The 115,696-nt window shown below is 33.6% G+C and overlaps 13 protein-coding genes and 1 pseudogene across 13 annotated transcripts; 7 read left to right on the top strand and 7 right to left on the bottom strand.

Annotated features, from left to right (window-relative positions):
• Positions 6,178-11,163, bottom strand: LOC18590134 (protein FAR1-RELATED SEQUENCE 11). The gene is made up of 4 exons (XM_018127418.1): positions 10,894-11,163; positions 9,230-10,259; positions 8,167-8,610; positions 6,178-7,112 (listed from the first exon to the last, which is right to left on the bottom strand). The coding sequence occupies exons 2-4, from the start codon at positions 10,208-10,210 to the stop codon at positions 6,495-6,497; spliced, it is 2,043 nt and encodes a 680-aa protein (XP_017982907.1). The 5' UTR covers positions 10,211-10,259; positions 10,894-11,163; the 3' UTR covers positions 6,178-6,494.
• Positions 11,661-18,155, top strand: LOC18590133 (ERAD-associated E3 ubiquitin-protein ligase HRD1B). Its single transcript, XM_007015477.2, has 8 exons — positions 11,661-11,805; positions 12,172-12,714; positions 13,412-13,588; positions 14,572-14,721; positions 14,826-15,034; positions 15,710-15,860; positions 16,511-16,784; positions 17,587-18,155. Exons 2-8 carry the CDS (start codon positions 12,182-12,184, stop codon positions 17,722-17,724), a joined length of 1,632 nt encoding a protein of 543 aa, XP_007015539.1. The 5' UTR covers positions 11,661-11,805; positions 12,172-12,181; the 3' UTR covers positions 17,725-18,155.
• LOC18590132 (BTB/POZ and MATH domain-containing protein 4) lies at positions 19,642-25,144 on the top strand. The gene is made up of 4 exons (XM_007015474.2): positions 19,642-20,237; positions 21,054-21,399; positions 21,513-21,792; positions 24,159-25,144. The coding sequence occupies exons 1-4, from the start codon at positions 19,822-19,824 to the stop codon at positions 24,338-24,340; spliced, it is 1,224 nt and encodes a 407-aa protein (XP_007015536.1). The 5' UTR covers positions 19,642-19,821; the 3' UTR covers positions 24,341-25,144.
• LOC18590130 lies at positions 28,310-32,024 on the bottom strand (annotated as a pseudogene).
• On the top strand, positions 56,765-58,322 carry LOC18590128 (xyloglucan endotransglucosylase/hydrolase protein 9). Its single transcript, XM_018127465.1, has 4 exons — positions 56,765-56,981; positions 57,132-57,232; positions 57,504-57,697; positions 57,806-58,322. Exons 1-4 carry the CDS (start codon positions 56,813-56,815, stop codon positions 58,203-58,205), a joined length of 864 nt encoding a protein of 287 aa, XP_017982954.1. The 5' UTR covers positions 56,765-56,812; the 3' UTR covers positions 58,206-58,322.
• On the top strand, positions 58,783-60,394 carry LOC108663446. The gene is made up of 5 exons (XM_018127480.1): positions 58,783-59,126; positions 59,276-59,340; positions 59,435-59,495; positions 59,655-59,801; positions 60,072-60,394. Exons 1-5 carry the CDS (start codon positions 58,865-58,867, stop codon positions 60,194-60,196), a joined length of 660 nt encoding a protein of 219 aa, XP_017982969.1. The 5' UTR covers positions 58,783-58,864; the 3' UTR covers positions 60,197-60,394.
• Positions 61,817-68,073, top strand: LOC18590127 (NADH--cytochrome b5 reductase 1). The gene is made up of 9 exons (XM_018127468.1): positions 61,817-62,347; positions 63,311-63,452; positions 63,603-63,693; positions 63,796-63,873; positions 65,209-65,289; positions 65,415-65,504; positions 65,704-65,769; positions 67,460-67,546; positions 67,632-68,073. The coding sequence occupies exons 1-9, from the start codon at positions 62,239-62,241 to the stop codon at positions 67,722-67,724; spliced, it is 837 nt and encodes a 278-aa protein (XP_017982957.1). The 5' UTR covers positions 61,817-62,238; the 3' UTR covers positions 67,725-68,073.
• On the bottom strand, positions 68,079-69,880 carry LOC18590126 (geranylgeranyl diphosphate reductase, chloroplastic). Its single transcript, XM_007015468.2, has one exon. The coding sequence runs from the start codon at positions 69,629-69,631 to the stop codon at positions 68,273-68,275; it is 1,359 nt and encodes a 452-aa protein (XP_007015530.2). The 5' UTR covers positions 69,632-69,880; the 3' UTR covers positions 68,079-68,272.
• On the bottom strand, positions 69,980-73,124 carry LOC18590125 (GDSL esterase/lipase At1g71250). The gene is made up of 3 exons (XM_007015466.2): positions 71,693-73,124; positions 70,640-71,278; positions 69,980-70,479 (listed from the first exon to the last, which is right to left on the bottom strand). Exons 1-3 carry the CDS (start codon positions 71,913-71,915, stop codon positions 70,244-70,246), a joined length of 1,098 nt encoding a protein of 365 aa, XP_007015528.1. The 5' UTR covers positions 71,916-73,124; the 3' UTR covers positions 69,980-70,243.
• Positions 73,241-75,517, bottom strand: LOC18590124 (F-box/WD-40 repeat-containing protein At5g21040). The gene has a single exon (XM_007015465.2). The coding sequence runs from the start codon at positions 75,039-75,041 to the stop codon at positions 73,410-73,412; it is 1,632 nt and encodes a 543-aa protein (XP_007015527.1). The 5' UTR covers positions 75,042-75,517; the 3' UTR covers positions 73,241-73,409.
• LOC18590123 (probable xyloglucan endotransglucosylase/hydrolase protein 23) lies at positions 76,308-78,484 on the bottom strand. Its single transcript, XM_007015464.2, has 3 exons — positions 78,137-78,484; positions 76,945-77,138; positions 76,308-76,820 (listed from the first exon to the last, which is right to left on the bottom strand). Exons 1-3 carry the CDS (start codon positions 78,410-78,412, stop codon positions 76,433-76,435), a joined length of 858 nt encoding a protein of 285 aa, XP_007015526.1. The 5' UTR covers positions 78,413-78,484; the 3' UTR covers positions 76,308-76,432.
• LOC18590121 lies at positions 88,315-89,463 on the top strand. Its single transcript, XM_018127453.1, has one exon. It carries the CDS (start codon positions 88,343-88,345, stop codon positions 89,432-89,434), a length of 1,092 nt encoding a protein of 363 aa, XP_017982942.1. The 5' UTR covers positions 88,315-88,342; the 3' UTR covers positions 89,435-89,463.
• On the top strand, positions 91,227-91,922 carry LOC108663295. Its single transcript, XM_018126903.1, has one exon. It carries the CDS (start codon positions 91,227-91,229, stop codon positions 91,920-91,922), a length of 696 nt encoding a protein of 231 aa, XP_017982392.1.
• On the bottom strand, positions 99,050-102,477 carry LOC18590119 (non-specific lipid transfer protein GPI-anchored 2). Its single transcript, XM_007015460.2, has 3 exons — positions 101,846-102,477; positions 99,989-100,045; positions 99,050-99,444 (listed from the first exon to the last, which is right to left on the bottom strand). Exons 1-3 carry the CDS (start codon positions 102,210-102,212, stop codon positions 99,311-99,313), a joined length of 558 nt encoding a protein of 185 aa, XP_007015522.2. The 5' UTR covers positions 102,213-102,477; the 3' UTR covers positions 99,050-99,310.

The raw sequence follows: 115,696 nt of genomic DNA, 5'->3' as shown, positions 1-115,696 counted from the left end.
CCCTCCTTTCACCCATTTCAGGTTCAGTATAGACTGTTAATAGCTGATCTCATCGAGGACTATCATTGGATCTGCATTTTTCAAACCGTAGGTTCACAGTTCTCTTTACTTTTGTTTATTCAGGGACCCTCTTGTTATTGTAAATTAAATTAAATATTTTGGCTTACTGTATTTCAGTATGTATAAATTTATTTAGCTTTTACGCTATAAAAATTGTTCACGTATAAATTTATTTAATTACTAAAATTTTATTATTGCTTTTTTTACAGTGTCTGTAGATGGTAGTTCTAAAAATAGGCAGTTGGTTGCAGGTGGAGGCGTCCTTCGAGATCACACAAGTATGCTCGTTTTTGGTTTCTCAGAAAACATTGGTTCTTCTAATTCCTTGCAAGCAGAGCTACAGGTGCTGCTTAGGGGCTTACTATTGTGCCAAGAGTACAATATTAATAATTTATGGATAGAGGTGGATGCATTGGTGGTGATTCAGATGATCTAATATTCTCAAAAAGGGTCCCATGACATACGGTATTTATTGGAATCTATAAGGAAATATTTGCAAAATATTTCTTATAGAAATTCGCATATTTATCGAGAAAGTAATCAGGCAGCAAATTTTTGTCTAATTAAGGCTACAGTCATTAGGATTTTTGTGTATTTACTAAAGCACGAGGCGAACTATGTGGTATTCTTAAATTAGATAGATTAAATTTACCTTATGTTCGTTTTAAATAAATGTAAAGGAGTAGTATTCTTTTTTTATTTTTTTCATTTCCTTGTATTGTTAATTTTTCTAAAATTCTTACAGATCCTTGTACATAGGTAAATTACTTATCATTTACACTAGAAATTATAGCAAAGGTGGTAATCCTTGTACTAGGAAGTCTATCCCTTATTGCTCATGTAATTCTGGAGGTAAAGTTTCGGTCCCCCTCTCTACTATACTTAATTTTATTACTATTAATAAAACAATTGCAAGGTAGTTAGGCCTTGCGGGAACTTCCAGTATATAAAAAAAAAAACTTGTCACGGCAAAGAGTAATGTATGATACTGTAATCATACCTCCTAAATCGATAAGTGGTAACAGTTCATCTCTAACAAGTTGCCATTAAATTTCTTTATTAAAAAAATGACATAAATGTATAAGAATTACAATAACAACTCATTGTAGTACAAATCTTGACCTTATACATATAATAAAATACTTATAGTGAAAATTAATTTTTTAAAAATCTGATCTAAATTTATAAGGATAAAAGTAAAAATTCATATCACACAAACTACAAAAATTAAAATTTAATTTTTTTATATAAACATAATATTCATTGTAAATATTTTGACATATAAAATTAAAAATGTTAATGTTAAATCAATTTTTTTGATATAATGTTTGAAAAAGACCCTGAACTATTCAAAAAATTCAAATAAATCCTTATTTTTCAATTATGTTCAATCAAGCCTCAATATTTTTATTTTAGGTATAATAATGTTTTATGATTAATGATTAATTAATTATCATTAGTCAAAATGTCACTTATCATTTTTTATGTTAACATGATGCTAATGTGAAATGTGAAAATATCACATGGTCATATCATCATGTTATATTAGTATGTCACGTTAACAGTTCGTGGCATAAAATGAGAAAGGACAGTTTGATTAAGTTAACCATTAGTTATAACAGTTTATTTGACTCAAAATAAAAATATAAAAATTTATTTGAATCAAAACAAAGGTATAAGAGCTTGTTTGTAACACAATAAAAGAATCAAGATTTATTTGAATTTTTCAGAAGAGTTTAGGATTTTTTTATGTTTCATTCCATTTTTTTCAATTTTAATATAAATGTACAAGAATAAGGATAAAAATATATTATTGGATATATAGAATAAAAATATATTCAATTGGATTAAGTATTATTGCATTGATGCAAAGATATAAGAGTTATTGTACTTATAATGGAAATTAACCTTTTACAAATGTTGATATAAATGTATAATAATAAGAATATAAATATTTATAGTAAAAATTAACTTTTAAAAATTAAATTTTAAAAATTAAATGTAAAAATTCATATAATATAAAGTACAAAAATCAAAATTTTAATTTTTTTTACATAAACTTTGATAAAACTAATTTCTATCCTCTCAAATTCACTTTAAATATTATGACATAAAAATTAAAAATATTAATGTTTAAATCAAATAATATTTTTCAATTAAAAATTTAATACATAACATTTAGCGTCATGTTATAATGTAATGAGTTTAATTTAAAATTTTAATATCATATAATACTATATTTATTACATAAGTAAAAGGAAGTTTCGAATGGACTTTCTCTTTTAGCCATTTGGAAACCATAGAAAATAAGAAAAAACGTATTGAAAAAAGAAAAAGAGAGGTAGAAAGAGGCCTATGTGCAACGCACGGGCCATAGTCTAGTGACATTAATATGTAACATTAACATTATGTAAATTAACATTAACGTTATTGTTGTGTATATTATAATTATATAATTATAATGTTAACATTAAATGGTATTATACTTTTTACCTTTAAATTATAATATAATATTTAAATATATAATAGTAATTAAAAAAATATTTTTTATATTTTAACGTAAAAACATGAAATTAAAGATAAAAATTACATAAAATAGATAAAATTAAAATTTACATATATTGTTTACCTGTTTAACAAGTAAGGACAAGCTTACAATAAGATCAACCTTATTATAGTTGTTACCATCTCATATGAATTAAGTGAGCTTAAATCTTACAAGAGATTGCACCTGAATATTTGACTCATTAGTTGTTTTATGATCTCACTGCTTAAAGAGTAGAGTTTAAATTCTTTTTTCAAAAAAAAAAATCTTACAAGAAATTTGCGGATATTCCATACTCATCAATGGTTAAAATTATATATGAAAATGAAGCATTATAATATGATCATATTAAACAAACCAATCTAACCTTCTTGATCCTTACAACTTATAAGAACTAACTAGGGTTAAGTTTGAACCAATCCAACCTTCTTGATCCTTACAACTTACAAGAACTAACAAAGGTTAAAGGTTTGAATCTGCTCCCTTCAAAATGAAATTTCTTAATCTCAACTCTAAATCAATTATCAACATCTTAAAAACAAAACTCTTCTTGATCTTTACAACTTATCAAGAAACACCTTAAAAACAAGAAACACCTTAAAAACAAAGCTCATTAAGAGCCCGTTTGGTCTAATTTTTTTTTAACTTAAAAGTTATTATAAAACTCTTACGAAAAATAATAATTTTTAAAATTAAGCTAAAGTTGTTTGCTAAGCAAGCTTATTAAAAGCCTGTTTGGCCTAACTTTTTTTAATTTAAAAGCTATTATAAAGCTCTTATGAAAGATAATAGCTTTTAAAATTAAGTTAGAGCTATTTGGTAAACTATTTAATAAAATAAATTATATAAGCTCTAATTTTGATTAAAATTACCATAAAGAGTATTTATGCCATATTTAATCACGTGATAAATCAAAGTGTAATAACTCTTTTTCAAATTTATATACAATTTCAGATATTAAAATCAAAGAAATTTATAAAAAACGGAACAACTTTCAAACTTATATAATAATACTAGTATTAGATTTTTACTGATCTAATAAACAATCAGATCATGATGCTTCAATTCCTAAAAAGGAAGAGAAAAAAGAAATTATTGTATTTAAAATTAAAATCCTTTTTGATGAAGAAGAGAGAAAACTTTAAATAATATCTAAATGCAATTTTGAATTTTGAGTTTTCTTTTCTCTTAATATTTGTAAGAATAATAAAATTTTAAATTTTGTTATTCTGTTATTGAGTCTTCTTTGTAAAAAGAGGTAGAGGAGAGAGAGATTACTATTTGCATTGAAAAATGATAATTTGCAGACAAAAGGAAAGGGAGATTGATTGTTTGGAGTAGGGTTGTGAACGAGTATGATATCTGTTAATTTTGAGGTACCTAAATCTTATTAATTACCAAAATAATTTTAAAATTTTTTACCCTAATCCTAACCCTAATGCATTCTCACTATCTAATAATTATCTTAACCCGTTTAAAAACCCAATTAGATAAAAAATTTATTAAAATGTTCTTCATAGATACCCAACTACCCGAACCCATATCCATATACAATAATATTTCTCTTATATATTTCATATAATTAACTACTAATTAAATTAATAAAAACGCAAATAATAAAATTTAAATTTAAATAATCAAAAACTATAAAGTATGTTTATAAATGAAAATAATATATAATATAAATCAATATTACTTTATTGTTTAGTAATTATGAACTTATATAATATTAATTATATTCTTTATAAATGAATATAATAATAATATAAAGTGTATGCATTAAAAGACATTACAAGGTATATACTGTAAAGCGTGTATATATATATATTATAATTAATAATTTTATAAGTTATAATTTATATAATATTAAAGCAAAATAAATAGTAAATATAGTTATATTTAAAGTATATATATATATTAAAAGTATTTTATTGTATATATATAATAGTAATTATATTCCTTATAAATGAACCTAATATATATAAAGCATAGATATTAAAAGATATTACAAGTTAATTAATAATCATAGTTTCATTAATTAATTAAATTAATTATTTGAGTTTGTCTTTAATTACATGAAATTAAAAAAATAGCTATATTTCAAAACTATTTTAATCTCACAACTTCTTGTTAGATAATTAAGTTTATATATTATAAGTTTATATAAACAAAGGTATATATATATATATATATATATATATATATATNAAGTATATTATAGAGTAGGGCTTGACATATATAAAGTATATATATTAAATGACATTACAAGTTAATTAATAATTATTGTTTCAAGAATTAATTTAATTAATAATATGGGTTCATCCTTAATTACATGAAATTAAAAAAAATAGCTAGGTTCCAAAACTATTATAATCTCACAACTGCTCTTTAGGTATATATATTATAAGTTTATATAAACAAAGATATATATTATAATTAATAATTTTATAAGTTATAATTTTTGTAATGTTTTAAGACAAAATAAAAAGTAAATATGTTTATATTTAAAGTATATATATATATATATGTAATTTTATTCCTTATAAATTAACACAATATAGAAAGTATATATATTAAAAGGCATTACAAGTTAATTAACAATCATAAGTTCATGAATTAATTTAATTAATAATATGGGTTTGTATTTAATTACATGAAATTAAAAAATAATAGATAAGTTTCAAAACTATTCTAATCTCAAAGACTCTCTTTAAGTATATATATTATAAGTTATAATTTTTTTAATGTTAACACAAAATAAAAATAAATATATTTATATTTGAAGTATGTATAATAGTAATTATATTCTTTGTAAATGAATATGATATTCATATTATTTAAACATAATTAGTAATTTAATAATTTTTTAATATAAACATATAAATATCATCACATTAATAATTTAAGTAATCATACTTTTTGATATATTTGTCATCTTCTAATAAATATATTAATGTTGATTTTTTTAATTTAATCATTTAAATAACAATAATATATATAAACGGATATTGAGATCGAATTTAAGGCGGGTATCCGCGTAATCTGAATATTAATATAATTGAGTTCGGGTAATGGCTACCCAAGGGATAGTAACTTAACCCTACCCGAACCTGATACAAGTATTAAAATCACTACTCGAACTCGTCTTAAATCCGATTATAAAGTACTTTAACCCGATATAATCGGATCAAGTACCCGTGAGTACCTTATAATAAGGTATCCATTACTATCCCTTGTTTGCAGAATGGTGATTTGCAAAGAGTAAGAAAGGAGAGGGAGATTGATTGGAAGAGGAGTATTTTTAAAAAACTAATATGTTTTGAAAAAAGAGAAGAGAAAGAGCCTATCTTGAGATTTTCTTTATGCTTTTTTTTTTTTATTTTGTTCTTTAAAATAAAATTGGTTTTTTTTTTGAGAACTTCTTAAAAACCTTATTTGACTTGACTTTTGCTTTTAAAGGTGAATAAGCTGAAAAAAAACCTAAGCCAAACAGATTAGAACATTTCATCTTATGCTATTAGACAAAAACAATATGGGCATATATTTTTTTTTCTGAAGAAAAAACGCATGAATATTATACAAGATAAGCTCCTTCCTATGTATATATTTTACATGCAAAAATCCTCAATAACATGCTCTCTGCTTCCCTCCGTCTATGAGCGGTCATGCAAGATGATGCCTAAGAATGGGCAAAACACTGCCTAGGAAATGCAATTTGTATATTTCGATTGCATGTAACACAACTACAAAATTTAGTATGCAAAGGCCGAACCCTATATCAACTCTTGCATTTCTAACCCCCCACATGACCTTATCAAAAATTTGTCATTAGCCTTCTCCGGTACCAGAGGGTCTGGAATGCAGAGTATGCTAACTGTTTAGTTTCCAGTCAAAGATTCCTATGAATAGGGGAAATATCTCGCACACCTTGTGATGTAACTGGCTGCTCTCTTATGCGAGATAAAAGAATAGAGACTTGCTCAGTAGCAATATCCAACCTCTCCTTTGACTTGGCAGATTCTGCTACAAGGCTTGATACCATGCTCTGCAACAACTGAATCCTCTCTGTTTGATCAGTTGGAGAACTATGCAGAAGCTTCGCAGGTGATGTGCAGAACCGTCTCCAGCGGAGAGGGAGATATCTCTCTGGAATCTGAAAGCAATTTCCAGTTGAGAGAACTCGAAGGGCATGCCGACAAAGAATTCCAGAGAACTCAAACTGATGGCAGCTGCAACTTATAATGCCTTCTTGAGGAACCCAATACACTTTCCGGCCTCCCTCGAGTTTTGTATGATGTCGTACAAGAAAGCCATCATCCATCTGAAATGATGCATAGTGAGCAGCTAAAACTAGTTGTTCTTGAAGCTTAGAGAAGGCAAAAGGAGTGAGGATAGAGGCAGCATGAGATTCCATAGGAGCTCCTGTTTTTAGGCAGATGTTTTGAAGATTCTGCTGCATTGTCTGTTGTTCTGCAGCTTGATCTTTAAAATCCACAGCAACAGCAACCTGATTGAATAAGGTTAAATCAACAAGGAAGACAAATTGTCAAACAGAACAGATAATAACATAAAGAATGAAGAATTGCCGATCAGAACTGGCAAACCACAACCACATTTTAGATGCATTACAAGCAATAACAAGTACAATAATCAAGAACAGGAAAACACATGCCAAGATAATTGCACACCCATCATGAGGATGGTGATGCTAATGATAATAGGATAATGAAATTTAGTTGAGCAGATAAGGTTTAGGTTTGTAGTTTAATGGCAGAAGCTGTCTTCCAAACTCAACATTTAAATAGAGACTGCAGCCCGAGAAGATTTGACCCCATCAACTAATAAAAACATGGTTCAATAAACTTGTAGGCTGGGTACAAAGAAATCTTAATCCTAACTGCTGAATCAGGTATAAGTTAAGATGTCAGGCAAGTAGATCAAACCCCAGAATCTAATGTAGGCTTTACATATCTTAATACAGAATCAATAATGTTTAAGCTGTAGATAAGCTGCAACTCTAAAGAAAGTATAGGTCAGGGTATAACTTCCAAATAAGCATTCTTACGAAGTCCATTCCTTTTCTACTTTTCTCTTGAAAAATTTTCTGCAACCATTTTTATTGTTTGGTTACAACTGCTGGACATAACATTGAGCAAACACCAACTTCAGGAGAAAATTCAGACAAATTGGCTTAAGTTGAATGGTTGTCATTATTTATGTTTCAAAGAGCAACAGTTTTACTAGTCAGTGTATCCTCAGATTCAAGATATGCACTGGATGAGCCTTAAAAACTGCTAACATCGCCACCCTCAATAAAAGAGAAGCGCCTGGCAATTTCATAAAATAAGAATTTTTACAAGCCTAATTTAACTACTATTTACTACTATTTAATCTTCATATTCTGCCACCTTTACAAGATCATTTCTTTCCTAGATCTTCAAAGAGGAACAACTAAGACAGAAAGTCTAGATGCACTTACTACAGGAATCATGCGTCAAGATATTTCAATAAAACACTCACACAATTGAATTTGAATGAAAGTAAAGAAAGAAAGAGCATACTTGTTCCACAAAATGGGCAAGCCGAGTCTGTGCACTTAAAAATCTTTGAATGAAAGCATTAATTGCCTTTGAGTGGCCAGTTGTTGTCATTCCTGCAAAGAAATGGCTTCTCAAGTATGGCAAAGCCCACAATGAGCGTAATGCAAACAAGTTGGCAATATGCCTGTTAGTGTGTAGCCCAAAAGAGTCGACCATGTCCTTCCAGCCCAATTCAAAATCCTCAATTGACTCTAAATTGTAGAGTCGATAAAACTCAGCCTTCCACTCGTTGTAACGTTCTCCCAAAACAGCATTAAACCAGGATGGAAATTTTGCCACAATCATCCATATGCAGAGTGCATATTTAGTTGTAGGCATTTCAATGGCTATGGCTTCTTTGAGACACATATTTTGGTCAGTTAATATTGTCTGTGGTGCCTTCCCATCCATGAACCCTAAGAATGCCTTTCACATATGGAAAAAAGAGAAAGACACTAGTTTAGCAAGCCCCAACATAAAACCGAAAAGAAGAAAGAGAATTATAAACTAAATACCAAAAATGAGAAAGAAGAAAACTAGAAAATTTGAGAACCACCAAGCATATATGTTCTAGAGGTTTGCCAATTATCTTCTGTATATGGGACACTATTCACCAAAAAAAAAAAATTATGTTCTTGCATCCGAACCTCTTTTTCTTTTCCCTTGCACAAAGTTCATGCTCAAATGTACTGCCTAGCATTACAAAACAACAGTTGGCCCTAAATCATATCAACTCAGTAAACCACAATGTATTATTGATACTGTAGACACTCCATACAGAAGAATCCTCTACAATAACAAAGATAATCAAAAGTCATCATCTTGTGTATCTACCATATTCACTAAAACCACCAGCTATCTATCCCAGATATTGAAATATTCAGTTCCAGGGATACATATTTCCCACCATCCCTTCCTCCTGCCCTTTTGCTTTCAGCAATGTCAGAAGAGCAAAAGGGCACAAACTTGTCGGATTCAAGCAAAACTGGCAACTAAAAGCAAAAAAATGTGATAGACTTAAAAAAGCTATATAATATTCTATTACCTTTAATGCCCATGACAATGACCTCAAATTTTCTTCTCGTAAAAGCACACAGCCAAAGAAGCAAGGCATGCCATAATTATTCATTCCAACCCATATCCCAAGTGGCATGTCAAATGCAGTCAAACGATGAGTCGTGTCAAACACCACGGCATCACCAAAGATATCATATGACTGGACTGATGATGCATATGACCAGGCAATGTTCTCTAACCTGTTGTTTGAATCAAGTGTATACTCAAATTTGAAGTTGGAGTCCTTCTCCTTTATGTTTTTGCACATTCTTAATAAATCTATGCTTTCATCTTCTTGATCTAATTTCCTGAACGATTGAAGTAAATTTCTCACATCCTTCTCAGTGAAAGGTAGATATCCTGGCTCCACACACTTCTCAAGTTCCATCAGCCTCATCATTTGCTGCACTGAGATTCCTGTTTTTGCAAACATAAGGATTCGGCTCTTATCTGTATCTGATATGGTTCGGTATGCAGGAAGGAAACGAACTTGATTTGGTTCTAAAAGTTCATGATTGTGGTGGTTCACAAACCCTGTGACACGCCATTCTGCTGGTCCTAAATCTGTTACTTTGCTTATCCGCAAGTAAGCTTGACATCCACATCGGGATGATTTTCTGTTTCTCTGGGGTTTACCATCATTTGAGGTTTTGAGAGGTGTATTACCAGCACGATGACAGACAAAGTAACGTCTTGTAAGTCCTTTGCCAACCCCATCCTTTCCTTCTGTACGATGACGACGGATTGAAAAGCCACATCGCTTTGCAAATTCACTATAAAATTCATAAGCTGCATCATGAGTAGCAAATCTCTGCCCGATATATGGAATGGCATCATCAGTAGTTTCTAGGGAAAGCTGGGTTTCATCAGGTGATTCCTCTGTGCTACTGGTTTCATCTAAAGACAAAGATCGTTGATCTGAAGGATCATCATACACGACCAACATCTGTCCAGCATCTTCAGACATCATTTTCTTATCATCAACCCAATTGTAGTCAAGCTAAGATCCAGTGTCCAGTCTAGATACGAAAAGAATGAAATCAGTGAACCATTGTAATCTCAATATATAATTAAATAATGCATCAAAGAACAATGATATAAGGAAACCACAATAATCCAAGAATGTTGGTTGATATGAAAAGAAACCACAATTCAAGATGATTAAAATCCCGCATCAAGCATTTAGGCAGACCACTTAGTTCCTCAATTTTTTCTGACATGCAAGCATTAACATTTCACAACATAGAATATTCATGAAAGTCAATCTGAACTAAGGTTATAGAACCAACCAATCTCATCCAAAATTCCATCTTTCTAAAAGTACAAAAACTAATTTCAGCAGAAGACCCATTTTCAGATTCAATCCAGAATTCCTACAAAATTTAATCAATTTAAACCGTGAAAAAGAAAAGGAGCAATCAAACGTAATCTTCAATGGCCTCAATAGACTCACTCAAGAATTCCAATATATACCTCAAATCAGCATTCTAAAGCTCAATGCACTATCAATTGAAATTCACATCAAATTAACAATATTTAAGATTAAACAGATATTTACTGAGAAAAAGGTTTGAAATGATAAAATCTGGGCCATTGAAAGTCAACTTAATAATGACAATAATCTTGAACATAAGAAGAAAAAAGAAAGTTTACCTATTTGACCAAAAGGTACGGGCTTGCTGAAGTTGAAAGGCGGAGCAAAGGGGTGGCAGAAAGGTTAGAAAGAGGAAAATATATAATATTTAATTATGATTAATAGTAACATAGGGCAAGAACAAGACGAGTGAGGAGAGAAAAGGAAAGAAAATGGGGAAAGATCAAAATGAGAGGAGGTCGCTGCAGTGCACAGACGGACAGAAAGTGAGGGAAACGACGAGAGGATAGAAGAGAGAAAGAAACGGCGTCGCTGCCAGTTGTGAGAGGAAGGAGGAGAATGTTTTTACATTAAATTTTAAATTACGAAAATTATAAATACATATGGTGTGTTTGTTTAGCCATTGAAAATATTTAATTGGTTAAAAATTTTTAATTTTATTTTTGATATATTTAATTATTCGTCACGAAATCATTTAATAAAACATTTTTTGATGAAAATAATGTTAAAATACCAATTAATTAATCATCACTTAAAAATCATGAAAAGCTTCAATTATAATATATTTAATAATTACTTATTTAAAAATTTTCTAATAGAAAATATCAAAATTATTAAATAGTGCATATATTGAATTGCATTAAATTTATATGAATTAATCAGACAAGAGCCAATAAAGATTTTGTTTTTAATTTGAAAAGTAAGGGCCCACAGTCCACATGGACTACACCGATTGGTAAAGATGACCGCAATTGCGTCCAATAAAGTGCTGAAGTGAAAACCTTTGTTTTCTTGTTCAAAGTGTTGCAAAAATCAAAGGATAAATAATAGATAAATAATAATAAATACCGTCGCATTTGCAGTTAAATCTCTCTCCCGCAAAAAGAAGACACGAAGGAGGCGAAGGGATTCTCTTCCTCTTGTTGTCGGTTCCCATTTCCCGCGAAAACCCTAACGAAGTTATCTGTCAGGTCAGTACTGATCCCTTCCTCTTTTCCTCTTATTAAATAGAATTTTTCGTTCGCGGGAGTTTCTGGAATCAATTGTTTGGTTGTGGAGGAAAATAATTTCGGGGAAACAATCGAAATACCGATTACTTTTGAGCATGATACTATATCTGAATTAATAAAGTGCCCCCTTTTTTGTGCAGTATATAGAAAATTAATGAAATTTGATTTTTTTAATAGTTTCACTTGATCTTAGTGCGTATATAATTGTTTCCTAGCGAATTAAATGCTTTGAAAGAGTAAGGGTAATCGATTAAGAAGTTGTAGTTTTGAAGTTAATTCTAGATTTTGATTTTCCTCTCTTGATTGAATATTGTGGTCTGGTATCAGGTAGAGCAAAATGATGAGGCTGCGAACCTATGCTGGTCTCAGTTTGGTTGCGACGCTAGCTGTAATTTATCATGCATTCAACAGTAGAGGCCAGTTTTATCCTGCTATGGTTTATTTATCAACCTCTAAGATCAGCTTGGTGTTGCTTCTCAATATGGGCCTGGTCATAATGTGTACCTTATGGCAGTTAACGAAACGAGTATTTCTTGGGTCTCTTCGTGAAGCTGAGATCGAGAGGTTGAATGAACAGTCATGGAGAGAGGTCATGGAGATCCTCTTTGCAATCACCATTTTTCGGCAGGACTTCTCTGTTACGTTTCTTGCAATGGTTACGGCTCTGTTGTTAATCAAGGCTTTGCATTGGTTGGCACAGAAGAGAGTCGAGTACATTGAGACAACCCCTTCTGTTTCCATGTTGTCTCATGTTCGGATAGTTTCTTTTATGGGTTTCCTTCTTCTTCTAGATTGTCTGTTCTTGTACAGTTCTATAAAGTTTTTGATCCAAACACGACAAGCGTCAGTCTCCCTCTTCTTTTCATTCGAGTAAGTTATTTAAGTTAGCACCTCTTCTTTCTTTTGTGATTATCAGTTGAAAATTTTCTTAATTCATTTCTATTTGTCATACTTAATGGGCCATCATTCAATTGCATTTTGTATTTATCTTGTCCTGAGCATTTTAGATTTAATAAAATGGATTGGCAAGGATGAGCATGGTCTTGAAGTCACAGTTCTTGTTTTGTGATTTACTAAGGTCCTGATAAATATGCACTGGGATCTTGGATTGTAGGAGCATGATTAAGAAAATTATGCATGTTGTAGAGGAGTGCTAGGCTATAGAGAGATAAGAGAGAAACTCTTTGAATATGTCATTTATGATGGAAATTGAAGGATAAATGAAGTTGACATTATATTAAAGTCTATCGCCAATCTAATATTAAGGTTCCTGGAAGAGAAAAGGTGTGTAAAAATCCAACTATTCTTTGTTTTACAGTACTTTACATAAATGTGACCATATTTTATTCCTCCCTTGTGTATTTTTGCAAGTGCTGTGTGTGTATTTGTATTTTTCACATGTACCATTGTTCTTTGTTTGGCATTCAAACATATATTAGATGCTAATTGTGAGCTTGTGAAGTTGCTGAAAATATGTTTTACGCTTCACTAGGAAGTGGTCCAGATGTATATTTTCTAGTTTATCTGTTCTTGCTTTGACTAATGTTGGGTTTCTTTTGGGTTGTAGATACATGATACTGGCAACAACGACAGTGTCAACCTTTGTAAAATATGTTTTCTATGTGAGTGACATGCTTATGGAAGGACAATGGGAAAAAAAGGCCGTCTATACCTTCTACTTGGAGCTCATTCGGGACTTGCTTCACTTGTCCATGTATCTGTGCTTCTTTCTTGTGATCTTCATGTAAGCTACTTGTTCTTAGTTTCTGCATGATCACATTTATGTTTATATTATACACCTGCATATATATTTTTTGGCTATTGGATGATGTTCTAATGCATGAGATACTATAAAACTTTTTGGCATGCATGAATTGAGGGCATAATGCATGTTAAAGCAATTTTATAAGCAGTGCTGTAAATCTTTCTGGTTGGTTTTTGATAGAATGCTACACTCTCTTTTAGGAGTTTGTATCATGCTTCAAATCCTATCAGTTATCTTGGTAGCTTTTATTTTGAAAGGTGGCATTAGGCATGTAGAATTCTCTAATATATACAGATGCATTGGGCTGATGGACATCAACCTAAGCTCAAATCTTGGCAGTGAGTTACATATTTTCAGATTGTATTTACTGGGTTATAAACTTGCACATGTTGAATGGAGAAACAGAGCAAACCTCCATATTATTAAGGGCTACATGGTTTTTTATCAGAATTGCTGTAGATGAGGCATTCAAGATTGAGACTTGTTTTCTCACATATCTAGAGAGTACAAGCAAGTTTGATAGCTGTTTTCTGAACTGTTTTATATCCTTGAGACATGAAAATGTAATTCAGGTAGAATGTCAGCAAATGCATAGTTACCAATTGGCATAAATATATCCAGTTATTTTTTCTGCTTTTCGATCATGGGTTTGCTGATATATGAATGGGATAGTACCAAACTTGGCTTCTATTGCATTTGGGTGTCTTGACACAGAAAATCAGTTTCTGATCCTGAAAAAAGTTTAGTGTAGTAGTCAAGAGAACTAAGACTTACATACAGGTATTGAGATTCCTGCCCAGTTGCCACTTTTTAAATGGAAGGCTTGGTCAGGCATTGCAAGGTCTTAAAATAAAGGAAAAAAAATAAAAGGGATATTTTTTACCAAAGTCTCAGATCTCCTGATCCACTTTTATATATCTTATAGCTTAATTCATTGCATGGTTGTTAATTGGTTTCTGCAGGAACTATGGTGTACCTCTGCACTTAATACGGGAGCTCTATGAGACCTTTAGGAATTTCAAAATTCGTGTTGCTGATTACATGCGTTATAGGAAGATCACTTCAAACATGAATGATAGATTCCCAGATGCAACCCCAGAAGAGCTCAATGCGTGAGTCAAATATTTGTTTGTGAAGTTATATTTTATGGTATTCAAGAATCTTTTAATTGTATTCTGAGTTGCTGTTCTTAACTGTTTACTGATGGGGTGAACAGAAGTGATGCAACTTGTATTATATGTCGAGAAGAGATGACCACAGCAAAGAAGTTAGTTTGTGGACATCTTTTTCATGTGCACTGCCTTCGATCATGGCTAGAAAGACAGCATACCTGCCCTACATGCAGAGCACTGGTTGTACCACCTGAAAACGGAACAAGCTCAGCTGGAGGGCAACATGGACCTCGGTCAGATGCTCATCAACAAGGTAATCTCATTGTGACATTATCTATTCAAAGGTGAAATCTTTTCTTGGAGCACTTGGATTTTTTTAGTAAATCCAAACTGGTGTATGCCAGCCATTAGTTCCGCTGTTTGGTTTGAGATAATATGCATCGTGCATAAATAAATTGCAAAACTTTTAAAAGTTTGTTGCTTTCTCCTAGGTATTGGGTAAAGTTAACTTTGGGGTCTTTATGTTCCCTGTCCATTATCAGCTCAAAATTCAGTTCTTCATCTTTTTAGTTGCTATCTTTTTGTGTCTTGTTGATCTGCATTTAAGCTAGTTAAGGTATGTGCCTCCTGAAAAAAGGTGCAATAATGCAAAATGTCCATAGGTGTTACCCATGCTTCAAGGCTTGCACTTTGGTATGGTGCATTACTTGAAGGCTTTTCCTCCCCAACTCTGAGGCCTATATTGAAGATGTTTTCCATGTTTTAGTCCTTATATTTTGGGGATAACCTTTTCCTCATCCCCATTCTTATATGGCATATAGAAGCTGGAAAGCTGATTTGGTTTGCAAAGAAATTGGGATTTGGACATTAATTATTACCACTTTGTTCTGCAGTGATATTGCTTCACCTCTAATTTTTATAATTTTGCTATTAACCAAACTGACTTCACTGTTTGAAAAACATGGGCTAATTGTTAAAGTGTGAACAGGGTCAAGCACAAGTTCAGCTACCCAAGGTCCTGGTGGTGACATGGCCACTGATAATTTGACCCAGCATCAGGCCAGGCTTCAGGCTGCTGCTGCAGCAGCATCAATATACGAGAAATCCTACATCTATCCTTCTGCAAACACACTAGTTTGGTAGGTAGTTTCATGCTTGTAATACTGCATGTCTGTCAATGACATTTGCATTTCCTCATTTTGCTGGCTCTATATAACCTCACCTCTTTTTCCCATGTGTTTTTTATTATGTGCCAATTGTAGTGCACTAATTATCAGTTATTGCAATTCCTTATACCTTTGAGAGTTGGGAATGTGCCATTTAGACCTAATTGGTTTGACTTTTGGGCTGTAGAAAAGTTGTGTGTGTGTGTGCATGTATAGGCCATTATAGAGTGGCAACACTGTTCTCTAATTAGTCTCTTTCAAACTTAATAATGAAATCATAAATTTATATAAGAAGGTAATCATTTAAATGAGATCTATTACACGAGCTATATGATATTTAGTGAGTATTGGGTAGTAAAATGAAGTGAATTGTCTAACCCAAATGGAAGGGGAGCCTTTAAACACAAGTAGAGCATGTAGCATCTGAGTGCTAGTTTCAAAAGCTGATCAGTGGTTCATTGGTTTAGAGGCCTCTCTAGACATTCAAGGTCTTTGCACCCACATCTGCCATGCTTTCCAATTGTGCTATGGATGCCAGTTTTTTTACATGATCAGATCTGGTTCTAAGTGCATTAGTTGGCTAGTCCCAACTGGTACTATAACCTTGTGCATTTTCCATGTAGGTCTCCTGGATATGCTGTACTTCCTCAGGCTTATGGGCCTTCGGCTGACTCCACCAAGGTCGAATCTAGTGGGGAAAGAACATTCATTGGACAACAGCAGTTTGCCATTCCTGGTGGACATGCAAACTTGTCCTTTCCGCAATTCCCACATTGTGTTTTTGTCCCTTTCGAGTTACCTGGTGCCAATGGAAATTCAGGAGAGGGATCGGGTAGTTATCAGAATATTCCAGATTCTCAGTTGGAAGCTCAGAAGATTATTCAACAGAAGATTGAGGTATCATTTATGTAGTGTTGTGGTGCTATTCTTGCTTTCTTTATACAATTGTGTTTCAAAATTTTCAAAGACAGTTGTAATTTCTTGTGCCCTACCTTATGATTCAGTAGACTATGTATCCATATAATTGTGTGATCAAGGTGAGATTTGGAGTGCATTGCTTGCAATAGGATGCAGGGTATTTGATTGTCTCTGTCTTATGTTTAGAGGGTTGTTTTTCTGGTTAAAATAACTTTGGACATCAAAAAAAATGTAAAATCAGCTAACTCTGTTCCAATTTATCACTACTGTTTTATAGGGCTAGCAATTTGTGTTAACATGTGGTAATTGTGTCATGTAAAGGTAAGGGTACAACAGATAAACGGGTCGACATGTTCACGACACATTTATTGCACAGATTACACGACATGATAAGGTTAACACATTAAATACGATTAACCTGTTTAGCCATGTTAATCTATTTAGAGACGATTAACTTATTTAAATATGAATAGTAAGTTTTTTTTATGTATTTTAGATATACTAATTCAATATATGAGTTTAAATGGGTTAGACATGTTGAATAATGTATAAACCTGTTACATAAGACTAATTAAACATATCATATATGAATTAATCATGTCAACATGCACAAGACAAATATTTTTTGTGGCATAAACAGGTTCACATGATTATGACATGAACATAATTATAGAAAATCTGAACTCTCCTAATTTCGTGTTGTGTTAATGAGATCTTGTTCAAAATTGCCAGATCTACTGTTTTCTCAACGTATTTTCTCTTTTCTCTATATGTGTTGCAGCATCAGCTCCAACTTCTGCAGAAGCCAAAAACTGAGGAAAGCATGGACATTGGTCTCACAGGCTCATCAGATAGAAAAGGGAAGGCCACAGCATCTTCTTCTGTTTCGGAGACCCATAATGGAGAGGCAGAAGAGTGAAGAGAGTACATAGTACTTGCACAAGTGTAGTTGTTTTACATGGGAACTAATGAATGAGTATAAAGGGGGGGAAAAGTTGGCCAAAAGTTGTTGCATTGCTTCCGTGACGGCTGAAATCAACAGGAGCAATGTCGTAACAACTGCGATTTACCTTCATCACATTTGGATTTTAATTTTTAGTCTCATTGCACTAAAGATAGACTATTGCAGATAACAGTTTGTACCAAATCTTCTTCGGTCGTTAACCTAAGATAAGGTGTGAATGTCTAGCACTAACAAGTAGGAACATTCTATTGGTGACCATTTGTTTTTTAAAGCCTCGAAGCTTGTGACTTGTGATTGTGATACATAGGATTCGGTAAAAAAAGATTGATGAGTAAATAAGTGGGCAAATGCAGGAGGTAGAATGAAGCTTGACTTTGTTCTTTCTAGTGTTCCAATCCATTGAATGAGTAGTTAAAGAACTGTGAAGATCCATCTCGCAATCACAATGTATATCAAGGGTTTTTTAGTTGTGTTCATATCTATTATGAGCATAATGGGTTTTACCATCCAAATTTGATCACCTGGAGCTATATATATATTAATTTTTATAAAAAAGATTCTTGTAAAAAAGAAAGAGGAAGTATTGTAAATAAGTAAAAAAATGTACGGGAGGTGACACTAAAGAGAAGAGAAGGATTAAATAGAAGAGAGCAAAAAAAAAAGACTTAGAGTTTGTTTGGTTTGTTTTTTTCTAATTTAAAAATTATTTTGAAGGTTTTATGAAAAATAATAGTTTTTAAAATTAAGCTAAAGTTGTTTGATAAAATTTTTTAAAATATTTTTTTATAATTAAATTTTATTAAAATTATCATAGAAGGTTTTTTTTAAGAGGGTAATATTGTAATTATTTTTAACAAATGAGGATATTTTTGAAACAAAAATAAATTTTTTTTTTATATTTTTTTTTTAAAAAAAGGAAAAAGCTCCTCATTGGAGTTTTTTTTAAACTCTTTTTTTAAAAATTTTGTTTTTAAAAAAAATTATTTTTTTTAAGAGCTTCTCAAAAGATTATGTTTGGCCTAGTTTTTACTTAAGAGGTAGATAAGCTGAAAAAAAGTTAGGCAAAACATGCACTTAGTGCTTATTTAGTTTGGTTTTTTTTTTTTCAACTTATCTACCTCTTAAAAGCAAAAGTAAGCCAAACATAAATTTTGAAAAGCTTTTAAAAAAAAGTAATTTTTTTAAAAAATAAAATTTTAAAAAAAAGAGTTTCAGGAAAAACTTCTATGAGGAGTTTTTTTTTTTTTTTTAAATACAAGAGAATTTTTATTTTTGTTTCAAAAATATACTCATCTATTAAAAATAATTACAATATTACCTTCTCAAAAAAAATACATTCTATGATAATTTTAATAAAAATTATAACTTATAAAAAAAATTATCAAATAATTTTAACTTAATTTTAAAAATTATTATTTTTCATAAAAACTTCATAATAATTTTTAAATTAAAAAAAAATCAAACCAAATAGGCTCTTAGAGTGAAAATATGCTATTAACTCTTGAAATTTTATTTTAAAAAGTTAAATAATTTTAGTGACAAATGATGTAATATTTTCGTTTCAAATAATATGTCGTACAAATGATTTTTGATTTTGAAATAATATGTAAAAAAAAATAACTAAAAGATTAAAATTATTTAATTTTTTAGAATAAAATCTCAAGAGCTACTAACATATTTTCACTCTAAAAATAAAAAATAATCACTTACTACAAAAGAAAAAATTACTCACCACAAAAGATATATGTAAAACAAATTAAATTAAATACTTTAGAAAAAGAAATGACATTATGGAGGTGAGAATATATTTTTCTTTAAAGGGCTTGGTCAAAATTGTAAATTTAAAGTTATGCAGACAACAAGACAAGGAGGATCCACAAATACATATGAATTTCATACCATCGCCGTTCCTTTTCCATTCTACTTATTATAGAAAAACAAAATAAAATCCAGAGATAGAAAAAGCCTACGATTCTTGAGCCTTCCACTCGAATTCTTCCTCAATTCGATGAATCTATCCAATCCAAAACCCTAAACCATTGAAATACCCCAATGACAAACCGCGCAACATCGCCGACAGCGACGGCAGAAGTTGAGCAAAGCCCACTGGTTTCTCCAACCAGCTCACGGTCGGTGACGGAGACGGTTAACGGGTCGCACCGGTTGGTGATCCAGGGATACAGCTTAGCCAAAGGGATTGGCGTGGGGAAGCACATTGCCAGCGACAATTTCACTGTGGGCGGCTACCAGTGGGCTATTTACTTCTACCCCGACGGCAAAAACCCAGAAGATAATTCCACTTATGTCTCCGTTTTCATTGCATTGGCTAGCGAAGGCACCGATGTTAGGGCGCTTTTCGAGCTTACGCTTGTGGATCAGAGCGGTAAAGGCAAGCATAAGGTTCATAGCCATTTCGATCGGTCCCTTGAGAGTGGGCCTTATTCCCTCAAATATCGTGGTAGTATGTGGTAGGGTTCTTCCCCTTATCCTTGTTCTTTTTTTTGTTTTAATTTTTTTATTTTATTAATGATAAAATATTTGGAATTTGAATGAATACAGTCTGCGCAAAAGCGATTGGTGGAAAGCAAAATAATGAATGATTAGAATGTAACGTTGCATTTTGTTATCCCAAAAGATTACAATTTTAATTTTAATGCACGGAAAAGCAAGTAGCGGAAACAACAACAGAACGGAGCCTAATTTGGTCGTTGTTGTGTTACCCCTTCATACTTTTGAAGTAATGTGACTGTCTCCAAAAAAATTATAGAAAAGAAATATCTTGAATGTTGGTGGATCTCTTTGTACCTCTTGTTTGGAAAGAGGACCAAATGATATTCCTTTGCCATCAGGAGAAGTAAGAATATTGGTTGTGGGAACTATATTAGTATTAACATGTTTATGTGTCTCTCTCTATGCACATATCATATGCTAATGATGCTTTATGAGGTTTCAGCTGGACTTATGATCGAAGACTCTTGTTTATCAGCTTTTAATTTCAATATAAAACATAAATTGTCGTGTAAACAAGGTGAGATATTGCTTTGTTAGGAATAAAGTGTTTTGTTATGGAAGAATTTGTGTATTTTGAAATGTTGTTCACGTGTACCTTCGGGTGTCTGTGTCTGCAGTGTTTGAGTTTCTACTTATTTGATTATAGTATTGATCTTGGGAAGGCCTGCTCTATAGCTAATTGAATGGAATCTGTTAATAGTCTACTTATTGTCCATGTTGCTGTTTACCTGACTTAAGTAATTATTCTTTCTCCTCTGTTCTCATTAATCTAGGGGGTACAAGCGTTTTTTCAGACGAGCTTTACTTGAAACATCAGATTACCTCAAGGATGATTGCTTGAAAATAAATTGTACTGTTGGAGTTGTCGTTTCAGCAATAGATTGTTCACGATTACACTCAATTCAGGTGCCAGAGTCTAATATAGGAGCACATTTTGGTATGCTGCTGGAAAATATGGAAGGTTCAGATATTACATTTGATGTGGCTGGGGAAAAATTTCATGCTCATAAGTTGGTATTAGCTGCTCGATCCCCTGTTTTTCGATCAGAATTTTTTGATGGGATGGATGAAGAAAAGCAAGAGATAGTCATCACCAATTTTGATCCGAAGGTTTTTAAGGTGAAAACATTCACATCCTTTTTCTGCCTTTCCTTTAAGGGCTTAGATCTGACTGTTGTTCCTGTGATTGTATTATAATCATTATTTCTGCTTTTCTTTTATGTGTCAAACAGGCCTTGTTGCACTTTATATACAGAGACACTCTTTCAGAAGATGTGGAGAGTGTTGGGTCTACCTTCTCCTCTGTGTCATCAATATCTGAAACACTAATAGCAAAATTGTTAGCGGCAGCAGATAGGTATGGTCTGGAGAGACTGAAATTAATGTGTGAATCCCATCTCTGCAAGAATATATCTGTCAATTCTGTTGCCAAAATTCTAGCTTTGGCTGACCAATATCATGCTTCGGAGTTAAAAGCTGTTTGTCTCAGATTTGCTGCTGAAAACCTAGCAGGTCTAAAACCTTCTTCCACTTTATATATTTGCTTTTGACATATACTTCCATATTTTCTCATCAATAAGATTTAAAGTGTTGTGAATATAGTAGTTTTTGAAAAATAGAACTTGTTACTTATTTGATCATGATATTTATCTGCAATGTGAATATCTCTTTCAGAACTTTATGTTCATCTTTCTTCTGTTAATGCATGGATAATGCTTTTGCTGCATAATTATGATAACATATTATGATTGTCTGGAGGTGATCCTTCTACTGCATGTTGAGGTGAATGAAGTGAGGATTTGGTGTAACAACAAATCTAGGCAATAGTATTCAGCATTGTTTATTTACTCTAAAATGATGCAACTTGATGCATATGTCTGGTGGTTTATCTGAACCTTGATAAAATAATCAAGTCATATTCTAGGTTTGTTTATTGAAAATTAAAGGCTGCTTAGTTGTATATGCTTCCTATTGGTGTAATGAGACAAAGAATCAAATTCATTGATAATTTGAATTCTAATAGACAGTTAGAGCCAGGCACTGATTTAGGTTTGGAGGAAAATGATCCATAGCTGAGGTTTGCTCTAAGTTCTTATGCATGGTTAGATGAGCCCAACTGTAACCATTGATAGGCACTGTGAGAATTGATAATTCAACGGTTTGATAATTATTTATATTAAGGAGCTTGGGTCACTAAAATGACTGGGTAAATTTTTGATATATTTTAATTGTCTTTCTGTAAATTATTAACTGAATCCTTTTGTTTCATGGGATATGACAGAAGAAGTTTGGATATTAACACGTGATCAGGTGGGATGGGAGATTAGTGTCCTTTATTTTGGTTCAAAGTATATTATTTTGTGTTTGTGCACACTGCATACGTGGGTGTTTGTTTAATGGTTTAGTCCTATGCTTTCGATAACATGGAGTTATGCTTTTCTGCACTGCTGTCTTATTAGACTGTATGGACTGTTATGCTGTCATACCTTGTAAGGAGCTAGGTATTGGGGGAAGCACCCATGTTCACAGAATTGCACATACCCTAGGGATATTAACTAGTCCATGTATGGTAGAATTTATGCTGACCTGATTAAGACTAAAAACATACTTATAAATTCCATAAATTTACTTCTCTTAAGACTCTTTGAGTGGTCAAAGTGGCCTGTAAAACTGGGATGTGAGGCAAACTAATCCTTTTGGCAAAATTTTTCATCTTACATGTTAGTCGGAATAAAAGATACAGAAATTCTCATCATTGTTTCAACTTTACCTTTCAGGTTAGACCTAACACAGATGTCCAGTGTTTCAATTTAAGCCTTGAGAATTATTCTGGTACATATTCCAGAGTCATTTGAATGTTCAGTGCCTTCACTAAAACTGTGATTGCATATGGTTTTCCTGCTATGTCATTATTTTAACATTGTTGTCACTCAAGTAGCATGAGTATAAAGTATTTATTTTTATTTTTTAAAAATATAGGGTGGTTTACTGGTGCTTTATATATATATATATATATATATATATATATATATATATATAATTGTGTTGTGTTTGGCTGGAAGAAACTTGGGAATAAGAACCAAAATGTTTTGCAGTTGTCGAGATCATTCTTTCCGATCCCATTCAGGGGATGTAACATTCAACACCCTCCTGTGTTATTTCTTGCCCTTTCTGTGAGATGAAAATTCAGACGAAGTTGTGACCTTTTTCACCTCTCCCAAAGCTTGAATGCAATGAGAGGATTATTTGAATCTTCCTTGCTTTTCTATCTCATGTGCCAATTCATTGCTTACTGTAATTTTTGAAATCCTCAACCTTCAAAAGTTACTTGTCCCCCTTGTATATGTAATTACTGTTGTATGTGTGTTTAGCAATGAACGTGTAAGGGCATGGGGGGAACAGGCCCATGTTTCATGTTGTGACACTTGTGTGCTATTCCTTTTCATAGGCCACTTAGTGTGTGTGAGAACCTATGCTCAATTAAAGTCGTGGGTTGGAAAATAGTTACTGTAGAGATTCAGCCACGTGCTGAGGCTGCAGTTTTCATGTGCGAGCTTATTATTATTCATGCATGATTGAATGAAACTAGCTTGGTTTTGGAAGCAACTGTGGATTTAGCTGTTATAGTATGTACTTACAGAGAAATTTCTAAAATCTTTCTTCTCTTAAGTAATTATGGGTGGAGCTTATTCTTGTTGGAGTTTATTAACATCTTTTAGCTTGTTCTTAGATATTCTTCTGACTTTAACCTTGGAATATTTATAGACTATCTTCCTTCTCAGGAGGATAGTAGATAGTTGGAAAGGTTAAAATCAAGAATGAAAGTTTCTTGTGCATATATTTGCTATCTCAATCCCTAATGGGTGGTCTTGTTGCAGCTGTCATGCGTACAGATGGCTTTGAATACCTAAAAGAGAACTGCCCTTCACTTCAGTCAGAGCTCCTGAAGACAGTTGCAGGTTGTGATGAGGATCGTAGCAGTGGTGGAAAATCTCGGAGTGTGTGGGCACAACTTTCAGATGGTGATACCAGTGGCAGGAGGGTCAGGCAAAGAACCTGATCTCAAGATTGTTGTCTTGTAAATTGGTGTGATAATATACTTGTTCGATGGCCGATTTGAACACCTGATTGGTTGGTTTCCCCAGCACCAAAAAGAAATTAAAAAAAAAAAAGAAGCGATGATGTCAAAACAAAGGAAAAAAAAACCTGAAGCAGAGGCAGAAACAGAAGCACTGCCAACCTTGTAAGAGGAGTAAAATAGAATGTTGTAAATTTGTGGGTTTATTCTAAATGTCTGCTAATTGTTGGAAGTAGGTGAAGGGCAAGACATGGCCCTGGTGATCCGTTTACAGCGTCGCTAACAAATTTTGCCATTTCGAGGTGGAAAGCTGTTAATCTTAACTAAGTCAACTTTTTTTTGTGTCTTCTGTTGCTCTTCTTGTGGATTGAGAAGATGGGCTCGTTAGAAATGGGACATTGAACTTGGATTGGGCGAGATTGCATTGTTGGTTGAGTAGTCAGGCAGTTTGAGGACCGGCTAGAAAAATCAATTTTCTAGTTAGGTTTAGCCTCTGTTTTGCTCAAGATGGTAAGGATGGATGGACCAGAAAGACTAGTCATGCTAATAAGTCTGTCGTGTGGTTAAATTGGATTCTTCAGTAAAGCGGCGGATCCTAGAGGCAGAATGTGGGTATGCTTATGCTAGAGTAGTTCCCACTGCATATTCTGTCAGAGTGAGTCAGGAAGGTTGCCCATAAACATTTCATCTTTTTGCAATATTTCAATTTCGTCAATACTGTATTACTTTTTGGGTGTCCAAATGTTAATATATTAATGAATAATACCGTCGCCAATTTGCTGTGGCTGTTCTTTTTTTTTTTTTTTTTTAATTTTGTAAGGAAAGAATTCTGCCAGAGTTAAAAACAAGAAGATGGTGAGGAATGAGGAGGACTAGACCTGGAAGGGTATTCGGTTTTTGCCTTCTGGATATAGAAATAGTCGAACTTCCTCAATAGGCCCAAACTTGTGCCAATATTTAGTCGTACCTTGCTTAATCTTCACACTTCCAAGTTCCAACTGTATTAGTACATGTTCCCTTAACAGCAAAGGCATCTCCTATCGATTAATTTGTAGCCAACTTATTCAACTCACTAGTTAAAAAAGGTTCGAGAATAAGTCCAACCAAGTCAATAAGACAGACAGCCCAAGTCTCTTAAAAACATCAATGCCCTGCCGGTCTTCCCTTGGATTCTTGCTTCCCAAGAAAATCACACCTCCATAAAACCCTAACATTGAAAGCAAAACAAAAGGCCCTTTGTTTTCTTCTGGTCTACTCTTGTCAAGGAAAATTTCTGAGTCCCCACTTTCTAGGCTTTGATACAGATTACGGCAAAAGGATGGTACATGGTTGGTGCTCTCACTGCCTGAATTTTTGCAGGTTGGCTCTCGACGGCGCCTTCATGTAAGTAATCTCATCTTTCTGTGTACTGTATAATTTTTTCACTTGTTCCTCGACCAATTTGCAAAATGAATTATTGATCTTTCTCTTTTTCTTTCCTGTTATTTTAAAGAGAGAGAGAGAGAGAAATGTCATCGTATTTAAGTTACTGTATGTGATTTGATTGCAGATCGTGTTCAACTTGTGGAAAGGTGTTGGGTCAAGTTAGTGTAAAGACGGCTTCCAATATGAAGAGGAACACAAGATTTAAGAGAAGCAAAAGAGTGACAAGAAGGCAAAGGCAGACATGCTTCGGTCGGATTTGATTCTTTCCTATCATATGAGCAAACCAAAGTTTGGATGAAATTAATTAATTACATAATTTGTCCCTTAATTTCTCTAATAATTCTTTTAAATTTCTTTTTTTTTCATTCCATAATTCTTTTATTTAAACATGTATATATATGGATGTTAATGGAAATTAACATTTGCCAGTCAGTATATTTGGTGTTGTGGCAACAATTCTCTCTCTAATATGAAATTGTTCTCCATTTTTTTTTCTTCATCTATTTCCTCATTTTCTCTTCATTTTCATTCACATTCTCGACAACCAAACACTAATTGAAGTTATCCATATACTCACTTTGATCAGGTTTCCTCACTTTCTCTCCATTTCGTCCATTGTTAACGATTATTCAAAGTTCCAAGTTCTATTCTAACTACTCAAAATCCCATAAGGTCATGCAACAACTGCAATGAACAAATTAAGGATGAAAAAGATACTCAATCTCATCAATAAAAGTGAAAATAATTTTGTAACTAAGTCGTTTTTTATTTTAAATCCAAAAACACAATAGACAACCCAGTTGACTCAGTGTGGTTGTAAGACTAGCAACCACCTCAAAAGTTTGGTCCCCCCCCAATCTCTCAAAGGTTCTCAGACTCGAGAACCTCCACTTCGACTCCGATGAAATTCTTGCTATTCGGCAACTCAAGTGAAGTATTAAAAATGGGTATCGAAGGAAATGAAAGAATAAACAAGGAAAAAGATCCCTTGGCGTTCGAAGCCGTGGCAGTTAAGGACCGTAAGGTCTGGCAGCGGCAACAATGAAGCAAGTCAGCAACAGTGAGAGTCAATGAGAGAAAGAAAGGCAACAAGAAGGAGATGGGGACGGAAAAGAACAATGAAAGATAGAACAAACGATAAAAGAAGGAGATGAACGGGGCTTATGATCCAAAGGCCTCATGATCTGAACATTGGATGCAGCCAGAGACACATTAAAACTTGACATTTCAATCAAATTACCAAATCAAAATATCATGCAGATCACATTTACTTGCCATGTTATGTAGTAGCATAGATTTATATATAGATAACTAATGACAAAGAAGAGAAGGTCTAACACGAGGGAAAAGAACCTGCTAGATTAGCCTAGGTGACTGCCTGGCAACCTGAAAGGAGTTTCAGGTTTCTTAGCCATTTACTTGAATCCTTGGGGAAAGGTGCAGGCAAGTCATCCTTGGCTACCAAGCATGACTCTTTACCTCATGTAAGACCTCTTTCCTTCTCAGTTTTATGCACCAAGGGGAAGACGGTACTTGGTGTATATAGAGCTTTAAAGGAACAGTACTAGTGCTGATAAGCCTTATAATGTTAGCATCTAATTTTAGATCCTCTTGCTACCCGTACAATGGAATATGTTCTTCTCAATCTTCAATGGAGAATTCTTATTGAAGGAAAATGTTCATGAAATCTTTTCATAGAATAAACATAAAGTCAAATGAAAAAGCAACATCTTTGTCTAATATTGACTACTTTATTTTATTTTAAGAAATGACACTTCAAATTTTCAATTGGATGGATATGGTTGTTGACAGAAAAAGGAGGCCTTAGAGTGCACAAGTTGATGAATTCTTCACTTAGCTTTACAAATCACATTTTAATCCAAAATCTCTGCCTTTCCATTTTGGTTCTACCTTTAGTTGAATCCTTGTAGGAATAAATTCTTCTTTCCTTCTAGGTAAAGTAAAAAATCTTGCATGGGCAAGAATGGAGTTGAAAAAGAAAAATGCAGATTACATATGTTCAATTGTTGCATCTTTTTCTCTTTTCTGATCTTTGCTCTCTTTGTATGCCTAGTGTAGACATGAATCATGTTCTATGGTGGATAGCAACTCTTTGCTGCCGGTTTGTGATGGAATCCAAATCTTATAAGTTGGTAACACATTATTTTTCTATACAAGAACCACTAGGCAAAAGGCCAACCTTTGATATGTCAATTTGTTAAGGTTAATTAGCTATGCTTACATGATCAATTTAAGGCAATCAGTGATTGGATTAAGCTCACTGTTGACTCTTCTTACTCTTTTGAATTTGATTTTTTTTTTTGTTGTTCTTTTGGTTTTGATATATTTTCGAACTCAGAATTTGAATATCGGGGCAGGAGGAAAATGAAGATTTGGAAAATAAATTCAACTTTAACACTTAAAAAGGAACTGGAAAGCAAAGAATGATTACTGCAAAACTAACAACAGTTTATCCTTTTCTCCTTCAAATGAAGTTTAAGAAGATGCCGTTTAGTTTCAAGTGTACTAAAGAGCTGGGAAAAGCTTGTTGAGCCTGCAGGGTAGTGCATAGAATTCATCATTCCTAACATCTGATTTGTATGAGCTAAACTTCTCCCACCACTTCAAGCCACTGTCCTTTTTGGTTTCATCATTTTCTCGAGAAAGTGTTGAATCAAAGAACAAAGCAACCAAAGCAGCAACTGTTGTATGAGACATGAAGATCACAAGCACTATGTCACTGAACTGCAATTCAATAAAAAAGAAGAACAAATATGTTAAGAGCTAATAAACAGAAAGTGAGTAGATTTATTCAAGTAGAGAAATGGAAAGTAAATTCAGGCTTGATGAAAATTAGTCCAGGAATCTTACTCAACCAGCATGGTGAGCCGATCTCAAACCACCGTGATAATATTTTCTGAAGTAGTTTGGAACTGATAAACCCATGAAGAAAGAGAAGCCTAATATGAATTTTGTTTTGAAACTGTTGAGGTTACAGAATTGGAGAAAGCTAAGACCAGCAGAAGAGACACAGCCAAAGAGAACACAGCATGAAGCTGCTACAATAGGCTGTGGTACAGAAGCAAAAAAAGCTCCAAATTTTCGTGGTAAAGGACATAAGATAGCCACAGATAAGTAATCAGTGGCAGCATCAATGGAAGAAAGAAGAAATGGAAAAAGTACTTTGAGCTCCTGTTTTTGACATGGAATGCACTTTCAACTTTTATAGATTAATAAAATTTTGAAACAAAATCGACAAACAACATTGAGTTAGTCTTGAATTGCTGGCCTACCAAATGCAGAGAAGAAAATCATGAACCCATCTGATACTTGAATCACTCTACGGCTTCCAACTCTTGTCATTGCCAACAGGCCTACATTTTCACTGCAAAGAGCAAAGTATAGTTCAGGCTGGCAGATATCCTTGTAATGATCCAAAACTCAATATATGTTTAATAACTAAGTTTCAAGTTTAATACACTGATGCAGTAGTCCCAGTAACAGAACTAAGCAAGCCATTGGGCAAAACCCCTACTCCCTAAAAATGAGGGAAAAATGCATTAATTAAGTGTAAAATAGAGGACAATCTAGAACTGAGACTAGTGTCAAGGTATTGTTCACTTAGACTTCTAAGAAACAAATCCTACCAGCCAGCCAGTACCACAGCTAATAACAGAAGGTGGAACGGGAGGGGCACTTCCATATCTTGCAGCTGCAAAGAATGTACCAGTTGACTGCAAATAACAAGATGATTAATGGAATCTAAAGATACCAACAATTCTACTGCTATATTTTTTCCCCCCTTGAGATCAAATTCTATAGCTTTATGTTTTCAAAAGTCTATACAAATATTAGATAAAACTGTCCAATAGTGCTATCAAATTGAACTGCATTTAACAAATTCCTGATTCAGATGTAGACAAATGAAGTTATATACATATTTAGATGATATAACGTCAGAGTAAGACCATTATCCTTGATGGTTTAACGTATCCCTACCCACTTTTGGCTTTGAAACTAAGAGGAATTGATTTCGTAAAGCCTAAAATCCAAGTGAGAGTTTGAAAGTTTGTCAAGGATCAAACCTCAGAAAGAGATACAAAAGCAGGAGCCATGATTACAAAGGCTTCTCCAGCATTAAAGGTGGGGCTTCCCCATTGAAAGGGACAAGGAATATATATCCTGCAGTGAAGGAAAAAAAATATGGGAATAAGACCTTATGTTGCAAAATAATGCACCATTTATAGGAAACAAAATGATAAATATATTACATATGAGTATCTTTAATCATTTACATGTTAAAATTTGTACCAGTTCTCATAGTCCCACCAAGGAGCTGTGCTAATGAATCCAGCAGGATCAGTGCGACAGCTAATCTGAGTGTTCTCAGGTTTGTGTTTGTACACAGTAGTTGAAGTTAGAAGTTGAGCAAATAACCATGTAATTGCAACTGAAATCAGGACTACAAATCTGTCAAAGATGGGCTGCTTTGATTCTATATAACAAGGAAGATACTGCAAAAGCATGAAACACACGATAGAAATTAAGAGGAAGGACTTATCAGCAGCAACATATCACAGACATTTCAGATTATTTGGTCAACTGAAGCTTAAGGTACACAACTCCCACATAAGTATAGGGTTAACCATGCTTCATGTTTGCTCTAAACAGAAAAATTGGTGTGCTTTGCTCTAAACAAGAAAATTGGTGCTTGAGAAGAGGGTTTTTTTAAAGCTTTCTATTCCTTAAACAGGCAAAAACTCTGCTTTCCATTTGACTCTTGACAAATTGCTTTTTAAAAAGCGAACATGTAACTTACCTGTGAAATGAAAACCATGATAATGATCCCTGTAAGGCCAATTTCAACACATTTTGCAAGCTTAACTAGGGAAAAGAAAAGAATCAACTAATCATTTAGCAAGAAATGGCATAAGCACTGCAATTATTACTAATAACTGAGAGCAACAATGAAGGATACACAAAAATTTACCATGGGGAAGCCGAGATGATGAAGTCCAAGCCCAGTAAAAGTCACATACGGAACAACAGATAAAGGACTAAGGAGCCTGAAGAAGAAAGTAAAGTAGTCAGGATACCCAACCATAATAGAAATCAAAATACTTTCAAGAACTCACCTCGCAACACTTGTCCACAATCCTAAAAGTCCAATTGTACTTTAGAAACATGCAGCAACAATGAGTGCACCTTGTATTCCTCTCATTGTCCCAACAAACCTCTCTAAAATGATACAATTAAAAGAAATTTTTCAAGATTTCTAAAGTGAGGTAAAGAACTAGCTGCACTTTAAGATGATATAGTTGAAAAAGAAATTTTACAAAAGCGTTAACATGAGCAGTTAACCTCATATGGATCTGAATAAGAATTGTACCTGCTTGCTTGGATTATAGAAGTTACAGGAACGAAATAAGCATATGAACCCACAATGTGGGAAGTTGGGTTCCAAACAATGACTGAAAAAATGTGCTTAATCCTGAAACAAAAAGTAAGTTCTGCGTCACTGTTGCCTTCTCAGCCTGTGTTAAAACAGTGGAAAAAAAGAAAGAGATTTAGCTAGATATTTAGCTACTTGCACAGTGTATAAAGGAAAAAACAGAAGAAGCTTCAAGATACATAACTTGTTAAATCTTCACATTCCCACCGCCCATTTGAGGAACAATTATGCTAGGAATCAAAACATTGATGCCAAGAGTGAGTAGATAATGCTGGAAACCCAATACAATTGCTTCAGCTGCATACAAATGAACTTCCACATTTCAACAAAATATTGAATACAAAAACCAAGAAGAAGCTCAATGATTCAAAGGTCAGTTGACTAAATCCTATGTTTGGCTCTAAAAAAGAATGAAACGGAACGTTGCATGCATGAAAGTCAGGCAGTGTCCTAAAAACAAAAGCTAAAACACAAGAAGCCAGTAGAGAGTGAAGAAACAATATGAAAAAAAAAGTTAAAGATAATGATGTTAAAAGCACTAAATGGAAATGACTGTTAAAAGTATAATAAAAAAGAATGGGTAAGAGTAGAGTGCGTATATAGAAAATAATTAGATATGAGAATAGTTTACAGACGCCATGGAGGAGGACTGTTGATGCAGTACTGAATTCCGGGTAGTTGCTCCTTGACTGAATTTGGTTGTGGCGCCTCAACCGTATTATTGGTAGCAGCCCCAGCCCCAGCCCCAGCCCCACCGCCATTGTTACCAGCAGCACCATTTTGGGCCATATCTATTCAAGGGATACTTACTTACAATGAAGCAGAGAAGCAAGAAGTCAGGCGATGCTTAAAAGGAATAGAATGGCTACCGTTACTTATTTACTAATATTTAAATATTTATTGTGGATTTTATGAAAATTTTCATTTATGAGCCTAAAATCAGGATATTCAAATGTCAGGAAAACAACCAAGAAACAAATCTGGATTGAATCAAAGAAACTGCAATATCGCAAAGGAGAAAGAAACCCCGTTTTTCTTTTTCTTTTTATCGAAATAAAGCATCAATATGGAATATCAATAGAAAACTTTGGATTTAGATTTGAGAAATTCTAAAGAGTATATACTGTCAATAAATCATAATTTTTCATCATATCAAAAGAAGCATTTAATGATAAGGATGAAGAAAAATTTTGATAAGTTGGAAGATTGTGCATCTGGATATGAGTTCGAAAAATTGATAGGATTCTGCTTAAAATTTCAATTAAAACACTGTAAGTGGAATCCAGCCATGCCAGAATTTGTCCTCTGAATTGATATGCAGGGGGTAGTTGATTCAAAGAACTTGGCACGATCCTTGCTGATGAAGAAAGGCAAAGTTTCATGGTCCAGGGGTCCATAGTTTGGTCCAGATTAAACATTAAATAACCATGAGAAAGAAATGAATGGATTCTCCTAATATTTATCTTACAAATTTGAAGCATGATATGTTGCATTCTTCTACATTTATCTGACACAAGGTGAATGCTGTAGATGGCTCATATACAAAAGAAGAGAAGGCCTAGCATGGAGAAAAGAGCCTGTCAAGTTAGCCAAGACTGGCTTGCCTGCATGGGAGCTGACAAGACCTTTAAAGGTAATCTTATATCAGAATACCCACTTCACCAGAACGAGTAGGCAAGTCATTCTTGGCTATGAGACAAGGCTCTGATCCTCATATTAGAGCTCTCTTCCTTTCAAATTCAAGCTCTAGAGGGATGCAATAACCTTTGTTTTGAAGTCTCTATGTACAGCTCTATGAAAATATAATTTGAGATAAGACCGAGATTGCCACCACTTTTCATCATCCAAGAATAAATTCTGTTCCATATATCTAGTTTTGGTTTTGAAGCTTATGACAGAAAGAATATATAATTGCTTCAAGAGGAATGTCAATGTGAGTGACCTTTAGCTCTTTCAAAAGGATATGAATAACTGTGAAAATGCACATATAGGCTTGGAAATTGACCTTCCATTGAAAGTAAAGGTCTAAGGTTCAAATGTCTCCACTTTGATCTTCCTTGATATGTCATAAAAAAAAAAGAGAGAGAAGAAAGATAAAATTATTAAACCAAACTTGAGTTGAGGGATAGTATATTTCCACTAGACCCTAGTGAAACAGCAACCAATTTGTGTTCATGACAATTCCAAATTCCCAATGTTATTTGCTACTAAAATTATGAAATTGATGGAATTTATTTGCATTACTGCTTTTAAAGTGAACCGATTGATACATTTCCATATATATGGATCTTGTGTCAATGTTATATATGTACATAAATAAGAGATGAGTTGGATTTTAAATTTATAAATAAATGTCTTTCTTCAACTGATAGAAATATTTTTTGAGTTGAAAATGTAGACTCGTGACTTTAACATCATTTGCAACTTTGAGTATTTGTCTCTCTTCCTTGAGTACGAGAGAAAGTACTTTGACTTGAACTTAAGATTTTACTTGTACCTCTTTTTTTTCTATATCATGTAGTATACTTTTAAATATATAGTAGCGGAGAATTAAAATTGCGATTTATTCATTTATTAAGGAAGGAACATGATCATTGATTTAATCAAAATTTCTTTTTTTATCCTCCTTGTATATGTGGCTATTTTTATGTTCTTTTTACCATATACTCAAAATAGTTGGAGGTAAGGGAATAATTTTAGCTTAACATCTCATGTTCTTTTTTGCATGTGTTATGCTTAGTTAATTACTGTTAGGCTTTAACCTTAAGCAATATTCTACTAGGAAAGTTGTTGCCTTGGCTACAAGTTATTCTGTTAAAACAAAATTTTCCTCCACAGACACAACTGTGGCTTCATCTTTGAAAAAGGATTTGTGGATATGAGAATGAAATCAGTAATTAATTATAATAATTATCCTAATATAGGCAAAATAAATGTATAACATAATGTTAATTATATTTTCAGAGTTAGATGTGTCATGGTTGTTATTTTCTTCGTAAGCGAGACCGTGGAAGCCAGACATATAATTGCATATATCTTTATTGCCACTAGAAATGGGAGCATTCTTGACCGACTTAGCTATATGCATTCTGAAGTTATCATTCCAAATCTTTCTTCCCCAAGCAAATCAGATTCGCATTTATAAAATCCTTGAAAAACGCTAATTATTAAGAATAGGTTAGGAAAAACATATTAGGAGGAACCCCAAAAACATAGAGTAAAAAGGGCTTAATATTTGTTTGGCCTGACTTTTTTTTATAGCTTTTTTACTTTTTAAAAGTAAAAGTTAGGTCAAACAAGGATTTTGAGAAGTTTTTATAAAAAAATAATTTTTTAAGATAACAAAATTTAAAAAAAACTTTAAGAAAAGTTCTAGAGAGAAGTTTTTTTCTTTTACATATAAACATGTTTTTTCAAATTTTAGTTTTTAGTTAACTATTAGACGTGATGAGGGATATTGGTGGAAGTCAGTAGAAATATATTGAAAATAAATTTTGAAATTTTTTTTAGAAGTGAGAGAAGGGGAATTTAAATCTTACTTTAACATAAAGAGATCATGTGCTAATCAATAAGTCAAATACTCAGATACATAAATTTTGCAATTATTAGCTTGTTTCTTCTTTTTTTGTCTTTCCAAATCTTTTATAAATTTTCTAGAATTGTTTATATAAAACAATTATGTTCAAATGCGTGTTACATTTTATCTGTGCAACAAATTTTTAATCAAATATTACTTTACTTTGTATATTTTGAAAGATTTTGTAATAATTTTTGAGTAAATAAAAGTTCTTACATTAGTTTTTTTAATATTTTTAATATTTTGCTTTATAGAAAAAAGATAAATGCAAAAAAGTAAAAGAAAAAAAAATCAAATATCCAAAAAAACAAACCAAATGAAATCTGAATGAATGATTATGAAAATAGGATAAAATAAATTAAAAATAAAACTTGACTGCTAATTGCTAACAAAATTTCATCCATGGCGACATCTGATAGCTGAACAGACTTATACAGCGAGAAAGAGCATAGATTTTTTTTTGGGGCAAATATATATAGAAGAAGAGAAAGCCTAACATCATAGAAAAGAGGCTGTTAGATTAGCCAAGGAGACTGCCTGGGAACTAACAAAGACAGGTTCAAAGTCAGTTTCCTTGCCTCTGGAAAACCTCTTGGGAATGGAAGTTGTCGGCAAGTCATCCTTGGCTACCAAACAGCACTCTTATCTTCATATAAGACCTCTCTCCCAGATCAATCGCTCTTCATTTCATGCTCAAAATGGAGATGATATCTGTATTTATACTTTCAGGCAATGGAGTATATAGTACATCAAACAGTTGTTTTAAAACTTTTAGATGGAATGGAATTCGATTTCATATTCACGGCCTCTTGTTATATGCTTAATTATCTTTACTAATTGGAGCCCATTTCCTCTCCTTTTCCTTGTATGCATCATTTGACTGCCCATAATGGAACATATTCTCTTCAATCCTGAGTAAAGGATTCCTGAAAGAAGAAAAGCTTATGAGAGAGAGTTGTTGATGAAGTCAAATAGAACCAAATCTTCAGGTAAAGGAACTCATTGATAGTTTATGTCTCCGATGGGAAATATCCAAGTGCTTAAGGACCTGAAATTCTAATTTAGAAGTCTTAAATTCGAATATTAAGAAGGGAAATTATGAGTTGCGAAACGATTACCTCTCATCGTGTGGTTCAAGATCACATGTATTAAAGAAAAGAACTCATTGACTATTAGGATAAGGGTATCTATAAAAGGTATAATAGTAAGGTAGTTTATTAATTAGCATAATAAAATCAAATCAAATGAATCTATATGTTTTTATTTGAAAAATATTATTTGTTTCAGTACTTTTATCTCACTTGATGTGACAATAATTTATTAGTTTGATTATAATATCTCATTTATGAATTAGTTGACTTGATAAATTTTTCCTTTAAAATTGTCTAATAATTACATGACATTTAAGAGAGTATAAATATTTGCAACAAAATTAGTGAGGTAATTAGCATGAGTCTTTCGATTGTAGTATACATTTAAGTGAATGTTCATTAGGATATATTCTTTCCTTTTTAGTAAAGTCAAAATATTATTCAAGAATCATGAACAATAAATCAATAACTTGGATAACCAAAGCCACCAAAAGGCAGTGGCCAAGTGCAACTAAGGGGATGCCTTGGGTGATTTTAGGATGTTAAGTACCAGATACAGAAGTGTGGATTTATGTTCATGTCAACTCCAGGAAATGGTAACCAGGTTGCTGTTCGGGACGAGGCTGCATTGAGCAAAGAGGGAATCGTAGCCCTCCAAATATTGGTTGAGGAGCTTGGTTGTTGATGTTGGGTAGCAGGCTGCGCAACCCAAACAGGCTGGAATATTAATGGAACAACAGGTTCAAGATTGTTGAAATAGGACTTGCATTGAAAACCACATCAGTGCATGCTATTAACTTTAGGATCATATGTGATCATTTTGTATTAAGACAGCTAGATTCCTATCTTATTATGATAGCTATGCATCTAGTGAAAAACTTATGCAATGATTAGTATGTATTCTTGTGCCTTGTACTGATCTAAGCTTACTAGTTAAGCTTTGCTATGTATTAAAACTGAGTTAATGCATATCAGAAATATCAAGCTTCTGTTACTCCAGAAACTCTCTCATATATCCATCAAAACACAACAAAGATTGGCTGCATCCTGAAGATTTTCTATTGCCACTGTTTTTACGTTGGAGCTTAGATCATTGTGGGCGAATTCATTAAGTTTCTGCTCTTTCATTGGAATTCTTTGTGAATCGCTCTTCATATTTGTTTTCCTCAGTTCTTCCAACTGCTTCTCTTTTATTTTGATTTCTTCCAGGCATGCCTCACAAAGCTTGTCTTTTGCTTTGAGCTCTTGACGTTGTTGTTCAAGATCCTTCTCTTCCGACTAAAACTGCTGTTTCAGTTTAGCGTCTCTAAAGCGATCTTTAACTGATTTCTCCATCAAGTTAGGTTGTGCCAGTTGCTCTTCGGTGGCGCTTTTTATGGACTCAATCCCTTCCAACCGCACTTTAGCAAGATTTGTAATGGAAATTAGTTGATAAATATTATCTCTAACTCCAATTTGTTCAGACTCATTAATTCGATCAATTCCATGACCAGCTCAACTTTCCTTCCTAACTTTTGAACAGATTCGATGCCTTCTTAATTTCCTTTAACCAACCTCCAATATCTTGGCTTTCATAAAACAGCTACACTTTCTCATATATGGATTCCTGAATCAACCCTAACTCCTCAGCAGCATGCTGCCTTAATGGTGTTTTCTCTTTACTTGATGAATTGGTTGTACTATTCTAGAACATTGAATCCGATGGAAAACAGCTGGTTTTCTAAATCGAATGGAACACTAATTTTTCCCTAGCGCTTTCATTTAGATGTTTTGATTCGAAACTTATTGTTTATATCTTAGAACAGCGTGACCAATACCTTGCAGGATAAGATTATTCCACTGTAAGTTTTTTTCTCTTTTTTTTTTTAATTTATTTCCACTTTCGAAAAAAAAAGAAAGGGAAATAAGAAAAAACTTACACTCTCACAAGGATTTATACTGGAATTGCAGTGGCAGGAATTTCTTGTCAATTTATAGGTGGAGAAAGAGTGCAGATTTCAGATTTGAATCATCCACTGCTTCTAGATTGTGATTGTGTTACCACTTAATTTACATTGTTGAATGCGGCGTCTATCGTCAATAGTGCATATCCACCTATATATGTATAAATTTATTGTGCATTTTTTAAGTTAGATAATTAAACCAAGCTAAATTCTGGCATCCGAAATGCGATCATGTCTTACCTTGGGCATGGAGACTTGGTGCTTCAATTCAGGATGTGGTGTGTAGCTTCTGCTATGCCATATATATATATATATATATAGCCTGTCCTGGAAGCAGATATGCATAGAAAAGAATTGCACAACTTAATTCAGTGATACATGTTTTTTTTTTTTGAGTAGCAAGTCAGTGATATATGTGAAGTACTCTTATAATTGCATATATAAAATCAGCATTAAGCTTCTACATAGGAAGAAAAGAAGGCCTAACATAAGAGAAAAGAGCCTGTTAGCATAGCCAAGGTGACTGCCTGCAGACCAGAGCCAGGGGTTTTACATTCATAATCATAGCATCAATATTAACCACCTGAAAAGCCGTAGGCAAGTCATCCCTGGCTACCAAACAAAGACTCTTTATCTTCATGTAATGCCTCTCTTCTTCTCAGTTTCATGGGTAAAAGAAATCTAATATGCCAATAATACACTCTGAAGTCTGTATTTATAGTGACCTTGAAAGAATAAAGACCATATATATTCTAGTTGTAGTGACACGTGAAAAGAATATTGATGAATTAAGATTGTTTATTTGCGCAAAACCATCTTCCCCACTATACCATCAATCTGCCAACTGTTTTATTCTCCCATTTCTTAATTTGCACCTCTGAAACAGCCCATGTTGATATATATTCCACATTTGTCTTCAGTGCACAGCACAGACAAACGTCCTCCTGATCTAACTTTTATGAAAGCAGAAAGTTCTTCAAGGCTTCAAATTCAACTGGCGCACAATATTGTCCAACCAAACTTGCTTGACTTCCTTGAACAAAGTCATTTAAACAACTTTCCTCCTATTGACCACAGGCTTTTAGTCCAATATAAAATGAGAGTGGGTTAAGGTTCAAATTTGCTAAATCAATGGGTGCATTCCTCCCTAACAGGGAAAGAAGAGAAAATTAGGAAAAAAAAAAAAGAAGAAAGACTTTGCTTACGTTTCTGACCAATAGGCATGATATTGCAGGACAAGTCAAAAGACTACAGATCAATGTGCTTTACTGACAAACCCAATATGCTTTGCCTGCAAAGATTAATGGAATGCACGGTAGTCTGAGAACAAAAAATGTCAACTGGAACAAAATCTTTTCCTTGTGACAAAAATAAATTGACTCTTGATTTAAATATGCTGCATTAGAATCATCGACTATAAAGCAAACAACTGTCATGACCACCCAAGAATTTCTAGGGTCTAAATTTATAAGAATCACTATTAGTAGAATTTATTCTCCACCCTCTTAGTAAGTTAGAAATCTGCAAGCTTTAAACTTTTCAAAAATGAGGATATAAAGTCTGTAAAATTATAGAAAAGGATAGGAGCTTAAGACCCATAAACAAAAAATCAGATGATGCTCACATGACATTGATTCTCCTATACCAACACACACACACATATACATATATATATATATAAATAAATTTGAAAATTTGATTTTTGATCATATGATTTTAATCAAATTAATAATTGAATTGAATCAAATTGCTCCAAATTTACACCATGATAATAAATTTTCTTTTGATTTTTCGGGTTAAATCATATATTAATGGACAGAAAAGTTCTGTGGGCAAATAAAGAATACCCAAAAGGGGGTGGAAGATAATATAATTGTAATTGTTCTTTTAGCAATATGTTATATTAGGTCTTATTCTGATTAATTTGAACCTAATGATATAAGGTCAAAAGAGAAAACGAGTTGTTTACTTATTTCAGATTTGAGCCTAATGGGAAATGGTAGGTCTTATATATCTAGAATTCTGATTTGAACCTTTTAATTGCAATATCTACTAACCTTATGTAATGCAATTAAGAAATTATGTATAAAAAAAAAACTTTTGGTAAATTTAATTGGGTTTGGGGGACATATATGTGGAAAATATTTAATATGGCAAGAAGCATGATATAATTCAACTTAAGAAGTTAACTTAATTATAAAATACCATTAATGGCCGAATGGAAATTCCTTAATGGACAGACAAATGGGATTTGACTTTCTGAGCAAGTTGCTGCACCAATGTGCCATGCTGCAAGATTAATTTGAACTTGGGTCCCTCCAGCTGAAGTGAGAATATGTACCATTTTTCAGCATCTAATTAATTGATATATTCATCTTAGAGCGGCAGAAATAAAATAAAATAAAGAAGAGGAGAAGTTCTGAATCCAATAATCTAATATTCTAATATTTTATTGGCAGGGGAAAAAAAATATAAATAAGTAAACACTTGAAGACCCTGAATAGGCAATTGCCAATAGACGATCATGACTAATTAATTTGAGAGGAAGAGAGAGGCCTCACATGAAGAAGAGAGCCTCGCTGGAAAGCCAAGAATGACTTGCCTGCTTCCTCCTTGAGGTTTCAAAATTTCAATGAAACTTTTAAAACCCGCCATTCTGGCTCGCGGGCAGTCTTCTTCGCTTTCTTGACAGGCTATTCTTTTCCATGCTAGGCCTCTTTACTTTGTTATGGTGTTACATTGACATTTGGATGGGATATCGAGGATTACGTGGCAATATGTTCTATCACAGCAAGAGGCTTTACATGTTTTTTTTTTGTTAGGTTTCCATGTGTAGATGTTCAATTTTGATTAATTATTATTTTTGAAGTACTATTTACAGAAAAAATTACATCAGAGGCGTTTCAAGCGCAAAAGTGCTCAGGGTATTTCAAGCGTGGAAATGCCTTGGGGTGTTACAAGCACACCTAGGGTGTTCCAAGCATGGAAGTGTCCAAGGGTATTCTAAGTGCAAAAGTGCCCAAGGTGTCCAAGCGCAGAAGTGCCCAATGTGTTCTAAGCATGGAAGCGCCCAGAGGCGTTTCAAGCGTAAAAGCGCCTAGGGGTGTTCCAAGCTTAGAAGCACCCAAGGGGCTTTCCAAATGGATACGCTCAAACACCCAAGAACAAGCATGGAACAACTGTTCGTATGGGGAAGTGAAAGTAGCTCTGAACAAGTGGTTGGGTTCATAAGTTACCTTCACATTTGGGATGCTCTAAAGAGTTTGGCTTAGTGGCTCATATATGGAGATAGTTAAAATGACTTCCTCTTAACCTTTCCTTAAAGTGCATGTGTTTTACCCTTTTTTCTTTCCTTACTCCTTAAGAACACACATGACGCCCTATCAAGTACCATTACTGCATTATCCAAAACTTACGCTTGCTACCCAACTATATGATCATTCTTTTTAATATCCGATAAACCGTTCTTTAACTACTCTTTCATGACAAGTACGTTCTCCTATGATTGAACGTGCTTTCCTAACTACTCATAAAAAAAGCTCCTGTCCAGTATAAGTATGAGGACCTTGGAGGTTGGGAAGCAATAAGAAATTATTGAAAACCTAACAGAGATTATCTTGAAAGCTCTCTTAATACTTCTCTAAACATTCTTTCTATTCAGCCCTTCCCATTCGTCGTAATCTGTCGTTTTTTCTATTTTTTTTATTATTCCTCACCACTTGCCACCAAAGCACTTACTCTTCAAAGATTGCTCTAGTCTTCCTCTCTACCGCCTTTAGCGTATTCCAATTCACTCATTGCGACACGTCCTCTCTTTCTACCAGCAAAACCCTCAACACCATGCAAATGCAGACTTTTGCTAGTTATAGGGCCTAAGCATTCATTTCTTTTTCCACCCTCATTCCTAACTAGGAACATGAATTTTCTTTCCATTTTTCTCTAAGTATAGTTAGAAAACAAAGATTTATATCATTTAAAAAAACACACACACACACAATACACAAGCAATATTGAATTCCCTTAAAAAAAAAAAACTCTTGAAACGTCTTTCCTTTGCTTTCTTTAATTTTACCTTCTTTCTCGTGTAGCTAGAAGTTAAGTTTACCTAACTTAACTTGCAAATAAAACCCAAAGCTCCTTCCAAGTTTGGTCATGTCTTGACCCCTTTGGCGACACATGGCAGGCTATGGAAGGGTATTGACTTAGAAAGAACAATTAGGAACTTGGCGTGTAGGGATAATTGCATAAATAGGAAAAATGATTTGGCAGTTGGTAGAGATTTGAAAAGCCACTTGAATGTAAAAAGATTGGAAAGGTCACTTAGATGTGAACAGAAAGAAAGCTGTAGGTGTTCAAATGAGAAGATTAAACAAAAAGTACTTTATTTGTCCCATAAATATTATTTTTTAATTATTTTAAATATTTGATAAAATTAACTAAACACAAATATTACATCATATATTATTGTGTCCGTGTGTAATACCCTTCAACTTTGATAATGATGTATATAAAGTGTGCTTGCTTAAAATGAGATGTTAATGAAGCATGCATGGAATTTGAATATGTGCAGATAGTACAATAGAGCATGCCTATGTGTTTTCAAAAGACTTTAAATGAAGTATTGATATGCTTAAGGCTATATGTTGTTAATATGGACCATGTTTGCTGAGTTTAGATGCATGTTATGAGTGAATATGGGTTAAGAAAATTTGAGAATAGAGTTAAGGGCCTTAGAATGTTGAAGTTTCAAGTTTTGGGTATAAACTATTGATATATGTTCTCCATCTATTGATTGATTTAAGTTAAGAGGCAAATTGAAAAAAACTAAAGAACATTTATCGATAGTTTCACGCAACTATCGAAAGATATTCACCTGTGCGATAAAAGGTAGCATTTGGAAAACAATCTATCAATAGATCCATGGAAACTATCGATAAATAGCCACCTGTAAGTAACTTAAGGCAACTAGGACACAATCTATCAATAGATTTGCGGAAACTATTGATAGATATCAACACGAGAAGAATGTGAAAGTGTCCAATGTGTCATCAATCGATAGACTAGATAAATCTATCAATAAATGAGGAATAAAATGTTGAGTAATACAACAAATTTATCGATAGATGCATGCATCTATTGATAAATGCACTTAAAATGATAAAACTATACAAGGCATTGGGCATTCTGCCCATTTAAAACAAAATAGGAAAACACTCTTAAACTTTTCCCTTTCAAAACCCCACATTCTCCTTTGAATTTTGGAGATTGAAAAAGCTATTTTGAGGCTTTGGAAACCATATTGGAGGTAAGATTGAATCTTTTACCAATTGGTTTCTAATTTAATTGGTTCAAAAATAAAAATTTGGTTATGGTTTCAGCACCAATGATTTCCCTTTGAGCTGTTAGAATTTTTGGAGTCCTTTGAGGACTTAAATCAACTATAAGGTAAGGTTTTAACTACCTAAAGTCTTGGATACTTGGAGAAAAGTATGAATTTTGAGTTGGTAGTTAGACGTAGAGTTTAGCTAAATTATCAAATGCTTAAGATCTTTTGAAACTAAGAGTTTAGCTCTTATATTCTTGATAGGGGAAAACTAAACTTCAAAGATTGTTATTAAGCTAAAACATTACTAGCTCTGGAAGCTACAAGTGATTGGTGAGCTGTATTAAGAACTCTAGATGAGTGGGGTTATTGTTGAACATTAAGTAATGCATGTAATGGACAACACATGTATATGTGTTGCCATGGGATGTAATTGAGTCATAATTGTTAAGTCAAACTTGTGTATATTGAATGGGCTACTTTGTGGTGATAGAGCTGGGCTATGACTATGTTGATTGAATTAACTACTTGTTACAGAACCTTGTTGCTTGGTGTCTTGGTTTTGTAGTGGTAATGGTATTATGCATGAATGTCTAGCACTAATTGTGATGACTTTGGTATCTTGCTTATATATATATCATATATAAATATATACTTATATATATATATATATATATATATATATATATCTATTAGTGCACAGACACTTTTGGCCAAAAAAAGTTTTGATAGTTTTGTTTTTAATTAGTAAAATGGAACAGATGATAAGGGAAAGAAACAAGTATAAAATTTGGACCTTAACTCTGAAAACAGATGTCATATATATTTATAACAATTAATTAATTACTATATCAAATTTGGGACGATACCATGATCACAACAAAAATGATGGATATTCATANATATATATATATATATATATATATATGTATATGGGATATTATTGGCTATGTAAATAGCCATTGGACATGTCGAAATGCGTATGATTTCCATCCGATGAGCATGTTTCGGACGATGATGTGGTCTAGTTAAAAGGTGTCACAAGCACCATGGTCTTGTTTACCATCAATGGCTTTAGCATTAGACGAGTTTTATTTACTCTATAAAACCTTTCTCTTGTTACCATCTTGATGATAGCTCATTGTAGACACTCTTTTTTATAATAAAATAAAAAATTAAAAAATAAATAAAATAAAAAGAAATAAGAGTAGGGAGACCCACATGGCCTCCACAGTCAACAAAAACGGAGCATTAAATGCTCCTCCGACGGTCGAGATTTGGAGATCAGTCTGGCAGATTCGTTTTGACTTGAAGGCCACCCGGGATTCAAGTTGAACCGAGCATGATTGCTTCCTCTAGTTGTCCAAAAATTTGGGCAACCACATTCTATAAGAACCAAAAAGATTTTGAAAGAATGGGGGGATTTTTGGAAGAAAATCGGGATACAAAACAAAAAAAAATGTTTAAAAAAAAACAGAGAGAAAGCGTTAAAAAAAAAACACAGATCCAGCAACCAAAAATAAAAAAAATCAATCCTAAGGTCTAGCAGCTAACTACCCTAACCACAATCAATAACAAAAAATAAAAATACAAAAAAAAAAAATGAAAAGGGGAGAGACAACGGTGGCTTAGGATTCTAAGTTCGGACGTGTTTAGGTGAGGGAAAGTTGTGAGGTTTTTAGTGGGTTTTGAGTATTAGGTGACTGGCGGCAGAGAAATGAAGATTTGGGGCTAGATCTGCCAATCTGCCAGCAAAAAGAAAAGAAAAGGAAAGAGATCCGACTGACGGTGAAGAAAAAAAGAGAGAAAATGAAGAAAGAGAGGAGAGAAAGCTGCGGGTTAGGAAGGAAGAAGAAAAAAAAATTTCTTAGAGAGAAGTAGGAGGAACGGCGTTAGAGAGAGAAACAGATGAGAAGCAAATGGGGGAGAAAGGAAAGAAAAAGAGGATTAAATAGCTAGGGTTTGAGGTGTATGAAACGAGACCGTTTAGAGCTTGTATATAGTTCTCCTTCATTGATTTGAAACAACGTCGTTTTTGGCACTAAAAGGGGCAGTTGTACAAAGCACCGTGCAAATCTTGCGCTAGGCCAATTCGGTTTGGGTCAATTTAACCTAATCAGGTAAAAAGTTTACTCCCTTGGTAGGCTTTGTTGTGATTTGGGCCATTTGTGTTGTTGATGCTTGGCATTTGGGCTTGACCCACTATGTCTAATTAAAATCTATTTGCTTGATAATATATATAGGATTAATTTCATTTTACTGTAATATTTCAAGATTTTAGGATAATATTCTAGGATTAAAGAATTAAAATACTGAGAAAAACATGAAAATGAAAATGTCAATAGTAGGAAATAGTGAAAGTGTTTTAAATATTTTAGTCACAAAAAAGAAAAAGAAATTTTTGGAACCTAGTTGAATGGATATTTATGAAGATATGTGAAAATAGGTAAGTCAAAATATATATAAAACAAAAAAAATAAATGTCTAAATAAAGTATAGTTGTAGTAATAGATTTAGTTTAATTAGAAAAATAAATAATAAAAAAGAAAGAAGGAAATATTTATAGTATAAATATATTTAGATACTTGTAAGTATAATAAATATAATAAAAAAAACCTGATACAAATATAAAAATTATAAAAATAAAATGATTATTTTGAGTAACCCGATGATAGACTTTCATTTAAAAAGGGTAAAGAGTTATCTCCTTCGGGTGGATTTCTTAGGTGTGGAGTTCTGAGACAGATTTTCACCCAAACGTCGGGATAAATTCAAATTTTATACTCCAATACCTATTAACTCAAATAAATATTAGTATATATTAAAAAAATATACATAAAAGTTCGAGACGGATTCTCACCGAAGCGTCGGGATGAATTCGAATTCTATACTATAATACCCATTAACTCAAATAATCATTGTAAAAAAGTAATATACATAAAAAATATATACATAATAATAAATAATAATAAATATATGAACAAGGTAATAAATCATCTTAAATTATTAAACATGTTATCCCATGAATAACGAACTAACTAAATTAATAAAACGTGTTCATGTAGATATCATCATTTTTATCTTGTCATAGCATGCCATGTTTACCTTGTTAATGGGGCGAGAATTCCGATGATGGGATTTTCCCGAAAATCTTGTAGAGACTAATTTTTTTCAAGGATATCTCTAGGTGAGGAAAATTTTGAGACTTCACCAAAGCGTTGGGATGATCTTCGAATAATTTTTTAATAAAAGACTACCAACCCCATTATTTAAAATAAACAAGTCATGACATCATTTTATGCTTGCATCATGTGCCTACGAAAAACCAAATAAAAGACTCAAGCAGTCAGTTTAATAGAAAATTAGTTAATAAGCGGGGATTAAATCAAAGTAAGCTATAATAGGATAACTTAAGATTAAATGGTACCGTTCATGGAATGGGCGCCATGGAGGTGATACCCTACTCCGTGCGTAACTGCACTCCCGAACCCATCTCTAAAAAACGTGGATCAATTCTCGTTCTTTCGACGAACCTAAAATTAATTTAGGACTTCATTGATTAGAATCGGGTTAATAAGTGTCTAATCGTACCTAGATAAAAGACAATTGGTGGCGACTCCTAGATATTTTATTTTCACCCACATCTAGCGGTCGGGTTCCCGGACCCGGCACGTTACGACACTCATGATAATGTGAAAGCTATGGATAATTATGTGTCACATTGGTAGACTTTGATGAGTCTTGATAAATGTGGTAAGTATGTGATAACTATTGGATTATGTCTAGCAGAAAGGTAAGCCGTTCATTGAGCAAATGTGTGTTCCAGTGGGTTTGATGAACTAATTTGTATACGCTATTATGAGTTGCATATCTTGATATGATTGGTTATACATATTGACTATTGCCCACTCATTGAGTTAATGAGAACTCACCTCAATGTCTTGTTCCCATGTGCACATAAATAACTTTGGGGATTCTTGTGCGGGAAAGTGAGTGGTTAGCATTAGTCGAATTATCAACGATTTTGGCATTTGATGGGAACTATGCTCTATGAGTCCAGTCCGCTGGTCATGACATATGTGTGGGTTGTTTATGTTGATGGCAATGTATTGTCTTTATGTTTATAGTAATTGTAAATTATTTTGTACGAGCATGGACCCATTATGATAACCAATGTAGACCCTTGTTAATAGTACACGATTGTACTTTGGTTAATTAAATTGTTAAAGGCAATTTGTTATGGATGTATATTGAGCTTATGTTATTAAAAAAAAATGTGCCAGGTAGGCTTATGAATTGATGTTAACATCTATTTTTTTGTTCGTTCTATGAGAGGCTTATTTGGGTTTCACAGGTTCTGCCTGCTAGACTCATGTGCCATTCGTAACCCCCAGATTGGGTCGTGACACCTTGTGCAATGCATGGTACATTTCTAATTTGAGTAAAAGGACTCGACTAAATTAAGTGGATTTGAAGGGTGAGAGAATTCTCTTTAAATTTCAACATTACACAGTTTAGATAAAGACTAAGTTCCATTATTTGCCTAGCCTTCACTTGCTAGAGGCATAAATAATTATGGGATGAAGTTATTGAACGAAGATTTGCTGGGCTTCATGCTAGATCATATCATCCAACATTTAGATCTTGGTTTAAATTATACAAACACTTTCCTATTTTCAATTTCATTAACTAGAGATAGGAAACTAAAATTTTTAAAAAATCATCTCCTTTCTTTTTTAATTTTCAAGCATCTTTCTTATATTTTTCTTCTTAATAGTCAAGAATAATTTACTTGAGAATAACACATGAGCTGCACATGGTGAGACACATGTGAGTGGCAATTGCTAACAGTTGAAGATTTTGGAAGTTAGTTACAACACGAGGAGCACCTGCTTGAAGAATTAGTTGGTTAAGAGTTAGTTTAATATAACTTAATTCTATTTCCAGATAATTTAGTGATGATTAGTTTATGTAAATATAGGATTATAGGCAAGTCTATATACATTTTCTAGTTTTGTAAAAAGATTAAGGTGAATTGATTACAATTAGTGCTCCAAATTCCCAATTTTCCCAATTTTGATATTAAATCAGTTTCTTCTTATTCCAAAATTGATAACTTGAACTTAATTAATTCCTTCTTCTTTTTAAGGAAACAGACTTCCACATTCATCTGATACATTCAAAATTTTACCCTAAATTCTCTTCGTAATTGACAAGGAAATAGGTTTTTTTCCTTATCAACTAAATTAACCATGTAGATAGCATCTTCCTTACATAATTATCATTTACCATATCATTTTTTCTTCTTTGTTTTATTGTTATTAATTAGGTGAGTGGCCTAAATAAACTTCTGGCATAGATCATTTTGGAAAACTAGTGTATTTTATAAGGTTCAAACATCTCACATTGCTAAGGTACATAAAGGTGTGAGTGCTTTAAATAAGCAAACATACTATAGGCTTGTTGCAAAGAAGAAAAATGAGTGGGCTCGCTCGCACACGAGAATGAGCTAGGCCTTGAGAAAATTCAGATTTCCCCCCTGTGAGCGAGTATACAAATGGGCTAGACTCAATTGAATATTTTGTACCTTGACTTTAATTTTTTTTTTTAAGCTTTCTTAGCCTTTGATTGAATCAAAATCAAACTCTATATGCTGATGACTCTCCAACGTCTGTTTGATCAAGTACTCTACCATGCTTATGACTTTCCTGATTTTGCTATAACATACACCTGACTAAGTATAGATGTTGACCCAATATCTCTCAACTCCTTGATTTGATGCAACGTTCACCTTATTTGGTGCTGTCAGTTAAAATCCTACTACGCAAGTATACGTATCGAATAGATAGTATATTAGCAAGCAGAGTATCGATCCCACAGGAAATTGATCTAAAACTTTACTAAGTACTAAAATTAAAACAATTCAATCTTATCCAAACAATCAAAATTAAGTAATTAACTAAAACTGATTAACTGAAATTAAAACTAATAAGAAAAATCAAAATAATAATAATCTTGAGAAAATATCAAATTAAACAAATCTAGGATTACAATATCCCTCACACTTCATCTAAATCTTACCTCTCTTCCTTAACTTATTTCAATGGGTTGAATTGCGAACCTAGGGTCCTAAATTATTTATAAGGGTCTCCCGACTCGTCCTATAAAAATATCTATTTTAATCAAAACACTATATCCCTATGTGAATTGAAATTAAAACAGACTCATTAAGTTCAAACTCTAATCTAGCTACATATGACCTATAGATATATCTCTATCCTATACGCAAATCAATTAATTTGATCATATGCTATCCCAATTTTAGTTTACTCTAAACTCCCTTTCCCAAGTTTGTTTAGATTCCTAGATCAATTTAATTGGTGATCAGGTAATTAAAAGCATTAAGAACAAATTGAAATAAACAATTCAAATTCCATTAAAATAAGTAAGAAAGAGATTAAAAACTTAAACTACATGTGAGTTCAATTGCAATCCTAGAGAAAGAAGTTTAGCTACTCATAATTGCAAAAAAAAATAACATTGTATAAAATTCAACCATTAAAAGTATCAAGATAAAAGCTAAGGAAGAAAACAAAACAATATTCTCCGCCTTGATCTTCAAATTTCAGCCTCAACTTCTAGTTTCTTGAATCTCCCAAAGGTTGTCTTCCTCTTTTTTTAATGTTGTCAAACATATCCTATTTATATTAATAGACTAAACCTAAAGTTTCTTAAGCTGACTTAGGGTTTAATTGGGCTTAACAGTATAATAAGAGGCCTAAAATTCAAATTGTCAATCTTTACAAATTTCCATTCTCGGCACAGTACATCTACTATTATCCGACGCGATTTTCTCTATCTTAGAGGTAGAACTGGGCAAAGTGATCTTCACAAAAGTTGTAGCTCTATCTCTTAGCTTTCCACTGGATTAAGAATCGCATCATTTGGAGTTCTGTAAGTTGAGATATGGCCAAAATACTGAAATATATGCAAGCAAATTTTGGGTCTTTCAACATCTTACTTTCCAAAATTAAGCCCAAATCACCTTTAATCCTACAAAAAATATAAAAACTAATCAATAATAAATAAATTAAAAGAAATAACATAAAATTAAAATAACTAACTTAAAAGTAACCTAATTATAAAAACAAATAAAAATAAGTAAATTATAATTGAAAATTGAGGACTTAGCTAATATTTAATAACAAAATTAGAGTAAAATAATTCTATAAAATAGAATTATCAGGTGCAATGTTCACTTCATTCCCTACTTATAATCACAGCCTCCCTACCTCACTCACAACACACCAAAGCTTCTTATCTTCTCTTAAGTTTTCTCTGCATCATTCTCTCTTAGCTGGGTTCTTTCTTTTTGTTGTTCCTGTCATCCCTTACTAGTTTATGCAAACTATAAATAAGGGTTTGTTGAATCTTGGAGGATAACCGCTATAGTCATTTTACACCAAGTTTATACTTCGAAGGGGTGAAAGTTATCCTTAAGGATAGTGATACCACGCCTCAAACTTCCTAGTGTTCTTACTTGCTTTATTTTATTTTCATTTATTACCCAATTTTTCTAACAATCTTAAAGATAATGGATTCTCATGTTTATAATGTTGTTACCATTGTTCCTACTGCTGCCTCTACCCCTACTACCACCACCACTATTAATGGTTCCACCATGGCTCGCACTCAGTTAACCGTTCCTCCCATGCCTTTGGTTTCATATGCCAAGCCATTTTCAGATATTTTTAAAATAAAAATCTTTGATGGCAGAAACTTCAAAAGATGGCAAAAATGGATTTTTTTTTTCAATCCTTGATGTTCATGGGGTGGCTTTTGCGTTAATTGATTCCAGCTAGATGATGTCAAGATTCTGAAACCATGGATACACGTAAATAAGGTATGCAGGCATATAATCATTAGCACATTTTCTAATGAGCTGTTTGATGCATACAGTCCTTACAAAGAAGCAAAGTAAATATAAGAGTCAATGATTGCCAAATACACTGCTAAAGACGTGGGGACACAAAAGTTCGTGATTGGAAACTTCTATCGTTGGAAGATGACGGATGACAAGGACATCAAGAGTCAAATCAAGGAACACCACAAGTTGGTGGATGACTTGAAGGCTGAAAAAATCAACTTGCAAGAAGAGTTTGTTGCTGGGTTGCTAATTGAGAAACTGTTAGAATCATGTAATGGCTACAAGCAACAACTAAAGCATAAGGAAAAACAGTTGTCACTTGCAGATTTGATTGTGCACATCATCATTGAAGACACAACTCGGAGGGAGATTAAGGCCTTCAAAGCGAAGGAAGTTGCAACCTAAGCCAATCTGATTCAAAGCAGAACCTAGCGTCAACAAATGTACCCTTATAAACTTGACAATAAACCCAAAGCTTCTTATCCCACCTTTGAAAAAAAGGGTAGTTGTTTTGTTTGTGGAAAGCCAGGGCATCATGCAACACAATACAAAAAGAGAGGAAAGGGAAATGACAAACTTGCTAATTTAAGAGTCAACTTGGTCAAAGTAAATGAATCCGATGATGTAATTGCTGTGGTCATTTGACAAGCCAATATGGTGGCTAGTGTGAAGGAATGGGTGGTAGACTCAGGTGCTACCAGGCATATTTGTGCAAACAGAAATGCCTTTACCTCTTATACTCTAGTAGAGGAAAAAGTAAAAATAATATACCTTGGTGATTCTCGAACTGTTCAAGTTCTTGTAAAGGGAAAGTTCTTCTCAAGCTCATATCTAGCAAGATCTTAGCTCTGAATGATGTTCTTCATGGTCCCAATATAAGGGCAAACCTAATGTTTGTGGTCTTATTGGGCAAGGTTGGGGTAAAAGTGTCATTCGAATCTAACAATATCGTAATGACAAAAAATAATGTGTTTGTGGGTTAGGCTTATTGCAATAAGGGACTCTTTGTACTTAACATTTCTAATGCTCAGAATGAGAATGCCAGTTCTTTCGCTTGCATGATTAGCTTTATTGATTTATGGCATGGTAGACTAGGACATGTTAGCATTCCCTACATTAAGAAAATGCAATCACTTGGTTTAATTTCTAGTATTAAAAATGGATGCGTTAATAAATGCGAGATATGTGCTGAAACGAAATCAACTAAGAAAACTTGTATTTCAATAAATAGAGAATTTGAATTATTAAGTTTAATTCATACTGACTTAGGAGATCTAAAACAAATTATGACTAGAGGTGGTAAGTAATACTATGTTACATTTATTAACGATTATTCTAGATTTACTAAAATTTGTTTACTTAGGCATAAAATTGAAGCTTTTGACATGTTTATTAAATATAAAGTTGAGGTAGAAAATCAACTGAACAAAAAGATAAAAAGAGTTAGATCAGATAGAGGGGGTGAATATATACCGATTAATGATATTTGTGAAAAAAAAGAATAATTCATGAAATTACTCCTTCATATTCTCTTGAATCGAATGATGTAGCTAAACAGAAAAAAAGAACATTAAAAGAAATGATGAACTCTATGCTTGTTAGTTTTAATGCACATGAAAATTTATGGAGTAAAGTTTTATGATCTGCATGTCATATTCAAAATAGAATTTCTTGTAAGAAAACTAGTAGGACCCCTTATGAATTATAGAAAAGTTATTATCTTAATTTAAGATATTTGAAAGTGTGGCGGTGTCTTGCTAAAGTAATGCTTCCTGAATTTAAGAAGAGAAAAATTGGTTCTAAGACATCTGATTGCATGTTTATTGGTTATGCCGAACATAGTGTTGCATATAAATTTTTTGTATTAAAAAGTGATGTTCTTGATTATAATACAATTGTGGAAACAAAAATACTAAATTTTTCAAGCATATTTTTCCATTAAGAATTGATATAATTTCTCATGCACCTTTTAGTAACAATGATTTTGAAATACAAAATGATGATTTGAGAAGGAGCAAAAAACCAAGGAAAGAAATTTCTTTTGGTAATGATTTTTATACTTATATTATAGATAATGATCCTTTAACTTATGTTGATGCAATTTCTTCTAAAGAAAGTTTATTTTGGAAAAAAGCCATATAAAATGAGATTGATTCGATTTTACAAAACAAAACTTGGGAATTGATTGATTTGCCAATTAGAGCCAAATCAATTGGTTGCAAATGGATTTTTAAAAGAGAATTTAATCCATATAGTTCTATTGATAAATATAAAACTAGATTAGTTCTAAAGGGTTTTACTCAAAAACAAAATATTGACTATTTTGATACTTTTCCTCCAATAACAAGAATTTCATCTATTCGTATTTTATTTGCCTTAGCTTCAATTTACAAACTTGTTGCTCATCAAATTGATGTAAAAATCACTTTTTAAATGATGATTTAGAAGAAGAAATTTATATGGCACAACTCGAGGGATGTGTTATTCCTAGTCAAGAAAACAAAGTTTGTAAATTGACTAAATCATTATATGGCTTGAAACAAGCACCAAAACAATAGCATGAAACATTTGATCAAGTTCTTGTTAGTAATGAATTTTCAACTGTTGGAGTTGATAAATATGTGTACACAAAAACTGTTGATAGTGAATGTTGATGATATGCTTTCTTTTGGTACATGCATTGATGTGGTCAATAAAACAAAATGTTTTTTGGCTTCTAAATTTGATATGAAAAATTTAGGAGAAACCAATGTTATTTTGGGTATTAAAATCATAAGATGTGATAGTGGCTTAATGCTAACACAAGAGCATTATGTTGAGAAGCTACTTAAAAAGTTTGGACATTTTGATGTCACACTTGTGAGTACTCCTTATGATAGTAATATCCAATTAAAGAAAAATAGAGGTGATAATGTAACTCAGTTTAAGTATACACAGATTATTGGGAATCTGATGCATTTGATGAATTATACTTGACCAGATATAGCTTATGCTGTGTGTAGATTGAGCAGATATACATAAAGTCCTAATCAAGATCATTGGACTGCCTTGAGCATAATGATGAAATATTTGAAAGGTACCATAAAGTATGGTATTTTATATAATGGATTTCCCACTATATTAGAAGGATACAATGATGCTAACTGGATTTCAGATTCAAATAAAACAAAATCCACAAGTGATTATGTATTCACTCTTAGTGGGGGTCTTATAACTTTGAAATCAGTCAAACAAACAATAATTGCTAAATCTACAAGAGAGTCAAAATTTGTAGCTTTAGAGTTGGCTGACAATGAGACTGAGTGGTTGAGAAACCTCTTAGCAAATATTTCGTTGGGAATGAAACCAACATCTTCTGTATCCATGCATCGTGATGCTAAACAGCAATAGCCATTGTAAAGAATAAATCCTTCAATGGTAAAAATAGACATATTCGTTTGAGACATGATGTAGTAAAACAGCTGCTTAAAGATGAAATTATATCCATTAATTATGTGAAGTCAGATCTGAATTTGGTTGATCCTCTAAATAAACCCATGGGAAGAAAATTAATTAATGCTACATCGAGGGGAATGAGACTTAAGCCAACCTACATGATTGGAGATCCCATGAATTAGGTTCATATGAGTAATAACACGTTATTTGTTAATAAATTAATGCACTATTAATATTATTGTCCCTCTTATGGTTATGAATAGTGCAAGACTAGAATGCAAGAGAGGTTAAGTTAAACTCTTAATGAATTCCATATCCTTTATGGGTAATGTATTAAACTGCAGTATATACTTGATGGAATCACCTATATAAGTGTGGGGTGGGGTCGCTCCTATGAGAATTGTGGCAAATTCTTTATAGCACTTATGAATAACCAGGCACATGCATGGCCTATTCGTGCAAAACCATGTTGAACAGTAGAAATTGTGGGGGTGTAATGTAATTTATGAAAACTATATTTCACATAAAAGAATTTTCGTGCATATGAGTTACAAACTTCACCAAAATTCTGTGACTTATGTTTCATTCTTTCTAGAGATGGTTCATAGCTTAAAAAGCACCAGTCACAATGCATTACACTTAAATGAAATTTTACCCAACAAACACTTCCTATAAAATCTTATGAAATATGTGAGGGATTGTTGAAAAACTAATGTATTTCATAAGGTTCAAACATCCCACATTGCTAAAGTACATAAAGGTGTGAGTGCTTTAAGTAAGCAAACACACTATAGGCTTATTGCAAAGAAGGAAAAGGAGTGGGCTCGCGCAGGCCCAAGTGAATTTTTTGTACCTTGACTTTAATAACTCAAACTCTACATGCTGATGACTCTCCAACGTCTATCTAACTAGTGCTTATGACTCTTTTGATTACATGCTGAATTTTTTGTACCTTGGCTTTAATAACTCAAACTCTACATGCTGATGACTCTCCAATGTCTATCTGACCAGTGCTTATGACTCTCCTGATTACATGTTGATGACTCTCCAACGTCTATATGACCAAGTAAGACCAAGTACTCTACCATGCTGATGACTCTCTTGATTTTGCTACAACGTACACTTGACTAAGTATACATGCTGACCAAGTTTCTCTCAACTCCCTAATTTGATGCAACGTTCACCTTATTCGGTGCAATGTTCACTTCATTCCCTGCCTATAAATACAACTTTCCTATCTCACTCACAACACACTAAAGCCTCTCATCTTCTCTTAAGTATTCTCTGTTTATTTTCTTTGCATCTTTCTCTCCTAGCTGGGTTCTTTCTTTCTGCTGTTTATGCCATCCCTTTCTAATTTATGCAAAATATAAGGAAGGGTCTGTTGAATCCTGAAAAATAACCACTACAGTTATTTTAGACTGAGTTTATACTCCGAAGGGACGAAAATTATCTTTAAGGATAGTGATACAATGCCTCAGACTTCCTAGTGTTCTTATTTAGACCTCAGGCTTTCTAGTGTTCTTACTTACTTTATTTTATTTTCATTTATTTCTCAATTTTTCTAACAATTAGGGCCTCGCATGATGTGCCTTCAATACAAAGTAGAACAAATTTACAGTAGTAGCCATTAATTGTGATGCACAAGCTCTTTATCATTTTCAACACTCGGCCTAGATGCCCAAACTCACCATTGATCGGGCTTCGACATTTGTTCTTTTCCACCCCACGTCCGCCAAATGAAGAGGAAAACACTTTTGCTTTAACAATGATTATGCTAGAGACTTGCAAGTATACGATGGTCATTCGATGGACGACTATGTTAATAATATAACAACATAAATTATAACCAATTAATTTACTCCATATCCTTTTCTTTTCTTGGCTAAGCTACTTTACAAATGAACATGATTTTTGGCTCTTTTGGTCTTTGGAGGGCTATCTATTACTACTAAATTTACATCACTATAATTTTTGTTAGCAGTAAGAAAGTTGATGACAACTCATTTTATTCTCCCATTTACCAAGCTAACAGATAATGGATTCTCTCACTCCTGTTAGTGGCGCCGCTCCAAAGTGGCCGCTGATGTGGCCATGAACTCCCCCCCCCCATATCATTCACTTTCTGATCATGACAAAAATCCTTGTTGAATTGTTCAGACTCACATGGCTCCTATTACACAAACTGTGGGGCTATATATATATATATATATATATGGCTTCGTCTTACTCTTTTAGATTGAGGTTTTGGATTTCGATTTGTCAAAATCCATTGCTAAATATGCTTTCAATTTCTATGCTTGCAATTGCATTTCTACTGTGGTTTTTGGCTTTGAATTCAAACTTAGCCATGTGTTCTAACTTTAGTGAACTCTTCCATTGCAACTGGGCTCCTGATCACATAATTTCTGATGGAGACCAGACCAAGTTAACTCTGGACAATAATTCTGGTAATGCCAAGCTTTCTCAGCTTCTCTGACCTCTGTCTCTCTGTAGTACTATCTTTTCCTGCTTTGGCTTATGAGTGTTTTTCTCTTTTGTTCTGATCATCAAATGCGGCCAATGGTTTGGATTGACTAATACATGGTGATTGGCTATAGGTTGTGGATTTGAGTCTAAAAAGAGGTATTTGTTTGGACAAGCAAGCGTGCAAATCAAACTAATTGATGGAGACTCGGCTGGAACTGTCACTGCCTTCTATGTAAGTTAGATATATATATATTTTTTTATTTTCATGTTTCAGGACAAGCTCAACTTGTTACCTGGGAACATGAACTGTCTTATGTTGTTCATTCAAGGACCAAGAGACCAACTAATTAACTTTTATGCGCTTAGTAAGCAAGAGTTATCAAAACAACTATTCAAATAATGTCCTGTACTATAATACATACATTGAAATGGTTAATAGTTTAGGACTTGTCTCATTAATTTGGTCTCAAAATGGTTAGGAAATTTAACAACGGGAAATGCAGATGGCATCCGAGGGGGCTAGTCATGACGAGCTAGACTTTGAGTTTCTTGGCAATGCATCTGGAGAGCCGTACCTTGTTCAAACTAATGTTTATGTCAATGGCACTGGCAATCGGGAGCAGAGGCATACTCTTTGGTTTGATCCCACAGTTGATTTCCATGCGTACTCTTTCTTCTGGAATCGCCGCTTTATCGTGTAAGTAGGCGACTAACCAATGCAGTACTGGGCATTTTTAAACATTGGTTTGATCCCACCCTTGATCTTTCATCTTCTTTTTGAGCAATTCTTTGACAATCTCAACAGGTTTCTTGTCGATGGAATTCCCATACGGGTTTTCACTAACAAAGAAGAAAACGGGGTGCTGTTTCCAGAGAATCAGCCCATGACCATTCGCGCGTCTGTGTGGAATGCTGATGATTGGGCTACACAAGGAGGGAGGGTGAAGACAAATTGGAGCCATGCTCCCTTTGTTTCAACCTTTCGGTCTTTTATTGTTGATGCTTGTGAATTGTTGCCAGAAACCGAAGATATCATGGCCAAATGTGGCAAACTAGGGCAGTTCTGGTGGGATAAGCCATCTTTTAGTGGATTAAACAGGCACAGGAGCCATCAACTTAAATGGGTTCGTCGAAAGCATTTGGTATATGACTATTGTCAAGATCCAGCACGTTTCACTGAGTTACCAAGGGAGTGTATCAGTTAAAACTGCAATAAATGATACGCATTTTCCAGATTCTTCTCAAATTTATCCTGGAATTTTACTTCTTTTTTCCATCATTGGCTGCTTCTCTGTCTCCATGATTGTGGGCTACCCAGAAACTTAAACACTACAACAATCAAAAAGTCTCAACAGAAACCTTTCTTTCTCTTTTGGTAGCAAGTTTGCAAATTACACTGCTACAAACTAGACATACTAATGTGCTGCTAACTACTATTTGGCAGTAACTGAACCACAGAGTTTGCGTAACCGTTGAATAGTTAAATATTCTAAGATAAATTGCACGATTTGGATATTATTGGTCTACTTAGTGAATGAATCACCTGACAAAAATTCAAACAAAATGAAATGTATAAGAAGAAAAACAAGTTGCTGGTGTGGATTGGGCTTCTTTTGTATTTTGTTTTGAAATGGCAAATTAGACAGCTCGCAACAAATCCTTACACCCTGTACAAACAACAAGGCACTGCTTATGATTTTGCTATCCATATCCCTGTCAAGGCATTAAATGGATGCCACGTAATTATGTCACATGTTTCCCAAAACACCCTTTTACTGGTATCCACACAATCCAATCACACTAAGCTCTACTTGAACTCGACTATAAACAGAACTTGGTAACTTCTGACAATTTTCTTGCAGAAATGGAGATGACTGCACAATCTCTGTCCCAAGCAAAGCTCCCAAGCTGCTCAACCTCCCTTTCACCACCCTTCCTTCATTCAAAGGCCACTGTTGCTGCATCAAATTTTGCAGTTCCATTTCAGTCCTCTAAGAGTTATGTTACTAAGCTAAAATTTGATAGAATCAGATCAAGGAAACAAAGAAATCTTGGGGTTATTTATGCTTCAGAGGGTGAAAGTACTTCAACAGATGTCACTGATAGATGGCTTCTTGAGCCTGCAGGTCAGTATTTTTTTTTCCTTTCTTCATTTTTTAAATAGTTTTTGGTTATATTGTATCTGATTCTGATGCCATAGTACTCCTTTCATTTCTTTCAAAACACATTTGCTTAATTGAGAAATGACCAACGTCTAGATGTATTCACGAACTAGGTGATGGAGATACAAGGCACATAGGTTTTAAGGTTCAGATGCCGGATGCCTTTGAAATTGCTTCCGTAAGTAAAAGTACTATTGCCATACCCTTAAAATCTTAATACTTCAAGCTTTGCACTATAACAAAATCAATCAATTGTTTTGGGTATTTTGTAGAGTGAAGTGACTGTTGGCCGTCTCCCTGATAAGGCCGATGTGGTGATTCCAGTTGCAACAGGTATTCTGCACTTTCAAAGAAAGGGTAAAACCCAAAAGATAAAAGGAAAGAGAACTTGTAATAACATGACTGTTAATAGAATGAATTTTGTCTTGTTTCAATTGTAAATCAGATGATGTCTATCTCACATCAAATCGTGCATGCCCCTGACATTTACAGTATCTGGAATTCATGCACGGATTCAGAAGAAAGAAGGGAATCTTCTGGTCACAGATTTGGACAGTACCAATGGAACGTTCATTAATGACCAGAGATTAAGACCAGGAGTCGTTGCCACTGTGCCACCTGGAAGTTTTCTTATATTCGGTAAATAAACTGACTTGAATTTCAATAATTTAATTCAGTACATTCACACTCAAGCTATCTACAAGAAGGTTTGGTATCTTTCAAATGCGTGAAACCATTATCAAACTGAGGAAACTGATTACTTTGGCCAACCCCAACCCAGTTTGGAATTGAAATTAAGCAAACAAGATGGATACCCTTAGTCTTTTCATGGACATCTGTCTAAATGAATATATAGAGTCTGAACTGCTAAGCTAACGTTGAATGGTCTAAATGGTTCTCTGGCTGTAGGGGATATTCATCTGGCTAAGTTTCGCGTCTCAAAGCTTGAGAATGTTGACACTGAAAGCAAACCAGAGGAATCTGCTGAGAAATTAGAGACTAATAGTGCTAGTGAGAGTACTCCAACAGACTAGGATTTTGTTGTTTTGGTATTTGGTGGCTGAATAAAATCAAATTTTCTATTAGAATTTTAGGCCTTAAACTTGTTTTCCTGATGCAATTAAGCAAGCACAATTTTTCTCTTGATGTCCTCACGCAGTTGAATTCTTTATTCTATGGCGAGTAGACCTATAATTGCAAAACTTGGAATTCATCATACTATTTCAGTCCTATCAAGATTCATTAGCTTTAAATTGCAACGGTTATCTTTACATACTTTTTTCTTTTTATTTTTTGGGTACATTGAAAATTCATTGGATATTACATACCAACTGCATTATGATTGTAATTAATCTAAACAGGAGTTTAATAAATGTTAAATTATACTAATAAAAAGTTTAATTGAATACATAGAAGTATAAGGTCTAAATTGAATAAATGTGATTATTTTAGAATTTATTTGAAAAAATTTAATTTTTTTATTTTATTTTGACATAATATTTAAAAATATTCTTAAACTATTCAAAAAAATTAAAATAAATTTTTATTTTTATTACATACAATCAAGTATTTATATTTTTTAATTTGAAACAAATAAGTTCTTATGGCTAATAATTGATTAATTATTATTACTAACAATATTATTTGTTATTTTATATCCATGCGAACATGTGGACATGTCATAATAAATGTTAGTATAATATATTAATGTGACATGATGATACGATTATATAGTATTTTTATCTTCTACATTAACGTCATATTATAATTATGTGGGTATAGTATTTTTACGAATGATAATTAATTCATAGCTAGTTATAAGGATTTATTTAATTCAAAATAAAAATATAAAAATATAATTAAATGTAATAAAAATAATAATAATTTATTTAAATTTTTATAAATAATTTAAAATTTTTTTCAAACATGTTGCATTTTTTTTTTATTTAGGAGAAAAAAAGTATGGCGGCCATATCTACTAATTTATTGTCCTCGTCAAGTTGCAACAAATGTTTGCAATCCCAAGTCTGAACTTAAAAGTTTCCATATTTCCTTTCTTTTATAATCTTACGATATTCAGCATACTTCCTTTGAAACTTACAATAAAATAATAATAATGAACAAGACCATGTCAATTACATAAAAATCAACTAACACGTTTACCAAACTTACAATTTTAACATGATATAATATTTAAAAAACTTATAAATTATTTAAAAGAATTTAAATAAGTATTTATAATTTTATTACATTCAATCAAATTTTTATATTTTTATTTTGAGTCAAATAAACTTTTATAATTAATAACTGATTTAATTAAAATTTCATTTATCATTATAGGTCGCATGATATTAACGTTACATGTTAAAATATTATAATTGATAAAAATATAACATATTGACATCATAATTGATGATGAGATGATATGTTAATTTGACATAATAACATGATCGTGTGATTTTTTTTATTATCAATATCGATATAACATATCATATTAATGTTATATCAATATAAAATAAAAAATGATATTTAATTAATTATTAATAATAAAAATTTGTTTATATTAAAATAAAAATAAAAAATTTAATTAAATATAATAAAAAATTATTTAAGTATTTTTAAATAATTTAAGCGCTTATTTAAACTCTATGGAATGAAAATTGACAATCCTAATTCCTAAAGTTGTTCAAACTTGTACTCCCTACCTTCACACCTAACTTGTACGTGTTAGCTTTGATATTTCCTTGAGTGGAAAGCAATTTCAAGTTGACCAAACACCGGAAAGCAATTCAACAAAAGAAAATTAAACTTCCAGAAGTCATCTCTTCTCGGCTGCGTAGATAGAAATTCTCCGCTCAAGAAAATGGGAAGTTGCAGATGAGTACACGCTAGCATTCCTCCTTCATCAAATCAACATGCAATCTTAAACCTGGCAGGAATCCTCTATATTCGACCCCAGTTAAGAGACTGTTCTCCGGTTGACCAAAACAAACCAAAGGGTGAGACAGAGAACAGATTCTGCAAAAGCCCTTTACAATCTTGTCTTTCATAGTTCCGAAAATTTGGGTCCCTAAAAATGGAACATTTTCAATCTCACAGGGTGGAAATAGTAAGCATAGCCGTGGCCGTGGCTGCCATTGGCGCTGCTACTGCTTACTATTTATATGTTACAAAGAAACCCGAAGGTACTCTTTTCATCATTTCTATTTTTTTAAAATTATTTTTAATAATGCTGTTGATGAATGAGAATTTGGGAATTATGTTAGACCAAATATGATGCCTTTTTGTAATATATAATGAAATGGGAATGTTTTGTTTAGTAGGTTAATTGGGAGGAAGTTCTTTTCTAGACCAATCTAATCTTACTGCTTTATCATTTCATTGCATGTGCTATTGGAGTGTTGATTGTGCTATAATTGCCATCTTTTCACCGATTACAAAAGATGTTTGGTGGAACGGTTATTATGTTTTGGTGTTTCTTTTAGCCATTTGCTTATTTTAATTCGAATATGTATTGCTATTTGCTTTTACTTGGTCTTATTTAATTCGAATATGTATTGCTATTTACTTTTACCTGGTAGGGAAATATCAAGAAGTAAACAAATATAAACCAGCGGAACCTTGTTTTTGTGGTTGAAAATGTGTTAAGATCAATAACTGAAAGACAAATATTTAGTTCAATAGGTGCAATGAGATACTGTGACCTTTTAAGTTTTTTCAGCTGTTGTCATTTTTCCAATTAGTAGTTTAGAAATTGCTGAGTTCCCAGGTATTTTAATGAAATGCAATAAAAGAGTTTCTCTGGGGATTTCCTTCTTTTTATGACTTTTTGCTGTATTTGCAAATAGGTAGTTTACACATCCAACAATAGGTAACATTTGTTCCTTTTTTTTTTAATTGATAATGAGTACTATTTTATCTCCAAGCAGCTCTCTGATGCTTCTTTTTTTTCTAATTAGTTTCTTGATTTATTCATGTTATTTATCATTTTTATATAATGTTTTCTCCTTTCTGGTGGTTGTATGCTTTATGTTTTGCATTCTTATTTAATCTCTTCATGCACTCTATATTGAGTTTCAAGAATTCAAATTGGGTAAACTGTAACATCTGTTCTGTTAGCAAATTGATTAATGCTGAAGTCTGGACAGGCTGCTTGGATCCTGAAGAATTCAAAGAATTCAAACTTGTTAAACGCACCCAACTCAGTCACAATGTGGCTGAGTTTAAGTTTGCTCTTCCCACACCAACATCAGTTTTGGGGCTTCCAATTGGACAACATATGAGTTGCAGGTTTGATTCATGAATGACTTTTTCATCTAATATCTTGACCCAACATTAGTGCTCTATTTCTGCATCCTTGCTATTTTTATGTTTCGAGTAACCTGTTCGATGATCTATCGTTATATTATTGCACATACTTAATATCATTTTCTAAAACAGAGGAAAAGATCAGCATGGTGATGATGTTGTCAAGGCATATACTCCAACAACTTTGGATTCAGATTTAGGGTATTTTGAACTAGTCATAAAGGTTTACATGCAGCATGCAATTGGTGCTTTTGTTTATATCATCTAGTAATTCTTTTCTTTTCTTGCTTACATCAGTACATAATTTAGTTTTTGTTCTCCATAGATGTATCCCCAAGGAAGAATGTCCCACCATTTTCGGGAAATGCGTGAAGGTGATTACTTGGCTGTGAAGGGACCCAAGGTAAGTTTCTTTGATGCTCTATTGTATAATGTTACAATTCCTATCTTTTTTTTTCCTTGCTGGTTTCAAAAACCCAGTTGTAGCTTCATTATTTAAGAGACTAATGTCAAAAACAAGTTGGTAGTATGTAATTCTAACCTGTGATATGATGATTTTCAACTTTCATAGTTTCAGATTTTACCTTGAAGAATCATCTTTGATTTCAAAAGAAATCCAATTAATAGGAAACATGGTAATTGTTCATAGCATATCTTTTAGGAGGCTCAGATATAGAACTTCTGAAATATGTATATGGGGAAATGCCAGCTTAATCAAGTCTGTAGAACATCCATCTTTCTGGTTTTTACCTTTTTGCATGATTGTATGAACTACAAATACTACTTGCTCCACTGGAGGGGGAACCAATAGCCCCTCTGCTTCCATGTATGCATAACCAACAGTAGAATATCTTTATGCAACAGCAAGCTTTTCCATGAGTACTCTCCAAACTCAGAAAGTTGTTTTATCTTAGAGTGAGAGAACAAGTGATGTTTGATCATGAGAAACCTTATATTTATTGACTATTGATTAGGTGTGAATGAAAACTTTATGGTTAATATCCCCTAATTTCCATTCCTCTAGTTAGCAACCAAATCCACAAAATGCAATCACCTTAAAGATCCTACTGGTAATGTGATTGTCTGTCCAGATAACTTTCATATATAAGTTGGTTCTAGAAGTTGGTACCCTTTACAACAACATAAGCAATAGTCTCAACACCCCTTTTCTCAATCCCCACACTCTCTCAGCACCATGTTTCAGGACCGCTTATATTTCAACTTTTGCGATAACCCTGTTACAAAAACAAGAACCACATCTATCTACCTATCTATTTTTCCCTTTTTAGTTCTTCAGAAGTGTTTGAAAGGTTAGTTTACTCAGAATGAAATCTTGGCACTTAGAAGCGTTTAGGAATATGGCCTTAAGCAAATGCCTCAACTATCAGTCACTGGTATGTCACCTTTTCTATGGTTGGCCTGTTGGTTGAACTGGTAAGGTTTGACCCAATGATTTTAATGTTTTTTTTGGGTGTTAGCTCATGTAAGAGTTTTTAAATTATGATTAACTCATGAAATTGTAGCAATGCATAAGTTCCTGGACAAAAGTACACAATTTTTTCATTGTTTAGTAATTTTAATGGATGAATCAAGGTGAACTTTAATGCAATTTTTGAAACATGTCCTCATGTGTTGTATATATGTGTCTCCTATGAGAGATGTCAAATGAACATTTCCTTTGGTTCATCTACATTCAAAGAATGGCTCATAATTGATAATACCTATATGATGCTTTCAGGGGCGCTTCAAGTATCAACCTGGCCAAGTGAGAGCATTTGGTATGCTTGCTGGGGGAACTGGCATCACTCCAATGTTCCAGGTATGTTATTTTACATCAAGGAGCTGGACACCTTTGTCTATGACTTTCTTTCTTTCCACCTTGTGTAAGACTTTCTTTTAAATTCTTATTTTAATAATTGCTTAAGTTTCTCATTTGTTCTTCAGGTTGCTAGAGCCATATTAGAGAACCCAAATGACAAGACTAACATTCAACTTATTTATGCCAATGTCACTTATGAGGACATTCTGTTAAAGGTGGGTTCTCTTTCTCTCTCCCCACCTACACATATTAAATAAACAGATAAACAATCTTCTCTTTTGATTAATCAAATGTTTGAACTGTGCAGTTTAACATTCTGAAAATGATCACACCTTGGGGCAATTAACAGGATGTCCAGGCTGAACTACTTTTATTATAGGAGCAATCTAATTCGAGTCCTTTTTTAATTTTCAGGAAGAGTTGGATGAGCTTGCCAGTAAATTTCCGAACCGCATGAGTGTATACTATGTTCTGAATCAGGTATATATGTCAAACGGGGTCCTCTTTTCTGTTGTTTTCTTTTGTTTTTCATTTAATTTCTTTCTCTATTCTTGTTGAGATGTTTTCCTCTGTTTGTACTTTTTCTTTCAATTATGAAATGACAAATCCAGCATATCCTATGCCATGTTTTCTAAATGATTTTGAAGTCTTGTAGTAGTTTGTATGGGATACAAAGAAGTTATATCAGATATTGTAAAGTCCAAGAATGCTTTCATACTAATTGTGAATAATTTTGATCCAGATACAATAAAATTAGGACCATCAAATGACGTAATTGTGACAAAATAATATTTACTGAATTTTGGAGTATATCCATTAAGAATTACACACCATTGATTTCTGAACATAAGTGAGGTTACACTCATACATGGAATTGAATAGTCCACATATGACCTTGAGATCCTTGTGTTTGTAAAGATTGAATGACAACTTGAGCCAAGATGTGTTGGATTTTTGTTGGAAATGTTGCACCTAAGTACGGGATTTTAGGGGAGAGCAATAGTTGGTCAAAATCGAATAATCCAACCTAAACTGACCTAATTCGGTCATTTTGGTTCAGTCGGAAAAGTCGGCTATATCAGTTTAATTGGTTGGTTATTGGGGTTGGAAAATGCCAACCGAATTGATAGAATAACTGACCCATTTGTATAAATATTATTTATAATATGTACACACACACACACTCTTTTTAGAGGTGAATTATGCACCAATTACTGAGCCCAATGCTCGAGTGCAATCAACTCAGTGTCTTAGTATAGAATTAGGTTGGTTGGTTGCATGAATCTGATCCTGCTTTGTTAAGACTAGAGCTATATTCATCTCTGCACTCTATGTTCTGAATAGTTTGATTTCTCAACTATCCTTGTATATTGCCCATTCCTTTTTGGCATGTTCATTTCAGCTACACTTGATATGTGAAATGTTATCTTATAATGGCTCAACATTCAATGTAATGAAGCATAAACAGTCTTATATTGTTTCTTATGCCTAGGATCCTCTCAAGTTCTTTTTCCTTAAGAATCATTAGATCTGAAGATGCAAAACTGTCACTCTTAGGAACTTCTTGCTTTCATGTTATAACTCTATCATCATCTCTAGTTCCATCTTTAGCAGACATATACTCCATATATTCAGTTTTGATCCTACTTTTAATCTAAGACCTATATATTGCAAACTTCAATTTCTATTTCTAACATTGACTAACCCCCGCCTCAGTCTCATCTGCTAAAACTAAAACAAGACTTCTCATCCTGGATATTCCTAGGATGTCATCCATAGCTAAAGTAAAAGGGATAAAGACTTAAAACAAACTTGCTGGTTGAGGTCAGGAACATGAATAGTTTTCCTCCAAACTTGTCTGATCAAAGCTGCAGTAGTATGGCTTTCAACAAATGCCATACTACTAGAAAGTCGCTCAGAACATATCTTTATCACCACTGCTTCAAAGGGTAGGATTCTCTAAAAATTAATACAGTTGTCATCTTTCTTAAGATCTTAGAAATAGGTTGATTGACTTAAATAGGTCGTGCAACAGCTATTGATCAGCTTTAATTTGCTTAACAAGCGATATATGCTTTTGTTGTTCATGGTGTAAAGAATCTATCAATCTCTGGTTGCATGAGGTATTTTACTTGTAACTCATTATTCTATGTTAAAATATCATGTTCAGCCTCCTGAAGGATGGGATGCTGGCGTTGGATTTGTATCCAAGGAAATGATTCAAGCCTACTGCCCTGCCCCTGCTCAAGATATTCAGGTAATCTTATAATCATCCTCACTGTCCGTGTGTACATGCATTTATATAATGTTTAACGCTGCGATTGATTTTCTAACTGCTACAGATTTTGAGATGTGGACCACCTCCCATGAACAAGGCCATGGCTGCTCATCTAGAAGCTCTTGGGTACTCTTCCGAAATGCAATTCCAGTTTTAATCTCCACTCTAATGGTGCTGCTGGTACTTTTATCCCTTTATCGATTCCCTACAAATTTCCAAGTGAGCCGTGAAAGAAACTCAAGATCTGTACTCCATGAGGTATTTTAGCCAGAGCACTTGAGTCCTACAATAATTAGGGTGGAGAGGATTTGGTAATTTATGCTGTACTCATCACATATTTTTGCTAGCAAATGTTGCTCCTCCCAAAACTCATTGATCAAAGTTCCATAATTAATTTGACTACTCTGTCCTGCATCTTTCTTGCCAGCCCCTGTGGAACATGAAGGTCACCATTTTCATCAAAATGAAATGAGTGACCCTTTTTTCCTATTTGATGAGTTTGGGTTTAATCTTTGCAACAATTAAGAACATTGAAATTTCACTAATCCCAATAATTTTACAACAAAATGAAACCAAACACTCCTCATAACAAATGAAGCTATTCTTCATTTTTTGTCCAACTTAGAGAGGAAAAGAAAATGCTCTTAAAATTATATATTATAAATACACAATCTGATACTCTTTGCATTGGCATAAAAAGAAATCCTAAAACTTGATGGCTTCCATCTCTCTCCCAACAATCTTGCACCTCATCAAGCTCCCAATGGTACCGAAAACCATCTTCAAATCCTCCCACCTATCTCCTTTAGCCAACTTCTTATACAAGTAGCTGTCGAAAGTCATCCTTTGCACATACTCATTCCCACAAACTTCCACCAAAGCCTCCCTTGTCACGTTGCTCCCGTAAAACACCCTTTGCAACAAATCCAAAAACCTAAATGTACTCGCATATTTTTTATCCCATTCCTTCAAATACTCCCTCTTCAGGTCATCTTCCCCTATCATCCTTTCCCCGCCGTCCGATGCTCTTACTATTGCCTCCCCGCACATCCTCCCTGATTTTGCCGCAAAATATATTCCTTCGCCCGAACACTTGGTGACATACCCCGCTGCGTCCCCGACCAGTGCCACTCGTCCTCTTACACGTACTGGCCGGGGATGTTCGGGGATTGGGTGGGCCTCCACTTTGATCACTTTTCCACCGTTGATCTTATTTTTAACCCTTTCTTTGATCCCTCTCTGGTACAACTTGATATCCTGCTTCGCACACACCGTACCCGTCCCCACTGCCACGTGGTCACATTTCGGAAAAACCCACGCGTAAAAATCGGGTGACACGTCGTCTCCCACGTACATTTCCGCGAGATTTTGGTAATACTCCATTTTCTCGTCCGGTAATCTGATTCTCTCTTGAAACGCTATTGCGCACGTGTAATTCCCGGCTTTTATAAATTTAGCCACCTTGCTATTGGCTCCGTCGGCGCCGATGATTAGATCTACGGCTAGGGTTTTACGATTGCTGTTGGTCGTGTGGTGGATAATGTAAGGAGAAAGGGGGGAAGATGGAATTTCGAGCTGGGTGACGAGGGAGGGTATTAATTGGGCGCCGGCGGATTGGGCCCGGGCCCGAAGGAAGGAGTCGAGGACTTCCCGGCGGAGCATGGGGATGAATTCGTGGGAACGGAGGGATTTGGATCCGAAATCTACGGCGTTATTTGAAGGGGAGATTATTTTCATCTTGGTGACGTGGCGGTCGATGAGGTGGAGAGGGATGGAGAATTCGTCGATCATGCAGAGAGGGATGGCGCCGCCGCAGGGTTTGGCGGTGGAAGGGCTGCGTTCGAAGAGGAAGGTCTCGATCCCGCCTGAAGCTAGGGCTTCCGCGGCGGAGGACCCGGCTGGGCCTCCGCCTATAACGGCGGCGCGGAGCTTGCGGCCGGGGAGGTGGGGATGGGCGGCGGTGATGGTTAAATGACGGGGTTTATAGAACCAGGGCTTATGTTTTTTGATTGAGAGTTGAGAAAAGGGGGTGTTGAGAGGGTTTTGGATTTGAGAAGTTGCCATTGTTGTTTTCTGAACCAAAACTTTGGAACAAAGGAGGAGAAAGTAAAAAGCTTTCGTTTGGGTTTTAACTTCTATCTTTTAGTGAGTGATTTAGTCGTGGGTTAGTTGAGTTTTCAATTAAATTATTGAGTTTAAAAAGTTTCACGCTAAACAAGGGCATCATTCATTTCATTTTTCTATTAAAGATTTCTTTTTTTCTCTGGTACTGGGGACAAGACAACAGATAAAGAGACAAAAACAGATTTTCTGTTTTATTTTCTTTTTCTTTTGATCCTCTATTGCAGTGGTTTTCCTTCTTATTTCGTTTACTGCTTCGTTGTACGTATAGTATTAATAGCAAATTCAGAATACAAAAAATTTATGTAGCAGATGAACATTGCATTGTGACTGGACTGCAGTTTCTCAGGAAAGTTACCGGACCATTACACCAACACTCAGCTAGCTTTTAGGGGAAACAAAATTGGAGAAACTGTCCGCATGCGTAAGAGGACAAAGGGGTTACCTAACAAGGAAATTTCAATCCGTAATGGCCTGTGAATATATGTTTCACTACTCTAGGCAACCTCCAAACCAAAGAAGACATTGTGAAATCAATGGAGGTCAGGGAAGATGCTATATTGGAGTGTAAACCAGATCCTGGACGGTAGTGGGACGACATATGTTAGACAGGAGGACTTCACCTGACCATGCTGAATCAGCAAGCAAGGAGTTAACTTCTGGTGTTGGGCTATAGAAATCCCACCAGACATGAGATGACACAGTATTGCAGGCCATATCTGCAGAGAGGCATCCTATCTCCGCACCGTACAAACCAAGCCCGCAGCAAGCACTGTTTGCATCCTCAAATCCTGTATTTGTCACATGGAAACACGTTATAAAGAGTAAATTAGAGTTAAGTTGATGTTAATGCAAGAACATTTTCTTTTCAGGCCCCCTAAAAGCGAAATAAACATCAGCATTGCGCCTTTGGGTCATGTTTTTCAGGCTAATTCAGAGAAGGATTCATACCATAGAATTGTGGGTGGGTTATGATCTTCTTGACTCCTTGGTACAGATCACAGAAGACTATCTGTGCATCAGGCAACTCTTCATTGAGCCTAATTATCTCCTCTTCTAGCATTATATTGTATTGCAAAACGCGTTCATTTATCTCCTCAACACAACCTGTTCCATCATTATTGTTACCTCCAGCTGTGGGAACGTACCACTCCAACAGGAAACTTGGGGTGCAACCCAAAGGTAATATTCCCATGCATATAACCCTCCTCACATTCAGATCATAAAGGTTCCTCATGGCATTCACCATCTGGTTAACCAAAATTTGAGCAAATTCGTGGCCACTGTATTTAACCATTACACCCGAAAAGTTGCGGAGGAAGAGACCTATGTAGTCATCTTTACCGAAGGAGAGGTAGAATATGGAGGATCTGATGAAATGGTAAGCGCTCTCCCGGCCTAGTTGTAACTCAAACAGCTGAAGTGTCTCAAATACTTGCCTTAGCTGGTCGTTAAGAGACTGATGGCTCAGGCTATTGGGGCTCATGATTGTTGCTTCTGCTGCCCCATAATTCACACCGCTTAGCAAACCCTCGATGGATCCATTCTGCCTGTAGAATGGTGCAGTGTATGGTAAACCCATTTTCTCAGCTGCATTTGCCATAAATTTTATGTTAATTGGGACCTTGTTCAACTGTTTCTAAGAACATTACAATTACCAAGGAAGGGATACAATTATACAAAGAAGTTGAAGCTGAAACTTCTGGAACAACAATGAAAGCAAAAAACTAATCGTACAGAATCCAATGCAAGCTATCTCGTAGAATCAAAATTAAACTGCAGAAATGGTTGAGCTAATTTTATGTAATAATGCATATTGAATTTCAATATGAGATGAGCAAACAAGAATACCATGGAAATATACGCAGCAAGATTTCAAGACCAATTTTATTCATCCCCAAAATTCTTCAAAGAAACAGAGCATAACATACAGTTGTCAAGAAAAGAAATCAAGAAACAAAACGAACAAAGATGACGAAGATCTATAAGCGAAGAAATGTTTACCAAGAAGATAGGGAAGAAGAATGGAATTGGATCCATTACAAGGAAACAAAGAAAGGTTTTGGTGAAAGAATGGATAAAACAGAGCGTTGATTCCACAATCCACCGAAGAATCACCCAACACGTACATTGCTGACACATTCGATCTACTATTCTCTTGACCGACTGCTTGGATGGTCATGCCCATTGAAACAGCTGCAACCAAAAGCAAAACAAATCCTTCCATCTTCGCCGTGTTGCTGTGATGTTATTCTTAATTCATGTCGAAAATCTGTTTGTTTTTCTTTCCTTGCGCCTTATGTTTCAATTCAGTGGATTTTCTTGCTTGAGTCCAATTCCGTTGTTAGCTTTATAGCGGGAAATGGAAAGAAAACAGCTCGTATGAAACAAAAGACTCCAAGTGCCCAAGATGGAGCCCCGCCCCAGATGGTGTTTTGGGCCAGAAAGTTAAATCCTGCTCTCTTGTTGCTTCAAGTTGGAAAGGACTGTTCTTTCATTTTCCTTATTATCAGAATCAGGTAAAGTTGAAATGAGGAAATTAATGATTCAATTATGTATTTGGGCTAACAAGATAAAGTTGTTAGACTTAAAAACAATTGAGATGTCCAAAGTGACCAGACTTACTCATTTTTTAGCAGCTAAAATCATGATGCTTTTTCATTATTTCCGAGAGATCATACTCGCACTGTGAGGGCAATGCTCACAAATAAGTTCTCTTCGAATTTCAAATATAAAACCATTGGATTAATACGGGCATTAATCATGTTAAATTTATATTGTAATTTTTCTAAAAGGGCAGGTACGTTTGCAGCATGTCCAATTTCCATCAATTCAGATAAGAAAAAGCAACAGGCAACCCTACCGCCTAGGAGCGAGCCAAATGCAATCTTCCATCAACGGTCACCAGAAAGAGACTTGCAGTCTTCCACTCGTACATAAAGCTTTTCTACCTTACAAAAGCCTAATACCAAGTCTCTCTTCCTCTAGGAGGAAAAAAAGGAGAGTTGAATCCTATATTTTGCTCACTACAGAGAAGAATCTCTAGTTGAAACCTGACTTCTTCTGCGACTCAATCCATGCTCTGACCTCATCAATATAATAAAATACTACAAAACAATCACTCTCCAGAATTGAACCTAAATTAGCTTCAGTCATGATTGACATGTCATTGCATATGTAAGCTCAACGCATCCAATAATCTGACATCCCTGCATAGTAATCGCTTCCAGGAAAAGAAATGAAATGGAGCTGCTGTTCTGGGGAGGGAGAGGACCTTGGAAAAGAATAATTCAGGCTGACTACCATGCATTTCCAGCCTCAAAGAATTCATTATGGAGTATACATCTAATTCTAATTTATTAAGAAAAGTGTGCCCAAGCCTGCTATTAGAGAAAATTCGTAGAACATTAAAGGCATGTAAACTGTAACAGTCATTCCAATAGAATGCCAACAACAATGAACTCCAACTTCCCTATCAAAGCAACCATAAGAACAAGGCCCAGCTATCAGAAATATCAGAAGAACAGTGTTTAAAATCCAGGACTCATGTAAAAAAGATCAAAATGCAAGTTCATATAAATGAGATTAAAATCCAAGGCTAACTAAAAGAGAAGACTATAGTTACCATACATTCTGAAAGATATTATGTATCAATTTGTCATGATCTAACAAAGAAGATTATGTTGGGAACCTGGAGGCATAAAGTATGTATTATAAGCTGTTATGTCTTCACCTTTGAACTTATACTGCGTTTACTGTGCCACACACCATTCACTGGATTCTTCTTTGCAGCAACAGAACATTGATCACTTCGACCACCCTTACTATTCATCTCAATTTGAAGCCTGCGCCGCCTCATCCGGTTCTCCAAACGTATGCCTCTTTGAGCACGGACCCTCTGCTCAATTTCAAAAGCTTGTGAGAAGTTCCAAATACGAACAACACCTTCCTCACCACCACAAACAATTCGATCTGCTCCGATATCAACTGAGAATAGATTGCACCCAAATCCATGCAGCATTCTCTGGGGTGGCTCTACATCATTTCGGTCAATGTTTTTCACCCTTGAAACCCTTTTCCCCGAGAAGCGCCTACTGGCCCTCAACAACTTTCTAACATCAATTAGTGCAAGTTTCCCATCGCTGGAAGCAGAAACAAGCCAGGGAAACTCAAATGCAAGGGAATAAACAGCACCTGAGTGAGGAAACCATGTTGCAACCTGGAGAACAGTAGGTTCTTCAGACTCATTTATGATCTCAAACATGTGTATCGCTCCATCCTCTCCACCGGTAAAAAGAAAATCTCCAGTGCGGCTCCGTGCCAAGGCATAAGTGTTACCAACATGAGCATTGTGAATAACATTTAACAGAATCCCACTATTAGTGTCCCAAACAAACACATCCGAACCTGATGTGCTCGCAACAGTCATGTCATGAGGGACAAGGCCCCAAACCCAGTCACCATGCCTCAAGACCTGTGTGCACTTCAGTGATGACCGATCCCAGACACGAACTGTCATGTCCCAAGAACCACTATATATCCTATTAAGGTCCAAAGCAAGAGAAGTTATAGGCCCCTCATGTTCCCAAAGTCGAAACTCAGTGTTCTGTTTCTCAACACCCTTAAGGTCAAACAAATGCTGAAGACCATCAACTGCCTTCCAACAATGGATAAAGCCATCAGTACCCCCAGCAACCAATAGTTTAGTATCTGCTGCAACTGCCCTAATAGTACAACCAAGGGGTCGTGATGACGCAATCGACAACCCCTCTGCCATATCCCACATTCGTACAACCGAGTCATATCCAGCCGTCAAAATGAGCTTCGCAGAAGCCAATAAAAACACAGTTCGAACAGCTTCAGTATGACCATATAAAACATCAATGCTATACCTCCCTAAAAACGTCTTACTCCTATACTCCCTCTCCACAAACAATTCCTTCCATGACTTCTCATCCGAAAACCCTGCACCCAAAGGTGCCGGGGCAATCGGTAACCCCCACCTCTCACAATAAAACTCCTTCCAAACTTGATGCTCAGACGCTATATTATGGAGAGTTGTCGACACACATGATACTATACCAAGCTCTTTAGGATCAAGACAATTCAAAATTTCTGATATTAGGGCTGGTGGGAGATCAGTGATCGACCGCCGGACATTGGAAAAAACATCATTAGGAGCTAACTGTTTTGAATCACAAAAACTTGAAATTCCCTTCTTAGGCTGACAATCCAATGACCGTTTCGAAACTTCGAAATCTTCAGTTAATTGGTCGGAACTAAAATGATTTGATTCAGTACAATTTGCTGAATTCTTAACAACCTCATTGCTTTCTTGGCATTCAAATGCCATAAAATGAATGAATTTTAACCTAAAACTATTAATTGAATGGTGTAAACCTAAATTCCCTGATCCAAAGGCTCAAAAAAGTTTCAACAGAGGAATTTTTGAAACCCAAATCTCAACTTACCCGTAAAAATCAAAGATGCCCAAATCTAACAAACCCTAAAAAATGCAAACCCCAAAGTGTTTGAATTAAACTACAGCAGGTTAGATAAAAAAATCAGAAAATATCCAATTAATTGAAGAAATTTGAAAGGTTAACAATTAATTGAAGGTGTGCACGATCCAATCGAAACCCAAAGAGTCAAAGGAAAAAAAACTTGAAAAAAAAATACCTCTAAGATTAATTAGTCGTTCTTTGGAGCAGAGAAACTGCTGGAATTTTGGAGGAAATTACAAAAAAAATAAAAAAGAAATTTCGGATCCGTAGCGGTGGAAAAGTGCGGAGAAAGGGATTTTGATCGCCGTTCAATTGGAGAAAGGATCGTGCGGTGGAGATTATCGATTTAGGAGTCATAAAATCTTACGGGACGTTGGATTCGGACGTGCCACGCACAAACACGCTTGTACTTATGGGTCAAATTTAGCTAACGGCGTCGGATATATAGATTAATTTTTATTTTTATTTATTTTTTTAACGGGTAGAATTAGACGGCGGTAAAATATTAAGAATTAGAAGTTAGAATTCGTGATTTCAAATTTAAATGAGAGACTTAATTGGCAATAACACGATTTCATATTTTTATGTTTTTAATTCAAAAGATATATCGTAATAAATAATTTATATTTATATACTCAAGATTTACTTCATCTCTTATTAACATAAAATTTATCACATTTTATTTCATCGGATTGTACAACGTACATAAATTCTTTATCTATAAAAAAAAGATCCTTTCTATTATTTTGGGTTTACTCCGACTCTTATATTTCTCATAAAATATCTTTTATAAAGATCATATGTTAATAAAAATTTAAATCTATTTTAATATCACTTATCACTTCTCAATAATTATAATTTAAAAGACATATTTGATAACTAAAAAAATTTGTTTTATAAATTCAAAATTTATCTTTGATATGAAATTCGTCACAATCAACTACAAGTATAATAATGAGTTTGTGTTGTACTCCCTGTAGACCCATAGTGTACATAAAGGTTGTCGGGCTAATGAACTCGTTATGTTGGGCTTATACCGATGCATATGAGCTGTCTTCTTGTTGTTGTTATTTGGGAGTTAGCCGACTGATCATGCCTTTCCTCAATCAGTTCACTATTACACCAAAGATTTAATTCAATTTGGCTTTTTTTTATTGCATGAAATCTAATTTTTACAGCCTAAATTGTAACGATTAAAAGCCTCAGAAGATTATGATTCATTCATTTATATATGTTTGGATCACGCTAGTGAGCATTCTGGAGGGAATCCTTGTTGGAATCTTTTGGCATCAGTGCAGTAGTTGTATATCATGTAGTTCTTTTGCACCCATTTGATTCGCGCCTGGCCGGAGCTGTCCAGCGATTGTGTTAACCAAGAGTTTTTGGATGAATTGGCGGAGCAAGAAGAGGAATTTGAAGCCCAAATGCAAGCTTGGGCGTTGAAGTTTTGATACGAAGCGGTGAACGGCGCCTGGCTCCAGTCGGTCTTGACAAGGCCACCCCTTGTGGCCCATTCTTCTGCGTCCCAAAGGCTGGAGTATATCCACATGGGTTGGCTCTTGGGGAAAGGGATGCCATTTGACTCTAAATTCTTGAACTCTCTAATCGGAGTCCCGTCAACGTAGAAGCTGAAAGGAATAACAAGAGAACACACAAGATACAATAAATCATTTATGGGGCTTTGCCACTATGATAAGTAGGAGCCATTGTGACAGAGAAGAGAGAGAGGGAGAGAGGGAGAGAGGAAATTACATAATGCTTCGAGGATTCCACAAGATGGAGTAGGTGTGGAAGTCCTTGGTGGGGTCAAACCAAAGATAAAATTGCTGCTCCCTATTTCCCTTCCCTTGCGTGAATACATTGGTATGGAGAATATAGGGGTCTCCGCTTAGGTTACCAAGAAACTCAAAGTCTATCTCATCGTGGGTGGACCCCAATGAAGACAGCTGCATGCCAAAACATTATCAAATAACTTTGGCAAAAATGATAAACATGTAAAGAAAATGACAAGCCTCCTTTCTTTTCAATAAAAAAGGGATTTTGAATTTTTTTTTTTAGACAAGAGATTTTATATCAATTAATTAATCAAATGTTCAAATATTTTATTTTTTAATAAGTATGTTTATATTAATTACAATTTAAAATATATGTGTCTTATGTAATACATAAATATCAAAATTTTATTTTTCAATAATAAAAATAATACTACAACAAATATATGTGTGTCTATGTGTCCTCCCATCAACCAATTATATTACTTAATATCAATGAGACCTTCTTTAAATAGTAAGGAGGAGGTTATGAAACTTTTTAAGTTTCAAATTTGAAGTTTCACTATGTGTAGGTTTGATTTAATTTTATGTTGGACTAATTTATGTAGCTATATGCAGAATGTTAGTGAGTTTATTAATCAAATGCTCAATTTACATTGTTTTAATGCCATATACAGGATGTATGGCTATGTTATACATGTTAATTAAGGGTTATTTGATTGTGATTGTCATTGTCTCCACTTATACATGTAACTTCATTGAAAAAAGTAATTGTTTGATTAGTTACATAATTAGAAAATTGTATAAATCAAAATTTAATAATCTATTAAGATACATCATCAGTTAATTATTAAAATAAAAATAATGTAACAATAGGCAAAGATAAAAAAAGAAGTGTAAAAGAGAAAGAAGCTGAAAAAATAATGGAAAAGACAGAATTAAGAACATGAAAGAGGAAGTTGAGAAGTTCTTATGTTAAGTTTGTCAAACGCCATTTGATTCTCTTTACAGCTTTACTCGAATAACACTTCTAGTTTGTGATTAGTCTCAAATACACAATTTTTGTGAATATGATGTATCTTATTTAATTTGTATTAAGAGACTGATTTATTTATTTATTTATAACTTAATTTTTCAAGCGGGAGAGGGGAAGACAAAGCCAATGAACTTACGTAGTAAGCAGTGACGGTGCCGGCGGAGTTGCCAGGCACAAGCTTCAACTGCATGTCGATTTTCCCAAATAAGTATTGCTTCTTGGACTTGAATCCAGAGCCAGAGGTTTTATCAAGAGAAAGCGTGAGAAGCTGGCCATTGCCGAGAATTTTGGCACGGCCATCACCCCAAGTGATGTCAAAATCCTGGTTGAAGTTACCGGCCAAAGCCGACACCAAAAGAGTAAACACAACACCACTAATGAGCAGAACTGTCTTAATAGTTCGGAAATACATGTTTGGTATTGGAGAGAATATGATTACTAACGGATGGTGCTGTTGAATTGAGTGAACTGAAAGGGGAGGAATATATCTATATATAGTGGAGATGAAGTATGGGAAAAGGGAAAATTACGATATTTGTTGAAGTTGTTAAGAAATAAATTGAGGTTGACTTGGGGTTTAGATGAAATAGTATGTGGGGTGGGGGGTCCTGACAGCTAATGGAGATATGACATCAAGGTGACTGAACTCGAATAATTTGGAATTTGGAATCATACAATTATTTCGCTCCGCGTACCGTGTGATATATGAAAAGGTCGAAGGTTTAATTTCAATCCATGCACACAGCTGGCTTACACTAGTATCTGATGCCCTTTAAATTGTTATTCCATTGGTCTACCTTAAGCCTTCAATCCTTCATTTTTTTTCTTTCGTGCTTATGTCAACACATCAATTTCTGCTTTTTCGACCTTTTCAAACGATTTGCATGCGTACACGATAGTGTGTATATTAATGCCGGGAGGGGGATACATCAGCGTAGCTGTCGACCATACATGCAAAGAAATCAAAGGTTGCGCAGTCTCCGAAACTAATCTTACAAAAATACATACATTTAGATTAAGGTTAACGGATGTGCTAGTAATTGGACTCTAATCCAGAACTATTATGTTCGAGAAAGACAACTTAATTTCCAATTGAACTAACTGATCTCATTGATGAGTCAAAACTGTATTAAATTAAAAAAAGGAAAAAGACCATACATGTTAACCCAAGACCTTACTGTAGCGTCTAGAGCGAGTCAAATGTTGCTTTCAAGTACGCTCACATCTTTGTGGTTTTAATTATAATCATTGACAAAAGTGTGCCAACTGCTTCGTCATTTCGTTCATATATCTGTCTATACAAAGTACAAAACCTAAAGCTGGCACCTCCCAAGAGTTATAGATAGATATTTTTGAGTGAAATGGCGAATACTGGTTTAAGAAAATTATAACGTAAACTCCATTTGAATTTGTTTTTTCAAATATGAAGATGATACATATATGGGTACTTTGTTGAAAACTATATATATATCAATACCCCAAACTTTAGCATTTTAAGGGATATTAATTTCGTTGGATTTCTTGGGACCATTTTCTTACTGCTCAAAAGAAATTGCTGACTGCATTTATAAAGTTTACCGTAAAGTATATGAACATGAGACGATGTATGTCCAACCAATTCATGAACTTGAAGAAGAAAACAACCAAGTCCTAACTCCTAATTAAATCACTAAGGAAGGGTTCCTGCATCTTATCTAGATGATTGCATATATAGTCAACAAGATTGATTTTTTGACAAGCCTATTCAATTATTCAGCCCACCCACCCACCCACCGCCACTTCGTACAGAAAACAGCGAGAGAAAAAACAAGAAGAAGGAGAAGAGCATCACAGGCGTTAGAAGTTTTCAAGTTGATGAATTCAAACATTGAAGTGACCGTTGATCAGCAACACTAACCTTTAAAGCTGCCTTTTTTTTCTCTGTCAATTGATTTATTCATTCAAGATTCTTGTTACATAACCTTTTAAGAAAAAGAATTCTTTTTTCACAAAATTCGGAATAGGTAAATTATTTAATTTTTTAAGATCATATCTAATAAAGATAAATATTAGAATCAAATGAAACATAACAGTAAGATTCAAATCTTAACGAATGAATTTATCAATTATATTAATTTTTTGATGAATAATTTATAATTCATTCATTAGTTAAGTAAAGTTCTATTTGAATATAATACTTCATTTTTTGCTTATAATTTTTCATTTTAAAAAAAGCATATCTAATATTTCTAATATTTCCCCGAATTGAATACCATAAAAATTATTAGTCAGTTCAAATCACCACCAAAAAGACTTTGTTCTAAAGGTCTTTTCATCGAGTAGAAAGGAAAGTGGTTCTAAGAGCAGATTCAAAGTCTTCACCCATGGATGTCCAAACTAATCTAGGAAGCCAACAAAGCTAGTCAAAGTTTTTTGTTTACAATCGATGGGAGAGTGAACGTGGTTGGATAGCATGTACTCAGTGTTTGTTTACAAACTCATAAAGAAGGTGACCTAGTCAGCAATCAAAGGCACCTTTGAAGAGTATGACAAAGTGGTGGATGTTTTGAAGATTATTTTGAAGTATCCTCGGGTGGCTATCTATCGATACATGTCGCGCATTTATCGATAGTTGCAAGTCAAGGTCCTTTTATATTGTTCTCAGTTGACTATAAGTTGACTATCTATTCATAAATGTCGCGTATCTATCGATAGATGTTCATAGTCTTTCATGTAAAAGTGCTAAAACAACCAACTATCGACTAATTTTCTTTAACTATCGATAGATTTTCTTCATCTGTTGGTAGATTAGCATATCTATTGATAGAAAGCATTTTTTAAAATTTGAAGAGACTTTTTGCTTGTTTTCTATTTAAAGTGCTTAGCTCTTTCATTAAACATTTTTCAAAGACCGTTTGGACTTATTTAAACATCTGAAAAATAATTTTGATCACTTGTTTGTCAAACCAAAACTTAAACTCAAATAAAGTGTTAAGCGTAACAAAGTGGAAGGAGAGGGGCAAAATAGATGTATGACCAGAAGAAGAAAATTTGGGATTATGTCAAAGTTTTTTAGAGGAGATAGTTTACAATCTAATAGAGTGCGGTCAAAGGGAGAAAAGTAAAAGTAGGGTTGGTTAGTTAACAAGTGGAGAGGCAAGATATGGGTCAAAAGAAAGAGTTAGAACAAATTCAGAATCAGGGAAAAAGAATAATGATACAAAAGTGAAAAAGGAAAAACAAACTAAGCATGTGGAGAACAAAACGAAATCAAGCCATGAGCAGAATGGTTTGATAGTAGGCCAAGTTGGTCTGGGAACAAGCAAGGTAAGAAAAAAATGAGCTACCTCTCATAATTTAGTGGAGAGCTATAAAAGAAATTAATGCAAGCCTAAGTGAAGAAAGGGCTTATGGTACGAAGGAACGAAAATTGAAAGGGCTTAAAAGAGATTTTGGGTCACCAGATGTAGTAAATCCAACTAAGAGTGAAATTAAGAGTGGAAATAAGGCAACCCATGAAGCTAAATAGACGAAGAATGAAAGTGGAATAAGGCTGAAAAAAAAGCTCAAGAAATTAGGGGAGAAAAAGAGCAAACTCAAAGAATGGAGGCTGAGAACCAGAGAAAGATTAAAGGTGGAGAAGAACTAGCGATGGAAGAAAAAGAGGAAAACCTCGAAGTGGAAAATAGCATCAGTAGGACTAGTGATAGACATAGTAGTAAGGAAAGAGAGATGTCTAATAACTCTATGATATAGAGTTATTTGGACTTAATTTTTATAATAATTTAGTGTAGTTCTTATTGTAATACATAAAAATTAGTAGGTTTTATTTATTTTTTTAAATGAGTTAATTTAGGTGAGTCAATCTAATTTTAGTCAATTTTATGCTTAATTTGGTGTTAATGTGGTTAAGATAAGTTATTATTAATTTATTTGTGCTTTTGTAGGTATTTGATGAAAGAAAAAGAAAAAAAAAAGTAATTTTGAGGTACAAACTTTCACTGTATATGTTTTAAATTTTTGGCCATAACTCTCTCTACAGAGCTTCAAATGAGATAATTCTTAAACCATTGGAAAGATAAGAGAATACGCTACAACTTTTCTGTTTATCACTTTACCCAATTTGGCCTAGAAGGTAGTCAAAAATCTTATTAAAATTAATGTACTGTAGCAATCCTAGAGTAATTACGATTTCTGTTAAGTAATTGGGTAAGGTTGCAGCCCACATAGTCTGATGAGAAAATCCCAGCTGAAATTGACTTCTTTCTTCACTTAACTTAGCCTAACTTCAAAATTCTATAAAAACAACATTTTGGAAGACTTTTGGAGAAAAAAGAGAGCGAGAAACACCATATTGATAGTTGAAAGTCAAGTCACAAAGTTATTGAAACGAAGAAGAATTTGAAAGATTTAAGGAGATTTGGAGATCGAAAATACAATTCTTGAGTTTTTCTATCTTTTGTTACTCTTTTGTTTTCTTGGTTTTGTTTTTAATGTTTAAACTTTATTCAATGATGATGTGTGACTTGATGGGAACTAAATTATTAATCTAAGATTATGATTAAACTTAATGTGCAGTCTGATTTATTTATCTCTCTTTTGCTTATGTTTGATGGATTTACGTTGTTTATTTTATTCTATTCTTAATACTTCTAATTGCTTGATCACCAATTAGATTGAATTGGAAACCTAGATTAAACCTTGACGAAGGAGATTTAAGTAGACCTTGAATAGAATAGCGTATGATCAAATACACTTTGTTGATTAGGTGGTTTGATTTGCATATAAAGTAGACATACACTGATAAGCCATATGTTACCAAAATTAGAGCACGAACTTAATAAATCTTTCTTCAATTTAATTTGCATAGACATATAATAAATTAATCGGGAAATGTATTTTTATGAGAAACTTAACAGAGATTTGTAAATAATTTAAGACTCTAAGTTAGCAACTTAATCCATTAAACTAAGCTAAGAGAAAGAGAGACAATAATCAGATGAAGTATTAAAGGACATCATAATCTTAGGTTTGGTAGTTAAATGAGTTTTATATAGTAAATTAATTGAGAGAGGTATTTTTATGAGAAACTTGACAAAAACTTATAAATAATTTAAGACTCTAAGTTAGCAACTTAATCCATTAAATTAAACTAAAAGAGAGATAATAATCAGATGAAGTATTGAGGGACATCATAATCTTAGGTCTGGTAGTTAAGTGAGTTTTATATAGTAAATTAATTGAGAGAGGTATTTTTATGAGAAACTTGACAGAGACTTGTAAATAATTTAGGACTCTAGGTTAGCAACTTAATTCATTAAACTAAGCTAAGAAAGAGATACAATAATCAGATGAAATATTGAGGAACATCATAATCTTAGGTCTAGTAGTTAAGTGAGTTTTATAAAACAAATTTACTATTTAATTTTAGTTTCAGCTTATTAGTTTTAATTTTTTAATAATTTTAAATTTAATTGTTCGGATAAGATTAAGATGTTACAATTTTAGTAGTTACCATTAAGAATTAATTTAATTCTCTGTGGGATCTACACTCGACTCATTCTATATTATTTTTGCGATACGTACACTTGCATGGGTAGAAAATTAAACAATAATATCAGAGTGGGAAGATGAAATAGGTACGAAGGGAAGAAAAATAGAAGAAAAGTGAGAGTTTGGTGAGCTGTGAAAAAGCAAAATAGGGCAAAAAATTGAAGTGGAGATACTCACTAAAGGTAAAGAGCATGTCGAGCAGTAAAGACAAATGCAAAGAGAGGAATAAAAATGGGAAGGACAATTTGAAATTTTGTGGGTCTAGCTCAAAGTCAAGTGAAAAGTATGGATTAACGCAAACCAATAACACACAAAAAGGATAAAGGAGCAAGAATAGAGACTATAGGACTAGCTTGTCAAAAGGACAATTTAATCTTAGGTGTCGATATTCGAAGAGAAACTTAGTTTTGAGAAAAGAAGTAGAGGAAATATCGGAGTTGATAAAGAAATTAGGGTTATCTTTTCAGAAAGTGAAGGAGGATTAATCAAGAGATTGATTGAGTTAGAAATTGTAAAAGGATTGGATAAACAACAAGAGCTAAAAGAGACTCACAAAGTTACCAGGAATATGATCATAAATGATTTGGGAAGTAAGGGGGTGTGGAGGAATTAGAAGTCAAGTTATTAGAAAAGGGAGAATGGTGAAGTTAGAAGAAGAAAGAAATGAGAGATGATAAAGAACAAAGGAAATAAAATGGTAGAAGTGAAAAGGGAGATAGTCTAAGAAGAGGATTAGGAATGCTGATGAGGAATCTGGATAGGTGAAAGGGAAGGTAAATGGAGACAATGCACCTTATGGGCTGGCAAGCCACGGGTGCTCTTTATTTTACTATGAATCTATTTTTTATAATGCTTTTACTTTAACCTACCTAGTTATTTCAACGAATTTGTAGTTAGTGTAAGCCTTGCAAGTTAATTAGTTTTATCCTTGTAAAATACTATATTAATTAGTCATATTTCATGTTAAATACGTTATAGATATTTTATATAATAAATGAGATATTCCTTTATTCATAAGTTTATTTATAAAGAGTTATAAGAGACTAATGTAGAAAAAATCCTGGGAACATAATGTCCTTGCAAAGAAATTATAAAAGTTATAATTATGTGATTTTTATGGAGCAAAGCTTTGTTCCTAAATATATTCCTAAACATTGTATTATTAAGAATAAGAACATTTACAATGCTCAAAAACTGGTACATGCTAAACCTTTTTACTTTAGAAGTAAACAACCGATCATAGGTTGAAGTATATGAGATACTTGGGGATAATATGTGGGTGCTTGTTAAGGAACAAGTGTACTGAACATGACCTGTTATGAGAGTTTCATTTCGTATTTGACTTAAGTGTCTATGAAAATACTCTCAAGTGTCAGTAGTATAAATAATTCTTAAACTTGTAATACTAGGTCATCTTATATGTGAATTATCATGTTTTGATTTCACTTCTATGGGACTGGAGGCGACAATATGCCTAAACAAGGTGCTTTTGGAGAAAGCATGAAGCATGCGAAGATGAATGAGTAGTCCAGAGAGAAGTCAAACCATATTGACTCTCCTGACATTTATGTGGTTATAATTTATTGCTAGATACCGCTCATGATCTATAAATATAAATATAAATTCTTAATTAAATTAAATTATATTTATTGTCAATATGTTGGGCACTTAATGGGTCACACACAGAGGGTGAATTGTTGAAATTAATTTAAGTTCAATTGGATGTAGTCTAATTGATTTTACAAAGGCTTAATCCGATTAAATATTGAGTTAAATCAAATATGATTTGATAGAGTATTAAACAAAGGCCTAATTAGTCTAAAACATTTTCTAATTCTTGTTGGATATAAAGTAAGTTAATTCACTCTATAAAAAAATCCTTTAGTCGCCTCTTGAACATACAAAAACACTTTGTTTTTATTTTATCGTGTGTTGAGATAGGATCAAAGTCAAAAATAGAGAAACACAAGAGAGCTTGAAGTTGAGAGTTTGCTAGCACAAACTTTGGCTTAGGGATTCACACACTCTTAATGAAGAGAATTCGATAAATCACTGTGTGGATCACCATTAGAGGCAAGACAATTGTGTTGCTATGATTTGATAAGTTCTAATTGGTGTACCAAAATCAAAAACAAAAATCCAAAGAGAACTCCACCAAAGAAAGCAAACATCAAACTTTCAGGTATGTGGAAATCTTTCTCTTGTGGTTTTTCTAGATTAGTTTCAATTAAAGTGATTTATTGCTTAGTCATTTCAAATTTTCAAAAAAAAAAAGTGATCCATAACTTAGAGGATTAAAATTTAATATTCTATTGTATGATCTGCCTTAGCATGATTTGAATCCCCTTCATTTGTTGTATGCTATTTTGCAATAAGAAAGCTTAGGATTTTTTGTGTAAGACATAATAGAGAGTTAATGAAGTCAATTACCTTTTGAGTCGTTGACAACTTTTGTAATTGTAGAGGACTCTCACACTCCAAAGCTAATCTTCTTATGCCATCAGATGTTTTCCATCACCATGATTCAAGACTTATGATAATATACTGGCTTGTGAGATCTCAATAAAATTCCGCTTTTCAAAAAAAAAAAAACAGTTTGGATCATCTCTATGATTAACCGATGCATATATGAGTTTAAGATTGAGGATTACTTAAATGTCGTATAAAACACAACAGAATACTTGTGAAAAAAAAGTTGTAAATACTAACAAATTTAGAAACTATTGATAGCTCATTGATAAAATATGTCGATAATCCCATAAATTACATGGATAATAATTTGAAAGAAGTTGGAAATACTAACAGATTTTCATTAAAAATATTCGTGAATAATCCCACGAATTCCGTTAATATTCATTGGCAATCTATTAATAATTTAAAGGTATTAGGATAATTTATCAACAATACCCAATCTATAACAAACATTCAAACACACAACTCAAATATCTAAATAAATTTTTCATGTAAAACAATTATGGACAAAAAAAAAACTATCATCCATTATTATCAAATTTGAAATAATTAAAGTCGTTATAATAATTTTAACTCAAAATATATCAAAGTTCATACAAAATGACACGAAAAGCTGTCGGTGTTTGCCCTTTGCTGCCTCGCTCCCATCGAAAGTGCCTGCCTGCTGCGGTGGAGGAACCACAATACCTCTCATCATTTGCATGATTCGCTCCATAAAAGGTCTTAATAAAATCATTATTCTCCTTCATTTGTTTGCACATCTCTAGAGCCTTCTCATTATTCTTCGTTATTTGCTCGCGAATGTCATGAAAACTTTGCTTTTTCATCTGTGCTCTTCCATTGTTCGTACGTCTAGCTCCCTCCCGTTTCCTCCCACCCATAGGCAGCCATGTTTACTTTGACAGTTCTACCATCTATTTTCCTGTTGTCCCTTGGTCTTGTCACCCTCGACGATTCAGCCTCTGTTTTGTATCTAACAGAATCCAACTTTGAGATCCTTCCCTTGACTAGCCTTTCTTTTTCCAGGGATGAACACCTTACACCTCCACAACCTTAATTTCCATGTAGCTCGAAAACTTCTTTCAATGCTTTCCAACATACCCTTGGGCTTAAGTTCCTCACGTATGTTGTGAAGAGTCCCATTCTCCAACTACCATACTGAGCTGTTCCAGCCCCCTCTCGTGATCACAAGCTGTGTTTTTCTAGCGCCACTCTAGAGCCTCCCCAACCTCTCAGGTTAATTCCGCTTTATCTTCTTTTTTGATTAAGTAAAATATATTTGCATATCCAATGATTGAATGGGGATACTTACACCTTTATATCATTCATTTAGATGTTCAAGAGAATCATCCATCTTTAGTTTCAACATTGTAACTTCTAAGAGAATCAAATTAATTTCTGTCATGGTTATTTGATTTCCCCTTAAATTATATAAGTAATTCATTAATCAAATGTTACATACCCTTATGCACTCGGCAATCCACCACATAAGAAGATCACACATGTAGTTTAAGACTATAGAGTCAGATATAAAATCTCAATCTATTATATTAATTATTGATGAAAAATATTAATTGTCTAGACTCTTTTCTTTTAATTATTTGTCTCACAAGATGTGATAATTTTTTTTATAAGAAAGGGAAATTCAAACTGATACTTTTTTAAGTAAGGAGATTACGTACTAATTAATAAATCAAATGTTCAGATATTGTGATAAAAACTTATTGATTGAACTTTAAACTTTTATTTATATATAATTAAGTATGTTGACTTATTCATAAATTGATAAATTTTAATTTTCTTTTAATTTAGGATTTGATACATGTTCTTTCATAAAAAATAAAAAAAAACTAATAATAAATCACCGGATTTTGGAGCTTAGATATCCTCGGTGATATTCGTCTCAATTAATTAGGCAGTTTTCACTATAGTGACAAGTACCCTCTTGTAAGTAACCTTTGCTGTAACAATGGCAGCACTTTGGCAATGAGTAGCCCTTTTTAATTCACCTTTGGTGACTACTTGAATGTACTCATTTATCACTAGTTAAAGTATATACCTCGTTGATTTGTTTGATTTTTTTTACTACAATTGGCAATTAAGTTTTTTTTCAAAATGTTAAAAATTGAATTGTAGGATTTGATTTGAATTTTTTGGGTAGATATTGGATCAAAGCAGACTGTGCACATGAATAAAAGATGGATGGATCTTATTTAGCAAGTAAAAGATGATCCTAGTTTTCCTCCTTAATTATCTGCTCTCCTTTACCACCTTAACTTATTTCCCTTGTTCCCTTTGCCGAGTCTTCTCCTCTCTTCCTCCCCATTCTTCTTAACCAATGTCTGACGGCTCCTCTTCTTCCTCTTCCTCTTCCTCCTCCTCCAACACCGATTCCCCCACAGCCACCGCTGCCCCAAACATCACCATCGCCCCGACCGGTGTCACCACCTCAGAAACACCACCACCACCATCTTCCCAAACACAATCATCCATCCGGTCGCTTTCCTCCATCATATCCTCCGTCCCTTCCTCTCTCTCTTCCTCCCCAAACCCTTCCTTTTCGCTCCTACACGACTCTACCATCTCCTCCCAAATCTCCTCCCTCCTACGCCACCCTGACTCTGGCTCGGGCGATAACAACCTATGTCGCTGGCTCTATGACACCTTCCATACAACGGACCCTGAACTCCAACTCGTAGTCCTTCGTTTCATTCCCATCATCGCCGGAGTCTACCTCTCCCGCATCTCTCGACGTAAAGCCCTGGCTGGTTTCGAGGCTATTTTATTAGCCCTTTACGCACATGAAACTACTGCTCGTGGAGACCAACCGATGACCGTTCATGTTCCGGATTTGTCACAACCTAGCATTTATCATGAAGCCAAACCGTCTATCGAAAACAAAGCAACCGAGCTAAACCTAGCGGTCACATCTTCCACTTTGGAGCCTCATGGGACAATGCGGTCGACAAGGAGAGCCAGGATAGTTGGGGTCGCATTAGAATTGTATTATAGCAAGATATCTCAAATGCCAGTGACTTCCAAGATTGAGTTTTGTGAGTTTTGCGAGATTTGGGCAGGTCAAGACAGGGAGAATTTCAAAGATGGTGAAGAAGATCATGGTGAGAATAATGGTAGCAATGAGATGCATAAGGTAAAGAAGAAAGAAGGAAGGATTCCCTTGCCATGGGAACTATTGCAGCCTACTTTGAGGATCTTGGGGCATTGCCTTTTGGGTCCTCATGGTAGTAAGGATCTATTTGATGCGGCTTCTTCAGCAATAAACAGTTTGTATACGAGGTCTTTGCATGACATTGATGCTAAGGCAATTTTGGCAACTAGTAGTCTTCTTCGACTTGAGAAAATGGCTTTGGATCCAAAGGCTAATATTGATTACAGTGAAATAGAAATGGCAAATGTTATATCTTTGTAAAATCAAAGTCATGGATTATTTCATTTACTTTTTTGGGATAACTTTAAATTTCAAATTTTCCAATGAATTTAATCTCAATCTCTCCCTTTCTTCTCAATTTCTCAACATATATAATTTTTGTTTCTATTATTTATTATTTGTTTAAAAGACTTGCCCAAGAAATTATGTAATGGTTATCTGTGAGCTGCAGGCTTTGATCTAACTGCTCATGTTATCTCATAGACGAGTATCATAAAGCCGCACCAGAATATTTGAGTATGTATCCGTTGATTGAACAAAAAAACTGGATTTGAAACGCCAGATTTATAATCGAAAAGGAGAAGTATTGTACGTAGAGTCAAGAATTTTTACGTTGCTGCTGATGAAATTTAGAGGTTCATAATCCATCGACCAAATTTGTATTTGGTAAATTTTCTTTTTCTTTTTCTTTCTGAGTAACCAATTCAATAGAATTCGAGAGGCTTAAAGTCTTTCATTTCTTAGCTTATGTTTCCCTCAACACTCTAACCAAACCTGCTAAGCTTTACGGTTATATTTTTGCTAGAAATGGAATTAACCAACGGTGAGAAAGAGAGAGAGATTTGGGAGATCTGAACGAATCATCGGAAAGATTCTGTAGTAGTGGAATCTTCATAGTTATGGGATAGAAAAGAAAAAGAAAATCATTTTTAGGTAATCAAAAGTCGTACCATTTTGTTTGACGAATTTATAAGCGTAATCAAATATTTTCTTTTGCTTATGAGTTATCTTTTATTTTTTTGAAATTAGTGCTATACCTTTATACCTTAAACAAGATTCAATATACAGATTGACCCGGCCCCCATGAACTGTTGTCTGTCCCCAGCAAGTCTAACACATAGGGTCGGCACCACCCTCTCATCCAGACCTGCTGGTACCAGACAACACAGATTACAAACTCCTTAAAAAAACATAGACATCCCAATCAAACGGTAGGTCAGCACAACCCAGCAAACCTTCCCTTGACAACAAAAAATCAAAATTAAACATATGCGCACTATACAGAGGGGGAACCAGCTATACATTTTCAGTTTCCTAAGGGAGCGGTTCATAGTCATGGTTAATCCAAATAAAATCAAGTGGCCTCAGTGCTCGTCTTTTTGAAGGACTATCAGCTTCACTGTTAGTTGATCTGGGTATATGTCTGATCTTCCCCCTTGTAAGCAGACTGAGCAGGTTAGTTATCAGCATGAAAATTTGTCTCATGCTCCAGGGGACTTCATGGGAATTTAGGATCCATTTGACCACATTAGCAGAATCAGATTCAATCTCAAAATTACAGCCTTTCCAAGTTGACACAGAAAAAATGACAACAGCTTTTTTCACAGCCAAAGCTTCGACCATATTGGAATCAATTACCCCCACATCTTTAGAAAAGAGAGCAAGAATAGACCCTCTAGAGTTTCTAAGGATTACCCCAATGCCAGCATTGCCTGGGTTACCACGTGACTCTTCCTCCGGTCTTGCCCAATCCATAAGTCTCCCTACTCTGCCGTGAGCTGAGGGAGTCCTAGCTTCATTAGGCGACCTCGTAATTGTAAAGGATAACGGCACTTGAATAGGAGATAGAATAATTAGTATTTCAATTTTAAATAAATCTTACCTTCTAATCTAGTTGTTTGAACATTTTAAATATCTCTTTATCTTGTAATCCGATAGAGGTCTATAAATATAATACTTCTATTGTACAAATTAATATAGAAAAATACAACTGATATTATTATTATCTTTTATGGTATCAGAGCGTTTAAGGCTTTAACAAGCACGTTCTATTATGGCCAACAGCTTTAAAACTTTGTCACTTACTCCTACTCTCAATGATTCAAATTCCTTGATATCCATAAATGCAACTGTTAATTCTCTGTTATTTGGATACGTTCTCATGGGGTTTCTTGATAGTTCAAAACCTTGTCCACCATCAACAATCACTAAAGATAACAAAGAGGAGCCAAATTCTGCCTTTCTTTATTGGTCACGGCAGGATCAATTATTGCTTCATGCCATTGTTGCTTCAGTTTCAGAGCCCTTTATTTGCCTCATGGCCTCATCCAAAACTTCTTCTGAGACTTGGCAGAAGCTTTCACGGCTTTATGCTAACAGTTCTCGATCCAGAGTAATGACGTTGAAAGATAAGCTTCGTGTTCCAAGGGACAACAAATCTGTTGTAGAATATATGCAAAATCCCCAAACTATGGCAAATGAACTTGCGTTAATTGGGTCATTGGTATCTAATGATGATCTTGTTCTCCATGTTTTGAATGGTGTAGGCCCCGAGTATTGCGAAATTTCTGCTGCTGTCCGAGCTCGTGAAACCACTATTTCTTTTGAAGAACTTTATGATGAGCTTGTTGAATATGAAGATTATCTTAAGCGAGAGGAAAATCGTTCTGCCCTCATCACTGGAAATGCTGCATCTCGTTCTTATAATTCAAATCAAGGAGGACGCACTAACTTTAATAATCGCTCTTAACAAGGACGAAATAATTACAACAAAGGTAACATCAAAGCTTCATTCAAGAATCAACCTCCACATCGTTAGACAAGTAACTATTCAAACTACTATAAGCGAAACAACAATTCTTGACAGCAACAATCATTTCGCTTATCGCAGAAACAATGACGTCCCTTCAATCACTTTTTCTGCCAATTTGTACTCAACCTAGCCATGTTGCTAAAGAGTGTCCTCAATTTCGGGCCTTACACTCACAAGATCCTATAATGGCAAATTTCACTGCTGCTCCTCAAACTCAGTCATCCAACTGGTTAGTTGACACAGGTGCATCCCACCATGTTACAAGTGACATGAGTAATCATTCAATCCAGTCAATCTATGATGGTACTAATCAAATTGTTATTAGAGATGGTTCAGGTTTGCCAATTACTCACACTGGAATCACCACTTTATGCATTTCATCGAAAACCTTTTCTCTTTCCAATATTTTGCATGTTCCATCAATTTATAAAAGCCTACTTTCTATTTCTAAATTTTGTAAAACTAATAACACCTCCATTGAATTTTTTCCTCATCGTTTTCTTGTAAAGGATTTACGCACGAGAGCAACACTCTTCAAAGGCCTGAACAAGCATGGGGTATATGAATGGCCACAATCAACTGCAATCTCTACGTCTGTGCAGCAGCCCATGGTTCAGATTAGTGTTAAACTTCTCAAGTAAATTGGTACAATCGCTTAGGACATCCATCTGTTCGCATCTTAGATTTTTAACTTAAATGATGTTCTCCACCTTTTGACAGCAAGTTACCTAAATCCTCTATCTGTCATTCCTGTGTTTGTAATAAGAGCCATAGGCTCCCTCTTAATGATTCGTCTTTGACTAGTAAAAGGTCTCTTGAATTAATTTATTCTGATGTTTGGGGACCAGCCCCAATGCTTTCATATGATTGTTTTCGATACTTTGTAATTTCTGTTGATCGCTTCACTTGTTATACATGGTTATTTCCTATGCAATGCAAGTCTCATTTGTCTACTGTGTTCCTTAAATTCAAATGTGTTATTGAAAAAAAATTTTACATTTTAATTGTGTTTATTTATACAAATGGAGGGGGTGAATATAAGAAATTACTTCCAGACTTCCACACCTTTGGTATATCACATCTTCAAACTCTTTCTCACACCCCACAACATAATGGAATAACTGAGAGAAAACATCATCATACTGTTGAGACAAAGCTTACACTTCTTCACCAAGCTTTCATGCCTTTATCATTTTGGACTTTTGCCTTTAAAACTGTTGTATATTTAATTTAATCGCTTGCCTACTCTAGTATTGAATTCAGTTTCTCCTTTTCAAGCTTTATTTGGCAAATTACCTAATTACAATAAGCTTCACACCTTTGGTTGCTTATGTTATCCTTGCATACGTCCTTAATTTTTTTTTGAAAGATTAGAGTTTCATTGCAAAGAAGGGTGGAATAATCCCCTTCAAAAGACATCAGTAAAGAACCAGTGATTTGTGGGTTATACCTAGGCACAAAAAGCAGGTATATTCCCCAAATCTTACTCATAGCTACCCACAAGAATTTGCTATACAAAAATTTGACAGCCATACACTTCCCACGACTGACACATGCACAATCCTACCTATACACAACACATCAAGTCATGGCAGTAGAATAAAATAGAACCCGACCCTTCTAACCCTTAAAAACCACAAAAACTTTAACAGACAATCAAGAAGAACAAAAATCATCAATTCAAGAGCATAACATCAGCCACCTAGTGACTGCTGTAAATGTCAGCAACACTACTTTTGCAAATCTTCTCGAAAGCTTCTTTCATCAGGTCTGGGCACTAAAAGCAAGTAATCCCCTAGTCATCCTCACAACTACCCACAACAACTTACTGAACAAAAATCAGACAACTATACACTCCTATAAAACTGAGACCTGCACATTCCTGCCTAAACAAAACTCATTAATTCATGGCAGCATAGATCAATAGGAGACGACTCTCCTACCCTTAGACAACCACAAAATCTTTACAAACAATCTAGAAGCACAAAAGAACCTCAAGAAATATCATAACCTTCAACCTCCTGATCACAGATTGCAAGACATTGAATGCTTCACTAGCAAAAGTTTTCCTCACCAATTCCTAGAATCTGCATGAGGTCCCGCTGCCTATTAACCCCCTCTTTTGCCAACCTGTCAGCAACTTGGTTGCCTTCTCTTCGTGTGTGAATAATTTCCCATCTACTAACCTTCGCCTTTAGCTTCTCAATTTGTAGAACCCATTTTCTCAATTCCATGGGGCCGTTTGAGGTTGGTTTGTCCAGTTAACCGCATTCACTGAGTCGCTTTCAACCACCAAGGATATTTGTTTCCTCCACTCAATGGCTAAGAAAATCAAGAACGCTTCTCTAATAGCTAGAAATTCTGTTGTATTCGCATCACTGACCCCAATCAATTTAGAGAAAATAACTTTGATCTCACCTTGGCAATTCCGAAGTACACCCCCAATACTTGCTTCCCCCGGTGACCCTCTGGCAGCCCCATCAACATTGAACTTCATCCATCCATGTTCTGGTTTCTTCCATTCAATGCTTACTCTTGTTTTTTTCCTGTCCTTCTTAGTGACCTGCACCTTGGGTTGACAGAATAAGCTCAGCACATTAGGATGTTCCTCAGGCCATTTAGCAGCAGCCCAACTTGCAACTCTTAGTTTCACTAGATCAAAAATCTGCTCAGGATCTCAGCTTTTTCCTTTAAAAGTGAGCTCATTTCTACTTAGCCAAATAGTCCAAGAAATTGCAAAAAACCCCATCTGCCAAATTCTCATATCATTATTTCTAACATAAGCTCTGTTCCATGCCTCTAAAGTAACTTTAATGTTATTAGGAGTGATGCATGTGTAGTTCCAATAGCTGCACCATTTTGTCCAAACTTCCCAAATTTTAAAACAAGTCATGAACAAATGCTCAACCATTTTGACACTTCCACTGCACAAGCTACATATTACAGAATCATGACTGATTAGTCCTCTCCTCAGTAGCTCTCATTTTACAGCTACCCTACCTTGAACCATTTGCCACACGAAGGCCTCCACTCTTTGTGGAGCCATGTTGACCCAGACCTGACTCCAAATTCCTTCTTGCTTGCCCTTTTTATCGATGGCCTGCTCACAAAAAGATCTAACAGTGTACTTCCCATTGCTATTACCTTTCCAAACAATTTCATCTTTTAGCTGTTGATTAAGATTGTAGCTTTCAATTGTGTTTTTGAATTCTTTCCATTACTCTTTTTCCCATCCAAAAAGTTGTTGCCTTAGAAAGACATCCCACCTCCACTCATTACCAGCCCATTCACCAAATTCAACCACTCTCCCTTCTTTATTTTCTACTAGAGCATAGATTCTAAGGAACATATTTTTCAAGACACCACCCTCCACCCACTCATCAGTCCAAAATAGCACATTACATCCATTTCCAATGACCATCCCTATATTAGAATTAACTTGCAGAAAAAAAATGTCAGTCGGGGAAAGGGGTGAGATAATATTCTTCCATAGTATGGAAGCATTGCGGCTGCTCTTCCCTCTTGGAATCAAGCTCAAGTGATCACCATCCTCTTTTTCCACCCAAACCTTTCGCCATAGACTTTCCTTTTCTTGTCCAAACCTCCAAATCCATTTCGTTAAAAGGGTAGAATTTCTTATGTCCATGCTAACCATTTCAATCCCTCCACACTCTTTATAATTACACTCTTTATTCCACTCCACATAATGTATTTTCTTTTTATTTTTCACACCACACCACAAAAACCTCCTTTGAATTTTTTCTAATTCCATTCTTACCCCTATTGGCATTTTGAACACTGACATGTAAAAAACAGGGAGACTAGACAAGACATACCTTAACAAGGTTATCCGGCCCCCTAAAGACAACAGCTTGGTCTTCCATCCAGCCAGTCTTGATTCGAACTTATCGATAACTGGTCTCCATACCGCAATGGAATTATGTCTTGCCTCAAGTGGCATCCCAAGGTAAGTCGTTGGAAGGTTGTCTAGCTTACATGCAATTTTACCAGCCCATTCCCTCAACTGGTTTTCCACAACACCAACTCCTAATAGATAGCTTTTATTAAAATTAATTTTCATTCCTGAGGCAAGTTGAAAGCACCTAAGGACCCTTTTTAAATTAATAATGCTCTCATGTCGAGGATCATAAAATACCATAGTGTCATCGGTGTATTGGAGATCCGCGATGCTAAGCTTATCATTCTCGACTTTAATCCCCTTAAACAACCCTTTAGTTACAGCTTTCTCCATCATAACACTAAAAGCTTCTCCCACAATGTTGAACAAGAAGGGAGATAGAGGGCACCCTTGCCTTAAGCCTCTTTTCATCTTAAGCTGCCTCGTAGGTGTTCCATTAACCAACACTAAAATCAAAGCTGTGGTAATACACTGCATTATCCATTTCCTCCATCGGCCTCGAAAACCCATTTTCCTCATAATTAAGTTCAAAAAATCCCACCGACACTATCGTAAGCCTTTTCATAATCCACTTTCATAATCACACCCCCACTTTTTCTTTTTTTCAGCAAATTCACCATTTCATTTGCCACTAACACACAATCAATCAGCTGTATTCCCTTGATAAAAGCAAATTGGTTCTCACCAATGACATCACCAATGACTTGCTTCAATCGGTTAGCAATGAGCTTTGCTAAAATTTTGTAGCAACTACCGACTAAGTTAATTGGCCTAAACTCCCCTAACTCCACCGGATTTGCCACTTTTGGAATTAATGTGATAAATGAAGTATTAATCCCTTTATCAATAAACCTCCCACTTGGTAAAATTCCTCAAAGTACTTCATCACTTCCCCTATAATGATTGTCCATTGCTTCTTAAAGAAGTCCATGTTAAAACCATCCGGCCTCGGTGCCTTATTCCCTTCACACCCTTTGATTGTATCCCACACTTCCTCCTCTATAAAAGGTCTCTTCAGCCACTCAGCTGTTTCAACTGTCAGTTGCTTGAAATTATGTTTAAAGTTAGAAACCGAAACCCCTTCAACCTCAGCAAAGTGTTTCTACAGACAAAATGCAACCAAAGTTGAAAGAATGTGTCTTTGTTGGGTATTCTTTATATCAAAGTGTTTATCTTTGCTATAATCCTATCTCTTATAAAACCTATGTATCTCGCCATGTTATTTTTTATGAAAGTAGGTTTCCATATAAGCACTTGGATAATACTCTCTCATTTCTCTCATGTGTCCAACCTTCCACTATCAGTTCATGGATATCTATCACTACGTTTCCTCCCAAATTCTCTGTGCCATGTACAAGTTCAAACACTAATTTTTATGTCTATCAGTTCCATATTTATGTTCCACTATCAACCATACAAATATTTGCTGCTTCACCAATAATACCAAGAGACACAAGGGTATCCTTGACCAGAAGCTTGCCACGGACAAGTTGCGAAACAAAAATTTCGACCTTATGAGGAGCAATGCCGAAGCTAATGAGTTATCTTTTTCTTCATTTTTTTTTAGTTATGGGTTATCTTCTAAAATATTATATAAAATTAAAATTTTAAAATGTATGTTTCCAAAATTTTGAAATTCAAAATTTACTCATGTTATTATTAAGAAGTAGGTAAACTCCATACAAGCTTCTTGTGGTTTAACTTTTCTCATATGACATTTGCCATTGTTTTTCCTAATTAGCACATTGTGATACTTTTTTTCTTAAGAATCTAAATCCTTTGCCCCCAATCCGTGCCCCATTTTGTGCCCCTTTTTTGACAAAATAACACGTGTCTATCTTTTTAATTACTAATTAATACATGTTTAGCTTTAATCTTTTTTATCTCTTATTTCCTCTTTTCTTCCTCTAGCAGCAGATGGTTCATAAAATGGTGATCTTCTGCTTGTTTGCTCCGACAAAAAAAAACATGAACTTGTCTTTTCCTACCTTCATCGATGCAAGATGAGATTTTCTTTTGTTGTGAAACAAATTACAAAAATCCAAAATTTGCTCTCAGAATAACAAAAGAAGGGATCGGATTTTATTGTGAGACCAATAAAAAAGAAGGAAAATAAAGAAAGGGTAAAACCCAAATTCTGCTTTCAGTAAAACAAAGAAAGGGATCAAATTTTGTTAAAAGATCAATAAAAAAGAAAAAAAAAAGAGGCAAAACGCAAATTCTGCTCTCAGGCTTAGTGATCCCTTTCTCTTTTATTCTGCTGCTTATAAATCCTAAATAAATAAATTCTTTCTTCTCTCCTATCCTAATTCTCCACACCTATCTCTTCCAAACAGTTTTATTTTCAGTTCATGAATCTCAAATTGGGTGGTCGTAAGAGAGATTAGCAGGGAGAGATGATGATATAATTGCCTACTATTGTCGGTTTAATTCGCAGATCCAATTGATACCCAATTGTATCTTTTATTGCAATATCAACTAGTAAATTTTTTGCAAAAAGGCATTATCTTCTTACTGATATGGAGGAACAATTGTTTTGTGAGAGAAAATAGGAAATGTGAGAAAAAAAAAAAAGAGATAAAAAGATTAAATCCAAACATGTATTAATTAGTAATTAAAAAAATAAACACGTTTCACTTTGCCAAAGAAGGGCACAGATTAAGGGCAGAGAATTTGGATTCTTCTGCTCAATTAGTATCTTATGAATAACTTCCCACAAAGGGTCAAATTATTAATTTTCTCCAATAAAATTGCCAAAATATCTTGAATTAAAAATTAACTTAATTTTCACTTTTAAAGATATTTTTTTAATTATATTAGGTAAATTTAACATCCTAACCCATTCATAAACAAAATTTTATTTGTAAAGTGTTAATGGAGAAAACAAAGATATTCATAAGGAATTAATTAGAAAAAAATCACAATATGTCCTTCGAGAAGAATTTAAAATCACAAGAGGTGTAGGTAAAATTTACCTTTAAAAATGTTATAAGTTTATGTTTTTGTTGAAAGAAATGGTCAAAATTGAGTTTCTTTAAAAAAAAAGTAAATAAAGAATAAATATAATAGAACAGAGAGAGTGATAACTTTATAATACATAAAAAAGAAAAAATTTTAAAGAAAAATTCAGCTTGTGACAATGGCATTGGTTAATTGGAAGATTGGATTTAACATATTGAATGGGTAATAGAGCGCTAGAGCCATAAAGGTGTTTGCCAAGAACAATGGTACAGCCTTCAAGAAATAAATGTCATAACAAACTCCTTCAAGTTATTGGTAACTTACGTACTAGACACAGTCTCTCTCTCAAAAAAATATATAATAATAATAATACTTGACACAGAATATCTGAACAATGCAGTATATAAATAATGGAGGAAACTAAGTTCAACTATGGCAAAAGAATTTAAATCCCAAAAAGTGTGGGCAGAAAGGCAATTGCCAAGGCAACAAGGGAAGCTAGACCAGAGACTGCAATGTTTGAAGCTCCACTGTTGTTTCCACTTGAAGGGCTGGCAGCTAATCCTTGCGGGGCAAAACCTGGCCATTTTCAATTCGTTTTCCAAAGTGATTAGTTAAATATTAAAAATACATAAGTAGTTAATATTAAACCATATTTAGTTATCAATCTAGACAGATAGAATTCAAGATAGCCATGACTAACTCCAACTTAGATCAAAATTAATCTTGGATGAACTAGGAATTTGACAAACTAAAGGTAAACTTTATTTCTATTATTATTCAGGATATATATATATATGTTCCATTTGTTAAGTCCTATTCTGTGCTGAGTTTAAACTGTAATGTCGCACTGAGTCTGTAACAGTAATGATTGCAGACTTAATTCGACATTTGGATAATCTTCTTTAATATATTCTATTTCAAAATACATCTAACCAAATCCAATAACTTTACCTTTACCATTTGAAAATCCAGATGCTGCTCCATTTCAATATTGAAAATATACTTTTTTTCTTGCATTAGAGATCAAACATATACATTAATCTTGTTTAACTTTGCTAAGATTAGCCAATTTTGTTGTAAAGCAACTTAGAAATTAGAACTTGAAAAAAAAATTAATTACCCGGTGACATAGATCCTCCATTTCCGGTTGGACTTTCAGCTGGGGCGCCAATGATGACTGTAGAACGAAACGAAAGTAATGTTATAGTTAAACAGGGAATGGTATGTGCTACGATATATATCTAACAAAATTAAATATTTAAATGTCAATTTAAAGTAACATATAATTGGATTAAACCCACGTAAGACTTAAAACTTCCATATCTCTTCCTTATCATCCAGATAATATCACATTGACGAGTAATTATGTAGTTGAAAATGATAATGGAAAGTAAAAATGATTTTTTAAAAAATAAAAAAATTGAAGGAGACATTAATTTAAGGTAACTAAAAATATGTAAATAAAAGAATATTTATGGAATGAAGAGATTACTACAATACTGGAAAAAATATAAATGGCAAAAAAAAAATAATATAAAAAACTTTGGTGACAAACGGAGTGATTCTGTTGTTGAAGGGTTTGGTGTATCCAAATCTTAAAGGCCAATAACTGAGCACGTGATTCATTTATTTATATTTCAAATTTATAATAAAAAGGACAGTGCACGTGAAATTCGGTGAGAGCAAACCCAGAATCTTTGAATGGCCATAAATGAGCGGCAAAGAAGTAGGCAAAACCCCAAATCCCCGATCAGGCAAAGCTGGCGTCTCGCCTTCCCATGTGCTCAGTCAGTGCTGTTTAAACATATTTCTGGTTTGGTGTTTAAAAATAATAATTCTTTCCTCTTTTTTCTCACTTCGATTTTGCCTTTTCCTTGGGTACAAACAATTAAACAATTGATTTCATTTGACAATAGATTAATTACTTATAATAATGATAGACATGTATATCTGTTTTAATTCAACTAGTAGGAACGAAATTTGACTTTTTGGACTTGAGTAATGACCTTTCAATTAAGCTGCCCACATCTATACTGTTGTAGCTATTCTAGGTCTAATAAATGAGGAGTAGCTATACGTTTATAAGCAAGGAACCCAGACGCAAAATTAAAGTGAAGAAGCCAAAACAATGGTTGAGTGGAAGGTGTTAAATAAATAAGGCCCCTAAAGTGTGGATACAATTTGGACCCAAAATGAATGATGAGACAGTGGAAGATGCAGAAACAACGTGCATTTGCTGCCAACGTTAGGATTGGTTGTGGAGAGTTATGATATGGGCTATATATGGTCACAGGTGTGGTACCAATCCAGACAGATGCATACTAAATTCCCTCAGAAAAATACCGTATTTCCCTAGGATTTTCTTTTTGGTAATTTTCACTGTACCTTTCACATATTTCATAATTCGGATCTAAATCTAGAAGGTGGTTTTGCCAAATAATGACTAGATGTTGTTTTGCCATACTAAAAGTTGAGATCTATATTAACTACACAATGCATAGCCCACCCATGTGTACTGTCCATAATGTGTTGTTTTTATTACTTTGGGTTAATACAGCAAATGAAGGCGGAGGGGTACTAAAAAAGAGTAACAAGAATCGGCAAAAACAAAGAAGAAAGAGCTTTTAAGTTCTTGCTCAACAAAAGAATAATTAACATCATCAATATCTAAAACATTGGAGAAATAAATGAGACCTTATATGAAAATTTTACACAGAAAAGGTAATATATGTGTAGCCTCGTGAACAAAGCAGAGAAGAATCCCAATTCAACCACTTGTTTTGTTTTTTTTTTTTTTACAGTTGGATAATTAATTATTCAAACCTTTGTTTGTATTTTAGCCTCGCGACAACAAATTTACTTAGACCAACTTGTTGTATATTTTCTATCATATAATTGATAAGATTTTCCCAAATAAAAGGTACTGAATTGCAAAAGAAATTAAGGAATTAGCTCATTAAAGGGCAAAAGAAATTACCTGAGCAAAGACTAACAGGAGGAGTAGAAACTTTGCAGACAGTGGGAAGATTCAGAGCCCTGTTCATGTCAATGTTGAACCCATAGCTAGAAGTGGCATTCTTATCCAGCAGATAACACAAACATTGGGGAGTGCTTTCTACAAGCCCCGCCAGCTCTGGGCAGCAAGGCTTTTCAGGCTTTGTTAAATTGCTACCAGCCTCCACGTACGTCAAGCAGTCCGACAAGCTCAACAAGTTGGTGAAACAGTCCGGGCCCGGTGCCTCAGCAGTTGGCTCAGGTGCCGGCGCCTGTGCCATGGTGCCGCTGCAGAACGTCATTACAAAGATGGTGGCAACAACGGCGGCAACGATCTGCTTAGCTGCCATTTTTGTGGGTCAAGGGTGAAGGCTAATCAAGAGTAGGAAATAAAACAAGGAAGATTGACAAAAGATTGTTAACGGTGAGAGAGAGAGAGAGAGGTGGGTGTTGGTGGTTATATGGAGGGTATAGCTAGAGTGGGAAACAGAGAGAAAGAAACCCCAGGCAATGGTTAGCCGAGATCAATAAATGTATTGTAACTACCAGCCAAGTTTTTTCGGGGCTTTGCTCAACATTTTCTCTCACCGCCCTAGAGTCCAAAGGGGAAGGCATTTTCTAGTCCAATACTAATTACTAATATTTAATTAATGTATTGTCCAAAGCAAGCAGGAACTTGTGCTACAAAGAGGAACAGACTGCCAAAAAAGCTGACCCAGGAAGGCAAACAATAATATTATAGGAACTAATCTAATTTGCTGAAATGTCACTTTTTATTTGATTTTCTAGGATAATGTATCATGATTATAGAAGAACCATATAATCTTGTAAAATCACAATGAAATACTGTTATGAATAATGAAGATTTCATTTTATTGTATATTAATGATTTATCACATGAATTTGCAATAACATAATTCTCTACTACCATCAAAGTAGGAGCCAAGGTAGGGAATTTATGTGACATATACGCATGTGTTTGATTTTACAAATTTGATAATATCGTTTGACAACCTTCTTAGCAATATGTTTTTTTATGCCTTTAATAACATTTTGAATAAAAAAGAAATTATTAAAATTGGCATATACTAACAAAGACAAAGACAACACGTTCATAATATAGCAGATCGCTATAAGTACAAATTAATACCACTCATGGTCAAAACTCATTAATTAATTTAACAAAAAATCTGAAAAATCAATTAAATTACCATTTTTTTTTTTTTTGGTCTTTAAGGCGGGGGTTGGGGCGGATGAGGCGAGCTTGGATTGAGGTCGGCTAGAGAGGTGAGGGATGGGTCATAAAAAACAGCTAGTGATGAATTTAGAAACACTGAAAATGACGTCAAAATCTCAAAGATGAATATGACAAACAAAAAAGGCGGAAGACCAAAAACTAGACTTTTTTCTTGTGGTTATGGGTCAACCAAAATGATTTTGGCTTCATGCCTTGCTGACTTCCTTTTTGATTACTCATTAAGTTTTACAAATAATTTCAAAGCTAAGTTTTGTCTCGATATAACATTTTATCCCGCATCAAATTAATTAATTTTTTTATTTCAAAAAATTAGAGATCTGATCCACATATCTGTAGATCTTTGTTTTTATTAATACGCATACAAATGTGTTAAAAAATTAATTTTTCTGATATTATAATGAAAAAAAATCAAATTTAGTTATAAATTCTTGTTAAAGTGATGGATAGGTGGCCTCCAAATGACAAATGTTGAGTTCAAGTTTTTTTTTTTTTCTTTTTCTCAAAAACGAAAGTCAGACATTTATTGAGAAGGTGTCATATATCATAATTAGCATTAAGCTTGTGCACATGTAATAGGTCCTCATCAACAAGAGATGGGATGGATATTGAATCAATAAATAAGGATTTTCTTCCATCCAAGATAAATGTTAAGTTGAAAAGATGAGCCCTAACAAGTGTATCATAACAAATTCAAATCTTCACTGATGTGGAACTTCCATAAGCAAATCCAAATCCTAACATAGGCATTGCACATATGGATAGAGTAAAATGTTATGAATTTCACATCAATAAGATATGAGGTGTGCTTTAGGATAATAAATAAAAGACTTATTTCAAATATATTTTTTAGATTGAAAACATGAACTTGTGACATACAGCTTGAGCACAACTCAATAAATGCTAACTACAAAAGCAACTTATTAATGTGTAACTTATAGCATTGAATGAAGGTAAAAAATACAAAATCGAAGTGCTGATCAGGAGAACCCAGAACTCAAAATTGTGATTGCTATTTAAAATTAGGGTTAATATGTATCAATTCCACCAATGACTATGAAGTAAAACCGAAAGCTTATTGCAGAAACAAACTGTAAATATATGATATGAATAATATCCAAACCTTAAAGCATCAACAGCAAGAACTGATCATTCACTTTCCGTGAAGAGAGACTTTATTATCTGTCAATGTCTGATATTCTTGCCTAATTCTCTTAAAGGTAACTAAAATTCCAAACTTTTTTCTTCAAATGATTGCCTTAATTTACAAATAAAAGCATGAGAAATTAAATAATAGAGTAAGGTTAAACGCACTTTTCTTTTCTGTAACGTGGGGAAACTTAATAGTGGACTTTACATGGAAAGAGCCAATAAATAGCCAAAGGCAAATGTTTGTGGAAACTGTGTTTTACAACCTGTCAATTCCCTCCACAATTGATTACTTGATAAGACTACCCAATCATTAATGATCATCACAAGAAGAGGTTATATGTTCCCTCTTGTACTTTTTATAATAATATTCTATTTCCGTTTTCTAATGAGAAAACTTCTATACGAAATTCGCACTTTCCTCCTTTTCCAATCCAAAAAATTCTTGTAAAAATAGTGAGGAAGAGGAAAAAGAAAGAAACCAAAAAGGGTCTATCTATGGGGTCCCTAAGGACTGATATTTGTCGGCGTTGTGGGATATATGATTATAATTCATGGGAGTTGGAAGTTGATGGGTTTGAAATTTTTTTTTTTTGGACACAGATGGGTTTGAAATTTGAACAAAGGCAAAATGCATTTATGATGTATATCGGATTAGGAAGGTCTTACCTAACTTTGTTAACAAGCCATAAGCTATCACATCCACAATATCAAATGTTGAGCTGTTATTGTATGGTTCTTGTCCTCTAAGACTATGAGGAATATATTGCCAATGTGGGTGTGAGTAGGAGGCTAAATCGACAATTCTTCCTAACCCTATTCTAAGTTATAGTAGTCATCAAGTATGGAGTTTGGCAGGCCGAGGAGCTAAAATAATTCACACTTGTCAAATTAAAGAACCCAGCCAAATAGTTTGATACTTGCATACACATGTTGGGTAAAGATCAAAGCAAACGACAACTCAAACTAGTTTGAGCAGTGATACATTGTCTTTAAAGATAATTTTCGTTTTTTCAGAGTTTGAAATTCAATGCAAAAGGATTAAAGCGATTATCTTCAGGATTCAATAGATTCTTTTTGATTAGTTTGCATAAACTATCAAAGATATGGAAGCAATAGAAAATAAAGAAGAAAGATCCCAACAAGGCTAAGTAGAGAAGAAAGCAGAGAAAAGGAAGCAGTGAGAACTGTGGTGTGTTGAGAATGAATGTGAATGTTGGTATTTATAGAGAATAACGACAAAGACATTATAAAAAATATTCTGAAAGATATTTTAACATTACTAAAAAATCAAAGACCACATCTTTATAACGTTATCAGAATCAAACAGTTAAAGAAATATCACTTAGGCTTAACCCGCATATACATTTGTGCACAGGGGGGAATTCACATTTTCTTAGGGCTTGGCTTGATCTCGTATGTGCGCGAGCCCACTTTCTTTTCTTACTTACAACAAGCATACAATGAGTTTGCTTAAATAAAGCATTAACATATTTTGTACCTAGGCAATATGAGATAGAAACCTTATGAAATATCACTATATTTTCAATAATACCCCACATATTTCATAAGCTTTCATAATAGGAAGTTTTTGCTAGGTCTAATCTCACTCGAGTGTAATACATCGAGACTGATGCTTTTTGAGTTATGAACTAGGCTTAGAAAGAATGAAATATAAATGACAGAATTTTAGTGAAGTTTATAACTTATATGAACAAAAAATTCTTTATGTGAAATATTATTTTCATCAATCACATTACACCCCCACAATTTTTGTTGTTCAACACAATTTTGTGCAAATAGGCCATGTTCATGCTTGGTTATTTATAAGTGCTTCAGAGAATTTGCCACAATTCTCATAAGAGCAACCCACTCCACACTTACATAGGTGATTCTATCAAGTGTATACTGCAATTTAATAAACTATCCATAAGGAATATGAAATTCATTAAGAGTTTAACTTAACCTCTATTTCATTACAATATTTGCACTATTTACACATCATGGGATAAACAATAATTTTAATAGTACATCAATTTATCAACAAATAACTTCTTATTACCCATATGAACCTAATTTATAGGATCGCCACTTATATAGGTTGGGTTGTCATTATTGTTGATTTTTCTCAATTGTCTTAAGTCTCATTCCCTTCGATGTATCATTAATTAATTTTCTTCTCACGGGTTTAGTTAAAGGATCGACCAAATCAGTTCTAACTTCACATAAATAATGGATATTATTTCATCTCCAAACAGTTATTTTACCACATCATGTCTTAAATGAATGTGTCTATTCATACTATTGAAAGTTTTATTCTTTACAATGACTATTATCACTTGGCAATCACAATGCATATATATCGAAGGTGTTGATTTCATTCCTAACAAAATATCTACTAAAAGGTTTTTTAACCACTCAGCCTCGTTACCAGCCAACTCCAAAACTATAAATTCTAATTCCATTGTAAATTTAGCAATTATTGTTGTTTGGCTGTTTTCAAGTTACAGCACACTTACCAAGGGTGAATACATATCCACTTGTAGATTTTATCTCATTTGAATCTGAGATCCAATTAACATCATTGTATCATTTTGATACAGTAAAAATCTATTATCGAAAATACCACAGTTCATGGTACCTCCCAGATGTTTCATTACTCTGCACAAAGCAGTCCAATGATATTAATTAAGACTGTCCATATCAACTCAGTTTACACATAGCATAAGCTATATCAAGTCGAGTATAATTCATCAAATGCATCAGACTCTCAATAATTTGATTATACTAAGATTGAAAAGAAATTAAAAGAAAAAAAGATTAATTAAAAAAGGAAAAAGATCAATGGAATCCTTAAAATCATCCCACAAATCGAAAAATTTTATGCAAAAAAACCATCCCACGAAATAAAATAAAATCAGGAAAAATGAAATCAAAGATTCACAATGAAATCAAAGATTCACAATGAAATCAAAGATTCACAATGAAATCAAGATTCTAAGAATCAAAGATTGAACGGTTGCAGAGTTAAATATTTTATATTTTATTAATAAATGAATAATTATTAATAGTAATAATTTTTAATATATGTATATTAAACTTTACTTTATAAACTATAAACATTGTAAAAGTAAATAATATCTTTAGATATTTATAATATATTAAATATTAATGTATAAAATAATATTTAATATTATTTATAGCAACCATTTATAGCAACTTTTAATCCACGGTTTTTTGTTTATTACCCAAAGCTAACCCGTCACAACCAACAGTTATTTAAAGTATTTCTTTACTGTCTGTGTCCTATTCAATCATAAACTTCAATGATCCACTTAACTTAAGACTTTTTCCTAATTAAACCAAAGAGTTCCACTCATGCATAACTCGCAAGATAATTAAACTCAACACAAATTCTGATATCTACAGTCTTTATCCATCACCAATCACTAATATGTTAATTTTATATAATATATATTTATATGTATTACTTTATTATTATATATATGTTATAAAACCTAATATGTTATAAAAAAATGAGATAATAATTACTAATAAAATTATTAAAATATAATCATATAAATAAAGTTAATAAAGTTACTAATAAAGGTTATAATTACTAATAAACTATTATTAGTTTTTGTTTAATATATTATTTAATTTTATACCCAATTTTTATGAAAGAAAACATTTTTATATTTTTAATATTCTAAAATCCAGTATGTATATATTTAATTTTATTAATATATTTCCTATTAAAGATTATGTAATATAATTTGATATATATTTTGATATTTCCTTTTAAAAATTTAAGTCACCATAGCAACACAAATTTTAATATTTTGAATTTTATTAATAATTTATGTTTAAAAATTACTCAATATAAAACATAATGGTATATTACTAAATTTATCATATATATTAATGACACAAATATTATGTAATATAATTTGATATATATTACAAAATTTGTATAATTGCTTATCAATATAATTTTATAAAAAGTATGATAATAACTAATAAAACTAATAACTGTAATCATATAAATAAAATTACTATAAGTTTACATATAAAACATATTAATATATATGTATGTAGGATATTTAAATATCTCATATACATACATATATATATATATATATATATATATTAACTTATAAAGTTATATCAATTAAAGAATATAACTTGTAATTTCATATTAATACAATAAGTTTTTTTTAAGAATGCAGGTTTATATCTATAGTCTAATATAGCTATGATTCTAATTTGTATACATAGATATAATAAACTAATATATTTTAAATATATTAAATTAATAAGTTTATTATATATCTATCTTCTTAATTTATATATATTAACTAATTAATATTATAACATACATAAAGTATTAGTATTTTTTAAAAATTTCTTATTAGATCTTATCATGTGTTTTTTTAAAATTTAAAAATTTATTTTGTTCTTTTTATCAATTTTTTAATGTTATAGAATTAATGAATTTGGAATTATTAATTTCTAATTTATGACTTAAGAAAGTTTTCAAAAATGTAAAAAAATAAGCAAAAGAAAACATAATTAAACTTTTAAATATTATAAACTTCACATATGAATATATTTGCTTTTATTAATATCTATTTTTTTTATAAAAGATTAATAAAATTTATAAAAAGTTTAAAATATTTTAAGAAAATAAATTAAAAAAATACTATTACCAACGAAAATTTTATTTGAAAAATTTAGTGGGCTTTCAAATTTTTTGGGTTCTTTAAATTTTCAACGGATTTCCAACGAAAAAGTTTCCGTTGGAAATTCTGTTGGAAAATTTGGTGGGAGAAATTTTTTTTTTGCGCTAACCAATTTTCCAACGGATTTCGACGAAAATATTCCGTTAAAAATCCACCGAAAATCTGTCAAAAAATTAATGACAATTTTTTATTAATATCCGTTGGAAATTCGTTGAAAATTTTCAACGAAATTTTTTTCGTAGAAAAAACTTGTTTTTTTGTAGTGGTACTTACACTTGGGTCGTTACAAGTTTCTTTCATTTTTCTGAAATTGAGTTAAAAAAAAGTTAATCCAATAAAAGTAAGAGAGCTAAATAATGGCAAAATGAAAGAAAAAAGTTTTTAAGGTTCGAAAGAGTCCGATAAATGAAGGCCGAAGCAAAAATAAAAGACTTTTGCAAAAGTGGAGAGCACACTTGCTTGAAGTCAGTTGAGAAGCCACCATACCAACCTAACCACGGCCCATGAATAACGATGTTCATGAGCCAGTCCAAGTTTCATACCAAGACTCGCTCCATAACATGCCAGCCCACTTAGGCCCACAAAATTATGCGAAAAAAATTCAATAAACAACTATTAAATTTGCTAGAATGAAAACTGCTCGAGAGGCACTAGATTTTATTGAAAACAAAATCGGTAGACAAAAATTAAATGAAATGTTAATGTAGTTTGGTCAATAATCAACTATTCTATGGTCAATCCTAGCTGAAATGCAACATCAAGTATGAATCAATGAATGAACTTCATCACAAACTATCAGTTTTAAGTTCCAATGTATCCCTAGAGACGTGGGATTTCAACCTTTTTCCACACAAACAAAGTAAAACAAGCTATTCTACTCAATAAGTTGTAAGATAGATTCCTATCCAAACTTGGAATGTCTAGCTAGTCTACTCCACCAGCGTAAAAAATATATATAGGATATGCTGCATGCATTTATTGGTTTCTATTTCTTAATTTCTCTATGTATGGCACTAAAACTTGGCTAGAAGTTGAATAAAGAATTTTGTCACTAACATATTCGAAAATGAATAAAGATTTTAAATTCAAATTGTGATAATATATATAATCGTTCACAATGTGTAACTAAATCCTTCTTCATTGTTGTATAGTATATATGGTACTTAAAACTAATCAAGCTTATGCCTGTGTACATCCTTGCTGCATATAGCTATGGGTAAACGATTATAATCCAACGAAAGCTTACCGTACTCTTTTCATTCCAATTTAATTCAAGTCTCTATTTGACTTTTCTACCAAACCAAACCATATTCTACTGTTTTTTTTAAAAACGTATTTTATTCCTCCATTATCAGTTTATGTCTTGACAAATCTTTAGCTTGACTGACAAAAGACTTTTTTTTTTTTAAAGTCATTAGAAGGTTTCATTAAGAAACAAGGGGGAGAGAAATTCTCCTATACAAAAGCAGACCTTGTGTAGACACTAAAAAATAAATAAAATATATAAAATATATAAATAATAAAAAAAATAAAGGAGTACTGGCAGGGCGTGAACGCCCCTGCCAATACCTGTACTACCACCACTATAGTGCCAGACGCAAAAAACTCGCGCTTGGCAGGGTCGTGGAATGTGCCCCCTCCAAAGGCCAAGAATTGGGTATAAAGGAGAGGAGGCACTGTAGCAATCGGGGGATCCTGCAAGCCAAAGAAAACAAGCACAACCAAAAATTCCTAAGTCTCTAGCAGCCACAACAATCCACACAAAAAAAAATCAAGAAAAATACATCAAAAAGAGATACCAAAAAATCAAAAAAAAATGTGTAATGAGAGAAGGGGAAAGCGGATCAGTAGAGAGAGATAGTGAAAAGGGGCTCGGGTTTGCACCGGCAGGAGAAGAGTGAGAGAGGAAGCCCGACCAGCTCCGATTATGATAGAGAGTTGGGGGCTCGAGTTTACGCCGGCAGGAGAAGGTTTGCGCCGACAGGAGAAGAGTGAGAGAGAGGAAGCCTGACCGGCGTCGATATTGAGAGAGTTTTGGGGGCTCGATTTTGCGTCGGCAAGAGAAGAGTGAGAGAGAAGAAGCCTGACCGGCTCCAATATTGAGAGAGTTTTGGAGGCTCGGTTTTGCGTTGAAAGGAGAAGAGTGAGAGAGAGGAAGCCCGATCGGCACCGATATTTAGAGAGTTTTGGGGGCTTGGGTTTGCTCCGGCAAGAGAAGAATGAGAGAGAGGAAGCCCGACCGACCCCGATTAGAGGAGAGAGAGAGGGCCGGTCAAGGTAGCCGACGACGTCGCCGATTAAAGAGTTGGTTTGGGTGACTGTCGAGCAAGGAGGCAGGAGAGAGAGAAGCTAGTAAAGGGAGAGAGAGGTGAAACATTTTTAGAGAGAAGGGAGAGCATTTGGCCGACTAGAGAGAGAAAATAAGAAAGGAAAATAAGAAAAGAGAGAAAAAAGGGTTTATATACTAAGGCTTAGAGCCTAAACGACGTCGTTTGAGGGAGACTAGTGCACCAAAACGGTGCGTTTGGAGGGCACCTAGTGGGCCAACAAAGCAGGCTCGAAGGCGATCTTTCCTTGGACTGGTCTTCTTAGGTCACTGCTTAAGCCCAAGTCAAGTAAAGGTTTTATTTTTCTTGTAGATCTGTTATGACTTAGATTGGTCTATTTTATTTGTTCTAAATTATTTTAGTATAACATTTTAAATTTTTTATATGACAGTTTAAACTTAGGAAATTAATATAAATAGAAGAATATAGAAAATAATAGAGCATGAAAAAAAATAAATAAAAAAAATTTTAGAAAGTGTTTAGTTATACAAAGAACTTATGTTTAGGAAAATATTTATTGCAAATATATAATAAAATTATAAAAAAATAATAAATAAAATAATGATAATAAAAAGGTAAAATAATAATAAATATCATGATATTGACTACAAGTATAATGCCGATGATGGGATGATCAGTCGGGACGCGAGAAGTCGCAATCTCGGGCTTATGTTCCTTAGGCTCGGAATCTGAATTAAGGCTCCACCAGTATGATGGGAGAGCCTCGATTTCAAGATCTCGAAATTTTTATAAATGAAAATTTAGCTATACGAAAATCATATTAAAAAATATAATAAATAAATAATAAAAATAAAAATAAAAAATAATAATGATTCAAATGTATAGATATAATAATTGTATGAAAAGATAATATCCATGGCATTAAATAAATAGACAAGTAGTATAAACTATCAACAAGAAAGTTTCAAAACAATAAATATTTTCAAAGTTAAACATTAAATATCTAGTGATATAAATTAGGGATAAAAAAATATTATATAAAAGAAATAAAATAGAAAGTAAAAAATGGAATTGAACATATATATAAAACTTTAGACATTAGATTTGAATTAAAGATTGCTTACAAAAAATATATATAATAATATAATAATAATAAATAATAACAATAAAAAAATATAAAAATAATAATAATAAAAAATGATAATAAATAAGTTTCTCAGTTCATTAAAAATAACATAGAATCATAAATAATTTATCTAATTATAAAAGAAAATATAGGAGAAATTTAGGATAAAAATATAAGGTATACAAAAAAAGGATAATAAGGAATAAAATAAAAAATATAATAATGAAAAAAATCATAAAATAAAAATAATAATTAAATAATAATAAATAAAAAAATAGATAATTGCATTAGCATGACATACATATATATTGCATCATGCATATCATTGCATATAAATATTTATGTTTTCGAGTTTAAGCCCCGATGATGGGATCTTCAGAGGATCTTGCAAAGACAGATATTTCTTGGATAGTTCTCTAGGTAAAAAGATGTCCTCGGATCCCACCAGTATGATGGGAGGGCTCGAGAAGCATCTTTAATAAAAAGTTTTTACCCGAATTAGGTTCATTATGCACAAAAATATTATTTTAAAAAAAAAACGTACGATGACTCTGATGACGGGAATTATTCGTCGAATTTGCAAAGGTGAATTTCTCGGATAATTTTCTAGGTGAGAGAATACCCCGAGTCCCACCAGTATGATGGGCAGATTCAGGAAAATATCCTTGATAAAAGGTTATTCGTCCGACATTTTTATCTCACGCCATGCATTTCATCTTACTTCACATTTACATTCCATTTTAAGATAAATAAAGGATAAAATAAGAGAATCATAACTAAGAAAATATAATAAAAGCCTAATAGGATAATCTAAAAATGGTACCGTTAATGGAACGGGCGTTCCGGAGGTGCTAATCCTTTCCCGGGCGTAACCATACTCTCGAGTCTAGATCTAAAAAATCGTAGACCAGTTTAAGGTTCTTTTCGGTAGGTTTAAAATTAATTTAAAGCTTCATCGATTAAAATCGAGTCAATAAGTGACCAATCGCACTTAGTAAAAAAGATTGGTGGCGACTCCTAATTTTTTAACTTTTAAGAGTTTTTCACTGTCGCGTCTGACGATCGGCTTCCCAGATCTGCACGTTACGACACCATGAACAGGACTAAACCACAGATATTGGGAGATATGCCCATTGACACCTAGGTATACCTCCCAATATCCTATGGCACAGCATTCCAAACCGATATCAACCTCTCCATAACAAGGAACAGACACAAAAAGAACCCAAAGTCCTCACTCCTGTAACCACAAAAAACATACAGGAGAAAAAACAGTATCCTATACACATGTACAAAAACCACCCAGCTACCCAACCCAGAACCTGCACCAAAAGGTTAAGCTAGAGAGCCATACAAAACCACATTCTGTACACGTGAAACATTCAGGAGTCAAAAAGCAAAATCAACCTTTAAATTCAGCCAAATCATCAGACCACAAACATCTCCCTGCACCACGACACATTTGGTTCGTGAAATGAAATAAAATAAAATAAAATAATTATTATGTGTGAATAGAATAAAATAAAAATAAAATAGTATGATTATTATGTGGTTTGGTTCATTTAATGAAATAAGATAAAAATTGCTATTATGATTTATTCTAATATTTGATTAATAAAAATAACTTTAAAATAATCAAAGAATAAATGATAAAATGATAAAACTACCCATTATTATAATATTTGAATTATTTTTTATCAAAAGAGGAAAATGCTTATACCAAAAGACAAAATACCCTTAACTAAAATATAATAAAATATTTATACCGAAAGATTAAATTACCCTTGACTATAATTTAATCACATATTTATACCAAAAAAATAAAATTAGCCTTGACTATATTTTAATAATATTTTCATAAGAATACAGAATAAAAATGCCCTTTATATATATACATATACATATATATTGATTGCTATCCAGAAATTTCAATTCATGAATTATGGGTTCTTTCATATTGTAAGACTTATATCATCATAGTTATGTTAGAATATAGACATATACATGTATCCTAATGATGTTGCAAGATCATTTCAGTAGTTAATATGTTAATTTGCATAAAGTTTCATACAAAAAAAAATTATATTCATGAATTAAGATTGTCATCAGTTCTCAAACTTATGATATGTGAAGGTTACACTTGTCATTGTTTATTATAAGTGAATTGTTTATTTGCAAATATCCTTTCTGCGTAAGCACAAATCAGTCCGTTTTGCAAAGGTAAAAGCATACAAACTCACCATTTCAGAACGAAGGTAAAAGCAATATCTTTGATCTACGAGTCCACTCTGCTAGTTTTGGTACAAGTACTAGTTGTTTTATTTTGATGGCATTGTAATGCCATTGTAATTTATAATCTATGGATTGTTGTGTATGAGCTTCGACCCACTAATGTTGGTTAATGTATAGCTCTTGTAACTAGTACACGAGTGTACTTCTGCTAAGTGATATATATATATATTATGGGTAGTGTGTTAGTGCTATGCTTGGATTTGTGTGATGAAATGCATCACTATAGACTTGTGAAATATTGATTATGTCTATGTGCTTGCCATATCTATACGAGGCTTGCTTGAGAATTGTGGGCTTTGCCTATGTGACTCGTGTGTCGGTCTTGGCCCTTGGGGTTTGGGTCGAGACATCCTCCCCCACAGGTCAAGGTTTAATACTGAGAAAAGGGTGGTCTAAAGAAGAGTAGTAGCTGATTTTCAAATGAAAATGAACATTGTATCTATGAAAGTGATTGATTTTGCAAGATTGAGCAACAGCTCTTAATTTTTTTTCTGTTTGTTAACGAGGTTTCTTTGCTTTGACAAGTTGTGCTGTTGAGACTTTTTTAGCTCTAACATTCTTCTCTTTGAAGGACTACATTTATTTCATTCACCAAAAATGAAAATCTTATATACACACAAACACACACTAGAGTGGTGCCCCCCACTTTAGTGGGTGTCGATTTTTTTAATCAAGGAACAATAATTCCTTATACATACAACCAGAGTAAACCAACAACGCAAAAGAACAAACCAAAATAAACCACATTTGAAACACTGAGTAAACAACCAAGCCAAAACAAATAACAAACCAAACCAACCTGCTAAGCAAAAACCAACGTGAAAATCATAAAAGTAAAAAACAACACCAAACAACAGGAAAAAAGAAAAGGATACAAAAAAGTAAGAAAAAAAAACAACACCTTGTAGACACATAAATTAAAAATAATAATAATAATAATAAATAAATATAAATATAGAATAAAATAAAATAAATAAAAAAT

The sequence above is a fragment of the Theobroma cacao genome, chromosome 9, assembly GCF_000208745.1.
Source record: "Theobroma cacao cultivar B97-61/B2 chromosome 9, Criollo_cocoa_genome_V2, whole genome shotgun sequence".
Lineage (NCBI taxonomy): Eukaryota > Viridiplantae > Streptophyta > Magnoliopsida > Malvales > Malvaceae > Theobroma > Theobroma cacao.
The sequence above is the reverse complement of the archived record's forward strand: the minus strand, read 5'-3'. Positions and strand labels throughout refer to the sequence as shown.

What these genes read in the sequence shown, in the direction of transcription:
- LOC18590121 (XM_018127453.1), top strand. Translation starts at nt 88,343, where the DNA reads ATGTCTGACGGCTCCTCTTCTTCCTCTTCCTCTTCCTCCTCCTCCAAC.
- LOC18590134 (XM_018127418.1), bottom strand. Translation starts at nt 10,210, where the DNA reads ATGATGTCTGAAGATGCTGGACAGATGTTGGTCGTGTATGATGATCCT. An exon ending in CATTGTCATGGGCATTAAAG is followed by an intron (nt 8,611 to 9,229) that starts GTAATAGAATAT and finishes CATATGTGAAAG; the next exon opens with GCATTCTTAGGGTTCATGGA. An exon ending in TTGCCCATTTTGTGGAACAA is followed by an intron (nt 7,113 to 8,166) that starts GTATGCTCTTTC and finishes TTATTCAATCAG; the next exon opens with GTTGCTGTTGCTGTGGATTT.
- LOC18590125 (XM_007015466.2), bottom strand. Translation starts at nt 71,915, where the DNA reads ATGGAAGGATTTGTTTTGCTTTTGGTTGCAGCTGTTTCAATGGGCATG. An exon ending in TCTTCTTCCCTATCTTCTTG is followed by an intron (nt 71,279 to 71,692) that starts GTAAACATTTCT and finishes TGGCAAATGCAG; the next exon opens with CTGAGAAAATGGGTTTACCA. An exon ending in AACCCACCCACAATTCTATG is followed by an intron (nt 70,480 to 70,639) that starts GTATGAATCCTT and finishes TGACAAATACAG; the next exon opens with GATTTGAGGATGCAAACAGT.
- LOC18590124 (XM_007015465.2), bottom strand. Translation starts at nt 75,041, where the DNA reads ATGGCATTTGAATGCCAAGAAAGCAATGAGGTTGTTAAGAATTCAGCA.
- LOC18590133 (XM_007015477.2), top strand. Translation starts at nt 12,182, where the DNA reads ATGATGAGGCTGCGAACCTATGCTGGTCTCAGTTTGGTTGCGACGCTA. An exon ending in TCCCTCTTCTTTTCATTCGA is followed by an intron (nt 12,715 to 13,411) that starts GTAAGTTATTTA and finishes TTTGGGTTGTAG; the next exon opens with ATACATGATACTGGCAACAA. An exon ending in TTCTTTCTTGTGATCTTCAT is followed by an intron (nt 13,589 to 14,571) that starts GTAAGCTACTTG and finishes TGGTTTCTGCAG; the next exon opens with GAACTATGGTGTACCTCTGC.
- LOC18590126 (XM_007015468.2), bottom strand. Translation starts at nt 69,631, where the DNA reads ATGGCAACTTCTCAAATCCAAAACCCTCTCAACACCCCCTTTTCTCAA.
- LOC108663446 (XM_018127480.1), top strand. Translation starts at nt 58,865, where the DNA reads ATGGAGATGACTGCACAATCTCTGTCCCAAGCAAAGCTCCCAAGCTGC. An exon ending in ATGGCTTCTTGAGCCTGCAG is followed by an intron (nt 59,127 to 59,275) that starts GTCAGTATTTTT and finishes TTCACGAACTAG; the next exon opens with GTGATGGAGATACAAGGCAC. An exon ending in GGTGATTCCAGTTGCAACAG is followed by an intron (nt 59,496 to 59,654) that starts GTATTCTGCACT and finishes TGACATTTACAG; the next exon opens with TATCTGGAATTCATGCACGG.
- LOC108663295 (XM_018126903.1), top strand. Translation starts at nt 91,227, where the DNA reads ATGGCCAACAGCTTTAAAACTTTGTCACTTACTCCTACTCTCAATGAT.
- LOC18590127 (XM_018127468.1), top strand. Translation starts at nt 62,239, where the DNA reads ATGGAACATTTTCAATCTCACAGGGTGGAAATAGTAAGCATAGCCGTG. An exon ending in TGTTACAAAGAAACCCGAAG is followed by an intron (nt 62,348 to 63,310) that starts GTACTCTTTTCA and finishes AAGTCTGGACAG; the next exon opens with GCTGCTTGGATCCTGAAGAA. An exon ending in ATTTTGAACTAGTCATAAAG is followed by an intron (nt 63,694 to 63,795) that starts GTTTACATGCAG and finishes TGTTCTCCATAG; the next exon opens with ATGTATCCCCAAGGAAGAAT.
- LOC18590132 (XM_007015474.2), top strand. Translation starts at nt 19,822, where the DNA reads ATGACAAACCGCGCAACATCGCCGACAGCGACGGCAGAAGTTGAGCAA. An exon ending in TTGATCCGAAGGTTTTTAAG is followed by an intron (nt 21,400 to 21,512) that starts GTGAAAACATTC and finishes TGTGTCAAACAG; the next exon opens with GCCTTGTTGCACTTTATATA. An exon ending in TGCTGCTGAAAACCTAGCAG is followed by an intron (nt 21,793 to 24,158) that starts GTCTAAAACCTT and finishes GTCTTGTTGCAG; the next exon opens with CTGTCATGCGTACAGATGGC.
- LOC18590123 (XM_007015464.2), bottom strand. Translation starts at nt 78,412, where the DNA reads ATGTATTTCCGAACTATTAAGACAGTTCTGCTCATTAGTGGTGTTGTG. An exon ending in GCACCGTCACTGCTTACTAC is followed by an intron (nt 77,139 to 78,136) that starts GTAAGTTCATTG and finishes TTTGGCATGCAG; the next exon opens with CTGTCTTCATTGGGGTCCAC. An exon ending in TGGAATCCTCGAAGCATTAT is followed by an intron (nt 76,821 to 76,944) that starts GTAATTTCCTCT and finishes TATTCCTTTCAG; the next exon opens with CTTCTACGTTGACGGGACTC.
- LOC18590119 (XM_007015460.2), bottom strand. Translation starts at nt 102,212, where the DNA reads ATGGCAGCTAAGCAGATCGTTGCCGCCGTTGTTGCCACCATCTTTGTA. An exon ending in TCCTGTTAGTCTTTGCTCAG is followed by an intron (nt 100,046 to 101,845) that starts GTAATTTCTTTT and finishes TTCGTTCTACAG; the next exon opens with TCATCATTGGCGCCCCAGCT. An exon ending in TGGAGGATCTATGTCACCGG is followed by an intron (nt 99,445 to 99,988) that starts GTAATTAATTTT and finishes GAAAATGGCCAG; the next exon opens with GTTTTGCCCCGCAAGGATTA.
- LOC18590128 (XM_018127465.1), top strand. Translation starts at nt 56,813, where the DNA reads ATGCTTTCAATTTCTATGCTTGCAATTGCATTTCTACTGTGGTTTTTG. An exon ending in AACTCTGGACAATAATTCTG is followed by an intron (nt 56,982 to 57,131) that starts GTAATGCCAAGC and finishes GATTGGCTATAG; the next exon opens with GTTGTGGATTTGAGTCTAAA. An exon ending in GAACTGTCACTGCCTTCTAT is followed by an intron (nt 57,233 to 57,503) that starts GTAAGTTAGATA and finishes CGGGAAATGCAG; the next exon opens with ATGGCATCCGAGGGGGCTAG.